Source organism: Mustela erminea, chromosome 4 (assembly GCF_009829155.1).
Source record: "Mustela erminea isolate mMusErm1 chromosome 4, mMusErm1.Pri, whole genome shotgun sequence".
Classification (NCBI taxonomy): Eukaryota; Metazoa; Chordata; class Mammalia; order Carnivora; family Mustelidae; genus Mustela; species Mustela erminea.
The window spans coordinates 147867535-147991017 of NC_045617.1; the positions used below are offsets into that span (position 1 = coordinate 147867535).

General features: G+C 41.1%; 5 protein-coding genes and 1 long non-coding RNA gene across 14 annotated transcripts; 2 read left to right on the top strand and 4 right to left on the bottom strand.

The window, feature by feature from the left end:
• Positions 1-2228: 2228 nt before the first annotated feature.
• On the bottom strand, positions 2229-9679 carry LOC116589253 (histone H2B type 1-A). Of its 2 annotated transcripts, XM_032341281.1 has the most exons (2): positions 9674-9679; positions 2229-2470 (listed from the first exon to the last, which is right to left on the bottom strand). In XM_032341281.1, the coding sequence occupies exons 1-2, from the start codon at positions 9674-9676 to the stop codon at positions 2231-2233; spliced, it is 243 nt and encodes an 80-aa protein (XP_032197172.1). In that variant the 5' UTR covers positions 9677-9679; the 3' UTR covers positions 2229-2230. The 2 variants fall into 2 exon arrangements, with proteins under 2 accessions (XP_032197172.1, XP_032197171.1); XM_032341280.1 differs by lacking the exon at positions 9674-9679 and having other exon boundaries at positions 2229-2629.
• LOC116589252 (histone H2A type 1-H-like) lies at positions 2865-3275 on the top strand. The gene has a single exon (XM_032341278.1). It carries the CDS (start codon positions 2865-2867, stop codon positions 3258-3260), a length of 396 nt encoding a protein of 131 aa, XP_032197169.1. The 3' UTR covers positions 3261-3275.
• Positions 9680-22475: 12796 nt separating the features above from the next.
• On the top strand, positions 22476-46089 carry SLC17A4 (solute carrier family 17 member 4). Of its 4 annotated transcripts, none has more exons than XM_032341269.1 (12): positions 22476-22563; positions 29784-29907; positions 36881-37086; positions 37729-37962; positions 38048-38135; positions 38307-38393; positions 40137-40255; positions 40378-40539; positions 42652-42784; positions 42868-43015; positions 43856-43946; positions 45086-46089. In XM_032341269.1, the coding sequence occupies exons 2-12, from the start codon at positions 29820-29822 to the stop codon at positions 45218-45220; spliced, it is 1491 nt and encodes a 496-aa protein (XP_032197160.1). In that variant the 5' UTR covers positions 22476-22563; positions 29784-29819; the 3' UTR covers positions 45221-46089. The 4 variants fall into 4 exon arrangements, with proteins under 4 accessions (XP_032197160.1, XP_032197162.1, XP_032197163.1 ...); XM_032341271.1 differs by having other exon boundaries at positions 37025-37086; XM_032341270.1 differs by having other exon boundaries at positions 22495-22563; positions 29787-29907.
• A 970-nt stretch (positions 46090-47059) lies between these two features.
• On the bottom strand, positions 47060-88954 carry LOC116589250 (sodium-dependent phosphate transport protein 1-like). 5 transcript variants are annotated; one of them, XM_032341275.1, is made up of 13 exons: positions 88791-88954; positions 87380-87460; positions 82033-82131; positions 78311-78544; positions 78139-78226; positions 77702-77788; positions 72278-72396; positions 71992-72153; positions 70895-71027; positions 70657-70804; positions 61347-61437; positions 55674-55813; positions 47060-47348 (listed from the first exon to the last, which is right to left on the bottom strand). In XM_032341275.1, the coding sequence occupies exons 1-12, from the start codon at positions 88893-88895 to the stop codon at positions 55676-55678; spliced, it is 1485 nt and encodes a 494-aa protein (XP_032197166.1). In that variant the 5' UTR covers positions 88896-88954; the 3' UTR covers positions 47060-47348; positions 55674-55675. The 5 variants fall into 5 exon arrangements, with proteins under 5 accessions (XP_032197166.1, XP_032197164.1, XP_032197168.1 ...); XM_032341273.1 differs by lacking the exon at positions 47060-47348 and adding an exon at positions 48794-49085 and having other exon boundaries at positions 88791-88953; XM_032341277.1 differs by lacking the exon at positions 47060-47348 and adding an exon at positions 48794-49085 and having other exon boundaries at positions 82033-82205; positions 88791-88879.
• Positions 88955-93785: 4831 nt separating this feature from the next.
• LOC116589445 (sodium-dependent phosphate transport protein 4-like) lies at positions 93786-101508 on the bottom strand. The gene is given in 9 exon segments (XM_032341383.1): positions 93786-93982; positions 94071-94207; positions 95058-95148; positions 95438-95516; positions 95519-95593; positions 100597-100677; positions 100763-101003; positions 101205-101416; positions 101499-101508. Coding segments are annotated over 8 exon segments (924 nt in total). The 3' UTR covers positions 93786-93982; positions 94071-94072.
• A 5176-nt stretch (positions 101509-106684) lies between these two features.
• Positions 106685-114194, bottom strand: LOC116589254. The gene is made up of 4 exons (XR_004285270.1): positions 114106-114194; positions 113349-113708; positions 107934-108000; positions 106685-106794 (listed from the first exon to the last, which is right to left on the bottom strand). It is a non-coding gene; the product is annotated as an uncharacterized LOC116589254 (long non-coding RNA).
• Positions 114195-123483: the final 9289 nt, after the last annotated feature.

The following is a 123483-nucleotide window of genomic DNA, read 5'->3' on the forward strand; positions in this document are numbered from 1 at the left end:
CAGACCGCAGATGGAGAAAATATTTGCAAATCATCTATATGATAAAGGACTTGTACCTAGACTATATTTTAAGAAATGCCTGAAACTCAACAGCAAGAAAATCAACCCAATTAAAAAATAGGCAAAAGATCTGGACAGACATCTCACCAAAAAGATCTACAGATGGTAAATAAGCATTTCAAAAGATCCTCAACATAACGGTTATTAGGGAAATGCAAATTAAAAAACAATGAGCTATTACACACACCTATTATTAGAATGGCTAAATCCAAAACATGACATTGCCAATACTGATGAGGGTTTGGGACAACAAGAATTCTCATTCAGTCCCTGCTTGTGAGAATGCTGAGCGGCACAGCTGCTTTGGAAGACAGTTTAACAGTTCCTTATAAAGCAAAACATACAGCCCAGCAATTGTGCTCCTGGTAATTTTTACCCAACTGTTTCAAAAGTTATGTCAACATAAAACCTGCACACAAATACTTACAACTTTACTTACAATGGCTAAAAAGTGGAAGCAACGTAGATCCCTTGAAATATGTAAATGGAATTCAAGGAGAGCCCTAGACTGCAGATAGAGATCTGTGAGTCTGCCATAGATGTTTAGACCAAGCACAGTTGGTCTATCCATACAATAGAGTTATTCAGTGGTAAAAAGAACCAAGATAGTAAGTAATCCACATAACAAAAATGGGTAAATCTTAAATACATGCTGCTAAGGGAAAGAACCAGCCTGAAAATCAAAACTTCTCAACTCGAGTTGATCAGGATTTGGAAGCTGTGCAGATATCTGCTGTTTTATAAGGTCTTATTAGGGCAGCTGGGACCCCTGACTGGAGATGATGCCCCCTTCCCAAACAATGTGGCATAGAGGTTCCATCTATTACCTCCTTCAAGGACTCCTGGCTAAGGCATTCAGAGGTTCTGCAAGGGCATGTGACACTTTTTTCCTATGAATTTTTACTATACATATTCAACTAAATGGCATTTCAGTTTGTTTTTTTATTTTTATTTCTTATAAAGAAGATGTATATATATTACATCTTTCTAGAAAAGGAAGAAACTAGAAATTAAGAGTCAAACTGAGGATTCTAGCTGAACCACAGGTTTCTGGGAAGTAGTCATAATAATTTGAGTCCTTTTTTTTTTTTTTTTGTCAATTTCCATGGCCTTTTTCACTGATTTTTTAAAATGCTTGTGGGCTCTCTCAGAGGAGTCCAGATAATTATGGCAGATTAGATCTTGTACCTAAAGTCCTCTGCTGTGATTACCGGGCATCCTATTTTGATAAATTCTGTATGACCCGATTTGGAACATCATGGTATTGAGCCCAGAAGTACATGGTACAAACACAATTTAATGATCCAATCACAATATAAAAAACAAGTGGCCCTATTATAACTTGTAATAAATGATGCAAAAAAAGTGAATTCATTAATGTTCCTCGTTTGCCAGTTGATTGGGGTTAGCCAATTATCGGGCTCCAGTGTGAATTAGTTGGCAGGGCAAAGTGTCCACATTCCTGTCAACCTGCTCTTGATATATAGCCCAGTTTAGAAACCACAATAAATGTTCAGATAAAATCAGACCAAGAAATTCTGGGCTTTGGGCCTCAAATATCAGCAGCTTATGGGCAGCTAGCCTGACACAAAGAATTTTTTCACACATCATAGCCAATGTAAAGAGGAAGCAAAACATTTGTAACTAATGCTCCCATACTAGACAGTCTTAAGGTCTGTAAAGTCTGTCCACAGCTCCAGGCTTTCACTGTTATCTGATATAAAGTACTTAAAACTAATATTTTTTAAATAAAGGGAAGCCATATTCCTTATGGCTCTCATGGCCCATGGAAGGATCTCCCTGAGGACACGGGATTACTGGAATTTTTTTCTGTTCAAAGGATTCCCTTCTCTGAATTTCTTCACCTAGATATAAAGTCTCACTGAAAATGCTGTAAATGCATAAAGAATCCAGTTAGGTGTTTAGTACTAAGATAGTCATGCAACCACTCCAGTGAGACCTCATTATTTCTCAAAAGATATTGTGTGAGCAAAGTGAACTTGGAAAAATGGACCAAGAAATCTATTTGCTTGTTACACCAGCAGTTTCCAAGTCAGAACACCTACCCACATACATTACAACTAAGACGAGCCTACAGTCTTTTGGAAAGTGTGGGTGGCTCTTAAAAGAGCCTTTGGGTTCTAAAGCTTGTCTAGTGACTGGAGTCATTTTACTTGGAGCTGGTGTACTTGGTGACGGCCTTGGTGCCCTCGGACACGGCGTGCTTGGCCAGCTCCCCGGGCAGCAGCAGGCGCACGGCCGTCTGGATCTCCCTGGACGTGATGGTCGAGCGCTTGTTGTAGTGCGCCAGGCGGGACGCCTCGCCCGCGATGCGCTCGAAGATGTCGTTGACGAACGAGTTCATGATGCTCATGGCCTTGGACGAGATGCCCGTGTCGGGGTGCACCTGCTTCAGTACCTTATAGATGTAAATGGAATAGCTCTCTTTGCGGCATCTCTTACGCTTTTTCCCTTCTTTTCTCTGAGTTTTTGTTACTGCTTTCTTGAAACCTTTCTTGGAAATGGTAGTGCCTTTCGAAGTCAGCTCTGGCATGGCTGGTAAATAGCTCCAATGTGGCCAACGACTGGCACTTGGAGAAGCCAAGTGTGGTATTTATAGGCGCAGCGCCCAATGACGCGTTGGGCGGCCAGCATCCGATTGGTCAATGGGTAGTGGCGTGTTTTTGAATTTGGTGATTCCAGGAACATCCTCTCATTGGTAGACTAATAGCCAATCAGATAAATAGGCCTGGTGCCTGGCCTAACGGAAATTCCCTCCGTTATCACACAGGTGTTCCTAAGCAATGGCAGGTGGGGGCAAGCAGGGGGGCAAGGCGCGCGCCAAGGCCAAGACACGCTCGTCGCGGGCGGGTCTGCAGTTCCCCGTGGGCCGCGTGCACCGCCTGCTGCGCAAGGGCAACTACTCGGAGCGGGTCGGGGCCGGCGCGCCCGTGTACCTGGCGGCCGTGCTCGAGTACCTGACGGCCGAGATCCTGGAGCTGGCGGGCAACGCGGCGCGCGACAACAAGAAGACGCGCATCATCCCGCGCCACCTGCAGCTGGCCATCCGCAACGACGAGGAGCTCAACAAGCTGCTGGGCCGCGTCACCATCGCGCAGGGCGGCGTGCTGCCCAACATCCAGGCCGTGCTGCTGCCCAAGAAGACCGAGAGCCACCCTCATAAAGTCCAGTCCAAGTAATACCTCAGAAGCAGTAAAGCTTCGCGAGTGAAAACAAACCCAAACTGAACCAAAAACTCTTTCCAGAGCCACTCACATTTTCTGAGAAAGAGCTTAGATTTACAAAAAAGTTAACAAAGAACAGTAATGGATTCACCTGCAATAAATAAGGATTTAGTTGACCACAACTCTTTTTAACAGGACGTGGAAAACTATCTAGTTAATGGTGACCGAGACCTCTGAAGCAGTTTGCCTTAACGTGCAGTGACTTTTCCAACGGAACTGTTTTAGCCCTCCAGAGGACACAGAGTAGCCATCTGGCAGGCTCTTGGGGGCAGAAGTGCCTCTCCTTGGCAAAGGAGCAAACTTAGATTAGGGCTGTTGTGACAGCAACAAACTTAGCACCAAACAAGGGGTATGATTGGTCTTTTGAGCCTTTGTGGATTATCAGAACATTGTGACTCAGCAACTTGAGGTCATTAACCCAATTCCACCCGCTGCTCCAAGAATCCATAAGAGGGCAGTGAGATAGGCTGGTCTGTCACTTATGGTTTCATCTCTTGCCCCATGAGTCCTCTAAAATCCTGAAATTTATCAGAACTGGACCACATTGAACATTCTACCTAGTAGAAATAAAACTGACATGTGACTACCTTCCCATCTTAAATATACATTCTTACACAGTCCAACTAAACTCACCAGTATGTTAATCAACCAATAATATATTACCATCATATAAGAATGGCACCCAAATAACACAATGCTGGAAATAAGAACCAAATTTGTTGCCTTCACTGGAATATAACAATATTATTAGATCTCTGACCATTTTCTCTTTAAAATCTAGCAGGAAAATTTGGGATTCCCCAGATGAATCTCCTCTCTCTTTGTTATCACAGACAAATTAAATCCTACATGATATAAGTAATTTTATTCCTAACACCTTTCTTTTGATTTTCCTTAATCGCAGCCATTCAGGTTCTGCTTAGATTCTAGGCTGCTGTCTGTGTTCTTTCTGGGCAATTTAGGATCTTGTATTATCTTAAGGGCCCAGGTAGGGCCTAAATCCAGTAATAACTGGTTATAAGAAACCAAAGAGAAGACACAGAGAAGGGAAGATAATGTGAAAGTCGAAGGCAGTTGTTAGAAGTGATATGGCTACAAACCAAGGGACACTAAAGATTCCTGGAAGCCACCAGAAAAGAGGAGGGAAGCATGGGACAAATTCTCTCCCTAAGCACCCAGAAGGAACCAGTTCTATTACACTTGAATTTGACTTCTTCCTGCCAGAAATATACAAGAATAAACTTCTGTTTTAAACCCCCAGTTTGTGATTTGTTATAGCAGCCAAAAGAAACTAATATTCTCTTTTAAGAGAATGCAAAGACAAGTTATAGACTCAAAGAAAATAGCTGCAAAGCACATATTTTACAAAGGACTAGTACTTAGGATATATAAAGAACTCCCAAAACTTAACAGTAAGAAACTAGTCAACAATCCATTTAGAAAATGGATGAAAACATAAATGGACATTTCACCAAAAAGGATATACAGATGGCAAATAAGCACATGAAAAGGGGTTCAATATCATATGTCATTAGGTAATTTAAAATTAAAACCACAATGAGATGCCATTATACACTGACCTCAATGACTAAAATCCAAAACACTGACACCACCAAATGCTGGCTAGGAGCTGAAGTAACGGTACAACATTACAGTACTGGTTGTAGTGAAAAATGGGACAGCCACTTTGAAAAACACAGTTGGTTATAAAAAGTAAACATTAGCTTACTATTTGATCCAGCAATTGTGATATGTCTATCTAAGATTATGTGTGTGTGTGTGTGTGTGTGTGTGTGTGTGTATGTATATGTATACCTCCCAAATGTTTATAGCAGTTTTATTCACAATTCAGTTCAATAGATGACTGGATAAATAAACTATGGTACATCCATACAAGGAAGTTTTATTCAGTGATAAAAAGAAATGAGCTATCAAGCCATGAAAAGGTAGCAGGAATCTTCAAAGCATACTGCTAAGTGAAGGAGCCCGTCTGAAAAGATGATGTACTACATTAGTCTAATAACATCCTGGGAAAGGCAAAACTATAAGAATAGTAAGAAAGACCAGTGGTTGTCAGGCTTTGGTGGAAGAGATGAAGCATGGAAGATCTTTAGGACAAGGAAACCATTCTCTGTAATACTATATGGTGGGTACATGACATTATGCAGTAGTCAAAACCCACAGAACTAACAGCACAACACAGAGTGAATGCTAATGTAAATTATGGATTTTCATGAATAATAATATACCAATAGAGAATCATTAATTGTAAAAAATGTGCCACACTAACACAGTGGCAGAGGAAGTATATTAGGTATATGCACTTTTTTTAAAAAAAGATTTTATTCATTTATTTGACAGATCACAAGTAGGCAGAGAGGCAGGCAGAGAGAGAGGAGGAAGCAGGCTCCCCACTGAGCAGAGAGCCCAATGCGGGGCTTGATCCCATGACCCTGAGATCATGACCTGAGCAGAAGGCAGAGGCTTTAACCTACTGAGCCACCCTGGCACCCCGGTATATGCACTTTCTACTCAATTTTTCTGTCAACTTGAAACTGCCTTTAAAAATAAAGTAAATTTTTATTTTTTAAAAGATTTATTTATTTGAGAGAGTGTGTGAGAGAGAGATCATGAGGCGGGGAGGGATAGTGGGAGAAGCAGACTCCCCACGAGCAAGGAGGTGAATGTGGGACTCCATCCCAGGACCCTGAGATCATGACTTGAGTGGAAGGCAGATGCTTAACAACTAAGCCACCCAGATGCCCACAAAGTCTATTTTTTAAAAAACAAAACTCCAAAAGATTACCTACTATATAATTCATTTTACATAACATTCTTGAAATGACATAAAGAAACAGAAACTGTATTAGTGGCCCAAGAGGAGTGTGGGTGACAGAGAAGTGTCTGTGCTATAAAAAGGAAAATATGAGGGATCCTCGCCATTACAGATTGCCATGTTCATTATCTCAATGTCAACATCCTGGTTGTACAAAACTGTACCAAGTTTTGCAAGATGTACATTTTGGGGAAACTGAGTAAATGCTACACGGTTTCTGTAATATTTTTTTACAATTGCATGTGAATCTACAATACCTCAAAATAAAGTTTACTTAAAAAATTTTGGGGGGCACCTGGGTGGCTCAGTTGTTAAGCGTCTGCCTTTGGCTCAGGTCATGATTCCAGGGTCCTGGGATCGAGCCCCATATTGGGCTCTCTGCTAAGCGGAAAGCCTGCTTCTCCCTCTCCTACTCCCCTTGCTTGTGTCCCTCATCCTGTCAAATAAATAAATTAATTAATTAAAAAAATTTTTATAGGATGCAGTTGAAGTCATACTGAGAGGGAAATCTAGCACTAAATGGTCATACTGGAAGAGGAGAAAGTTCTCAAATCATTACTACAAACTTCCACATAAAGGTATAGAAAAAGAAGAGCAAAATAAGTTCAATGCAAGAAGAAAGAAAGATAAGAAAAGAACTCAGGGAGGGCACCTGAGTGGCACAGTCAGTTAAGCATCTGACTCTTGGTTTTAGCTCAGGTCGTAATCTCAAGAGTCAAAGAGATCCAGTCCCGAGTTGGGCTCCATGCTCAGCACGGAGTCTGCTTGAGTTTTTCCTCTCCCTCTCCCTCTGTCCCTCCTGCTCTTGTTCTCTCTCTCTTTAAAATCAATCAATCAAAAAAAAAAAAAAAAAGAGAGAGAGAGAGAGAACTCAATGAGATTAAAAACAAACAAAAAAAATAGAAGGGGCGCCTGGGTGGCTCAGTAGGTTAAAGCCTCTGCCTTCGGTTCAGGTCATGATCCCAGGGTCCTGGGATCAAGCCCCACATCGGGCTCTCTGCTCAGCAGGGAGCCTGCTTCCCTTCCTCTCTCTCTGCCTGCCTCTCTGCCTACTTGTGATCTCTGTCTGTCAAATGAATAAATAAAATCTTTAAAAAAAAAAATAGAAAAACTATGGCAACAATGTTTTTTAAAAAAATCAATACAATTGAAAAACTCTATCAAGACTGACAATAAAAGAGAGAAATTACAAATCTCAGAAATAAAACGGGTATATAAGAGATCATTAAAATGATAATAAGGGAATACTGCAGGCAACCACAAACTAGAAGAATTCATCCAAGACAAATTAGAAAAATGGAATATTCTTATAAATTTAAAGAAATGGAAATAATAACAAAAACCTTCACTCAGATAAGATCTATAGACCTAGATGGTTTCACTGAAGAATTCTACCAAATGTTTAAAGAAGAAAAGCACTGATTTTTATACAATCTCTTCCAGAAAAATCAAAGAAAAAATAATTCCAAACTCAATTTATGATTCTAAAATTAGCTCAATACTAAAATCATAGAAAAACAGTATAAAATAAAACTACAAATCAATATCCCTATGAACATACGAAAGAAACAATAATAGCAAACAAGTCCAACAGTGTATAAAGATCAAGGAATGCAAGACAGGCTCAATATTCAAAATTAATGTAACCTACCATATTGACGGTATAAAGAAGAACACTATAACCATAGTAATGAATGCAGAGAAAATGTTTGACGAAATTCACTATCCTTTCCTGACTAAAAACTCTCAACAGAGTAGTAATAGAATTTTCTGAGTGTGATAAAGGACCTCTACAAGTATCCAATAGATAACATCATATTAATGAAAAGAGAGTGCTTCCCCATAAGATCAGGAACAAGGCAAAGATATTCATTATCACCATTACATTCAACTTCTGAAGTCTTTCATAGAGCACAAAAGAAATTAAAGGCACATGGATTTGAAAAGAATAAATAAAGCTCTTATTTGAAGATGATGGGATTGTCCATGTGGAAAATCACAAAGACCCTACAAAACAAAACAAAATAAAAAACCAAAACCAAAACTCCTAAAACTTAATAACTGAAATGTAAAAGAACTGTAATATCAAACAGTTTTGAAAAGAAAGAATAAAGTGGGAGGAATCACTCTTCCCAGTTTCAAAGCTTATTATATATTGTGGTGATCAAGACTGTGTGGTAATAGGAAAAGGATAGATAAATAGATTAATGGACCAAAACAGAGAACCCACAAATAGTCCCACACAAGTAGGGCTACCTAGCTTTTGACACTGATGATAAAGAAATTTAAGGGAGGAAAAATAACGTTTTAAACAAACGATGCCAGACCAATAGGCAAAAGTAGGAAACTCAACCTAAGCCTCACACCTTTCACAAAAATTCACTTAAACCTGATGGTAGATTCAACTATAAAATGTAAAACCATGAACCTTTTAGAAAGGAAGACAAATCTTTGGGATCTAGAGCTACACAAAAAGTTCTTAAACATGAAACCAAAACCATCCAGGAGAGAAAAAAATTGGTAAATGTCATCAAAAGCAAAAATGTTTGTTTTTTGAGAGTCCTGAAAAAATTAAAACGACAAGCTATAGACATAAAGAATATATCTGCAAACTATAAATATGACAAATCTACATTTAGAATATATAAAAACTTTTCCAAGCTCAATAGTAAAAAACAAACAAACAAACAAAAACAAAAACTATCCCATTTAAAAAATGGGCAAAATCACTAAGGGACATTTCACAGAAATTAATAAACATTAACATTAATAACCACTAGGGATATGCAAATTAAGACTCTGATGAGATATCAATATATACCTATGAGGCAACTAAAATAAAGAATAGTGACATTGATTGCTGGCATAAATGTAGAGAAATTCCATGTCTCATACATTGCTAGTGAGAAAAAATGTTATCGTCACTTTGGCAAATTTCTTGGCAGTGACTTAAATTACGAAAGGAATTTCTTAAAATGCGAAAGGTATTACCATATGATGCCATACTCCCGGTACAGAGCACTCATCCCAGTGAAATGAAAACTGACGTTTACACAAAGACCTCTGTGTTCACAGCAGGGTTTTGGTGGTTTATTTTTGTTTAATCCGTAATAGTTGGAAAAGCTAGGATGTCCTTTAAAAGGTGAATGTTAAACAGCTGTTATTTATCCCTACCACGGAATACTATGGAGCAACAAAAAGGCAGAGCTACTGACACATGCAACGACCTGAATGTAGCTCTGCGGAATTCTGCAGAGTAAAAATACGGTAGGATTTCATTTACAGGACATTTCAAAACCGAATTATTGAGTGTTTATTAATTCTCACTTCCAGCTGGTGTCCTTGGTGGACATCACACAGGAAATAGCCATCTGCTGAAAACTTCAAGGTCTGAAGAAAGCCTCTGCTTCCAGTGAGACTGCCCAACAGGTCCGCAGGACCGCAGAAGAAGGTGTCTCCACCAATCGCCCAGGTTCCCCAGGAGAAACAACGCCCAGGACCATTGCTGAACTTCAGGACCACGCTGCTTTACCATCTCGCCCAACAACAAAACTCCTGTTTACGGTCCTCACATTCTCACCGCCTTCCCTAGAGACTCAGGAAAACCCCTTAGACGATCAACCACAGGAACATGACTCGGTCTCTAACAAAGACTGATGGCTTTCCGGGACTTGGAGTAAGGGGCTCCTTTACAGTCCGTGTATTCAAATAAGTTTGACATAGTCATGTCTGATTGGACGAACGGTAATAACAGATTGTAGGTCAAAGCCAAACAGCCCCGTTCCACTCTCTGGTTGGACAGTTGCCTAGATGACCTCAGCCAATCAGAACATGCCCCAGTGCAGTGGCCGGAGGATCCTTCCCTTTAGTTGTGCCTGAAGTGCTCTTATTTCTGTTCCCTGTTTTTGAAGGTGGGAAGAAGCAAGTAGGCCAGGCTGAGAGTAGATGCACCGTGTTTCCTCCGGGGCTGGCAAGCGGGGAGCCCGTGGGGGTGAAGGTGGACACGAGCTGGCCGACCTGGGAGCTGCGAGCCCAGCGCTGGGCAGGGCGGGCAGTCAGTCCATCAGCCAGAAACACCAAGGGCCACCACCACAGAGGCAAGTGCGACCCAAGTCTTCATTTAGTAAAAGCCCAGCGAGTAATATGCACTCCTGGGAAAGGACACAATAGCAAAGCAAACATCAAAGTCTCTTTTTCAAAGGTGTCTCCCCAATTTCAGAGAGTGAGCTGTGGCCAGATTTCCCAAGAACCATATATATTTCCATAAATCAACCCACTTAATTATGTTTTCTTGATAAGTTTCCTGTAAGTTACTCTGCGAGAAAGGGTTTTACTTGAAACTTCGATTGTCATTAGATTTTTAAATCCTATTCTAACCTTTCCCATTTTAAACAAAAACAAAAACAAAAACAAAAACAAAAAACAACTCTAGGTGCCCACTAAGTTGATTTCAAGGCAGGGTAGGGCACTGAGTTGAAAAACTCTGGGACAGTCAGTGCCAAAAGAGAAGTGCCCATCCCCCAACCTTACAGCCAGTGGAACTACTGTCCGGGGTCCTGGGTCACAGTTACCCCAAAGGTGGAAACACAGCCTGAGCTGATCTAATGAAAGAACTTCCTGAGATTTTCAGCTCTGCCCCTTGAACACACTTTTTCTTTCTTTTAAGAAGTTGTGAATAAGGCTCTGGAGCTGCTGAGGAAGGTCTCCTGGCTCTCAGAAAAGATTGAAAACTGAAATGAAAGGGAACAAGAAAAATGGGTTTGGGACGTCTGGGGTGAAGGAGAGAGAGAGCAGCCTTGACACCCAATCTCAGCCACTGTGTTCCAAAGGCCCTTAAATTTTGAGCTGCCACAGACTACTTAGCACTAAATCTCCCCTTTGCTTTTGGCCCTTCTTTTAAAAAATACTATTCAGTTTGACTTTTGTCACTTGCAAGAGACTGTATCTGACAAATCAAAGCCAAAACTAACTCTGCCCATGAGAAGTTCCACCCCCCATGTGCTACCATAACAGAAAACTGTGCATCTGCCCTTAATTCTGTCCCTCCTCTTTTGTAGCAATAATGCAGAGTCTTTGCTCTTCACCCTTACATTTCATTCAAAGAGAGGTGAAAATCAGAGTGGGAGAGAGAGGAATCTGGCACATTGAACCCAATCAAAACTTTAAAGTAAATGGCTGAAGCAGAAAGTACTCACACAGAGTCTCAGGCTATGACTGATTTTCCTACACTGGGTGTTAAGAAAAAAGAAATGACTCTTGCTTTGATCTCCAAGCTAACATTAGAAGAATGCTGAGGTAGTTGGATGAAGAGGAAGGAAAATACGGAAATTTTAAGGGAAACTTTTCTTTTCTAATAGGTGGCATTATGGCTAACCACCCCCCCATGAATGTACCTTAATTCAAAAATATTTCTAAAAAATTCTAGCCATTATCTAAGCCTCCAGCAAGTTGCAATCACTAATCACGGATCACCATAATGAATATATGATAAAGAAAATGTTTGAAATATTGCAAAAATTACCAAAATGGAGATACAAAGTGAGTAAATGCTAATAGAAAAATGGCACCAATAGACATGCTCCACACAGGGTTGCCACAAACCTTAAATTTGTAAAAAACAAAACAAAACAAAACGAACCACAGTATCTGTGAAGTAGAATAAAGTGAAGCAGGATAAAATGATGTATGTCTAAACGATGAAACTGAGTAAAGGAAACCCCATTTAAAAATGGAGTCAGGAGGCCATAAGTGGGAACTCTGATGTTTTATTTCTTCTGCTCCACTGCATTCCCAACAGGAAGAAGCACACTTTACTACTGGGATAGGGGGAAGGAAGACCTTCTCCTTGCCTAGCAACAAGTTCAGCCAATAAGAAAATACCACAACTCAGCCAGTGAGATGCTGTCACCACCCTGAACTCTAACTTTCCTCCAGTGGGCTTTCTTTACTTTAAAGTAACCCCTTCCAACCTCTTCCTTTTCTCTACCCAGTAATGTTCCTTTCCTTTGATCTCCGGACTTGCCTATGGTTTGCCAGAGCTTGTGTGTCCCAAATTGTAATTCCTCTGCTATTCCCAAATAAATCCATTTCTCCAGTAAAATAACTGGCTGTTTTACTTTTAAAGTTGACAAAACTATACATTTGAGAGTGGCCCCTAAGTGGAACACACAAGAAAGAACAAGGAGAAGCAAAAGAATACTTTTAACACTCACTTTTTCTTTGGCTTCAAATCCCAATACGATTCCTGAGAGAGGCCAGATCATGGGAAGAACTTCTTTTCCCTGCACTAGAGAAAACAGAGAGGAAATAAAATCTGCTTATTATTCCTGTTACAGACTTTCCTAAGTTGAAGGATTTTCTCCAGGCTCCAAATCCTTGTATCTCAGACCTATGGAATAACAATCATTTAAGTAGCAAAAAGAGATAATATGGCCTCTTTCCAGAAGGGACTGACTCAGGGTTCACAATACTCTGCTCCTGTGGCTGAAAAATCTTTAAAACCAAAATGCATGGGCGTCATGGAGGCATTTAACTGGTTTTTCTCCTTAGAGCTCCTTTTATTAGAGAAACTATCTCTCCCATACCTATTTCAGCTAACAAATCCTCAGAGGCTTTCCAGAAACAGTGCCTTTGCACAAGACTGCTTTGGCAGAGCTAAAAGACATGCCTGGAAATAAATTCACATGTTTGACTTAAAGACAGAGGGAATCACTCATGAGCACATTTTGCAGCCCTAAAAATAAGTACAATTAATGTAATCAACCTGGTAAACTCAAGTGTTTATCACATCTGCAAATAATAAATTCAACAAAAAGATGCATCAGGTCTTATCAAAGGAACTGTATGAATCACAGCCATTATAAACAAGGAAGACAGTTAATCACAGCATGTATTCTGGAAACTTAGCTGTTTTGAGAACACTTTGGTTTCTGATGATCTTTAAGTAGCTTATCGGCAGCTGGAGGTCTTGAGAACTGCCTCCTGGGGTTCCTCCCAGAACACAAGGATGATTCAATACTAGTATATCCATAAAGATGATTCACTGACTTTAGTGAATCAATACTGCTACAGCACTAAATTCCTAACAATGGTTACTAAAAATACATTTGGCAGTGCTTGCTCTAACTACTTTAAAGTTAAAAACCCTTAATAAACTGGGGATAATGGGATAAATTCTAAAAATTATTGAATGGACTAAAAAAACCCAAGTGTCATATATTTAATAGTGAAATAACATTTTTATTGTCGTCAGTGAACCTGTAAAAAACAGTCCTTGTCACCACCATATGTCCCGTTGCAGAATATTAGACACAATTATTTTTTTAAATTTATTTTTATTTTTGGCATAACAGTATTCATTATTTTTTCACCACACCCAGTGCTCCATGCAATCCGTGCCCTCTCTAATACCCACCACCTGGTACCCCAACCTCCCACCCACCCGCCAATTCAAACCCCTTAGATTAAATGTTTTTTAGAGTCCATAGTCTCTCATGGTTCACCTCCCCTTCTAATTTCCTGCAACTCCCTTCTCCTCTCTAACTCCCCATGTCCTCCATGCTATTCGTTATGCTCCACAAATAAGTGAAACCATATGATAATTGACTCTCTCTGCTTGACTGATTTCACTCAGTGTAATCTCTTTCAGTCCCGTCCATGTTGCTACAAAAGTTGGGTATTCGTCCTTTGTGATGGAGGCATTATACTCCATAGTGTATATGGGCCACATCTTCCTTATCCATTCATTAGACACAATTATTAAGTAAAGCATGTAACCTGGTCAACTCTAAGACAATATCACACTTTCCCATGACTTACCTGTCTGTATACCTAGTGTGGTAGCCAGCTTCCAAGATGGTGGCGCTCCTTTAGCGATCAGGTCACAATAGATACAGCAGCTTCTTCTAGTCAGAAAGCGTCAGAACATAGCAACTGCCTGATTCCCAGCAAAATACTGACAATATGAAGAGATACTTCCATTTATCCCAACTTTTATAAATTCAGAGTACTCTATAAAAACAATCTTTGATTTGGAAGGACAAGGGCGTCCCAAAGCTGTTCACTGAGACTATCACCAAGAGAGGAACTCCTGATGCCCATGGCACAGAGGATGCAGGTAGGAAGTGAGCCCACCCCACAGGGTCTTGAGTAGCATCCTTTTTGGTTAGGGCATTTGTGGAGCTACCCTACGGTAACAGAGCAAAGTACTGTACCAAAGTACTTTTGGAATCATGACAACACAACAATGGTCGAGAAGGAAAAATAAGTATGTAGGTAATAGTGGCTGTATGGGGAACCTTATTTTAGGGCTTTTCTTTCAGTGATGTAAGAAGCTGGGCTTACAGGGTGATGGGATTAGCAGCAATAGAAGGAGGTGCATCAACTTTCAGCCTTCAGCTCAACTGGCTCATGGCAGAGTACCCCACAAGGTGGTACATAGCAGGCTGTTGCTGGGAATCAGTCAGTTGCTATATTCTGACACTCTCTGACTAAAAGACTTACTATTACAACCTGGTCGTCAAAGGTGGGCCACCATCTCAGAAGCTGGCTACCCCACTACCACACTAGAAGTTGGCTACATGACAAGTACCACCTTACCTCCAAGGCTATATAATTTCTCCAAGTATCTCCTGGTCAGGAGTAACCTTCCAAGAAACTTAGTATATACTAACTTGGGGAAATGTATAACAGGGGACTTATAATACCTAACCAAAATATTTCCTTTTGATTTATCACCAACAGTATTGAGAACCTAGAGGTTGTCCTTATTCTTGTTTTATTCATTATTCTTCTCCATAAAAATTAATTTTGCTCTGGTATGTGGCTTTTGAGACAATGGTCAAATGAATTATATGACTGTTTTGCTCTAGAATGTAACAACTCTGTCTTGTAATTTTGATATACTGGTCATCAACTTGCAAGTCTGAGAAAAGGTTTCAATTTTTGCTCTGTCAAAAAGAATCCATTTTATTAAAAATCCGAAATTGTTTTTTCTTAAAGGTATATGTAGTTTCTCTGACATAATCTAGTTTGAGAGGGAAGTGATTAGGGAGCAGAGCAGGGGTAGGACTGATATGTAAGACCAGCAGCTACAAAGACTTCTCAATTCTTCTTTTAGAACTAACATTTGGGAAATCTCCATACTGTTTTCCAGAGTGGCTTCATCAGTCTGCATTCCCACCAACAGTTCAAGAGCCAAAAATAGAACTACCCTACCATCTTGTAATTGCACTAGGAGGTATTTACCCAAAGGATAAAAAAAATACTAATTTGAAGGGAATACATTCACGTCAATGCTTACAGCAGCATTATCTACAACAGCCAAATTATGGAAACAGCCCAAGTGTCAACGGACTGACGAATGAATAAAGAAGATGTGGTATGGATGTACAATGGAATATTCCTCAGCCATAAAAAGAATAAAATCTTGTCATTTACAATGACGTGGATGAAGCTAGAGTGTATAAAGCTAAGTGAAATAAGTCAGTCAGACAAAGGCAAACACCATATGATTTCACTCACACGTGGAATTTTAGAAACAAAATATAATGAGCATAGGGAAAAAAAAGAGGGGCAAACCAAGAAATAGACGTTTAACTCTAGAGAACAACTGATGGTTACCAGAGGGGAGGTGGAGGGATGGGTAAAGTAGATAATAGGGATGGAGTGGGGGCACTTGTTGTGATGAGCACTGGGTGTTGTATGCAAGTGGCAAGTCACTATATTGCACATCTGAAACTAATATTTTTTTTAAAGATTTATTTGAGAGAGAAAGGGAGAGAATGCACATGAGCCAGAGGAGGGGCAGAGAAGGAGACTCCCTGGTGAGCAGGGAGCCTGATGTGGGACTCGATCCCAGGATCCCAGGATCATGACCTGAGCAGAAAGCAGATGCTTAACTGACTGAGCCACCCGGGCAACCCACCTGAAACTAATATTACATGTAGGCTAACTACTAATATTTGGTAGAAAGATTTTCATAAATTTTGGGGTTGCTTTACTTTAACAAATTGTTTCTAAAAGTGTTTTCTAACTTTTTTCAAGTGAATGTTATAGTTCCTTAGAACACCCTTCTCATTTTCAGAAGTCATTTTATATCTTAAGTTGCACACAAATAAATCATTTATTTCATTGCCTTCCAATACAATGTCCTGAAGCCCACTGTTCAATGAAGAGGGGCTGTATTTTTGAATATGAAGCACTTTAATATTGACTTGATGGTAACTAGTCTATTTTTTCCAGAAAGCAAATTGGATATATATGTATAATGTACTAAATTTACATAGAAATTCCAAATAGTAGACCACAAAAATTACATCTAACTCAAAAATGTCATGATCAAATATCCCCTTCCCAACCCTCTTGTTCCTTTTTTATTTTACTATTTATTGTTAAATTTTAAAAGCATAAATTAAAATAATATAAATTTTAACCTAGATTTTTGCTTCCAAATCAAATGTGACATTTGCGCTAAAAAAACAAAAACCGAAAAACCAAGACCCAGAAAGTGTTAAATTTAAAATTTGCTGAAAGGTCATATGTGCCTACTTATTACTTATGTTACAGAAAAAAGCACTTAGTGAAACAAGACTAATAGTATTCATAACATATGGGCAAAAGATATCTTAACCTTAAGTTCAAGATCGTGTTTGATGACAAAAAATCATACTGTTTTCAGAAGAGATGAGATGCAAAATGAACTCTTTATGTCATAATCACTATCGATGACATTTTGTGATTTATTTAGAAACAAACAAACAAATAAATAATATAAATAAATAAATAAACCGCATTTTGTGATTTATTTAGTCAAGGAATTTTCTAAGTAGTTTATTTATTGCTTGGCATACAAACACCTAAAAAAAAAAAAGACATAAAAAACAGAAATGACCATTTTAGCAAAGTGGCCAAAGACATTTCTGTGAGAAAAAAAACCCAATCAAACACGAAGAACTTTTTTTTTTTAACCATGAGACTATGAGATAGAACAATGTAATCCATATACCCAATAAATTATCACACACATCCAAAAGTTACAGAGATTTGGGGCACACATAACAAAAATATGTAGTAATGGGAAGAAAGGTCTACAGCTCTTTGAGGTTTAACCTAAGGGACACCTGTGTGGTTCAGTCGGTTAAGCATCTGCCTTCAACTCAGGTCCTGTTTATCCTGGGGTCCCCGGATGGAGCCCTGTATTGGGCTCCCTGTATAGTGGGAGCCTGCTTCTCCTTCTCCTTCTGTAATCTCTCTCACTTTCGTTCAAATAAATAATAAAATCTTTAAAAACAAAAAAGAGGATTAACCTAGGATTAGAAGAAATGACATAATTTGATAGTTAAGAATGATCACATTTATGAAAGTCATTTGCTCCTTTAATTAAGCACATGTATTCTCTCTCACACATACATGTGTGTATGTTGGCTGAGGGGTTTCCCCCCGCAAAGAGGCAGAAAAATTCTGGAAGATATGAAGAGAAAATGGAATCACAACTAAATTACACAAAAATATATTTCATTTGTATTTATGTAGAAAACACAATAATAGGGTCAAACCTAATGAAGAACATGCTTAAAACTGATAAGTATTGATCAATATATTTCCTACATTAAAGATTTGATGCCAACTCTGGGAGAACATTAAATAATGAGCATGTAAGGCCAACCTGAGGAGAGAACAGAAGGCAAGCTGAGGACAAAGCAGAAGCTGACCCCCGGCAACTGCCCCCCCCCACCATGGGACATATGTGATGGTCTTTCAGGAATCTCCCAACTCTCTTAGTGGTAATACCTTGCTAGAGGAGAAAAAGAACCTTAACTTGACAATGGCAAAGCCTCCAGTATCTTGTAGGTCCTCTTTAGCATACGGAAGTCCTTTTGATGAACCATGAGAGACTATGGACTCTGAAAAACAATCTGAGGGTTTTGAAGGGGCGGGGGTGGGAGGTCGGGGTACCAGGTGGTGGGTATTAGAGAGGGTACGGATTGCATGGAGCACTGGGTGTGGTGCAAAAATAATGAATACTGTTATGCTGGAAATAAAAAATAAATTAAAAAAAAAAAAAAAAAAAGAAAACCTCTCTTTTCCTTGCCTCCCCCAACCCCATAGTATATCATCAGCCACCCCTCACAACCCTGGGGCAGCAGCTGTTTCTGGCTGGGGTCCTGTCCCCGGCGCTTCAATAAACCACCATTTTGCACCAAAGACAGCTCAAGAATTCTTTCTTGGCCGTTGCCTCTGGACTTCACGCCACTGAACCTCACCTATATTCCAAAACCCCATCAAACCCCTGATCCAATTCAATATCCGGTAATAGGCAAAAGTACAAGTCAACGGTTGTATCAGTCCCTCCAGTCAAGAGAGAGAAACCACACAGTGAACTGAATGAGGAAAGTTTCACATGAAGAATTACTCTCTCAACGCCCGGGAGAAAGGAGGGGGTGGCTAGTGAGAAGTAAGAGCTCAAAGTATCAGAGGAAGGGCATAGGGTGTAAGAGTGGGTTAGTATAAGAATAGCCATCTTGAAGGCAGGGAAGCCATTTTACTGAGCATCCCTAACCAGCCCACAGGGCGTACCTGACTTGAGACAAGAGAAAGTAGCTAAACCCTAAGAAAACAACTTAATCATATACTACCAGGGTGGTTAAGTGAAGGCGCTACAGGGACCAAATGTTAAAGAAAAACAAATAGTTAACTTGCAGAGATCGCAATCCTGCAAGACAGGAGTCTCCCTGGGTTTGCAAATATCCTGGTGATTTACAACAAAAAGGCCATCTCTTCAATGGCCCAATTTCCAGAGACAAATGGCTCAGTGCCTCAAGGCCAAAGGTCGCCCTCCCCACCACAAAACTGGGAGGCTAAGGCTGAAGGAAACGTAGTTAAGGTGAAAGTTCTTCTAAACCTAAATCTCACTTAACCGCCAGGGTGACGCTGGGGTGGCAAAAGGTTAAACAAAGTTAAACTGTCAAAGTGGGGCGCAAGAGATGTATGTAGCTATGAAAAAGTGCCTTGAAAATGCTATATAAACCCTTGGCTTTGAATGCTCAGGGTCCTTGTTGAAACCCGCTGCGCCGGGCGGATACTTGGACCCCAGCTAGCTGGAAATAAACCTCGCTGTGTGACTTGCATTATCGAGAGTATTCTCTGTCTAATTGAGGGGTGGTCGACTCCAGACCCTAACAAGGGAAGGGCCCACTGCCACCCCTGGGGCTGGAGAAAAGACCAAGCACGGGGATCTGGACCTTACTAGGGAGGGTGCCTGTGGAGCTCACTGGGTTGCAGAGAAGCTTCAAGAACTTGGCACTTGCCAGAATGGCTGAAAACGCAGGCCCTGGGGTAAGAGGGAAAATGCCCTCCACCCTCTGCCCCCAGGGTATGAGGGAAAGCTCCCCACCTGGATGGTTGGGAGGGAGTGGTGATTGGAAGGGGGGAGTACACAGCCACATCCAGCAAGCAAATGCTTCTCTAGGGTGTCTCTCCAGTGCCCCCATCTGATGAGGCTTTGGTACCAGCTGACAAAACCCTAACATTTAACAAGGGCCAAGTCCACTGCCCAGAGCAGGCCAATGGGAATTGCCTCCATTACTGACACCAGGTAGGTGGGCCCCTCTGAGGACAAGTGCGGGGAAAGGTCAGAGCACTCCTGCCATCATCTCCAGGGGTCCCTCCTTCCAGTTCCCTCCACTGCAGCTCAGAATGACCCAAGGAGCTGAGACCACAGTTCTACACCACGTACCGACGACAAAGGCGTCTCGGTTATCGTCCTGTTACTTTTATAAAGCTGCTCAGAACTGAACATGAATTCAACTAGTTTACTTACAAATCCACTCTACAGAGAAGAAATAGAAGCAACATTCTACACTTACCCCAGAGGAAACCATACTCCGTTCCCCTGGCTGTCCCACATCACCAGCATTACGGAGTAATTACAAGCCAAATTCAAAAGCTATAATGCAGTAAGAGAGCCACAGTGTTGTGTCTTTCCAATTGTATTTACTAACTCAGTTGAGAATTGAGAGCTCATAACTCTCAATTTATTGTTTATTGACATAAAAATTAAGGTGCCTACAACAAAATGTCCTCTTCTTACTGATGGTCACACCAAGCCACAGCTACTCTGATGCGCAAACTAGAAAAAAATATATCTGTTCACCTGCTCAGAGAGACAAAAAGCTTTTCTCTCTTGGCCTATACTCTAGATGGTAAAAACAAAACAAAACAAAACAAACCAGACAAAACTATAGAACAAACAAGAAACCCTCCTAATGAATAACTACAGAGTTCTACAGGCTTTAGTTTTAGATTCACATATATGCTATTTACGTAAGTCCATAAAAGTGGTCTCAGGTTGGTAGTACTTAGAAGCAAACACAAAAATCTCTCCGGAAGAATAATCCCTCAATCCCCGACAAGATTTCCTTGAGTAAAGTTTATTAACCGTGAGGCCACAATCTGGAATTACACAATACATCCAGAAACACTCCAGCATGAGCAAGGTGAACACAAACAAGATAGAACATCCTTCCCCAGAACTTTGGATAAGAGGACAGCGTAAGAAGTTTGACAAATGAAGAAAACAGCACATAAGAAAGCACAATAAGGACCTGGCAGATATGGGGAAAAGACAGAAGGAGCAAACAAAACAAAACAAAACAAAAAAGAGTCACAATAAATACAGTCACTGAAAGTAAAATTCAGTAAAAAAAAAAAGGTGAGTTTTGTGCCAGATTAGACACTGCCCACAGAGTAGAGCTATAAGCCCTGAGGAAAGATCTTCTGGGGGCACTGCTGTCCTCCACATCACCTGCAGAAGCCCCATCAGGAACCATACACCAGTTGTTGAAATAGCTACCTACATGATTTCAGATTTCTTTGAACTAGCAACGACCAACGTGTGTTCCCTCTGTTTGCAGCTGCCTTTCTGTGTTCTAGCCTCACACACTGGGTGTGTGTTGAACAGAAGACAAATTCATTCATGGCTTTTGGGAACAAGAGAAGCAACTTCCTGTCCTGTGCTGTGCATTAACTTGGTCCATTTTGTCCTGATTCTACTGAGAAGGCTTTGGAAGACGTTAAACCAGTAAATGGTGCATTTACATATTTACAGATTTATGTAAGTTACAATATAGGCATTTTCAATATTCTACCTGCTGTGTGGAGACGAACTGAAAAAGAGAGGAGAAAGAGTGGGGCCAGGTAAGAGTATGTTTTATTTACCCCAGTGACAGGCAATTGTGTTAGGAGTGGAGGAAATGAAAAGCAATGGCATTTGGGGAAAGGTCTGAAGGCAGAGCTGACAGGACATGCTGGTGGAGGGAACACTCGCCGAGGGAAAGAGCAGACTGAGGAGGACTCCAAGGTTTGGGGCAAGATGCAGTCTTGCCCCAGGGATGAAGATAGAAGGGGTTGAGGCATTCTCCTTGTGGTCATGTGAAGACCGAGATACCCACTGGATACACCAGGACAGATGATGGTGGCCAAAGGGCTGAAGTCCTGGCTCGGGAAGGGGTGTGAGGAAGGGCAGTGAGAGAAAGGAGACTGTGTGGGCTCACCTTAGGAGTGAGTTTGAATAGGGAAGAAACTCAAGACCACAGTCCTGGGGACACCAATATCAGAGGTTCCAGAAAACATGAGAACTCGCTAAAAGGATTCAGGAGGAAGACACAATAAGGCATGAGGAAAATCAGGTCCAAATCATGGATGATAATCAAGTGAAACAGTCCAGGGGAGAAATGAGTGATGAAAGCTGTTGAGCTTAAAAGATAAAGTCTCGGGACTGGCCACTGGATTTACCAGAATGGAAGTCAGTGAAGCCTTCGCTAAAAGCTTTCTTGTCTCGAGTGGGGCAGGGAGTATGTGTGAGTCTTTTGAAATATTCTGCCTGGAAAGGGAGAAGAATCACAGGCTATGAATGTTCCAGAGAGCTCAGTGATCTTCATGCCAACAGCTATCATCAGTAAACCACAAAAGTCACTTGAGTCAACCCAAATGGATATTAAGTCTCTGCTTTGTGGAGAGCCCATTTCTACTAAACATCTCTGGTGAGACAGGACTCAAAAGGGACAGGGCATACCCCATCCTAATGAGGAACACAATGAACAGCGCTGCAAACACAGGGTATGGGGTGTCGGGATCCTACAAGGAGAGACATTGATTCTGGCTGGAAGATTAGGGAAGACGGAAGTGACCTCAGCTGGCCTTTAAGTCTGAGGAAGATCTAATGAGTTTGGTTTACTTGTCAACTAATAGAAGTTAAAAATTAAACCATTCACCAAAAAATATCTTTCCATTGGGTAACATAAAGGCTAAAGGTTTTAAGGTAATCATTTACCTCTTGGGGATCTAAGGCAATGTAGAAAATTTTGAAAAGCTTAAAAGAATTTATTGGAAAGGACTGAGGACCCCGCACTCTGACTTGCTCAGGTTAGCCTACCATCTTTCCTCCTAATTCTGCTTTTGAGATGATGGGAGAGGGTCTTTCTTTCATTTGCTGCTCTGGGTTGGATGCTATGGGGTGCAGGAGAGAACTCCTCTTTCCTAAGATAATCCTGGAAATCAAGAGAGGATATCACCTTATCCTAAGAGAAAAAGAGCCCTAGAATTTCAGAGAATAAAACTTCAGGGAATAAATTCACCCAAAAGAATAGTTGCGGAGGCAAGAGTCAGAATTTTCTGAAGCATGTGGAAGTGAACTGGCAACTTTAAACTATGCCTTTAAGGCTTAACATCACCCAAATATTGGGACCAGTCGAGATACCTTCAGCTTAAGATTGATATATTGGGCTTATTTTTGTGAGATGTTTTAATAATAATAATAATAATAATAATAAAGCAGTGACTGCATTTGGGTGAGACAATAAATGTAAAAGCTGAATTTTGGCAAAGGAAGATTTTATCAGGGCTAAAAGACCAAACTAATTAGAACAGATGAGAACTCACCAATGAACTGATGCAAATGGAATCCCACAGCCTTGGGCAGTAGTAATGGAATGAAGAGTTTGGGGTCCAGGACTCAGATTTTGGAGCTATGAATATGATCCATAAGCTACTTCTTACATGGAGGAAATGTTCAGGGCTGAGGCCAGATATAAAAATATGTGAGCTGCTAACAGCTCAGTACAGGACCTTAAGGGAAAGCCTCACTCCATAGTGAACTAGTTTAGAGCAGAAGAGCAAGACACAGGTTCATGCATAGAATAGACACAGAACCAGTTTTGGCCAGGGAATCAGACAACAAATTGACAGAATGACTCATTCAGTATCTTTGCAGGTTGTTCCTCATTTATTTAGTCTGTAAGTAAACAGATAAAAGCGATGACTTTCAAATTTCTATTTCTTCCTTGGCCCCCTGCCTCAAGCTACAGCATCACAGACACAACGCCTACTGGGCCACCTTCCCTTCTGGGTCTAACAGGCATCTCAAAACCAACAGCAAGAATGAAACTCTTATTTTTCTTCTGGAAACCTGCTTCCCTCCCACTTGCTTTCCCATCTCTACAGAGCATAACACCATTTACTCATTTGTACAAGCCATAAATCTAGAAGTCTCCAATGATCTCCTCCATTCTCTCTTCCCCTACCCATCTCATTAGCAATTCTTGCTGGCTTTCACTCCAAAACAGATCCAAGTACAGCTCTTTTGTACTATGGTCGGCCTCCCCTATACATCAACTCTTGCCTAGGTGATCGATCACCACAGCCTCTTCTCGACTCTCTTGGTTCCTGGTCTTGCCCCATAGAGACCATGCATCACCCAGCAGCCAGGTGAATCCAGTCCACTTACCTGGCCTGTAGGAACCCTGTGGTATGGCCCCTGACCACCACTTTGGTCTCCCTACTCATATCAACCTTCTCACTCACTCTGCACGGGCACCGGACAAACTTGCTGGTTCCTTTTACTCAGAGATCCATTCTTCTCATCTTTCCCAACTTAGCTCAAAGAGACCTTTCCCAAACAACCAGGTAAAACACTTGCCCTCTTCTTGCTAGTTACCTGGTGGCCGTCACTGTGACTCTCATTTTCTCCAGAGCAAATGTCATTCTCACATTTTCCTTGCTGGGGTTGACGAGGCAGCGGAAGCTGGCAGTGAAAGAGGAAGGTAGGACACATCTGATGTAGGGCAAGGGACGAAGCCATGGACAGTATGTGAGACATCGTTTCTGGTTTCTACCAGACAACCTGGCATGTACTTCTGTCACAGTAAGCACAGAGAGGGGGCAAATTTAATGAGAACGAAACACGTCAGCCATAAATGTAAGAGAAAGAGCAAAGATGTCTGCCTTTGGCTCAGGTCATGATCTCCTGTCCTGGGATCAACCCCCAGGCAGGCTCCCTGATCAGCTGGGAGTCTGCTTCTCCCTTTCCTGCTGTCCCTCCATGTCATTCGTGTTCTCTCTCTCTCAAATAAATAAATGTTTTTTTTTTTTAAAGAAAAAGATAAGGAAAAATAACATCCACTGGTTCAACAAATATTTACTGAATCAATGAATGAACTAGTGATCAGTGAACTCTCAGGCACTGGTGCGTGAGAAGTGTCCTTCTAGTTGTCACTGTGGCCAAAAAAAAAAAAAAAAAAAAAAAGTTAACCTGAAAGCTAGGGCTGCGGGTCTTGTGTGACCTGAGTTCAACTGATAGCTCTAAATGTGGACAGACGTGAGGAGCAAACTATTTTTACAGGAAAATAAATAAATAAATAAAATCTTAAAAAAAAAATATATATATATATAAATTAAAAAAAAAAAAAGTAGAGCTTCTCCCTAAATAGGGATCGAGAGTAATGTATCGTGATGAACACTGAGAACTGTTGAATCACTACAGTGTATACCTGAGATTCAAACAACGTTGTATGTTAATTCTACTTTAAAAAAAAAATAGAGCTTCTCTCCTCTCCAGCTTGGACCTTGGTGGGGGTCAGTAGTCACTTGGTTTGGCTTCTTGTTCCCTCTCTGTCAGCTCCTCCCCACACCCCTCTTGGTAGCTGCGGCTTCTGAGCCTTCTAGTGCTGGGGGTTAGGGAGATGGAGGGGTGGCTGGGAAGAGGCAGGAAGTGGTTTCTGACTGGGACTCTTGTGATCTGGCTCTGGTGCTCTCTGGGCTCGGGTGGATGTTCACTGCTGAATCCTTTAGTCAGTTCCCCACTGGAGACATCCCACAGTCTCTCCCTTACGGGGCCTGTCAGCCATCTGGCATCTATGGTCCTTCCACCTCTTTGGGGCTCATGCGGCCCTTCTAAATAGTTCTCTCGGGTATGGCTGTAAGCTGGATCCCTCCTGCGTCACCCACATCTGGTTCAGAGGAACCTGCAGCTCTATGTCCGTGCGTCTCTGCACCTGTCGCTGGGGGAGGTGGAGGCATCATGACCTCTCAGTGGGCAGGGGCCTTTGCTCTGCTCTGCCAGCCTCGTGCCTGTGGATGCTGAGGCAGGTGTCACTCACCAGTCTCCTCTCTCTCATACACACACAGGCACACGCACAGGCCTCCAGGGACATAGGTCAAGCTGTCTAGGTGACACCCCCTCCCCCCACAAGCAGTCCCTGTCCTCTGATTTAGAGTGAAGGGCAGCACCCTCCCCGCTCTTCCCTAAATGCAGGGTGGAGAAGTGACAGGCCACACCGGCAGCTTTCTCTAGAGATATTCTCTCTCAGGGATGTCATCTCAGCCAGTTTGTGCCCCGGTGGTGGGCTCAACAGCCCTCTTCTTGAGTCCTGGAGGGTGGTCTCCTATCGCTTTGGAGTGGAGGCAACACTTGCTGTTTTCTTCTCAGAATGGCCTGGGGGCGGCTGCACTAAGCAAGAGGTACTTTTTTTTTTTTTTTTAAAGATTGTATTTATTTATTTGACAGACAGAGATCACAAGTAGGCAGAGAGACAGGCAGAGAGAGAGAGGAGGAAGCAGACTCCTCGCTGCGTGGAGAGCCCGATGCGGACCCTGGGATCATGACCTGAGCCGAAGGCAGAGGCTTAACCCACTGAGCCACCCAGGTGCCCTAAGAGGCATCATTTTAACACCCAGTTATAAACACACACACACACACACACACAAACACACACAATCACACATGTACACATATGCACACAATTTGTAAAGCTGTTAGGATGAGAGATTCCCACGCCCCAGACACTGTGATCAGAGGTTTTATGATAGTTTTTTCTGTTGTTGTCGATTTAAATGTATTTTAAAAATTTATTTATTTGACACAGGGGGAGAGAGAGAGAGAGAGCACACAAGCAGGGGAAGCAGCAGAGGGAGTGGGAGAAGCAGGCGCCCTGCTAAGCAGGACCCTGGGATCATGACCTGAGCCAAAATCAGACGCTTAACTGACTGAGCCACCCAGGCACCCCTTAAATGTACTTCTGAATCACAGTAATAATTTACAAAAACATTATTGTTGTAACTCATTTACATACCCCAGATAATGTGAAGTTCCCTCCTGGCCATTCCTCCCCAAAGGGAATGGTCCCCTGCATTCCCTTCTATACATTTGACCAGCGTTATCAGATTAATGTATCTTAATTTAACTTTTCTTTATTTTTTAAAAGATCTAAGAGAGAGAGAATGAACATGAGGAAAGAGAGGGGCAGAGGGAGAGGGAGACTCGGCACTGAGCAAGGAGCCCGGTGAGGGACTTGATCCCAGGCCTCCAGGATCATGACCTGAGCCAAAGGCAGACACTGAACCAACTGAGCCACCCAGGCTTAGCCAGCCGTGTATCTTATTTTAAAACCAGTGCTAAGGGCAACGTACAGCAGAGCTGTTATTGTTTCAATGTTGTGCATTTTCTTTTCACAATTTCCTACTCACTTGTAAACACGTAAATTACATAACGTAATGTTGTGTGCATATATGTTTTACTCATTACCTTGGTACTTAGTGTTCTACAGCTTGCTATTTTCTTTTAAGTTTTTATTTTAATTCCAGTTAGTTCACATACAGTGTCATGTGAGTTTCAGGTGTGCAATACAGTGATTCAAACTTCCATATGTCCCGCGGGACTCCTCCCGAGAAGTGCCCTCCTCCGTCCATCACCTATTTCCCCATCCCTGCCCCCCTCCCCTCTGGCAACCATCAGTTTGTTCTCTGTAGTTCAGAGTCTGTCTCTCCCTCCCTCCCTCTCGCCCTTTTCCCTTTGCATGTTTGTTTTGTTTCCTAAATTCCACATAGGAGTGAAATCATATGGTATTTGTCTTTCTCTGACTGACTTATTTCACTCACCATTAAATTCTCTAGCTCCATCCATGTTGTTGCAAATGCAAAGTTTCATTCTTTTTGACGGCTGAGTAATATCCCATATTTATCTATACCACCTCTACTTTCTCCATTCATCCATTGATGCACACTGGGCTGCTTCGTATCTTGGCTGTTGCAAATAATGCTGCTATAAACACAGGGGTGTATGTATCCCTTCGAATTTACAACTTGCTTTTTTCACTTAATATGTCCTTTAAATTGTTAATACGTATATCGATTTTATTAGTTCTTTTTGATGGTTATAGAATGTCCCAAAAATATACGTACTTTGCTTTACTTACCTATTCAAACATTAATGACCACTAGTTAGCTGTTCATTTTTCACTTTTACAAATATCACTACAAGGACTGTCTTGGGACATGCTTTTGGGTGGCTGTATGGATTATTCCCTGGTAGAGGCCTTGAAGCAGCAATATCAAGAGGAAAGCTGCCCTGACTCCCACAACAATGGCTTAGTTCCCCACACTTTCGCCTAAACTAGAGAGAAGTCTTTCAAATATTTGTGGAAGCGGGTAAGAAATATTGTCTTATACTTCGAAGGTTCATGTCTTTGATAGTAAGTCAGGGTGGGTTCTGCTGTCTGTTCTTCATCTGTGCTTACATACTGTACTGATAGTTTTGTACTCTTCATTCACTTTCTTCTACTTTGTCTTTATTATTATTATTATTATTATTATTATTATCTTGAAGTTTAAAAAAGAACACTGCTCCCTTCTCTGGTATCATATTGTAAGTACTTTCTACCCCCTGTCCCCCACCAATGACCTCATATGGTATGTATCATTACAGATAAGTTTCACGCTTTTTGTATTCTACAGGATTCTTAACGCTTTGTCTAAGTATAGCTTTAACTTCATTTTTGTGGCTTCAGACTCACTGTCATTCCTGAATCTGAGAAATCTTGTTTCATCTCTCCTGGAAAAGCCCTAACTGTTATTTCTTAAAGCATTGCCTCTCCTCAGTTCTGTTCATTTTCTTTTCCCAGAAATCTTACTGAACACATATCAGAACTTTTAACTCTATTTTCCAAATCACCTAACTCTGCTATGATATGTCATTATCTGCCTGAGCTTTAATCTGTATAATATACTTATTCTGTTTAATATTCTCTATAAATTACTTTATTCTGTATAATTCTGTTCTATTTTCTATTTCACTCATTCAGTCATTAGCTCATTGTCTAATGGTGTCGTTTCTAATTTCAATACTTAAATTTGTCATTAGTGTTTCAAGTAGTGCCTTTCTTAAATATGCCTGTTCTTTTGGATATCTTCTTACGTTTTGGTCTCTCCTTTATTTCTTCAATTATTTTAAACATGCTTATAAAAGGCAGTTATCAGTTTATTAGACTCTTGGAAGTTCTCAGCAATTTGATCGTGCTACATGTTGAGTCTGAGGACTTGCTTTGGATGGTTGCTTCTCTGAGTGTTTCTAATTTTGGATCTGGAAGTCATATTAAGCAGAGCTTCATCAGTAACTATGGGTGATCTGTGTTAAGGAAATCGGCCTGGGCCCAGTTCTTTAGTCCAGTTTTTCAGCCAAGAAAGAGTTCTCTCTCAGACAATGAAAACAGTATGAATTGCAACCCCCAACTCCCCGTGACATAGTTATGAATTTTTGGAATTTTAAGCAGAGGCTCTTTGTTTTCAAACCAGAGCTCAGGAGGATGTAAGCTATCACTGTCTCACTATTGCAATGGACAGAGCCTCTTTAACTCAGTTTTGAACCCCTTTGAGGGTTCTGACTCTATAATAGGATCTCCATGATAATCGCCTTCCTAGCGGAGGTCTAAGGCTTCACCCCTCGTCCCCAAGGACCTAGATCTCAAGACCCTGCATCACTGAAACTGATATCTGCTCCCCACCCCAGTCCCAATATCACTGAGGAGTTAGCTCATACTGTAAACTTTTCATTACGTCCATGGGGATATCTCTTACTATCTTTGGAGCCATGTATTTGAAAAGACGTTTGCCATATTTTATCTGGTATATCAAGATGTTCAGAACAGGCAGTTTTTCAGGTAATTTAAGAAGTTGGAAACTTCCAGATGAAATTTCAAAGAAGACTGTCAAGTTTTAACAAGCAGTCGATACATTTATCAGTGGAGAGACAAAGGAACACAGAACTGGAAAGAATATTATAATCCATTATGGCTATCCAGACCAGACCCTTCATTTCAGAGAAGCAGAGATTAAGACCCAAGGGTAACTGTGATGTTCCCAAGGTCACACAATTGGCTAGCAATAGAGTCTGGGCAACAAATCAGGTCTCCTGAACCCCAATCAAATATTTTTCCCATCAAATATTTCCTCCTAATTCACAGAATTGGGGCAGTGTCATGTGTGATACAGGACACTTGTCGCTCTGTATTTGCTTTTGCATTCTTTTATTTCAGCAGGTGAATGTCAGTCCCTGGGAGAAGAGAACCAAAATGCCTAGCAGAACAGAAGCCAAGGGAGTGGGAGCTATTTCCAGTGATGGTAATTTAAGCATGGCTCATGCGCAAACCTCCAGGAAAGGTAAAATCATGCACTGGCTACAGATAAAACTGGTATCTATGTCACCTTGACTTCCCTCTTGGTGATACAGAGCATGAGGCTACCCCCAACTGCCAAGGGCTCTACATAGTTATAAAGCCTGTTTTATGCAGAATTATTTCACTTCCTGTAAGAAACCTTGAAGGTATACGGGACTGGTAGGTGTCAAGACATTATTTATAGAGGAATGAAAAACTTCAGAGCAGATGCTAAGTAGAAACTATAGAAACCAGTCTTGGGTTTTCCGACTCTAAGTCCAGGAGCATCCAGTTAGATCTCTCTGTTCATACAGAGTCAGCCCTGCCTCAAAGAGAACAGGCTTTTCCTTTCCACTATGTCGTAAAAGTCACTTTTCCTCCTCCACATTGTCTATGTCACAACTTGGTACTTTTCTATAACATGCCCGAAGAAAACCTGCTGAAGACATTATTTTGCCCTAAACTCTTAATGGTTCACAATTATGTGATTCATTAATTCTCCTACGGAAGTAGACTTTTCATAAGATAATGCCTTTGAACAGTACAGCACTAACCAAGGTGGGATGCTTTACAAGCCTCAACCTTTCAGCCAGTGTGTCTGTTGGGAAGTGAGCATGTCTCAAGGACAAGAGGATTCTCCTAGTCTTTCCCATCAAAGGAGAAATAAGGAGATGTGCATTCTAATACTCTGTCTACAGTTAACTAGGAATCATTTGACCTGGAATGCATACTACCCCTTTGCCTCAGCTTCCTCATCTGGAAAATGGGAGAGCTTGATTCTTGTATCTCTAAGATCTCATCTACATCTAAGTAATTAAGAGCCAGCCTATCGGTCAAATTCTCCTATCCTAACTCGCACGTGCTCTCTCTGTCTCTCTCTCTCTTAAAATCAGTAATATGAAGAACTTATACATAAAAATTTTCCATGTTTGCGATCCTGATTTTGCCATTTCTGAGCAATGTGACCTTCAAATTTGTGTGTCTCGGTTTCCTTACTCATAAATACAGGATGATAATGGTAGCTGCCTCACAGCATCTCCATGAGAATTAAATTAGTTATAAAATGTAAACCACTTAGAACAATGCCTGGCACATAGAAAATACTATGTAAACTTTAGTTATGATTATCACCTCTCCCACAGTGTCCCCTCTTCAGTCCCCTTTACGGCAGTGGTGGGACTCATGTGTGGTCTTTCTGGATTCTTCTACAGTCTTCTAGAACATCCACCCCACCATGCTGCTTAGTCCACTGCTGACACCCCAGAAGCTCCAGAAGCTATACCCAATCCTTTCGTAACCCATTTGACCTGTCGTTACAAATGGCATCATGTGAATAATAACCCTTCTTTGGATAAATCTCATCCCACTTGATAAGGCACAACCCCAACTACTCATGGTCTCACCTGGTTATTTTGTTAAGTCTCCAAGTACTTGTCACAGTGTTTATGCATAAACCCTGCTGGCTGCTTCATCCACAGGTGGCCAACATCAATTTCCACTCATCTCTCTTCCTCTCTGGAGCACACGTCCTGGGCACTCCTGGGTCCTCTGTCTCACACCTTCAGGGCACTGCTGGGGTTTTATCTAGGTCTCTGTGCCCCCAAAGGCTAGTGACATCTTTGCTGAGTGTGACAGCACTTCAAAGAAACTTACAGAACCAAATCCAGCTATTCTGTGGCACACACAGAAGTACCCCTCCCCCACTACAGGTCAGATACAGTCACAAGATAGAGTTGCTTATGCTCCTGTACCCCTAGAGACCCAGGGAAAAGCTGAACTTTGACATTCTGCCAGAGGTCAGTGGTTTCTATTAGGCTCAGTTAAGGGTTCATGGGGCTGAGTGGGGACAGACACCACATTGCCCTTCCTATCCCCTTATCTCCCAGAGGCCTGTGAGCTTCTGTCTGGGTTCACTCAGAAAAACAGAAGGCACTCTAGATATTCCAAGAAAAAAGAGGCGATTGGGGATTGGAAGATTCCACAGACTTCAGAGGGCTGGGGAAGCAGAAGTCTGGATTAGCCCCTTCCAGAAAATCCAGGAGTCAGGATGGATGGGTCACTGTGATGACCACAGGCAGCCCCGAGTGACTCCCAGAAGTCTCAGGCAGAAGTCCCATCTCCACCGTCACTGGTCCTCATCCATGGGCCTCTAGGTGCCTCACAGCCATCACGGCTTCTCACTGCGTTCCCCCTTCCAAACCTTGTCAGAAGGCCCTCATTGTTGGAAGCCTGCCTGTCTGCGTGAGAGATTGACATCTGTCACTTCCAGGTATTTGTCTGTCCACGGAGAACTCAGAAGGGCAAGGATGGCAGCGAGAATTCATAAACAGCGTACGGCACAGCTTCCTTCCTCCCATCCAAAGCCCACGCGGAGGTGAATATACTCCAGCCCACAGAAAACATGTCACCCAGAGGCTAGGCTACAATAACACCCCTCTCTGAAAGTTCCAAAATTAAATAAGCAAGCATGGCACTTGGAGAAAGTATCTCTATCCAGGTTAAAATTAGGGAATTGTTCCTACAACACACTATGAATCCTAAGGCTCATTGATGGGTTTAATACATTTGGAATGAGATTGAGAGAAGATGCCAAGTGCTTACAAACCTCTCCTCCTTGGAGCATGGGACAGTCATTTAGGAAGAAAGGGAGCACACTCGTTAACCGTTAGGCCTCGGCTCACACTCCCTAGCTCTGAATGGCAGTGTCTAGAGGCCAGCAGCCCACCAGCAAGGTGAGGCCACCACAAGCTAGGGGAGTCTGTTGTGCTGAGATGTGGTGGGTGAAGCTCACATGGGCCCATCCTGCCGTCTCCCCCTCCACAGCTTACCCATCTTTCTGAAGATCTGCATCTTAGCAGACCAAGGCAGTATACACGCGATGGCCAAAATTAACTTCGAATTTTGGGGGACTTGTTCTCAAAATCGACCAGGTCATTGCAAAATTCAAATGAACTGGCGAAAGAATTCCAAGATGTCCTCCTCCATCCCACCAGAGGGCACCTGTGCAATCACGCACACGCTATTACCACCGCACGGCAGCAGGCCTCAAACTAAAGGTGGCCCAGTCCAACAAGTGACAAGGGTATCAACATACGGGAACTAAATCATAAAGGACTGACCTTTACGGTCCAAAACCGTGGGGAGGAGGTACATGTAAAGATGTTAGCACAAAGAAAAGAAAAGGAAAAGGAATGTATTAGATCAAAGAGTAATTGTGACATAGTAAATGCATGTTTGATGTCAGGCACTGGTCTAAGCACTTTATGTGGATTAATTTACTGAATCCTCCCGACATTCCTGCAAGGAAGCTACTCCTTCCGGCATCCTCTCCATTGAAAGAGCCAGAGTTCAAGCAGAAAGGAAGAACTCATTTAAGTCACTGAGGCACAAAGAGGGGTCACCTGGACTCACACCAGAGCAGTCTGACTGCTAACCAGCATATTACATGGCTGCACTTATTTTATCTGGGGAAACCGAAGAATATTTTCATTTTCAACTTAACATCTCAAGAATAATAAGAAGCTCACAGTGCAGGAAGTAAATCAACAGGAAAATGTACAAGAAGAGCCCAAAGTAGACAAGAAAGGAAACTAAAGAGGAAAATATATGACTTCAGAATTAAAGTGGAATAAGTAATAGCAAGGAAAGACACGACCACTGCAGAAAATCGCATCAGTGACATAGAGCCAAGGCTTAGAAAAGTCAGGAAGGACGCAGAAGGGGAGCAAGACAAGTGGCTCAAAAGATGATGTGTATAAAGAAGGGAAGAAAAGAGAGAGTGCATGAGAATAAATGAAAGCAAAAAAGAAAAAAAAAGAATAAATGAAAGCAACTTAATCAAGCATCCAGTTCATGGAGTCTACACCTTTGAGCAAAGGATGTGAAAAAACAAAAAAAAGACAACCTCAATATAGGAAAAAAATGAACTCAAATCATGAAAGAAACTGCCATGAAAATATATACAAGAGCAGGTTCTCTGACAGCAGATACCTTTTATAGCAATAAAATAATTAATAATTCCTGACTCAGACGGATCAGGTAGAGAAATTGAGCACACATAATCGTGGGGAAGGAGGGGACAGAAGCATTTCAAATGTGTAAGGCGTTAAACACGGGGAAGCAGATAATGTCCATGACTTCCATGGAAATAACATTTATAAATTTGAATTAAGAAAAATTGCAGATGTTGAAAAAACATGCAAGAAGTGAAGAAAGTTGTCAAAAAGTCCTCTTAAAACAAACAAATGATGTCTTGGTGGTTTCACTAGAAAAATTCAGTGAGATTCTATAGAACAGAAAATGTCTCTGTATCCAGTGCATTTCTGTAGATTCCCTCCTTAAAGCGGTGGGGCACAGTTCCTCACTCCCTATGTGTGGACTGTGCACGTGACTTCCTCCAGAGCACAGCATGGAAAGGGAACAAACAAGAGTAACTTATGGAGAAACTCGACAAATACAGCCTCAAACTGGTTGTTGAGGGACATTCTACAAAATATCTGACTGGTACTCTTCAAAACTGTAAAGTCATCAGAAACAGAGAAAGTCTGAGAAACTGTCTTAGCCATAAGTATCCCAAGGAGACATGACAATTAAATGGACTATGCTATCCTGAATGGGATTCTGGAACAGAAAAAGCACATGAGGTAAAAACTAAGAAGTCTGAATACAGTATGGACTTTAGCTAATAATCATACATTCTAGTACGCTCGTCAATTGTGACAAACATACCATAGCAACAGGGGAAAACAGGTGTAAGGTGGTCAGGAACTCGATAATTCAGGGGCGTCCGGGTGGCTCAGTCATTTAGCATCTGACTCTTGGTTTCAGTTCAGGTCATGATCTCAGGATCATCATATCGAGCCCAGCGGCTGGCTCTGCTCTCAGCAGGGAGTCTGCTTGAGATTTTCTGTTTCCCTCTTCCCTTCCTGCTCTCTTTCTCTGAAGTAAATAGATCTTTAAAAAAAAAAAGAAGAAGAAGAAGAAGAAAAGAAAAAAGAAAATGACTTTATACCTGAAATACTTCAAGTCATAGATTGAGACGAAAAGCCTAAAATCTTTTCTTTACAAAGCTAGCATATCAAAAATTATGCATACACACATATTCACAATAATCTTCACCTGAATTCAATTATATATGCCAAAGAAAGTTCCAACCAAAATATTAGCAAAATAAAGCATGTGTTTTCATTACAACAGCCCATTAAGAGATCATTTCAAGAATGTAAGCACAGTCAGATATTATTAATAATAATTATAATGAATTTACATAAATGTACTCAATTAGTCTCTATTTCTTATTTTAAATATTTAATTAATTTATTTATTTGAGAGAGAGAGAGAGAGAGAGCAAGAGCAGAGAGGGAGAAGCACGCTCTCTACTGAGCAGGGAGCCCAACGTGAGGCTCAGTCTCTGGACCCTGGGATCATGACCTGAGCTGAAGGCAGGTGCTTAACCCACTGAGTCCCCAGGCACCTTGAGGTAGGCTCTATTATTAACCCCATTATACAGGTGGAATACTGAGGCTACAGATAGCTCAGTAATCTGCCCAAGAACATACAGGTCCAAATAGAGCAGATCCAGGTGTCTGACTCTATGATTCAAATACAGTTTATAAAATCCTGCATTCACATCAAAATAATAAGAAACAGGAATAGGAAAGCTTCATACAACAAAAGTGCAAGTCCCTCTAACAAGTACAAGTCCTACGACACACTTAATGGTGTGATGTGAGAAACATGCTCAGTAAATTCAGAGAGGCTCTCACCACTCCTATTTGGCACTGTTTACAAACTGCCAGTGGATAAATTACCCAAGGGGATGAAATGTTACAAATGACAAAAATAACCATGTTTTGTTTTCCACTATTAGTACTTGCCACTTGTGTGCCTTTGGCTTTCTGTTGTAAACCCAGAGGAAAGAAACATGAAAGTAATAAGGGGAGGACTCAGTTATAGAAACGATAAAAAGTCTCTGAAGAAACTTGTGTGGGACTTAACTGAAGAGAACGAACTCTAAGATTCCAGCTCCAGCCAGAGGAAGAGACTGGAATCCAAAGGAAGCCACCCTGCTCTTGGCCAGGAGAAGACAACACTGTCCATGGGGCAGTCCCTTGCAGTGTCATCTGCCCTATCTATACAATGTTGATCAAAACTCTAATGTAAATTCGTGTGGTTCGGGGAGGGGCAGTCTCAACTGAATGCCCCCCAAGTTAAACCAAAGGTGGGGGTCCTGGAACTTGACAAGCGTGTCACCCCTCAACACGAGACAGCGTTGGCCATTTCAACTGCGTTTGTTCCCTTGTAGGAGCCAGAAAATGGGGCACCCATGTGCCTTGAAGGAGGGATCACACATTATCCCTCTGGTAGCTCATCAATCCTTCTAGCTGTTGGCAAACTAATGTACCTGGACTCAATCCAGGATGGTCCCAGACCCCTCCTGGACCACTGGCAAAATTCGTGCGAGCCCAGATTACAGTAGCAAGATGGAAGGTGAAATGCTTCTGGAGTCTAACCTAGCCCACCTCTCAAGTCTGATCTCCTTCCAGCACCTAACCTGTTAATGTGCCTTGTTCCCTGGTAATAGGGTGGGGACCTTGGAAGTCATGTCCAACAACTGTCTCTTCCTATCCATCTCCTCTCGACCACTACCTCCAGCCAGTTCTCTGTCCCATTTCACTTCTTTCCAGTCCCACGCTCATGAGCTCATCCCAGAGCCCGGGCTCAGAACCCTTCCTAACACTCGCTCTGGCCAGTTCCACACCTCCTTCAAGTCTCTGCTCAAGTAATGATTCTAAGCAAGTGACTAACCCACTCATCTCCCAGGGGCGGGAGTGCTGGGTGTCCACCAGCCACCTGCAGAGCCACTCCTGCTCTCTATTTCTCCTTCCACAGATTGCAGTCTTCTCCCTCTTCCAGACTTAGGGAAGGTGGGAGAAGATTACCCTGATCTTAAGACTTTCTGTGCCCCTTCACCCTAGGCTTTTGTTCGGTCCGACATGGGCTGGCCCTCCTTGTGCATCTCTGCAATTTTTCGATTGACTCTCAAAGGATGAGCCTGAGCATTGCCATGCCAGCCATGGTGAACAGCACGGCCCAGCTCAGGCCACTCAATGCCTCCAGAGAAAGGCCTCCTGTCGACTCCCAGGACGGCTGGAATGGAACTCTGCAGCACTCTGAGGCCATGGTAAGTTTAATGAGACTCCAGACCCTTTCTCGGACTTGGATGGTTTGACCGAAAGGGTTATTTATGAAGCATCTACTATGTTCAATGAACTAGACTACACGAGAACATAACAGGTAGCTAAGGAGACGATAGCTCTTCTCTATCTAGTGTCTAGCAGTGGAACCGGACCAAGCGGACTAAGTGAAAATGCAGGAAATCACTTTCGTCTTTAGTGGACAAACATTCTTCCCCAGCAAGGATGAACATTGCAAAATAAGTTTCACAGATGTTTATCTTGGCTTTCTTTCTTCACATATTTTTCAAGTTACCCCATTGCCTATAATGCTTTCTTCTTTATAGCTTTTCTTTATTTACAGGATCTCTTGCACTTTAATGGGTTAGTTTATTGTCTCACCAGGGAAACTGTGTAAAAGGAAAGAGTACATAGTGCATAAGTTTGGGTTTTTGGTTTTGTGTTTTGCGGTTTTATTTATTTATTTATTTTGAATGAAATTGGTAGACTGGAGGAACTGGAGAGAAGTATGAGAGAGAACTGCCTGTTTTTGTTTTTGTTTTGTTTTGTTTTTTGCCTCTCAAGTTTCACATGATCAAAACGGTCAACTCTCTGGCCAAGATAAACAGTGAGATTCTCTTGTCCCTTAGGGTCCCGTGTATGACTGGGGTCCTGAAATTCAGGGGATCATTCTCAGCTCGTACAACTATGCCTCATTCTTGGCTCCCATCCCTACTGGCTACATCGCTGGAATATTTGGAGCCAAGTACTTGGTGGGTGTTAATCTGCTTCTTTCCTCAGTCTTGGCCCTCTTGATTCCATTGGCTGCTGATGCAGGAGTGCTCTCCATCATTGTCCTGCGGATTGTTCAAGGCTTAGCCCAGGTACCAAGATGCTTTCTAATTATAAGTGGAATATTAGTTCCAAAATGACCTCAATAGCCACGAATGGACCCCCCCCCCCCTCCAGGTTATGGTATCAACAAGCCAGTTTTCACTTTGGGTCAAATGGGCTCCCGCACTAGAGAAGAGTCAACTCATCAACATTGCTGTATCAGGTAATCGAGGCCCTAAGCTGTCAGTTTGTATGCACTGTCCAAGGGTACTCTACAGTGGCCTATCAATAGAAGCAAGACCTTAGGCTCCAACTACCCTGTCTCCCTGCTCCTGCTTGGGTGAGAGAGGACCCTAACTCTCTCACCCAAAACATCCTCACATCTTCTGTTTAGGGCATTTGATGGGATCCTTCATTACTTTGCTCATTGGTGGTTTCCTCTGCCAGACTAAAGGGTGGCCCTCTATCTTCTATATCTTTGGTAAGTTTGGGCTTCTCAGATCTCAGGATTTTTTTTTCTTTTTGTTTTTTTGTGTGTTTCATTTTGTTTATTTATTTATTCATTTAAGAGAGAGTGGAAGAGAGAGCATGAGCAGGGGCAGAGGGAGAAGCAGACTCCCCACTTAGCAGGGAGGCGATGTGGAACTTGATCCTGGATCCCAGCATCTGGATCTGAGCCAAAGGCAGACACCCAACCAACTGAGGCACTCAGGCATCCTTCAGGATTTTGTTTTGTGATAGAGAATGCTGGGCATGATTTTCGTGATGCAAGTCATCTATAGTTAACCAAATCCTAATAGATATGAATATTTATATAACTATATAACTACAGGTGATAATGTTCACAGCTAATCATGTTGTGAATCATGCAAAATGACATTTAAATCTCAGGAGCCTGGATGCATAGTCAGAATAACCTAATGACTTCAAAGGCATCATAATGTTCTCTCCTGCTTCCAAACCAAACACACAATGAACCCCAGAGGGATTTCTTTCATAAGATGCTGAAAATGGTATCTTGATGGGATGGTATTTTTAGTTATGCTTATTTATTTAATTCATTTTTTATAAAATTCTCCTATTATTACAACCAGAAAATTCAAAGACTGTACCTGATCATAAAATGCTGATTGAAACAGAGAATTAACCAGTAGAACCTGCAAGATAGGGCAGGCTCCAGAGTGGATGTCATACATTAAGAGATGCCGCAGAAGATCCCAAAGATGCATGGGGTATTCCAGAAGCCATATTCTACTACTTCACTGTTTTGCCTTTACCCAGCCCTGATTGGGATCTCCCCAGCTGCTTGCAGCTAATGTTTGTGTCTGAGTTTTAAAATATTCTCTAAAGTCCTATCTGCAACCTGTGTGATTCCAGTAAGACCAGTAAGCACCAGCGGTGTTTCTGTTAGAGGACGATGCTCTTATATCAAGGGTTCCTGTAACATCAGGTCAATATATTCACTAGAAACAAAAATTGTGTGAAGATGGATTACTTTTGCATGGCAACCTGCAAAGGCTCTGTCATGGAAACTTCAAAGGGCAGGTTACAAAAATGATCCAAGCAACGAGAGAGGTTTACTCTGCTCCTAGTTTTCAGAAAGGGAAGCTACAAATGTAGATCTACAAGGAAGGAATTCAGTGAAATATTTGTTGACATCCTCTACTCAATCTCCAGTGGTGGAAAATTTTCCTATCTATTTCTCTGTACTTGATTTTAAGTTCCTCCAGGGCAAGATTGTATCTTTGTATTCTTATACTCTCAAAATCTCACAGAATACCTGGTGTATGGTAGTTCTATACTCCATGATAGCTCTTCACTCTCTGTGAAGGCATGGGTAAAGGCCAAGGTGGCAACTAAAAAGAGCGGTTAAGATTAGGGCATGCATGGTGATGAGCACTGGGTGTTGTATGCAACTGATGAATCATTGAACACTACATCAAAAACTAATGATGTACTCTATCTTGGCTAATTGAACATAACAAAAAAAAAGTATTGGGAAAGTTGGTGATGTTTATATAAAACATCACCAACTTTCCCAACACTGTCATAATCTATATACAGGTGGTGGGGAAGCACCCTCCACCAATGATGGGGGCCAGAGCATAGATACAGGTAGGAATGGAATATTGGGGTCAGTGATTCTGTCAACCACAGAAATCAGCTTAGTGCAGAGTTAAATGGAAAGAACTGCCATCAAGGTCTAACGGTATCCTCTTCCTAGGTGGAACTGGCTGTGCCTGTTCTTTTCTCTGGTTTCTTCTTGTTTATGATGACCCCATACATCATCGGTTTATCAGTGCTGGAGAGAAGGAATATATTGTGTGTTCACTGGCTCAACAGGTGCGTTTGATGAACTTCTCTGCTATTTCCCTGTATTGGTCCAGGTATCTTGGGCTGAAGACAGCATTAGAGCAAATCTCTTGTCTTCTGATGGAGCAGTACTGATATCTGCTTTCTTCCAGGGCTGTTCACCAGGCTGGTCCCTTCCCATTAAGGCTATGATCAAATCCCTACCACTTTGGGGCATTTTAGTCTTTCATTTCACTCAATTCTGGATTTTTAATATTTTGATCGCGTACCTGCCAACATACTTCAACTCTGTACTTCAAGCTAACTTCAGAGACGTGAGTATAGAGAAAGTCTATTCCATTCTTCTGTTTAAATGCCTTCTTATATAATCCTCTGTCTCGCTTATGGCCACAAAATCAGGGGATTAGGCCAAGGACCTTCGTGTAGGAAATGCAACCTGGTTGTGTGAATTCTTAATCATCTCACTGTGACCTACCGATTATTGGGGAAAACTGGGACGGTTCTAGGTAAGCTTGACATTCACAGAATGTCATACTTTTTAAGGGACCAATGTAAAACTTCGATGTTCAATCCAACCAACATTTGCAAACAAGATAGTCTGCATAAGACAGTGTTAACAAGACAAATTCTGCCTTCAAGAAGCATAAACATTATAGGCTGAAAATAAGAGCTTATGACTAGGATATAAAGTCCCAAATAGGACTCCTACCCAAAACTTGCAGATAATGTTCTTCTAAAAAATATGTTATTCAAGTATGACACATACAGAGAAAAGTGTATGTGTATAGCTGAATTTTCACAAAATGAACAGGTGCCCTGACAGGTGGACAGGAGCCTTTAAATTCCTGGAAGATGAAGGTCTTAGAAGTGGCAAAGAGTATATCAGATTTCAGAGCCTATTAACAGCAGTTCACAAGGTTATTGAGCGAATGATACTGTGTTTTGGACTCAAAAAGCAGTGCTCTCATGTTAACTGGGCTCCTCTTGTGAAAATGTGCTAACCGGCCAACAGGAAGCTGATTTTTGGAGCAGAGGTCAGAGTCTGGGGTGCACATGTGCAAACAGGCTGGAGGTACTGAGGTCAGAAAGCCCAAGGGTTGAGTGGCCACGGGTCTTCACAAAGAGGAGGCCAGAAGCAGGCAGCGAAGCCATAATCTCGGGTGAGACCATCAGGGGACAGGAGGTCCAGATAAACATCTCTGAGGCCAGCTGTTGGGGATGGTTTGTCTGTGGTGTGAGGCCAAGTGGGTTCCCCATCTCAGAGGCCAAGGCTGAGGACAGCAAGGGTTGGGGGAAAGACTGGAGAGACCAGTGGAGACCAGGCTTATCAGCTTGGGAAGTCAAGAGGCCCCAACTCCCATGGGTCTCAAGATGGCTTCTCCCTAAGTCATAAAACCTTGGTGGCTTCAGTCTACTCATCCATAATGTGAACAGCTGGGACATGGTGACAGTTAAAGCCTTTCTGTTTGGGGAGTTTAACACAACATTTCTTTCCTTATATTTTCTTTAATAACACTGTAATAGAGAGGCTGAGCTGATCAAACCAGGGTTCAACATTTTAAAAACTCTATCCAAAGAGAGGAGTGAAAAATCTTCCTGTCGTTCCCATCCCCGGTCTGCCCTGTCCCCCTAGCCCGTTCCCAGCCACAGACAACTCTTTTTTATTCATTTCTTAAATATTCTTCCACTGCTTCTTTATCTTCTTTATGAAGCTGCGGGCATACACAAACATACCTTATTTTGTCACTTTTTTTTTTATTTTACACAAAACATTATGTGTTGTGTACATTGCTATTGTTTGTATATTACACCACAGTGATCTTTTCAGATCAGTACACAGGACTCTTACTGCAAGACATTTGGGTTATTTCCAATCTCTGGGCAAAAAACCTTGCTTGTCAGCCACCCATCTATGCAACACTTTCTGCATGTCTGTTCAGGGTAAACGCAGTACAGACTTTTGTATCTGTTGCTAAATTGCTCTCCACAGGGCACTGATATTTTAAGTACCCAGTTTCCCACAGCATCCCAGGGGATCAGGTCAAAAAACTGCTGGATTTTTGCCAGTTTGATCCATGAAAAAGTAGTTCTTCTTGCTATAAAGTTGGAGCCCCTTATTTTCCTTTTTCCATAAATTGTTCCTATCTTTTGCCTATTTTTCTATTGGGCTTTGCTCTTTAAGAAAATCTGTTTCCAGGTGACTTTACCTAAGATGAGAGCATTAAACTTTTTTTTTCCCCCAACTGAACTATATGCATATTTTCTCTTAGGCACCAAAATTGTATTCTACTAATTCCAGTAACCTGAAATTTGTATTCAAGGAGATAGGTCTATATAGAGAAGCTCTACACATAGACAAGCCACACAAGGGTCAGTGTGTGCCATGGCACACGAAGTGAGGCAGGCGTCTTCTCTCTGGTCCTCAGAGTGGAATCCTGTCAGCCCTGCTGTTAGGTACTGCCTGTATTGGCACTATCCTTGGAGGACTACTGGTGGATTTTCTTCACTCCAGAAAAATCTTCAGACTTGTTACCATCAGGAAACTCTCCACTGCCATTGGTAAGGACCCAGGTGGATTGTGGGATGGACGTGGGAAGCTCAGGACAGTTTTTATTTCCTCTGTGTTTGTCCTCCTGCTGCAGGGGTTCTTGTCCCATCTGTGGTCTTCGTGTCCCTGCACTGGGTCAGATTCAGCTTCAGCGCCAGTATGGGCTTGTTGGCACTGTCTTCTGTCACCGGCACCTTCTGCCAAACAGGAGCCCTTGTTAACATCTTGGATATTGCTCCTCGGTAGGGACCCCTTGGCCACATCCACACAGGAGGTCAGCTCAGGTCCTACAACCCTAAACTCACGCTAATGCCCCAGTTCCATGTGGGTGATCCACGCTACAGGTCACAGGAAATGCCAGCATTAGCCCTACATCCAGATAATTCCTGGAAGGGACCCAAAGCTGGCCCACCACTGTGCACTCAGTTTTCCAGGTGAAGTGGGGAGGCAATGGCCACACTCGCAGCTCAGCTAGGGACAGGAGGGGACTCACGCCCACATCTCTGTCGGGGAATGCAGCGGTCCCACAGGGTTGGATAGGTGAAGGACCCGTAAACTACTACTGTGCCGGCTCCCAAAGCTAAAGCTTGACTGATGGGAGAGTAAGAGAAACACTGACCTCCAAGAGAGGTAGTATCAAGTAGGACTGGGGACTTCCAAATGCAGCCCCCAGGATCCTTTCACGGTCAGAAGAACATACTCTATCCTCAGAGAACCAACCACCATGACCCATGGGAGATGCCTTGGTCGCAGGGGAACCAACGTCTCATCCAGTGAGGGGTCTTTTTTACCCAGAAACAAAGCTGTGAGATCAGGTTCCATAGCAGAAACTAAGAGGACATACAAACTCGGTGCAAATCATCAATCTGTACATTTTGTAACAACAATGTTGACAAGTTAGTACAAATGACCCTTGGGAGCCTCAGATCCTCACACGGGACTGTACTAATCTCAAGTCAGCACATTTCACTCAGGCTTGACCGAGGGTCACCTCAGGGCACCTCCAGGGACAAGCACAGAGTTACAACAAGTAAATTGGGGTGAACGGTTTGCTTACACTGGAATATTCTTTTCTGTCTCAGGTACACCAGCTTTCTTCAGGGACTATCGGAAGTCTTTGCGTACTCATCGGGAGCCATTTCTTCCACTGTTGCTGGATTTTTAATCAGTCAGGTGAGGTCAAATGCTCTGATGAAAATACTCATGAGAGACAAATAGAGAGGTCACTCAGGAGAAGTCAGACTGAAGATATTTTTGTTCACTCCCCAATGGGGGCTCAGCTTAAAGCTCGAGAGTCCCAAGCCCCCTCAGGAACCCCCCATCCCAGGCTCAGCTCATGCAGGACAGTTACCACAGGTTTAGGATGTGGAGTGATAATGAACGCTCAGACTTAGAGTTTATACTTTAAGAGTTTTTAGAAGTTTTTCATGCTAATCATCAAAATTTCTAGCAATATTCAGGGCACTTCTTACAAAGTATAGAGAGGTCAACTATTCTGGTTCAACTGTGACTGCGGGGTTTCCCTTCTAGTCGCTAATACTGTCAGGAAACAGCTTTTATTATTATTTTTTTAATTTAAAAAGATTTTTATTTATTTATTTGATAGACAGAGATCACAAGTAGGCAGAGAGGAAGGTAGAGAGGGTAGGGGGAAGCAGGCCCCCTGCTGAGCAGAGAGCCCGATGAGGGGCTCGATCCCAGGACCCTGAGATCATGACCCGAGCTGAAGGCAGAGGCTTTAACCCACTGAGCCATCCAGGCGCCCCAGTAAACAGCTTTTAATAGAGAAATTCTCAAACTGAATTTGTTTCCCTTGTCATCCCTCCATTCATTCATTCGTTAATTCAACCTTAGCGTGTGTGTCACGCATTGTTTAAGTGGATCAAACGAACAGAAGTCCCTGCCTGGTAAAGTTTATACTGTAGGAAAGCAGCTGATGGAAAACTAATGAAATCAATAACATATGAAATATACTGAATGGTGGCAAAGTGCGAAGAGAAGAGTAAAGCAGGAGAGAACGGGGCACGCAGGAGAGGGTGGGATTTCCATTTCATATAGGGTGGTCTTGGAAGGTAACATTTAAGTAAGGACTGGACACAAACCAGAGAGTGAGACAAATGGCTATCGGGAGGAGTACTGTTCTGCAGAGGGAAAGGCCAGGGCCCAGGAAATGACCTGCGTATTCTAGGAACAACCAGGAAGGCCACAGAGTCTGGAGTGGGACTGGGGAGCCAGACCTGCACCAGGACCTTTCTGAATAGGAGGACCAAGAGCCAAGAGACTGTTAACACTCCGTAATTTCCTCTTTCCAGGATTCTGAGTTTGGCTGGAGAAATGTCTTCTTGATTGCAGTTTCTATTAACATGTCAGGCCTGGTCTTCTACCTCATCTTCGGCCAAGCAAAGGTCCAGGACTGGGCTACAGAACAGAATTTCACTCAGCTCTGAGCAAAACAGATGCGTCAGATCCCAATGCTTAGCCATTCATTGTTTGCCGTCATGGACATTCCCCTTTAGTACCTGCTTGACTGGTTAGCTATTTGATTTGCATTGACTGTTTCCAGTATCTTCTCAGAGAGCTTGGCTGTGTAATACTGAAGGTTCCGCCTGCAGAGGTTACGGTGGTGGGTGGGGTTAGGGAAGGCCAGTTATCTAACTGTGAGCTCTGGAAAGCATAGGTGTGTCTGAATTTCTAAGTGTTCTCCACTCTGTCCATTATTATGACTTAATAAGAAATTATCAATAAGAAATACATATTTAGTCTCTGCCCCTACTTTCTGGAACAGAGCTCCAAAATTTCAGATTAGTGAAATCTCAGATCTCTCGAGTGGTAGAGATGATAGGAGTACCTTTTGTCGTAATACTTGGACTCAGTCCCTAGTTCCCAACACAAGAGCTTCTAAGACCCTTGGAATTCCTAGAGTGATGAGAGCACCGTGGGTATTCAATGGAAATGACCAGTGGCTGGGGGACACTGAAGCCACCCATAGCTTCAGGATGGGAGCTGGTCTGATTCAAAGGTGGGAACCTCCAGCTCCACGATCCCACCTCCAGGGAGGTGAGAGGGGCTGGAGATTGAGTTATTCATCAGTTGCCATTTACTCTAAGCACATCTATGCAATAAAGCCTTGATAAAAACTTAAAATACGGGGTTCTAAGATCTTTTGGCTTGGTGAGCACAGGGAGGTGCTGGGACAGTGGTGACCGAGAGAGGACAAGGAAGCTCCGTGGCTCTTCCCATATTCCTTGCCCTGGGCATCTTTTCCTTTTGGCTGTTCCTAAGTTGTATCCTTTATAATCAAGCAGTAGTAATAGTAAGCAAACTGTTTTCCTGCATTCTGTGAATCATTCTAGCAAATTATCAAATGTGAGGGGAGAGGGGTCATGGGAACCCCCAATTTTGTAGCTAAATCAAACAGAAGTGTGAGTACCTCGGGTACCGACTACTTTAATTGGTGTCTGGGTGGGGGCAGCCTTGTGGGATGGAGCCCTTCACCTGTGGGGTCTGCACTAATCCCAGGGAGTTAGTGTCAGAATCGACTCACATGGCACCTGGCTGGTGTCCCCCCAGAGAAAGAGAGAACTGTCTGGTGTGGGAAAACTCACACATCTGTTGTCAGAAGCGCTGAGGACAGAAATCCCTTTTGTTTAGTTATCCTGGCAAAAGCACGAGGGGCCAGAGGACAGTTTCTCACCACAGCAAAAAAGGAAGCCGGAACCATGGGAATGAGGACAGGGGAGCACAAGAGGAATTGTGTCCAAACAACCAGATGACGAACCCTGAGAGCTACCTTCCAAAGAGAGCCCCAAACAATGGAAGCCACAGTGTACACAATGCAAAGTCCTAGGCCAGGAAGTCAGAGCAAGTCAAGCTGACCTCACATTCATGGAGAACAGACATAGGATGTCCAGGAGAAAAATACCAAGGAGGGAAAAACGATGAAACCTGAATCCACTGTATGCAGAGAAAGGCTCATGCTTGCCACTAGTGGCAGTGGGGTAAGGAAACGTGGGCCCTTTCCGAGAACTTGTTTTCCGTGGATGATGGTGTAGGAATCAGAGTGACCTCTAGAAGGTGCGGGGTGCTTGGACATGCCCTGGCCGTCACTTTTCCCAGCCACTTTCTTTCTTGCCATCATGATCTCTGCTCTGCATCTTGTTTGTGGGTCTCTGTAGATCCCTCCCACCTCAGGGACCAGACATTGGCCAGGGTTCCTCCTCTGACCTCCTGGTGTCACAGCTGCTCTTCTCACCGCTGGAATCCCGCCTACCTTCAGTGAGCCTCACTCCACAGTCGCCTCATTCACTTACCAGTTCTTCCTAACGTGCGTGTGCAAGACTCACGCTGGCTTGACTCCACTCCACAGTCTGCAGGGTGCGTGCGGTGTGTCCGCTTTCATTAATCCCCCTCGTGGGGAGGATCAGGATCATGAAACACAGCAGCAGCACTGAGCAGCGGGAAATGAGTATTGATGAGGATATAACATGGGTTCCTAGGAGAGACCGAAGTCAGACCCAGCTTCAGGGAAGACAATGTGTCAGGAGAGTGGACGACAGAAAGGCATGTGGATGATGACTGTAGGAAAGGAAATAAAGGGGTCCATGGGTGAGGGGTAAACGGATTATCTGCCATAGGGGATACACCTGACAAGACCCAGACACGGAACAGGCTTAGGGCGACTCCCAGGTTTTGGTTTGGTACTGTCCAGATGGAGATGCCTAGGAGGCTGAGGGCTACCCAAGTGAAGATGACAGGAAGGAAAGTAGACACTTTTCCTTCCTGGGAGATCTGGGCTTCATGTGTAAATCTAGGAAGCTTCTAGATACAGGCACTGATTGAAATGCTCAGCACAGCGGAGGCTGTCCCAGGCAAAAGGATGGCGTAGGGAGGGAACGTCTGCCGAGAACCTTACAGAAGTCCCAACACTGAATGGCCAGCCTGGGGGATCATTAGCCTTTTTAAGAAAAAGGAAAAAAGAAGAGACTAGAGAGAAGGAAAACCAAGAGAATACGGTGCTCAGAGAGGGAAGAGAGAGTGTAGCAGGAAAGGAGCTTAAAGCGAGCATGGTTCAAACCTGGGGGAGAAATGAAATGGACTCTTGAAAAGAACACACACGAGTGCGGTTCTTGAGAAGGCTGAGGGTTCGGGAGGAACCTGGGCCTGAAGCCCATTTGGATGGATGACTGGGGATGTGTGAGGGCCTCTCCTGCTCTCTCACAGCTGGCTCAAGACTGCGTCCTGCCTTCAGGGCCCCTCCAACACCTCCCCTAGTTCTTCCCTCTCCCCCCACCCCACCCTGGTTCATTTAGGACAGTTCCCTCCACCACATCTGACTGCAGACTCTGGAATTGCGGGAACCATGATACATACTACTTTGTAATGTCTTAAACACAACAACAACCTTGTCTTGCACACAGTATCAATACATTTGTGTGTGTGTGTGTGTGTGTGTGTGTGTGTGTATTGAGTGTGTAAGCGTTCACTGTGTGCCTCAGTGCACGGCCTGTGGTGGTGTGGAGGACCAGTTAGGGAATAAATGGGTGAGAAGGGAAAGGACCCAATTCTTCTTTAATATCCTTTGTGTTTCAGAACATAGAATTATCTAAACCTACCAAATCCCTTCCTTATCCCATCTGGTGTTGAGACTGAGAGACCGGTTCTCGCCATTCCACGTCTCCAACAATCACAGAGCAAAGCCCAGGCCCTCAGCAGCAAGGATCACGGGGTTCGCGCATCAGGGCAGAGGCTCGTACTTGTTTCTGAGCGACCCCTGTTGGCGTGTAATTCCGCTCCTTTCCTTCGGTGGACTCTTCGGTTTTTTCCTCATCTATCACTTTTCATTGCTTCTGGAAACAAGTTTGATTTCTCCCCAGGACCTGATGGGTACAGTTTCCCCCAAATGGCTCACTTAAAGTACAGAAACCTGTCAGACTTCCCACTGACCCACACGTTGACAACATAGAGGACTGAACGCTGAAGAGTAGGGAAAAGGTCTTCCAGAAAATCTTAGAATAAAATTGTTTTTCTTGCACTTGTTTATTGGTTGACTCAGCAATCATTTACAAAGCAAAGAATGTGGAGTGGGAGACGAAAAAAATCCACATTTAAAATTCAGACCTGCTAGCTGGTACAAACAATATATGGTACAAAAGAGATGCACACGGGGTGTGGCGGGGACATCCTAGGAAGCTGCACGCCATCTTCTTCCTTGGGCCGCTTACTGCCCCTCAGTCCCAGCTCCGGGGCTGGTCCCTCTTCCCTTCAGTGAGGAGGTCAGTCCCAGGCTCTCCCAGGATTCTGCTTTACACGAAATTTTGTAGAGAAAGAAAAAAGTGCACACAAATGTCACTGGTGAGTCCCGGCGGATAAAGGAAAGCTTTCAGAACAGTTCAAAGCACCAGTCTGGTTAAGCGTATTTTTCTCCAGCTAACTTCCTTGTCCTGATGACAGCTTATCCCAGGCATGTGCTACTCTGTTCTCCTCTTGACATAAAAATAAGTATGACTGGTGAACAATTCCAACATCGTGCTAAGTCCAGGAACACAACACGAGACCATGCATCCCCTGTTCCCTGTCTCTGCGGTGTCAGGAAACACTGGGCAGCTTGGGCTTTGCAGCTGAAGCCGTCTGATACTGCTGCCCTCTCTTATTAATACGAATACGTGTTATCTACAGCAACAATAAGGCACAGTCTGTGTACTTTGGCAAATGCCTATTTTGTGAAGCGAAGACTTCCATTTGTGCCCCCCACACTCTGGTCCTGCTCAGATGCACCCCCGTCCTTTCAAAGAACAAACTGCCAGAGCCCATGCCAACTGGAAGACCAGACTGCAACCCAGCTTCACCTGGTTACAAAATCCAGAAAGGGCAAGCGCTCTACACACATCCTTCCTCCGCCTGACAGATGAGTCCAGGGCTGCCCAGCAGGCTGGGATGAGGAGTGTTGGAGGCCATGGGAGGTCAGGACTGTTGGGACAGGACAGCCTGGCATAACGTGCTGAAGCCTGACCAGAGGTGTGGACCATGTCTGCGTTGGCTGACAGCCTGACACAGGGTCTGGAAGTGACGCAGGTGAGGAAGGCCAACGTCCATGAGCACCAGTTAGCCATCCCAGGTGACCCTCCCGTGGGCCAACCCCCTTCCTGCTTTCTGTAATTCTTCACCGGTCTGACTCTCCTAAGCCCCTACTTCTCCCCTCTCCTTATTCCCTTGTCTTCCCTTTAAAATGCCCCTCACCTCTGTACGAATAAAAATTTGAGTTTGGATCTCTCTAGACTCATTTGCTAGATGAGTCATTTGTATATGACTGATTAAAATCTGTCCTTACCACTCTAAATAGCATCTAGCTTTGTTCATCTTGGATATTAGGGTAGGATGCCAGCACCCAAGAGAGATGAAGAGGGTTTCCATGGTCCAGGAGGGGTGCCCCAGGGTAATGGTGCCAGAGCATGGGAAGGAAAGCAGGGAAGAATACACAATGGGGAAAAGACCGTCACTTCAATAAATGGTGCTGGGAAAACTAGACAGCTACATGCAAAACAATGAATCCGGACCACTTTCTTATCCCATACACAAAATACATTCAAAATAGATTAAAGACTTAAATGTAAGATCTAAAACCTTAGAATTTCGAGAAAAAGACACAGGCAAATGTTCTCTGTCATCAGTCTTAGCAATATGTATTTTTTTAATCTGTCTCCTCAGGCAAGGGAAACAAAAACAAAAATAAACAAATGGGAGATATCACACTAAAAAGCCTTTACATAGTGAAGAAAACTACCAACAAAGCAAAAGAGGCAACCTACTGAGTAGAAGATATTCACAAAAGACATATCTGATAAGAAGTGAACCTAAAATACATGAAGAACTCATACAATGCAATATGTTTTTTAAAAAACTATCAATCCAATTAAAAAACAGGCAGAGGATCTGAACAGACATTTCTCTAAAGACATTCAGATGGCCAGGAGACACATGAAAAGATGTTCAACATCACTGCTCATCAGGGAAATGCAAAACAAAACTACAACGTGGTATTACCACATAACGGACAGAATGGCTATGATCAAGAAGATAAGAGACAACAGATACTGAAAAGAATGTGGATGGGAAAAAAGCCTCATGCATTGTCGGTGGAAATGCAAACTGGCGCAGTCTCTACGAAAACAGTACAGCTACGAAAACAGTACAGTGGTCCCTCAAAAAATTAAAACAAAACTATCATAGGGGTGCCTGGGTGACTCAGTTAGTTGGGTATCTGACTCTTAATCTCAGCTCAGGCCTTGATCTCAGAGTCATGAGTTCAGGCCCCATGCTGGGGTCCATGCTAAACAAACAAATAAAACAAAATAAATAAACAAACAAGCAAACAAAAAAACAGAACTATCACAGACTCCAGCAATTCTATCTTGAGGTATTTACCTGAAGAAAATGAAAACACAAATTCAAAAAGACACATGCATCCTTATGATTTGTAGCATTATTTACAACAGCCAAGGTATGGAGGCAGCCCAAATGTCCATTGATAGACAAATGGATAAAGAAGATATGGCATATTTATACAACAGGATATTACTCAGCTATAAAAAAGAATGAAATCTTGTCATTTGTAACAATGGGGATGGAGCAAGACACTAAATGAAATTAAGTCAGGCTGAGAAAGACAAACACCAAATGATTTCACATATTTGTGGAATCTGAAAAACAAAACAAGCCAGCCAACAACACAAAATAGAACCAGATACAGAGAACAAGTGATGGTTGCTAGAGGGAAGGAGGGTAGAGGGATGGACGAAACAGGTAAATGGAATTCAGAGGGACGATCTTCCAGTTATAAAATAAATAAGACAGAGGGATATAATGTACTGTATAGGGAATATAAGAATAATATTGTAACAATTTTGTATGGAGACAGATCACAACTATGCCATGACCATTTCGTAATGTAAATATATATCAAGTCACTACATTTTTTTGGAATCATACGTTTTATACCTAAAATACAACACTGCATGTCAATTATTCTTCATAAAAAATTATATAGATAAAAATAAACAACTGACTTCTTAGAGTAAAACTAGAAGGGGCACCTGGGTGACTCAGTCAGTTAAGTGTCTGCCTTTCGCTCAAGTCATGATCTCATGGACCTGAGATCAAGCCGCACGTTGGGCTCCCTACTCAGTGTGGAGCCTGCTTCTCCTGCTCCCTCTTCCCCTCCTTCTGCTCATGCTCACTCTCTCTCTCAAATAAATAAATAAAATATTGAAAAAAGAATAAAACTAGAGTATATGCATTTAAAGGCATAAAGAATAAAAGAATACTAACATTAACCCATTATTTAAATTTGTTCTGGAAATTCTAAGGGCCATGAGTCCAGAAGGGGGGAAAAAAGAAAATATCAAAAGGAAGGAAAGAAAATTATTATTTTTGTAAATGACATGATTATCTACCTAGAAACTAGAGAATTAACTCCCAAACCATCCAAAGGAGATAGCTTAGCTACAGGTTAAATTTTTCAGTTAAAAAATAAATATATTCAAACAATACCTTCCCTACATCCCAGCCCAAATATGTAAGAAATTACAATAAATAAAAAACACATTCAGGAAATATAAATAAAATTTTGTTAAGAAATGTATACTAATTTTATAAAAAATAAAAAATTAAAGAAAAATAGTTAAAAAAATAAAAAGAAATGTATACTAAGTACAGGTAGCAAAGTGCAGCACTGGACTCAAAAACTGAACCCATATTCATCATGGGGCGGGGGGCTCTCGCTATGCACTCTTAAGGGAGAATGTGCTGGGTACAGGGAACTTAGTTTCTCCCAAACAGATTTAGTGCACTCTAATGCAAATAAATTGCAATTTGGTGCCATTTAAATACTGCAGTTCAATCTTTATTAAAATGGCCCAATGATTATAAACTTTCCCAGGAGAATAAACAGCCGATATTACACAGTATCATCTTCAAAAATACAAATGAAAAATGTTTGATTGGTCTGGTATTTACCTATATTAAAAATTTAGACCCATCAATATATTACACAACAGGTCCCAGGAGCAACAGATCTTAAACTATATATTAAACCCCAAAACATATAAATATATATAAATACATAGAAGTTTATTTTACCAAAAGTTGGTATTTTAAGTCAGAAGAACAAATGTGAAGTATTTTTTAAAAAATGACGTGGTTAAAACTCACTGGCTTGGGAAACAAATCCAAATCCCTACTTCAGCTGTCCACTAAACATCTGTAGATGAAGTAAAGACGGTAAAGAAACCATGAATCCCCAGGAACTCTTCTTTCCCTGCTTTCCCCTCTGTGTAAGCTCAGACTCCTGGATGGTGGCAAGGAGGGGGGTGCTGCCCTAATTGGCTGACACAGCGATTTCCAAAGCTTGTGGGAGTAATACAGAGAAGTCTGCAACCACTCTTTGTACACCTGAAACTAATACAACCTCGATGCTAACTCTACTGGGATTAAAAAAAAAAAAAAAAAAAAAAAAGGAAAGAAAAGTCAAAGCAAAAAGCTTGTAGGAGCTTAAACTCTGCCAACTGTCCTTGGTATCCTGCTGGGCAACACGCCAGGTGGCTGACAGTGTCAGAGGGAGAAGCCACAGGACCGAGTTCACCCATGAGTGCCCTGGCGAGGGGAGCCTTTTCTGTCCCTCCAGTGGCTTCACTTTGTCCCCGGCTTCAGAGACAGCTGCAGAACTGTACCTCCTACTTCTGTTTACAGACCCCAATATGTTCATCGCAATCTACCGGTCCAATAAAATCCGTGCGTATCGACAACACATAACATGCGAAACTTTAGAAGATTCCAGGCGCACAGAACTCTGCCTTTTCATGGGCAAACTCTCTAGCCCAGTTTTTTGTTATGTAGACTGCGGGAGAGCCTCACTGACAAGGCTCACCCCGCAGTACCCACAGTATCTAAAGTTCTGTGCTGTCTTCAACGGTGCACATTCCCCAACCCCCTAAAAAGGCAACTTCAACAGAGGAAACAAGGAAAACCAGAGAGCCACCTCCCGCCAGAACCTACAAGGGCTATTTGCTAATTTCGAGAGAAGGACCCAAAGAGAAGGTGACAGTCAACTCACAGCTGCCTGCCGGACTCCTGAGCTCAGCTCCTTCCTGGGGTGTTAGCTGGAGAGGGACTCGGGTCCAGCGAGGTTTGCGGGGCTTAGTCAGCGCGCACGGGACACCCCCTGGACGCCTGCCATTCAGCGGCCCAGGCCCTTTGGCCGCATGCGCTCTGGGCTGGTGGGGGGGGGGGGGGGGGCACGTGACTAAGACCCCGCCCTTTCCGGTTTGCCCCGCAGCTTCTCCAATCAAGACGCGCGGCTGAGGTAGACCCACCGGAACAACGTGTCCGCCTGGGCCCGGGCCCCACCGCCGATGCTGCAAACTGTTAAACACGCAGGTTGTCGAAGAAACCTTCCATTCTCCTCTCAGTGCACCCAGACTCAGAGCGGGAGGCCAAGGGAGACGCCTCCCGAGAGACCCCCGCTCCCTGAAAGGCCACCAAGGTAAGCAAGAGACAGGAAATTGCCCCCGGGGGGCTGTGTGGGAAATTACAAAGTGAGGCCAACGCAGTCCCGCGGGAGAGAAGTTACTAGAAAAGCCCGGCGTGTTCACCAGTGCCTGCTGATGAAACATGGAGGCATTTTCAAAGATTTCACCTGAGCCTGGAAACACAACCAGCATTTCAAATATACCACAGACCGGAGTTACTAGCGGCTGGCCAGGGGGCAGGCGTGGGAGGACCGCAGAGATACGGAGGACACTGCTTGAAGGGGACAGAAAATCACATGACAGAAAAGGCAGTCTGTAAGGGTAACAAAAGTTTAAGCGGTTGGCTGAAACCCTGCAAAAGAGGCAGCTCTCAGAGTGGGTGAAATATTTGTAAGAAACATGTATTACGTGAAATGACTCAGAAAGGTAGAATTCAGAGGTGAACGTCTGTGCCAGAGCGTCTGGAACCGGCGCACACGCAGAATTTGAGATCACTTCCTGACGTGAAGGCAGGTGCTTAACCCTCTGAGGCACGCACGCGCCCCCTTGTCCCTAGGATTTAGTTCATGTCCTCCTGCATTCCGTGGTGTATTTCTTACACAACGGTAGCTGTCTTTACAGGCTTGATTGTCCCCAGTTGGTGTTCACAGAAAGACCTCGGTGGTGGCAGTTCTCTCCTCAGGATGTACACAGTATGTCGGAATCTCTCTCTGTGACGTTAACGGCTGTTGACTCGCAAATCCTAGATCCCTTCATTCCCTGGAGTTTGCAAACTGAGGCTATTCTACCAAGACCAATTCTTATTTCTGTATTCGCTGAGATAATCCTACAAAGAGACATGTCTACTCTTTATTTACCACAGACAGAGTTTCAGGAAGGAAGGCACAATACTGGATTCTCTTTCGACCTTTGATGGACCCTTTGTTTCCATTATTCATTCTAGTCAGGATCAAATCCATGGGTAGATTCTCAGACCTCATGCAGTTTGCTCCCTTGGTAGTGTTTGCCAGGGGTGCTCAGGTGCACCTTTTCCACTTCTTTTCTGAGCTAGCACATTTCTTCAAATGTTCTTCCTGCTCCATCAAGCGTCCTTCCCATCCCCTCAAAAGCGTCCCCTTGTCCTCCTCACCCTTAATGTTAGAGAGGCCCTGACTCCCAAATTTCTATGTCCTGGACCCACTCTCTCCCCAGAATCCCAGAGCAGCACCTCCTCGGGGCTGAATGTCCCATCAGAACACCAGAGAGTTTTAGACTTGACATGGTCCCCTTCTTCCCCCAAATCTGAGCTTTTCCCCACCTTAGCACCCTATCACCCTAAATCCCACCCTATCCTGCACCCCCAGTTTCAAAATCTGACCTCAAGCTGATCACTGCTTACCTTCAGAGGCGTGTGTGTTCTTGTCTATCTTTAGCCCAGTCCTGAATTTCTGCTTTTCCAAATACGAGACAAAAAAGTAGGCATATCACGTTAATGACTGCCATCAGGAAGAAAATTTTAAACCAGGCAGATTCTGGATCCTGAGGGATTATAGTGCAAAGTGATTATAAATTTATGGGCTTGAGGTATGTTGTAACAATTCTAGTATAATTTAAAAATAGTATAGGTTCAACACAGGTCACTTAATAGACATGGAAAAACACACTCATAAGGAGCAAAAAATTGATGATTTCACTCTACAAAGATAACTATCATTTATCTTTCTATTTTTAAAAAAGATGTATTTGAGAGAGAGAGGGAACACGTGGGTGGGGGGAGGAGCAGAGAGGGAGGGACAAGCCAGCTCCTCACTGAGCTCAGAGCCAGATATGGGGCTCTGATTCCAGGACCCTGACATCGTGACCTGAGTTGAAATCAAGAGTCAGATGCCTAGCCAACCAAGCCACCAAGATACCCTCTGTCGTCCTACTTTTTGATTTATGTCTATGTACATGTAATTTTTCGTGTATAAAAATAACATCATAGGGACTCCTGGGTGGCTCAGTTGGTTAAGCAGCTGCCTTCGGCTCAGGTCATGATCCCAGCATCCTGGGATCAAGTCCCACATCAGGCTTCCTGTTGAGCAGGGAGCCTGCTTCTCCCTCTGCCTCTGCCTGCCACTCTCTCTGTCTGCCTGTGCTCACTCTCTCTGACAAATAAATAAATAAAATCTTAAAAAATTAACATTATAATGTACATAGTGCTGAAGCCAGAAATGCATTGATTTTTTATCTAGAAATATAAACATGTTTGCGTATCAAGAAATATTTGGCTGTATCATAACCTTTATGACTGATTAGTAATCCAGAGTTTAGATTTATAAAATTTATAAAACATCACTTATTTCTTTACATTTAAATTGTTTTTCACTTTTTGCAGCTATAAATCTGAATACCTTGGTAGTTAATTACACACCCATCAATGCTTTTGCATAAAATTTATCAAATACCTTTTCTTTATATATAACATTTTCTCTTTAAGCCTACCAGTATGATCAGTTTCATTAATAGATTTTGTAATACTGAGTCACTTTTACTTTCCTAGACAATGCCTTAGTTAATCATGGTGTCATAGGCTGGTAGAGTCTATACACTGGTGATTTATTTCATTTTGCATCTATATTCAAAGATGACATTGAATTTTAATTATGTTTGAGATTTGTTTACCATTTTGCTTTTTACCTTTTTTATCAGCCCAGATTAAATTTTATGTAGTTAAATGTATAATGCATCGTGATTGGGTTTAGGTGTCTGGTCCCAAGCTTTTGAATGATGTCCAACCCAAAGTTTATCTAATTACTAAGTCTTGTTTTACTTTAGTATCTTCTTTGTTTCCTTTCTTCACTTACATTTTTTACCATCTAGAATTAATTTTGGGGGTCAGAGTATAATTGTATTTTTGTATTTTTATATAAATAAGATATAATTGCATTTTTCTACAAGTGGGCTTCCCACGATGTTTTTTTAAAAAATAAATCCATCTCCTCTGGTTCGAAATGAAGCTTTATCATACAGAATGTATTTTTTTGGAACTTGATCAAATCATCATCAGTTTTATTTAAAATATAATTAAGAGTAGAGGTGCCTGGGTGGCTCAGTCAAACTTAGTCTGACTCTTGATTTCTGCTCAGGTCATGATCTCAGGGTTGTGAGATCAAGCCCCACAAATGGCTCCATGCTGGGTGTGGAGCCTGCTTAAGATTCTCTCTCTCCCTCTCCCTCTGCCCCTCTCCACTCCTACTTGTTCTCTCGTTCAAAAAGAAAATTAAAATTGGAAAAATAAAATGAAATTAAGAGTAGACTTTGAAAAGGTAAAACAATATGTTTCCTTCAGCTAAGGCATTAAATATATTTAATTATAGTGATTTCTCTAATTAAAACATGCCAAGCTTGACAAGTCATTGGCAAACAGAAAGTGAAGAAAAGGACCAAGATGTGCCCAGAAACTTAATGATAAATAATAAAGTTTTCAAAAGTTTTAAGTTAATAGAATTCATTGTGTGTGTGTGTGTGTGTGTGTATATTTGGACCTGAGCTCCAGCATAAAAACTTAATATGCCTCCCTCTTCATATAGTTTTACTGTGTTGCTTTAAAAGGTGTGCAGTTTTCTTCATATGGAGTTTCCACAATTTTCAGTGTTTTTCCCCCATAGGTATTTTGTAATATTGGTTGATACTGTGGTTTAGATATTTATATGATGTAATATCTAACTTTGATTCCTCTCTCCACCCCCGACAGTCTGTTCTCTGTACATAATGTAACTTTGTTCTTCTGCATTTACATTGTATATACCTGTAAATACTTTTCTTGACCAATTGTGTTAGATAGACAACATTTAAAAGGGTATACAAATAATGATATTAATTTCTGTTATGGGTTGACTACATGAGCATCTGGCACTTGCAGCCATGATCTGATTTGGTAAGCCCCTAAGCCCCATGAGGTTTCTGTGTCATTTTTGCCATTTATAGCTGGAGACACCAGGACTTAGAGAAATGTTTCTGGGGTCTCATACCTCATAAGTAGTGGAGTTGAGATTTGAATACACACATTTTATATATAAATTTGAATGCACACATATTTTTAGGAATATGAATATATTTGTATGTTCATATATATGTTCATTTATACATAAATGAATATATATATCCAGTTTTCCCAGATTTTTAGCATAGAGTTGTTCTTAATGTTCTTAGCTTTTAATCTACGTCTCCAAAAAAAAATGAGCCACCCAGGCACCTCTGCTCTGCCTTACCCACAGGGAGTGCTTAGAAGATGGGCTCTCCCCAGTTAGCCCGTCGGCTGACTGGAGATGGATCTACCAGCTGAGAAAGACAGACCTCCATAGTTTTGGCTGCTGGGGTTTGGGGTTGTTAGCAGTGCTGCTGTGTCTGTCTAATTCATCCAGTGAATTCCTAACATTTTTGGTACAGTTTTCCATTTTTAAACTTCAGTTTTAATTCTTTTTCCCCTCACATATTCTATGTGACTTCCTGTAGTCGGAGCCTCCTACAGAAACTTCCAAGCCTCACTTATCCTTCCCTGTGCAATGTATGTGAGCTGGTGGTACCAGTTGTCTTTGGGGGCCCGGTTCTCCTGCCACTGTTGTTTGCTCTTTGTTCTGCCAGTTTTCCCAGCTTTTGCTGTGTCTCTTTCACGTGCCTGGTTATCTTTTGTTGTGTGCAGGAGATTGTACTTAAAAAAACTATTTCTAGGGACAGTCGGGTTGGTGATGCCTTTGCCCGAAAGTGCTGTTTTTGATGGCTTCCTCAGACTCCTCTGGGACACTGGTAAGTCTGAAGCCCTTTAAGGTCAAGTTGGCTATGTTCCGGTCTGCCCAAACAACTCAGAGCAGGCTGTGTGAGGACTGGTGTATTTCTCTTCACCTTTACTCCTTCCATGCAACTCTTGGAAGGTCTCAGGCTAAAACAAGAGTTAATATTCAGGGTCCTCATGTTTGGCAGGTCCTCAAAAGCTGCCAAAAAATTTGCTTTCCTCAACCCAGTGGAAAATACCCTGTAGTCTTTTGCCTAATTCTTTTTAGTTCCTGGCTTCTCCTACATCTTGTCTGTTAAAGTTTTCATCTCTCTGGTTCTCTGAAGCTTTGCAGAAGACTCTCAACATTTTTCCAACCTTGTAAAATGGTTTTTACTAAGAGAATTGGCCCAAATTACTTACTCTCATCAGTGGAATCAGAAACTTCACTAATTCTCTTGTTAGCTGTATTTCATATGAAATTTTTTATTTCGACTTTTCTATTTTTAATTGCCAGAGGTTAGATTCAGTTCTTTGTCAGATCTTATGTCTCTTATTTATATTTGCAGTCCTCTTTTTGGCTTTAAACATCTGCAAAGATTTCCAGTAACTCTGAGGATTTGATGCTAAGGTTCTTTTATTCTTCTCTCACATGACACCTTCTTTCTTCACGTGTTTGTTGATATTTGATTGACTGTAAAATCATTCTCACTGAACGTTAATGCTTGAGAAAACCCTAGAGTATGAATTTAGGGTGAGTTTCTCCAGAAAAATCTTCTACTAGACCTCTGCAAACTACTCGAAATTCAGTGCTGGGCTTACAGTGTTGAAAATAGAGTTTGAATTTGGGCCTTAAACCTTTGTGAAAATTAGTTCATTGTTCCAGATGTCCAGTAGAGTCTTTATTTGGTTTTTCCTCTCCCTTTGAAGCTGAGGCTGAGACAGACAAATTTCCTTACTGGGCAGAGATAATTTTGGACCATCTGGAGGTATATTTCCTCCCACCTTGTGGAAGTCAGCAGATAAGTTAGCTCATCTCACAACTTTTGGAAGTTCACTCAGCACATCCCAGTGAATTAAATGGAAGAGCAAGCTGAGTGGGCCCCATACTGAGGAGGAGAAATCAGCCTGGTCTCTTGGACCAGGGGGATTCCATGGTTATAGTGACTTTCCTGCCTTTCCAAGACCATGAGTACATAGAACCTGATGGTGGCAGGTGCTCTTCTTTAGGAAATTTGGCTGTGGTGAATGCAGACCATCTCTCCTTGGCCCAAGTCATGGGATAAGGAGCATGTGGAAGAATTTTGTAGATATTGCTACTTCTCAGCTCATAGCTTTTCCTCCAAATAAGCCAAGTTTGCCTGTAAGCTACATGGTACTATGAAGTGAGGGTGTAGTCCTTTGTAATTACAGATTTTTGCCAGCATTTTCAATCTGACTTTTTTGTGTTTTTGTCTTACGAGCGGTTTGGGGATATTATCTCTTATTCTTGGTTTGTTCATCGCAGCTGAAGTGACAGCTTGCCCAGCAAGGGTCATTGCACCCGGAAGAGCACAGGGCTTCATCGGGCTTTGACCTCTCTGGGATCAAGCTCTTCCTTCATTTTTCATCTCTTAAATATTCTTCTGCATCTTTTTCAAGATCAGGTATGCACTGAAAATGATTGTTTCAATTTGTTAGGGCATTTTAATATCCTTAAGAGAAGGATTTTAGGTAACCTTGTCCAGGACACTTGTTGAAACACAAGTTGGCCTTTCTTTCTTTCTTTCTTTCTCTTTCTTTCTTTCTTTCTTTTGCCTTTGCTTACTTTTTATTTATTTTTTTAAAATTTTATTTTATTTTTTCAGTGTTCCAAGATTCATTGTTTATGCACCATACCCAGTGCTCCTTTAGAGAAGGGTTGCTTTTGATTTCCAATTCTATTTGCTCCTGATTTTTCATTCCTTTTCTAACAAAACTGTATCTTGTTACTTACGTTACCATTCACCTAGCCAAATTCCTGTTTGGATCAAGACACACGCTCATTGTTAAAAAATCACAGAGATTCATTTCTGTTCCCAAGAACAGAAATGAATGACTAAAATGTTCCCAGAATGACTAAAATGTTCCCAGCACAACTACCTGATATACAATGAGAAAGAAATTACATTATCTATAGATTTGGAGGGATGCCTGATCTGACTAAGGTTAATGTGAGCAAATATCTCATTACTCATCTCCTGCTGATGTCACATCTACAATTGTTTATGTATATATTGCTTTCTTTCTCTGTATAAGTGATATTAGAAAAGCAACCACCCATGCCCGGAGCTTTCTTACCTGATTAAGGATCACGCCGCACAGAGTAGAAGAAGTTAGTCCTCCTATCATCCCAATTAAAGTTGTAATTCCTTTAAGAAATCCATAATAGCTATGCAAAAAAGAACGACAAGACACAGATATAAAGTCAGACACATGCTGCAGGAAAAGCCAACCTAACAAAATGAGGTTTAAGAGTGGTAACTGTTGATTTCCTGAATTTTGCATTCCTTCTCAAATTCCATTAAAATGTTGAAAAATGATGTGTATGGAGGTAACCTTCCTGTTTCAGTACAAAGTTAGAAAGGTTGGCTTTAACAGTAAAAACGATTCAGAAATTGAGAGAGTGAGAGCCTAGTGGAATGAAAGCCAGCACAATTAGGAAATCTGTGAATCCAATTGAGAAAATCAAGGTGATGTTTATTGGTGATAGGAACTGGTTTAGAGTCAATACAAAAGTGAAGGACACTGTTCACCCGGTCTCTTCCCACAGTCCCAGAGCTACTGGTCACAGTGATTGCTCCCAGTACACGGATGAGGAAGCTGGAAGCTTAGCGTCCAAGCAGCTGTCCGTGGCCAGTCCTGGGTACCTAAACCCAGCTCAGCAGAAAGCAGGAAAAACCATGGAAAATAATCAATAGAGTAAGGGCCAAATCCATCAGCCATAGAGAACAAGGAGGTGCCTTTTGGAAAGCAGAATCTCTGTCTTACCAAGAGATTAGTTCTCTCAAGGTGCGCGGGGTGGGGGTGGGGGGCAGTCTTTGCCTTTCCTGTTCAACAGATTTTACCATTAAAGGTTCTGTTTCCTTTTCTTCCAAGAGTGAGGGTTTTTTGTTTTGTTTTGTTCTGTTCATTTCATTTCCCTAGGTCTATTTTATTCCTATTCTGCCTTTACCTATTCAGTACGGGAGTCTATTAGTTTCTCTGTCCCTTAATCAGAGAGGCATGACATACGGACTGAGAATCCCTGCGTGTTGAGCTGTATGAGGTCACTGGGTGGAAATTTGATCTGATTTTTAGGGGGAGCTGGAGAAGGGTTCTAATGTATAAAGAAGAACATTTATGGTTATTAGCAACGACAGATGTAGATTGGTACAGAAACCACCAGTTGTCCCCAGAATTTATAGTTCCCCTTTTCATTTTAGCAATAGGACCCCTAGGGTTTTTGTGGGAATTGGGCTACATATGCCTTTTGTGAGCCTCTGTCACATTTGCCTTCATGAACCCCTTTCCCTATAAAAATATTAAAAGTTATATTTATGACTGTGTATATGCGTGTTGATGGACATTTCAGTTTCATCTAAATTGTCAGACTTACTAGCAGGAAGTTGCTCATAATATTCTGTTATTTCTTTTTCATACTCTAAACTTACCATAATATACTCTGTCATTACTGATACTGATAATTTTTCTCTACTTTTCTTTTCTTTCTTTCTTTTTTTTTTTAAGATTTTATTTATTTGACAGAGATCACAAGCAGGCAGAGAGGCAGGCAAAGAGAGGGTGGAAGGGAGGCCTGATGCGGGGCTTGATCCCAGCACCCTGGGATCATGACCTGAGCCTAAGGCAGAGGCTTAACCCATTGAGCCATCCAGGTGCCCCTATTTTTCTTAATCAGTTTTCATTATTTCATTACTTTTATTATTTTCCAAATAACCAACTTTTGGCATTGATGGTTTTATGTATAATTTTTTGTCCTGATCTTCATAATTTGGGGGGAGGGTTAATTTGCTGTTTTTCTAGCTACTTGAGATAAGAAACACGATTATTGTTTAAGACTTAACTGCTTTTCAATACATATGTTTAAAGCTATACATTTCTCTCTGGGCATGATTTTAAAAGCATTCCATATGCTTTGAAATGTTCTACATCATCATGATTTAGTCAAAGTATTTTCTAATTCCAATTGTGATTCCTTTGACTGAAGTATTAGTCTCAAGGCAATGGGGGTTATGTATCTTTTGCTTTTGATGGCAACCTTAGTTCACTGTGATCAAAGAATATATTCTGAATAATTTCAAGCGTTTTAAATCCATTGCAGCTTGCTCTGTGACCCAGCATATCACCAATTTCAACAACTGTCCCATAGGCAAGTGAAAATAACTTAAATTTTCTCCTTGTTGAGGGAACTGTGGTCTTCCACATATGTCAATCAGGTCAACTCTGTTCATTTTTGTTGCTTTTCTAGTCATCCATATCCTTACTGATTCTGTCTACCTGTTTTTGTCCAATCTTTTGAAAGAGGTTATGAAAAGTTCTTCCTACATTGTAAATTTGTCTAGTTCTTTGAGTTCTGTCAATTTAAAATGAACATAAATTAAAGCTGTGTTACTTGATTCAAACATATAATTCTGATATTTTTTTTTTTTTTTTTTTTTTAAAGATTTTATTTATTTATTTGACAGAGAGATCACAAGTAGGCAGAGAGGCAGGCAGAGAGAGAGAGAGGAGGAAGCAGGCTCCCTGCTGAGCAGAGAGCCCGACGCGGGACTCGATCCCAGGACTCTGAGATCATGACCTGAGCCGAAGGCAGCGGCTTAACCCACTGAGCCACCCAGGCGCCCAATTCTGATATTTTTCTCTCCACCATTATGAATTAACACCATTTATTTCTAGTAGTATTCCTTTTTTTTCAGATACTAACATAGTTATTGCAGGTTTCTCTTGGTTAATGTTTGCTTGGAATACTTCTTTGTATTCTTTCATTGCATCCTTGCTATATCCTCATGTTTAATTTGTGTCTTTTATTTGCAGCATAGAGCAGAATTTCCTTTATTTTTGACTTTGACAATCTTGATACTTAGAGTATTTCATCTCTAATGAAGTTGATATAATTAAGTTAATATAATTAAGTTAATATAATTAAGTTATAATTAAGTTAATATAATTACTGATATACTTGTGATTATCGGTTCACTACTTTCTTTTTGAACTTTCTCATATGCCATTTTTTCTTCTAGGTTCATCCATTTTATTTTTCCTTCTATGGTTTCCTTCTATTATTTCAACTGTTCTTTTCAAGCATTGAAGATGTTATAACAAGTACTTTTTACTTAAGTTTATTATGAATTATACTTCTAGTATTTTCTCTCTTTCAGAGCTTAGAACATTTTTAAGATTTTAATATTTTAACATTTCTGTTTATCTCCCTTCTGCTCTTTGCATTATTTCATACTGTATTTTAATTCCTTAAGGTAATTTGTTTAGGCAATTTGTTTATGCATTTCAACTCACAAGTTACTCTCTGTTGTTTTTACAGATCAATAGTCTCTGTAATTACACACATATTCACCCTCCCTGATTGCTCCTCAGTCCTTCTATTATATTCAGATTTCAGTAGGGATTTCTTTTTACCCAAACATTTTCTTTTAGTATCTCTTTTAGTGAAGATCCACTAGTGACAGTTTCTCTGTTGGAAAACATTTTTATTTTGCTTTGATTTTGAAGTATATTTTCACTAGGCATAAAATTCTAGGTTGACATTTATTTATTTTTTAGCATGTTGTAGAGTTCATATCATTATCTTATGGTTTTCTTGGTTTCTGTTGAAACGTTAGATGTCAGGCATATTATTGCTACTTGAAAGTGACATGCCTTTTTGCCCTAGTTCCTTTTAAGATTTTTTTGTCTTTGGTTTTTAGCATTCCTACTATATATACGTGTGTGTGTGTGTGTGTGCATGTATATGTGTATATATATTATATATTGTGTATGTTATTATATTATATATTAATACATGTTATATATTTTGTATTATATGTACTTATATATTATATATTATAATTTAAATTTCATCATGTTTTTAAAAATTTACAGAGCTTTGCGTATGTGTGGTTTACTGTCTCATTACTTTTGGATTACTTGGGGCGGTTTTCTCTTAAAATATTGCTTATGTTACATTTTATCTTTCTTTTCCTTCTGAGACTCAAGTACAAATTTGTTAGCCTTTTTACTTCATTCCACATTTCTGTTATACTCTTTTGGTTTTTTTCCTGTGTATTTCAAATTAGATATTTCTTTATGATATGTCTTTCTATTTACCAATCGTATCTTCTCTTGTGGCTAATTTGTCATTAAATCTATTTAAGATCTCAGTTTCAGATACTTTATTTTTTTCAGTTCTAGAACTTCCATTTGATTGTTTTTATAGATTCTAATACTGGTCAAGTTCTTTATCTTTTCTTCTCATTTCTTCAGTTTTTCCCCTGGTTTCCTGGGTATATTAATCATAGATATTTCAAAGTTTTTCTTCCTGCTAACTTTAAATCTGTTTCAGTTGTAGGACTATTTCTAATGCATTTTGTAGTTATTGACCACATGGCCCTATCCCTTGTCATGCCTAGTAATTTTTATTAAATGCAGGACATTTTTAATAAGATCTATAGTGACTTCAAGAATGTGTTATGCTGACAATAAGTGACTCTTAATCTCACAAAACGAACTGAGGGTTGCTGGGGGGAAGGGGGTTGGGAGAAGAGGGGTGGGGTTATGGACATTGGGGACATATGTGCTATGGTGAGTGCTGTGAAGTGTGTAAACCTGGCGATTCACAGACCTGTACCCCTGGGGATAAAAATATATGTTTATAAAAAATAAAAAATTTAAAAAAAAAGAATGTGTTACGCTTTGTAAGAGTAGATTCACTCTTTTCTCTAATAAATAGACTTGAGGGGAGGGAATGGATCACTTTAATCTAATTAGTGAATGAACTGAGATGAGGCCAGGTTTCAGTATTGATAAGACTCAAACCCGGAAGTTACCCTTCCCCCCAGTTGCTTAGGTATTGTCTTCCATGTTGTTAATGGAGTGCTCAGTATATCCAACCGGTTCCCTCCAGGGGTTGGTAGTTCTTGTCTCCTTGGTATATACAGTATAGGAAATTCTGCCATACTTCTCATGGTCTTAGCTTAGTTTGGTTTTGTGGGATTTCTTTGTTTGTTTGTTTGGCCACTTGCCCCATTGAACTTCAGAATTCAGTAACTGTCTCTAAGAAAGAAATTGACTTTATGTTTAAGCTCCCTTAATTTTCAACGTTATCACTCCAGCCCTGTGCAACCCATATGCTTCACTAATTTCTCCATCCAGAGCAGCAGGCTTGTCCGGGCCAAACCTGGATTACCAGCCTTTTGTCAAATGACTCCAGGGAAAAGTGGTGAGAATGGTCAGCTCACCTTAGAGGTGCTATCCTCTTGTTTCTTTGGTCTTATAGGCCTTGGATGTTACCTGATGACTTTTAGTGAATAGTTTGGCTATTTTATTTTATTTTTAAATTTTTTTAAGTAATCTTTATAACCAGTGTGGGGCTAAAACCTTGGTCTTGAACAATCTTGAGATCAAGAGTCAAACACTACATTGAGGGAGCCAGCCAGGCACCCCTACTTTTGGCATTTTATTTGGTCTTTTCAGATTTTTCCCAGCTAGAATGTCAGTCATCCTCAGCTGCCCTATCCTATGTAGAAGTTGAACAGTTTTCTCAAATTTTGCTTTGCAGTTGTAAAATGCTAGGTGCATAGAAATTTAGAATATTATATCTTCTAGTGAATTAAAGTCATTCTTAAAAAATTCTTTCTTTCTAGTAATGCATCTTGCCTTAAAGTCTAGATTGGCTGATCTGTTTTCCTTTAGTTTGTTTATAATCTGCTACATTTTGTTTTTGCTTTTATTTCCATTCAGATTAACTCAAAATTTGGAAGATATAGTCCTTTTATATTTTATGTGTTCCTGATACATTTGACTTAAAATGATCCTCATTTGTTTTTTTTCCACCTATTTTATGCTCCTTTTTAAACAATGTTCTTGATTTCTTTTTGTTTTTTTAAAGTATCATTTCCTTTGCACTTTTACTAACCTTCAATAGTTACCCTAGAGATTAATACATGTATTCTTGATATGTTTTAGTTTAACATAACTTAATATTTTTATAAATTCCCATTAATGAAAGCACCTCAGGACACATATTTGTATCATCTCATCTTTTGTGTTTTTTACTGTCATTTTAATTTACATATATTTTGTATCTTATGAGGTATTGTTTTCCTTTTGTGAATTCAGTAATTACTAGATTTACTCTATTTTTTTTTCTCTCCATCTATCTTTATTTGTTCCTAAATTTCTATGCTTTATCTGTGATTATTTTGCCTCTGTCCAAAGAATTCCCATTTAACAAGTTTTCATTGGAGGTCTTTGCTGATGAATTCCCACAATTTGCCTGAAAATATCTTTATATTACCTTAATTCTTGAAGGAACTCTAGACCTTTAATTAATGGTGATTTTCTTTTTTTCATATTAGAGATTGGCTTCTAGCTTTCATTTTTTTCTCTTGAGAAGGCAACTCCTAGTCTTATTATTTCTTCTTTGAAAGCCATGTGCCTTTTGCATATGGCTATGTTTAAGAGATCTCTATTTCTCCCTCCCTACCTTTCTAGTTTTAGCAATTTTACTACTACTACTATGAAATTTACTTTCATTCCGTAGTTGGAGAAATAAACAGAATCCTCAGTGTCAAGAAGCCTGAGTGCCTTGACAATTTCTCTGAAAACCATTACTCATCCATAAGGTAGAGCAGTTCTTCTGATCTGAGAGTAGGTTGTAACATTTTATGGTCTAATCCTCATACCATTCAGTCCTCAAACGTGGAGTGTGATGTGGAGAGTGAAAACAAAGGTTGTTCTAATGAAGAATAATTTTCTGGACAATAATGAGCTCTAAATTGGCTTATCCTTCAGCAGCAAGAGCCCATGCTAAGAGACATTTTGAAAGTTTAAATAACCATTAAAGTAGACTTTCAATTTTATTGACAATCAATTTTTATTGATTTCATATTTTGGCATATTATGATTTAGTAGAGCCCAAATAAGATTCTGATGTCTGAACTCTACTATGGAGGGAAATTCAAGGGTGTACAATCCATCGAATCAGTTAAAAATAATGAAAAGCAATTAGTCTTTTTGGAGCCTCCATTTAAGAATGTCAAGGCAATGACAGGTTCTTCTTCATTACAGAACTCTTCAGAGTTCTCTGTGCTTTTCTGCTCTTACTGCCCACCAAAGTGATGGCAGCCACTCCATTCTTAGGTCTCTGTCTTCCTCAATCTTATTTCTTAAACAATATCTTCATAAAATCACGTGTGTTTCTTTTTCCTTCCAGACCTTTGTAAGCTCCAACCTATGTAATCCCTGACAGACTCTTTAGTTCTAACAAAGACTGAATTTCCCTGAGAAAACAAATTAGAAATTTATTCTCTAAGGGAGCTGTTTGTAATAGGCAAGGGAGGTATATGATTAGGAACATGTCTTGCTTAAATAAGTTTGGTCTCCATCCCATTAATAAACAATAGTTTAAGCAACACAAATAGGTATGGTTGATCTATAACACACATATGCCCTAAAGATTGAGGATGAACTAGCTTGAGAGACTAAGAATTTTTTCCAGTTTGTATCTTATCTTTGTAGTATCTCTGACTACAAAATTACCTAGCTGATAGGGAATTTGGGTCCATTGGAATGATGCAACTCAGACCAAGCCCTGTATAATTCAAGCCATTGCTGGTTGAGATGATTTCACATCCTACTGACCAGATGCTAGCAAATAGCCCTGTTGATGGAGTGAGTACAGCTAGTCAGCCACAGAAGCAGACATACATAGTGCTCAGTGTTTATTGCTGTGTGATTTACATAAATTCTTTTCTTGGTCTTTTGCTTCCCTACCCATACTATGTGGGTGATACCTCATTTACACTGGGGCATGACAGGCACATAAAAAGTACTCTGTAAATCCTAGCTACTTGTAATTTCCTTTCCCTATTTCTGTATACATTCTTTATTTTTTTAAAGATGGGTTTATTTGTTTTAGAGAGAGAGAGCATGAGCAGGAGGGGCAGAGAAAGAGGGAGAGAGAATCTCAAGCAGACTCGGCACTGATCATGGAGCCCCACATGGGCCTTGATCCCAGTACCCTGAGATCATGACCTGAGCCAAAACCAAGAGTCGGGTGCTTAACCGATTGCGCCACCTAGGCGCCCCTATTTCTGAATACATTTTTGATTTCAAACTGCGTATGGCTCAGTTGACACTGTGCTTTCTGTATCAAATAATCCTTATATATTTTGATATAATTCCAAGTAATCAGAATACCAGTGGACATTTTAAAGAAGGGTCTTGGAACTGAACAAAACAAGTGAACTCATGTCCTCATTACTCTGGCACTCACCTCGTGTAGATGTAATGAACAAGACTCTTTATAAGAATCAAGATAAGTAGATTATTCATTGTTGATTTCACCTCTCTACCCCACGGCCACTGCTTTGCTAAACTTCAGAGAATTCTGTTCCTACTGGATCCGTGTTCTCCAGGACTACTAGTCCCATAAAGCATAATGTAAACAGTGCCCCCAGAATTATGCAAATGGCCAGGCTGCTTCCATCAGTCACACTTGGTGCATCTTTTTTTTTTTTTTTTTTAGGATTATTTATTTATTTGTTTGACGGAGAGAGACACAGAGAGAGAGGGAACATAAGCATGGGAAGTAGGAGAGGGAGAAGCAGGCTTCCTGCTGGGCAGGGAGCCTCATGTGGGCCTCGATTCCAGGATTCTGGGATCATGACCTGAGTCAAAGGCAGAAGCTTAATGACTGAGTCACCCAGGCACCCCACTTAGTGTGTCTTTAAAAAAAAAAAAAAAAGCATCCCAGTAAAAGCAAGAGATCTTTGCAGACAGATCTGGATTAAACTCCCAGGTAAGATCCCAAACCAGTGATAAGATCTTAGGCTGACAAGTATCTGACCTTCAGTTTCCTTAACCCAACCCTGGTGGGTTGTCATGAAGAGTCATAATATATAAACATGCATTCAGTACAAGGGCAATGGGAAGCAGGTACCCATATATAGTGTTTGCTATGGGCCAGGCACTATTCTGTGTACTTGACCGAAATTAACTTATTTCACCCTCTAATAACTCTATGAGGTAAGCATTCCCTTATCATTCCCATTTTAGAGGTGTGGAACAGGCCTAGAGCAGGTAAGTAATTTGTTTGAGAGTGGTCATGCTGTTATTAAACTGGGCCTTCTGACTTTAGAATCTGTGCTCTGAATCATTGGGCTATACTATACGCATGCGCACACACACACACACACACACACGTGTGTGTGCATGTATGAGTTGCAAACATTAATATTATCATTAGGTATCTAATGATTACTTACACTATATGAATGAACTATATTGATGCTACTTCTGGAAACATTTTGGCCTGCTGGCCACAAACAAGAAATAGTTGTATTCTTAAAACACTCTCGAGAGCTTAGGTGCAGGAAGGAGATTTGTAAAACCCTACCTGGGAGCAATATCCAAGCCATTTATGAGTACTCCGCCCATGCAGAAGGCTCCTGTTGAACTGGCAAGTATCAGGAAGACGGTAATGCTAGAGAAGCTGAAACTCCAGTAGAGCAGGCACACGCTGAAGAAGGGAGGCAGGAGAAGTCCTGGGGAGGGATTCAGACCTCACAGTTAGGGGCATCCCAAAGACTGGGCAATGGGCCGCAAGGTGCTTGAACATCCCGGCTGTTCCTTACCTAGTGTGTTGAAGAGTTTCCGGATGGTAACTAAGCGGAGAATATTCCTGGACAGGAAGAAGTCTGTCAGGTGACCTGCTAGGATACCAAAGCTCCAGGCAAACAAAGAGGGGAGGGCTGACAGCAGCCCGTTCTGGGAAGTAAACGTTAATATGAGGGTGAGTATGATAGGTAGAGTCAACCCGACACTAAAATTAAGTACTGAAAATTTGTAATTGCCATACAAGCAGCCATCAACGTGCAACCTCAGGATTCCCACTTGGGGCCACATCACCCATAAGAAAGAGGAAAACAGTTCTGGGGTCAGGAAGAGTTGTCAGAGTCTGTCCGGTGTTCTCTTCCTAGTGTCACAGCACCTGAAAGTACTGGAGCATCAAGATCGGAAGACTATAGTCGGGAATGGGGACTGCAGGCCCTAGGCAAGGGGGTAGAGCTAGTAATGACAGCGATTACAGACATTCGTATGGTGCTTGTTTTGAACCACTGCTGTGAATCCTTTCAAACCATCCATGATCTCATGAAGAATAACACTGAATCAGAGAGCACTTGGCCCTGAGGCTGGGTTACTGGAGGTTGGCTAATGCATGGCACTTTGGACATTCCATTTCTATAGGGGTCTTTTTGGTTATTATGGCCTTGAACATAATGTTCAGGGAAGAGTGGTTTTCCAAGTCAGACAAGCAATGAGAGTGCCCATCCTTTCAGAGCAAAACCTGAGTCATGGGTTCTCAAATCAGGACGTGTTGCCTTATCCCAGGAAATAGATTGGTTGTGAGCTGGGAAGGATGTCATGGAAGGAACCCAGTCTCTGTAGGGAATGATGGTGTTGAGCCTTAACTAATACTAATTAGAGTGATCATGCAGTGAATGGGAGGTAGGGAACCTGTGGGAACATGAGTGTGTCTGTTGTGGAAGGGCCAGATACTGTGCCTAAGCCCTTTGTTCTGGGAAACGTTAACGTAAGAATTGGAAAGAATTGAGTTTCCAATACAGCTAAACAGTGTAGGGGCGAGCAAGAGCTTGGATTAGAGTCATAAGAAACAAAGAAATGAGCAGAGTCCTTCATAAAGTTAAAAAGAGAACACAGGTTGACTTACTTCTTTTATATTCACACGAAGCTTGGAGTTGATAAATGTTGGAGTGTAGAAAACCATGATGTTATTTGTCCAGTGAAAAGCAAAGGAACCTAAAGCAATGGCCCAGACTGGGAGAGACTTAATCATAGCTTTGATTGGCAGAGACTGTGTCCTTGAGCTGACCTGGAAGCAAAACAAAAACAAAAAACAAACCCTGTTTAACTGTTAGCACATTAGGACAAGTGGGAACATGGTTTCATTCGTCACAGAATCTGGGAGATACCACAGTGGAGCATCTGTGTTCTACCTGCTGGCTGAGGGAGGACAAGATGTATTCCTTCTCACTGATGCTTATACATGGGTGGTCCTTTGGGTCGTCATAGAACAGAACAAACCAGAGAAGACTTAGGGCACAGCCACAAGCACCTATCAAAGCAGGACAGGTTAGAATCGAAATTGCTTCTGTCTGTAGTAAGTTTCTTTCCCAAATTGGCATTTGTCATTATCAATCAGAGAACCTGGACCTCCTCTTCTTTAGAACTTTGCAACAAGGTTTATGTTTTTGACAGTCCTCTCTGGATCTTCAGCTCCCTCTGCTTACACTGCGAGTTTTGCAGAGAGCATGGGAAGCCCTCTAGCCTCTCCTGTTCAAGACTCTGTATCCCTTCAGTCATCATAGTGGGACTCCCTGCTCTTAGGCCTTCATCTTTTTAGTTTCCCAATGTGTTTCCACTGTGAGAATGTGGCACAGCTGAGCCCTCACAGGGCTTGACAATCACCTACCTTTGAGAGCTACATCTTGGCCGTGCTCTTAAGATTCAGCCCAGGCTGGGGGGATTATACAAGTCCTCTGGGAGGAATCATGTGTTAGGACCAGGGAGTATGTACTACCCAGTCACTCTTGACAAATATTGATTAAATGCTCATGATGTACCATTCACTGTTTTATATGCTGGGGATGTAGCAATGAATAAAACACAAAAATTCAGTCTTCATAGAGTTTACTTTCTAGTGGATGAGAAAGGGATGATTGAAAAGTAAATAAGTAAAAGGTATTAAATGTCAGTGATAAGAGCTATGGAGAGAAGTTATGGGGGCAGGGGTGGGGTGGGGAGTGTCATGCTCAGTAAAGGCTGGGACATAGATATGGGGCAAGGACATTCCAGACAGAGAGAGCAGAGATCATGAGGTCATGAGGCCAGTGTGTCTGGAGAGGAAACAAGGGGATGGCGGGAAAAGTTGAGGACAAGAGGTGATAGGATCAGACCATGTGGAAACCTGGAACCACTGTAAGGTCTTAGACTTTTACAACACTCTTTTTGACAGCATTAAAAGGATATTTCTACTGTATACTCTTTCCATGTCATTCTGTGACTTGAGTACCCAGTCCCAAGGCAAAACGTAAATGGAGAGAGGTTACTGTCTAATAAATACATGTGTAATATGTACATTTTAATATATTATTTCAGTCGACTCAGGAACTTTTCCAAATGAGAATACAGATGTTCAGAAAGGTCCCATCCTTGCCCCGGGACACACGGTTAATAAGTGGTAATTGACACTTAGCATGAATTATATTTTTAGAGCTGGAGTAGAGTCGTTGAGGAGCAGCCTGGGGCAGAGCTTTGAAGAAAGACAAGAGTTAATGGGGTAGAAGAGGATGAGTTTACAAAAGAATGAGACAGAATGGCCAGAAGAACAGGGTCCAGGGCACGAGGCATAGGCATCACTGGTGATAGATGTGATTGAGAGCTCAGGTCAGATGTGGACTGGAGAACTTCCATCTGGCTTATGGGCATGGAGGTTTGACCAGCTCTAACATTTGTGAGGCCTAGGGCCAGACGAGACATGGAAATCCACATGAATGTTTAAGTTACAGATTTATTAAGAAACTTAAAGTGTGTCTTCTTATCCTATGTTGACAAAAATGTAACTTCAAAATGACCTGGAGAGAAACTTCTGGTTTCTTACCCAGCATTTAAGGAACTGGATAGTCATCCTCATGATAAGAAAAATATTGAACAAAGTAAAAATCAACAACTCTTCTTTGATCTCAGAAAATTGAGGCCATAGGACAAATTACTGTACCCAAAATTGGATGCAGAGACTCACAACTTCCTGGAACAGAAGGCCGGAAGCAGAAAACTGCATGGGAACAAGTACCAGGGTAAGAAAGCCTGGGAATTGATTAATCCCGGCAATTAAGCAGTAGGCTGTGTGGACAAGTTTGAGAGTTAAAAAAGTCTGGAGTGGGGGGAATCCTGGAGGGATCCTCATTCTTTTGAGAGTTCTACCTTTAGGAGACCTAGCCAGGTTCTCACAGTGAAGATCAGACAAAAATTCCTACATCCTTTTAGCAGGAGAAAGGAAAAGTGGCTGTTTTGAATTATGCCTAGAGCATTCTGTTCTTAACAAAGCCTGCTATGAAGGGAAACTTCTACCAGAGTCTAATCAGCTTACGTGAGGGGAAATACTCAACTGCTACTCCCTCCGGCCTTCCTGTCTTACCTAATGGGGAGCACACTGGGAAGGACTTCTGAAGGTGAAGCCCAGAGGCGCAGGCTTACCAAAAGACTGAGAGTAACCATAAGACCATAGAACACTGTCTTCCCCACAATCACCTTACCACCACATCAGCAGTTTCCCTGTATAAAAATAGGAATACAAATGGAAAAACTGCATGTGTCAAACCTCATTTAAGAATACTGTTAAAAAAAAAAAAGAGGGAATTGTAATCTCTGAAACTAGAGCTATAACACAATAAGCAATGTCTAACCCCTAGCAAAGCCAGATAAACATAAAACCTCACATTGAAAGACTGTTTCCATTCCTCTTATCCAGTACATCTTATGGAGCTTTCAACAACAAAAAAATCACAAGGTTTCCCAAAAGACAAAAAAAAATAGTTTGAAGACAGCAAGCCCTGGGACTGATTCAGAAATGCAGAGATGTTGGAATTATCAAATCAAGAATTTAAAACAACCATGATTATATTGCTAAGAGCTCTTATAAAAAATGGGACAACACACAAGAATATATGATTCACATAAGCAGACAGATAAAAACTCTAAGAATAAAATCAACAGGAAATGCTAGAAATGAAAAACACTAACCTAGAAATGAAAAATGCCTTTAGTGAGCTCATCAATAGACTAGGCATGGCCAAGGAAGGAATCACTGAGCTTGAAGAAATGTCTGTAGAAATTTCCAAAACTGAACTGCAAAACTGAGCTTGAAGAAATGTCTGTAGAAATTTCCAAAACTGAATTGCAAAGAATAAAAATGACAGGTATCCAAGAATTATGGGACAATTACGAAAGGTGTAATATATACACATATGGTACTATCAGAAGGAGAAGAAAGAGAAAGAATGGGAGAAATATTTGAAGGATTGTTAGAGTCTTCCAAAATTAATGATAGATGCCAAACCACAGAGACAGGAAACTCAAGAGAACACCAAAAGGGTAAATACAAAAAAATTCACACCAAGGCATATTATATTCAAACTACAGAAAATCTAAGACAAAAATTTTTTTAAAGAAACCTGAGGAAGACTGAGGTTTAAAATTAGGATTCTTAGATTCCACTGGTCACAAATCCCTGGTCACTGTGGTCTGAGGCTTGACCTACCCAGAGCTGATTCCTACACCATTAGAAGTTTCAGTTAGTTATTTGTCGAAATTCTTGCCTTCCCCATCATACTCCATTTACATCTGCAAGCAGTTTTGCCTGCCACTCATTGGCCAAGTCTAAGAACAGTGGATGTGCTGAAGAGTACTGAGAAGTCTGAAAAGCCTTGGTGGTTTTTGAGCTAAAACTTCTGGGAGTGATGGACATGGGCTCTGGAGAGTATATAATCTTGACCCCACAGACAACACAGAGGGCCTGGCTGGAGGGGGCCAAGAATGGGTGCAGCGTGGAATCAGGGCAGCTCTGAGTGAAGCCACAAATGATCTAGTCAAGAGGTATCTTGATAATGAGACACATATGTGGCTCAGTCAGTTTAATGTCTGCCTTTGGCTCAGGTCATGATCCCAGGGTCCTGGGATCAAGTCCCATATCAGACTCCTTGCTCAGAGGGGAGTCTGCTTTTCCCCTCTGCCTGCCGCTCCCCCTGTTTGTGCTCTCTCTCACATACTCACAAATAAATTAATGTCTCAATGGCAGAATGGGTCAGACACAAGTCAGAAGTTGAGAGGTCTGGAAGGATGGGGTAGTAGGTAAGGACATTATGAGCAATAATTTCCACTGTTCAAAGAGAGGTGACATGAGAGAGAAGGCAGGCAAAAGGGAGCCATTTTCGAGACTTGAGACTAGAGAAGTTTTGAGAAGTTCAGAATAGTCCTTGTGGAGGGAAACTTAGCAGGCTGGACAGCTGTTTTAAGCACAAATGTGAGTTTATGATCCCATTTGCTCTTCTGGGAGCCTTTCTCCAGCAATTAGATGCTGCTCGAAAGCAGACGTTATTTTGTTCTTTAAAGTGGTGTGGATCTAATTTATTTATTTATTTATTATTATTATTATTATTATTATTATTATTATTTATGGGGAAGAATAAATAAAGATTGAGAAGAACTTTCAGATGAAACAAAAACCATTTTGTTTTCCTCTTGCCTCTGCCACAAACCGGGGCCGGCCATTTGGCCTCTGTGGGCATGGTGTGATGCCTTACCGTAAAGACTTGTGGAGGCAGATGCCTAAATCCCTACTCTGCTACCCTCTAAGCCTTTCCCCCATTCCAGGTGCCTCCATCTGAGGCAGTTCATGGGAAAGCTGCTGACCCAGGACAACGAATAGTGCCTCTCTCTGAGCTTCATGGAGCCACCCGGGAGAACAGCAGATGACCTTTGTCACTGTGCACATGTTTATGACATAGGAATATGAATATGCCATGCGTGTTGGAGGTCATCCAACCTCTGATCAGCGCTGATGGGCAGGATTAATTATCAAGCTTGTCTTTCAAGGAGCACAAACCTCAGCTTCCTGTTATTTCTCTGATTACTTTTAATTTTGTAATACAGAGCAGGTGTGCATTTTTCTTCTGTGCATGCTTTTTCTCCCAAGCTAGACAGTCCCAGTTCTTTTGGCCCCCTTCCTGGTGCAGGGTTTGGGTACTGTCACTATACTCATCATCACTTACTACTGATGACTAATCTAGTGATGAAGAGCAATGGAATCTGGAGGACTTGAGGCGTGTTTCCACATTGTGGCTTTGCCATGTGCATTGGGTGTCTTTGTTTTTCCCTCTAGACCCACTGTTCACCCTTCTGTATCCTGCTTTGGTCACAGATGGCTGGCTTGAAGGAACGTCACCAGGTGCCTGTGCTTTCTGCTTTCTAGATTGATTTGGCAAGCAGCCTGAGAAGAAGGTAAGGAAGAGAGTTGAGTGAGATTGGGGGGTCTTCCCTGACATAACTCCTTTGTAGCATCGCTTCAGTCTTTATGCTCCTTTTTATGAACGGTAGTGGCTCATCCCTTTTCTCAAGGGTTTCCTATAAGGGGTATGGATCTCTAATACCTATATGATAGAATTGCAGAGTTTATGTACAATAACACATAAATAGTTCTGCTTGTAATGTGAAATTAATGAATGTTGCCTTCTCTCTTTCTTTCAATGAGGTTCATGATTTTAAATGTCATTAGCTTTATATAAATTATTACCTGATAGTTTTTACTTTTAATTTTTTTTAAATTCTCAATAATGACTGGGATGTTATAGAAAGAGACTTACCAAAAATGTAGAAGGCCATGGGCCAGCCCAGGGATTGGCAGATGAATCCAGTCACAAGCAGAACAACGAAGGACCCCAGCAGAATTCCTAATCAGAGGGCACAAAGAACACCCCTAAGGAACATAGGCATCTGAGAATAGAGATAACACAGCCTCATGGTAGCAATAAACAATTTCCAAAGAAATACATTCATAAAGCAGAATACTGAATGTAAAGCAGAAAAGAATGAAATATTTTTCCTTTTTTTTTTTTTTTTTCTGTTGTTTGAGATAAAGAAGGCCTTTCTTTAGACAGTCTCCATATCTTTAAAACAAAGATGCTGGAACAGATGGTTTCCAAAGCCCCAGACACTTGAAAAGACAACTTTTACAGGTCAAGGAGAACGTGACAGAATGACATGGTAGCAGGATCAAACACTCTAGGCCTTACGTCATTACCTGATAGACTCAGGGAGGTAAGTCGGCCTCGTTCCAAGGGAGGAGCCCACTTGACCCACACGACATGCTGAGCTATGGATATCGACCCCTGCAATCAGAAGGATGCAACATTTGATTTCTGATACTTTCTGTGCACTTAAACCCTGTTCAGGATTTGCAGTATCTGAATTACCTGGGCTGCTCCCTGGGCTACCCGGCATGCCAGGAGGAAAGCTTCTCCACCTTCAGCTGCCATCGGCATTAACAGGCTAAGCAGAGAGCTGAGGAGGAATGCAAAGCCAATCATTTTCTTGATGGAGTATTTTTCAGACAAGTATCCAGCAGGAATTTGGGTGATGAGTGCACCATAGAAGATGGAACTGAAGATGAAGCCCTGAATTTGGGGGTTCCAGTTATACACGGGGTTCTGAAAGAAACAAGGAGACACATGGAGCCACTCTACATCCTGTGAGTTACTGCGATAGAGATGCGGGGGACCTGCTTTACCAGCCCACAAGCTCCCCTCTGCCTCATTCTCATCATGGGATCCTTGCTGTTCCTTCGACACGTCTTCTCCTGTGTGTACTGTCATGTAACAGTGACGTCTTCAACTATAATGTGAAGTCCTTGCCATTGAGAGCACCCTCTGTGGCCCCAGGACAGCATGGACATTTATTACTTGTTTCCGGAACATTGCCACACTGCACGTCAGCCCTTCTGTAGAGTACTACACCCACTGCAGTCATGAATGTCCTCTTGCCTTTTCTTGTCCTCTTACTCCTCCAGTAAGTTAACCTCATCCACAAAACAACATTCCCCCACATCCAGGCTGCTCCCAGAGAGAGGAAATAGTGATAGATCAAATCACAAAAAGACGATCATGGGCTGAACTGGAAATGGTTGGATGAAACAGTGAAGGGAGAAGGCCATTTCTCTCTCTTTTTTTTTGGTTTGGTGTCTCTTCTTTTCTAAAACGTTCTAAATGTCTTGTTTTTCCATAAGCCTGACCATCTTGGCTTTGAGCTGCTGTATGTTCTTCCCTGTGGTGACTCCTTCCGTAACTATAATTGTTTCATGAGCTTTTAGGTTCCTTTTGTAATTTAAGGTTACAATTTAGATCTGCTCTTTGGAAAGAGTTTTCTGGTGAGTCTTCATATTTGGGAATAATTACATGCTATATTTTCTCATTATTTTCATCTAGTGCCTTTGCATGGCAGCAAAGAGAATTCCTTTTCTGTGACTCACATTTGAAGGATATCAGTTTCCCTGCATTACAGAGGGAGCCTCTATAGGACCTCCACAGCTTGAGCGCCCTCCTTTTTTGCTATGGTGAAGGATTCAGTACATGGCCCCTGGAGTAGATATATCTTTAGACAATGGTTCTCAATATTGAAACCAAAGCATTGGAATAGTACAAATATTTAAAGAATATAATTCAAAAGAAAGTTTCGATTAAAAAATTCAAAAGATTTTTGAGGGACAAGTGACACAGTGAACTTCATATTTAATCTTTATAACGTTATAAAGGATACAACTTGATAAATATTTAAATTTGTGTATGCTCACAAAACCATCACCACAATAAAGGCAATGAATGCATTATCTACCTTCAGTAGTTGCCTTACTTTTATAATTCCTCCCTCCTTTTCTCCCACCACTCATCTGCCTGTCGCTATGACATCATTTTCATTTTCTGGAAGTTTTGTATAAATGGAGTCATGTACTATGTATATAGATTATTCCACTCAACATACTTATTTTGAGTTTCATCCATGTTGTTCTGTGTGTCACTAGTTCATTTCTGTTTAGTGCTAAGTCATACTCTGTTTTATGGAGGTACCATAGCTGATGCATATCTATCTACTGATGAACATGTTTATTGGTTTCAGCTTAGGTCTGATGTCAGGGTTGTGGGTTCAAGTCCCCCATGGGGCTCTGCACTCAGCATGCAGTCTACTTGAGTTTCTCTCTCCCCTCTTCTGCCCTGTCCCAGCCTGCTCTGTCTCTGAAATAAATAAGTAAGAATCTTTATAAAAAAATAAGTAAAAATAAAGTGATTATTGAGGGGTGCTTGGATGGCTCAGCCAGCTAAGGTTCCAGCTCTTGATTTAGGCTCACGTCATGATCTCAGGGTCGTGAGATTGAGGCCTGGGTTGGGTTCCATGCTGGGTGTGGAGCCTGCTTAAGATTCTCTCTCCTTCTCTCCCTTTGCCTCTCCCCGCCATCTGCTCACAGGTGCTCTCTCTCTTAAAATAAGTGAATAAAGTTGGTACAGTTGGATTAAAATCTGCCATCTTTTAACATTTCTTTTATGGCAGGCCTGTTGGCAATAAATTACCTCGGTTTTTATTTGTCTGAAATAGTCTATTGGTAATTTCATTGGATAGAGAATTCTAACTTGGCAAATTCTTTTTCTTTCAACACCTGAAAGAGTATTTTCTGTCTCTTAATTTGAATGGTTTCTGATAAGAAGTCTTCTGTAATTCTTACCCTTATTAGGTATTTTCCCCTCTGGCTTCATTCAGGATATTCTCTTTGTTTTGGTTTTTCTGCAGCGTAAATATGTATGTCTGCTTGGTTTTTCTTGTTAATTGTTTTATTTTAGTGTCCTGTTTGGTGTTCTCTGAGCTTCTTGGATTTGTGGTTTGGTTGTCTAGTAATTTTGGAAAGTTCTCAGCCATTGATTTTTCATATATTACTTCTTGCCACTCTCTCTGTCTTCTGTTTCTGGTATTCTAGCCATTTATATATTATGCCCCCACTTTTTTAAAGATATATTTGAGAGAGAGGGTAGGGGAAGGGTGAAGGGAGTGGGAGAGAATTGCAAGCAGACTCCTTACTGAGTGTGGAGCCTGGCATGGGGCCAAATCTCATGACTGGGAGATCATGACCTGAGCCAAAAGCAGGAGTCTGATGCTTACCAACTGAGCCACCCAGGTGCCCCTATACCTGTTGATATTCTCCACAATTCTGGCATAGTCTCTTAAGTTTCCCTCCCAACTCCTCCATTCTCTTCAATTTCAGCTTGAGAAGTTTCTATTGACCCCTATTAAAGTTCATTGATTCTTCCCTCAGCTATGTTGAGAATACTTAGGAGCATGTCAAAACATTCTTTATGTTACAGTTGCCTTGATTTCTGTTTCTTTTTTATTCATTCTCATAGTCTCCATCTCTACTGACACTACCCATCTGGTGTTATGTGTTGTCACCTTTTTCCATTAGAGCCTTAAATTATTGATTATAGTTATTTTAAATTCCGTGTATGGGAATTCCTACATATGTGTCATATCTAAGCCTGGTTCTGTTGATTATGAAAAAAAATTAAGGTGCCATACATTGCATATAAAGTGTTATTTTTAATGTAAAAAAGGTAAAAATAAGAAACTGCTCATGCTTGCCTGTGCATTCGTAACAGAACATGGGAAGAGTAGAATGAAAAAATATTCTTCCCATTCGTTTCCATTTTTTTCCTATTCTACGTCTTCTGATAAGTAGCAACCCATTACCTTCCAGAGATGAAATTAGAGAAACATGTAAATATACCACATACTCAAAAACTTTTAAAAGTAAAGAAACAATGTGTCTTTACTTCCACTCTGGTTTGAAATGCTTTCTCTTCTTTTCTCTTATCCAAACTCCTTAATTCTAGGAACCCTGATGCTTGATTTTTATTCCTCTTCACATAGAAGGATTCATATAACAAAGCCCTTCACAAATATAAGGCATGCTGTAATCATGGGGCATGTTTAGTTAGGTTACTAACTAACTAGGTTACCTAGCAAGGTAGATAAAGACCTGAACTTCTTTTTCTAGTGATTACTGTCACATCAATTATGGTAACATTCGATTGCCACACAAATCGATTAGCAAGAGAGGATTTTAAACTTGTAACTATAGACAATATTTTTTATGTACCTTATTGTGATCCAGGTGTTCCTCTGTGGTGGTGTTGGCCAAACCATGAGCATCTGTGCTGTTCACCATGGCTACCATTGTGAGGCTCAGACACGTGCGCTGTGCAGTTATTATGACATTGCAGAAATGCAAGAGGAGAGATAATCCATAGCGGAAGGAACAAAAATTTGGAACTAAGAAGTAAAACAAAGTGTCCATTGTTAACACAGCTGAGATAAAACCATACAGCAGCTTCAGTAAGGGCACTCAGAAATTTGGAAACATATATATAATATATATTATATATGTATGGAACCATATATATATAGAATCAATTATATATATCATATTTTTTTCAAGTATAGCTGACATATAGTATTATGTTATGGAACCCTAGATATTAATTTAAAATTTTTATTATTAAATTTAAAATTTCATTGTACTTAATGGCATTTAAGAAATTATGATATAATAAGAAGCTATGTGATTATCATAGTCCTACCTACCTACCATATCTTCCTACCATATAATCCCAACAAGAATGTCTCAGAAAATTAAACCAGTCCTCCAGATACTTTGTCTCATTAATGGGACTACTTACAAGTACTCTGGGTTAGTCTTGGAAGTAAGTCCCCTTAATAACAACAAAGACTTTCTTTCAAGGAAACTGTTTCATTCTCTAAATTTGTATCAATAGTGTATGAATAGTCATAGAAGCACATTGCAGAGGAAAATTACATTTAAAAGAAATGTAATTACTTTTTGAGGTAGTTTCAAGCTAGCATAATGAGCAAGGTGTTTGTGTAAGGCCAAACAAATTCATCAGTGGAAGAGAGTAGGGGGTTCAGAAACAGATGCAAAGACATGGTCAAACGCTTTTGAATAAATGCACTAAATGCAATATAGCAGAGGAAAATAAAGACTTTTTCAACAAATGGCATTTTCCCAAGAGAAATAGCAACATAGGTCTACAAAAAGACTTGTACCAGAATGTTTATGGCAGTTTTATTCAAAATAGGTGAATGTTTAGAATGAACCGTATTATAGTAATACAATGAACATTACTCAAAAATGTAAAGGAAGGAAGTACACACTCAGCAATCAGATGAATGTCAGTGAAAATCTGCTCAGCTTGGGTGCCTGGGTGGCTCAGTGGCTTAAAAAGCCTCTGCCTTTGGCTCAGGTCATGATCCCAGGGTGCGGGCATGGAGCCCTGCATCAGGCTCTCTGCTCAGCGGGAAGCCTGCTTCCTCCTCTCTCTCTGCCTGCCTCTCTGCCTACTTGTGATCTCTGTCTGTCAAATAAATAAAATCTGTTTTTTAAAAAAATGCTCAGCTTAAGAATCTAGACACCAAAAAAAGTGCATACTAGAGAGATCTATTTTTATGACTTTTAAAAACAGGCGAAATTAATTTGTGTGGTTAGATACAGCAATTCCCTCAAGGCAAGAGAACCAGTAAGAACCTAATGGAACTGCAATGTAATGTTCTAAGAGTGTTGCTCACAAGTCTATGCATTTGTCAGAACTCATTTAAGGGTACACCCGAGATCTGTGATTTTATTGTATGTAATGATACTTCGATAAATCTTTAAAAGATATTGAGAAATTATGATCATGTATCAGTTTGGCATAGATCCAAAAGCACATTTGTTGGCCAGCCCTGAAGAGAAGAGAGAAGCTACATTGTTACAACCCCATGGAGGGTAATAGGGTAATTTGGTGTCTCTTTAGTTACATTTTTTATTTGCCTGTGTTTGGTATAAAGAAATGGATTAGACTTTTAAAGATAGATACTATATCCAGCAGCTAGCCAAAAGTTGCTATTTCTTAAAAATACCGCTGTTAATTTGGGGAAGTTGTCTGTGCTGGGAATATGCAAATAATGACGATTTTATTTCTTCTTTTGCTACCCTCGGATTTTTAATTTCATGTTCTCCTTGGAGCAGAACCACCAGCGTATTGTTGGTTGCACCTGTCATCCCTGGATTTTATACCAGTGTTCCTGATATATAAGGAGTGATTCTAATGTTTGTACATTTCAGATAATGCTTTGTTGAAGGTTCAGTTGTAGATAGGCTTTACAAAGTGTGTTCATTTTCTGTTATTGTGTAAAAAAAATTTTTTTTATGCAAACATAATGGCTTAAAACAACACCCATTTATTAACTCACAGTTTTGTAGGTCAGAAGTTTTAGCATAGTGTTTAGCATGGTATGGTTGGGTTTTCTGCTCAAGGTCTAAACAGCTAAAACTCAAGGGTTCAGTCCAGGTGAGTTCTCAGCTGAAGACTCTCAGCAAGGATCCATTTCCATTCTCATTTAGATTATTGGAAGAACTCAGTTTTCTATGGATGCAGAATGGAGGTTGCGGACTCCCTGCCAGCTCTCAGCTGGGAGCTGTTTACTGTTCCAAGAGGCTTCCTGTGACTTGTCACATGGCCTCCTCCAGCTCCAAAACCAGCCAGGAAGAATCTTAGCATTGTCTTAGTATTGAACTTTCTCACACTGAGTCTCTCTAACGGCTTGGTCTTTGACCTCTAGACCCAGATTTAAGGGCGGGGTTATTTTCTGGATAATTTCCCTATTTTAAGACCAGCTGATTTGGGACCCTACTTAAATCTGCTAAATCTCTTGAGGTAGCACCTAGCTTAGTGTTCGTTTGAATAACTAGCAAAAAGTGCATATACACTAGGGGTCAGAATCTTGGGGGGTGATCTTAGGATTCTGGCTACCATGGCCCACTCTCCAGTCCTTAAAGATTCATATTCATCCCACATGCAAAATACACTCACCCCCTTCCAGGGTTCCTTGAAAGTCTCATAATACAGTATCAACTCAACTCTGTCTCCTCCTCAAAATCTCATTAGCTTAAAGTCACAAATCTTAATCATCTAAATGATCTAAAACAGATGTAAAGGATGGTCACACTGGAGCACAATATTTCTGTATCTGTGGACTTGTGAAATGAGAGGCAAGCTCTTTGCCCCCAGTGGTCTTGCCATACAAAGGTGGGGTAGGCATTGGGTCATTGTTGCAGAAGTTCCAGTTCCAAAAGGGGGAGAGGGAGAGTAAAAGGCTGTTGCTGACTCATAGGGTTTTGAAGGTCACCTAGACGAATGTTGGGTATACTGCTAAGTGAATTTACACTAATGCCTGGAAAATTCATTTTTTGGACTGATCTCTTTGTAACAGATAAAAATATTAGATGAAATGTATTCAAAATAAAATATTTCAGGGCACCTGGGTGGCTCAGTTGGTTAAGCATGTGACTCTTGATTTCAGCTGAGGTCATGATCTCAGGGTCAAGAGATGGAGCTCTGTGTTGGCTATATACTAGGCATGGAACCTGCTTGAGATTCTCGTCCTTCTCCTCTGCCCCCCACAACTAAAAATCAATCAATCAAGTAAGTTATTTCATTAAAAGCATGGATGATCTGCTAGGAAAAATGAAATATTCAGACCAAGGGTTTGGTGGAGATGGGCTCCTAAAGGCATATACTGATCAATGAAGGCAGATTTTTCTCTGAAGACATTTGATACCAGCGTTAAAAAAAAAAAAATTATTATTTGTTCTTGTTTTCTGCCTCCCAGGGCACAGAGACAATAAGGAGTCAAGTGCCAAGACCCTGGCAATGGGAAGGTCTAGTAAGAGACCCTCTTCTCAGACAATTAGATGCCAAAGACCCGCTGCTCAATGAGGGGCTGTGGAAACTTGCCTGCGGTGAATGAACCCTGGAGCCCAGCGGAGGGAAGAAAGCAATTCAGTCATCAGCCTGTCTTTCCTTTGGCTTGCAGCCTAAAACTTACTATCCCTGGGCCATGAGAAAATAAAGTCTCCAACCACACACATACGCACACACACTGAGGATGGCTTGCTCCAAAGCTGATCAAAAGGAAAGTGAATAGACCTGGAAAACTAACAGAAAATAGTCCCTGGAAGAGAGAGAGAAGAAAATAAAAATCCTTCTAGAGAAGGGAGGCAGTCCTCGGCATGTGTAGAGAAGGACTTGATGTCATTGTCAGGAATGGCCTTTTGAGTTCATACACTCGTCTCCTTTGCTTTGCTCCAGGAAGACCATGAATTAATTCTAAATAAGCCTTGAGTTAAAAAGTAAACCAAGAGAAATTCCAAAGTGCGTGGGATGAGCAACACTAAGATGTCCAACTCATGGACAGTTAGAGCCAAAGGTATACCCTGAGGATGATTATCAAAAAAGAAGAAAGAATTCAAAGACAGAAAATTAACAAAGGAAAAAACCCAAAGAACCAAAAAGGAAGGAAATGGTAAGAAAAATGGCAGAAATTAATGATATATACATATCAGTTTATATGTTTAAATGTTTTGTATATCTGTATATAAGTTTGAATATAGATTAAATGAACAATAGAAAACTATCCAAATCACTAAATGTAAAAAAAAAATACAAGAAGATACTTAGAAGTTAATAGACCACTCATCTTTACATAAATTGAAAAAGAATATAATTCATTGCCCACTCTCTCTTCTTAGATTGTGTTCCCCTGGACATGCACATAACTCTAAGACAATGCCCTTCCATTGCCCTGCTCAAAATAAACAGTGTGGCTAAAAAAAGTTTTCAGGATATGCAAGTGTTGATGTCCAAGGATGCAATGACTTCAGAATATTCATTCTGCCCAGCTTCCATCTGGGCATCTGTCTCTTTCTCTTTGAGATGCAACAAAAATTGTGCACCTCTTTCTGATATTCTCCACCAAGTGATTCAACTGACAAATATATAAGAATCAAAATAACTTAGTGAATTCTTTGTATTTGGGCTTTTTCTAATGGAAAACTAGAGTAGGACCAATTTTTTTCACATCCTTCCCTGAACATTTCTAAGACCCTTTATATGTATATTTTTAAGATTTTATTTATTTTAGAGAGCACAAGTGGGAGAAAGGGCAGAGGGAGAAGGAGAAAGAGAATCTCAAGCAGACTCCATGCTGAGGACAGAGCCTGACTTGGGGCTCAATCCCATGATCCTGAGATCATGATCTGAACCCAAATCAAGAGTCAGATGCTCAACTGACTGAGCCGCCCAGGCATTCTAACCCTTTATATGTTTTTATGGGAAAATCCTCTCACCTAGAATCTATGATGTCTCTCTCTCTCTCTATCTCTTTTTTTTTTTAAAGAGAGAGAGAGAGCTCTCATGCACATGGAGGGGCAGAAGGAGAGAGAGAATCCTAAGCAGGCTCAATCCCACATGGAGCTCAGGCCCATGACCCTGAGATCATGACCTGAGCCGAAATCAAGAGTCAGAGGCCTGACTGACCACCCAGGTGCGCCTTGATGTCATATCTAAGAAGAAGAAAGCCTATGCACTGGGATAAAGAATAATTTGTACCTTTCCTGGGAGGGAACTGGTTATCCATTCGCATAAGGGATTCCAGTTTCTTCTCTTCTTACTTGAAGGGTTTGGTCTCCACTGCAAGTGTAAAACACATTGGTGTCAGCGTGGTGCAGGGAAGAACTGACCAGAAGTCCAGTCCTCCTTTGTGGTTTAAAGTGTGCATCAAAGGGAAGCTTTCTCCTCCCACCAGTACCCATTTAACTCAACCATGTGCTTTTTTTGACATGGCACTCTTGTGTTTTTTAAGTTGACTAAAAATATAGATGCCCCTGAAAACTATTAAAAAAGTACAAAAACCCTGCTAACCCATAATTCTACATGCAGTGAAAATATTCCTCAAAAGTGAAGCAAACAAAAACTAAAGGAATTCACTGACGGTCAACGTGCCCTACAAATAATGTTAAAGCATGTTTTTCAGGCAATAGGAGATCGCTCACGGTCAGAAAATTGAATGTACAAAAAGAACATTGGAAGAGGAGTAAGTAAAATCAAATAAATTATTTTTTACATCTTAATAGGGCTAAAGAATAACTATCTGCTTATTAATTTTGCCTCCTTGAGGACAGCAGGTCATTCTCACATAGCCTCCTTCCTGGACTGACCAGTTTGTACACTAACAGGCACTGGTCATGTTGCTTGTCTACACCTTGAGTTTCAGCCGCATCAATTTGAATGACCAGATGCTCAAGGATAAATTCCCAAGGATGGATTTGCAAAATATTTTGAGTTAGCAACTGGTCAACCACCATTATCGCATGCTGAAACATCTTTTGGGTCAGCTGTTTATTTCCAAATACACACGTGCACAAGCACACATACCAGTACACCACAAACATACTACACAAACACACATACACTTTGCACACACACACACAACCACACACAAACACATCTCAACACAATACAGATATATGAAATACAAACATCACATACTTATGCATACCAGCTGCCATGCACACCACAGACACCTCACACCATTCACAGATACACAAGCACCATACAGCACACACCACACACTTCTCTTTCCTTGACTGTCCACACAACTGTCCACATCACATTCATCCCTAGAAATAGGTTCTTTTTACTTTTCTTTGGAAAGAATCTGTGGAAATATATATTTTCCCCCAAATTTCCTGAGCTTGCTAAATACCCTTGATAAGGTCTTTAACAGAGAAGTCCCCCTTATCACTTTGGGGAATTGTTAATTTCATTTAGTATCAACATAAGAGTAAGACTGACCTGATTCGGGAGAGACAAGCGATTCCTTCTTCCCCTGCGAAGCCTTTGAACTTTAAAAAATACTGAACTTCTGGATTTACCACTTTTAGCCCCATTAATCCTTCACCCAATCCTCTGACTTCATTATATCCAAGTTAAAAGGGTTAGTTTTTAACTTCACTTTTACCTTTTCTTGAATCTTCAGATGAGGAGTGTGAGTCTTACAATCTTCCAGCAGATTAGAAACCTCCTGGCAATCAGCCGTCAAGTTCATGACCCTATAGCCAGACATCGTTCGTCTCCTCCTGCCAGGAAGGAGAACCAGACTGTTGCGTAAGTGTTCCCAGAGTAGATGTTTTCTCTTGAGCATGGCTCTGGGTATGTAATACTCTTCTGACAGGAAGGCTATGGCTATTTAAATGCCTGATAAACACCCTATTAGCTTTTTGCTTTCCTGCCATCCCTTTTCCTTTTTTTCCCTTCTCTCTGCCCTGCCTTTCTCTTCTCTTCTCTTCTCTTCTCTTCTCTCCTCTCCCCTCCCCTCCCCTCCCCTCCCCTCCCCCTTTCTCTCTTTTGCAAAGGCCACATCTGCCTGACACTCAAGCTACTCAGAGAGATGTACATTTTATTAAGGTATATCCTCCAAAGAAAGTGACTTCCCCTATAGCTTCTGCAATGACTACATTCTCCTGGTTCTGCCACTTATCCATAGTGACACCCAGGAGCGCTTTTACCTTGGAATTCTTTGAAGGGAACCTACTGATCAGATAGGAACATCTAAGCCCTTAAATCAGGGACTTTGTAAGACATATAGTTTCTTACATACTTAAGCATTTTTTAAGAGATATGTTATTATACTTATAAAGTGCCTAATAAATATTGGGCACATAGCAGATACTCTATTAATTGGCCCAATCATTTTCTCTAAAGAAATGTTGAAAACGTTTAACCTATTTGCCCCAAAGACTCTGATGTCTTATATAATCCGTTGGATATTTTTTCCATCGGAAATCTAGGTCCTGGCTATCCCTGCATGTTTGTACAGTTTGATGACGAGGCTGGCCATTTCTGGCATTCTCCAGCCTTTTAGTGATGGGAGCCCCAGATCAGCAGCTGCTCAATGTCCATATTTTAAATAAACAGCATTCCCATCTGGTGTCCATGTCTCGGGTTCTCATCACTGATTACCCAGAGCAAATGATCTTCTTGTATGCTGACCCCCAAAGCTTTATGTTGCTCTGTGATGTACTTTGAAATCACTTCTGGATTCTACATCTGGATTCTGTGTTTCTTATTAAGTTTTTAAATTTAACACTGTATATGAAACTTCCCAACATAGAAGAAACATAGAGCAGTTTAATATAACCATGTGCCCATTAACCAGCTTCAACAATCACCAATATATATAATTTTATACATACATATTTTTATGTATTTTTCTCCAGTGGTGGTTTTCTGTAGTATTTTAAAATAAATCTCAAATATTATGTTATTTTTCCCACAAAAAGGACAGCCTGGATATAGAACTCATTAGTGCTTTAAAAAACATAACATGCCCTCAGCCCAATAATAGGCAATGATCTCTTGATATCATCTAATAGTTAGTCATTATGAGTATGTTTCCAGTTGCTTTAGAGTTATCCTTTAATACTTCATGTATTTATTTATTTAATCATTTGTTTATTTAAATGAGGACCCAAACAAGATCCACGTGTGGTCCATAACTGTTAGGGCTCTCACCTCTCTGTAACTTCATAACCATCATTTCCTTCATTTTGTACTGGCTGTTACTTAAAAACAACAGTAGTAACAAAACAGGCTCATTTGCAGAGTGACCCTCATGTCTGATTTGGCTAATTGCTTCCTTTCAGTGTCATTTGATAAATTTTTTACTCCCTTTGTTCTGGAAGCTGCTGGTGTATGGAGAGGCTTGCTTAGACCAAGGACAAGAATCCTTCATGAGCTGCTGGCAGCTTGACCCATCTTCAGTGAGATAAGATTGCTCGGTGGGTTCAGATAGTCTCAGCTTGATTTATCCACCCATGAAGTTCTCAGCAGCCTTTGCCTGCGGACTTTGATGGTTGTTAGTAAATGCTGTGTAGAGCCATTATTTTATTAGAAGTTACAAAATGGTTTCCTAATTCTGTCCTGCCTTCGTCGTGTAGGAACTGGAGCCTTCTGCAAAACAGGATATTTGCCCAATTGAATATTTTGTTAACCTGAAACACAATTTAACAGGAAAGCTGGGGCGCCTGTGTGGCTTGTCAGTTAAGCATCTGCCTTCTGCTCAGGTCGTGATCCCAGGGCCCTGAGATTGAGCCCCATGTCTGGCTCCCTGCTCAGCAGCGAGTCTGCTTCTCCCTTTGGCCCTCCCTACTGTTTGTACGCATTCTCTTTCTCTCTCTCAAATAAATAAATGATCTTAAAAAAATAAGAAAGCCAGGATACTTTATGAAGTTGTAGAATAATAATTTAGTGCCTTAGTGAAGTTGACCAAGGAAAATTATGACTTCATGGGTTTTACTTGATGTGTTTCAATCTGTTGAGCCCCTGTTTTTTGATGCTTAAATTGTCCCTTCTTTGGCCAGTAGGAGGCTACTCCAGCTGGTTTCTATCTATTAAGACCTGACCCTAGTTGTCTGGGAAATCTTCCTTGTTTTCTAACACACACACACACACACACACACACTCCAGACTTCTCTAGCGTATTTCCTGTTCTGGAACCTGGGCTTTTTTATGGAGTGCTGGTTCCTTTCAGTAGCAGATAACAGCCACGCTCCAAACACTGAGGTACTCTCTGCTTCTAGGTCTCATTGCTTCTAGCCCTTTCAGCAGAAGAACTTAAACTATTTTTTAAGAAAAAAAAATTATAAATTCTGATTATATTTCCAATTCAATTTGAATGTTGGAGTGATTTTTAAAACTTCTTTGACTTTATGCTCCTGAATTTTTGTCATACAGTAAACATCTTGATTCCTAATACACAGAATTACGTTTTTGCTTTATGATAATATTCCTATATTAAGATTCATCAGACATTTATTAAGTACCTACACCAAAGACTCAGAAGCACATGGCTCAGCCTTGGACCCTCAGGGCCTTCAGCATGTTGGTATATCCATTTAGTACTCTCAAGAATGACATTAAGAACCTGTCATTAGCAGGATGTCTGGGTGGCTCAGTGAGTTGAGCAGCTGACTCTTGATTTCAGGTCATGATCTCAGGGTTGTGAGATGGAGCCCTGGGTCAGACTCTGTGCTGAGCGTGGAACCTGCTTAAGATTGTCTCGCTCTCTCTCCACTTGCCCCTCCCCCAGCTTCCATGTATGGCATGCTCTCTCTCTCTCTCAAACCACCCCCCCCCAAACAAAAAACCTGTCATTAACATGGGACATCCTTACAAGTAGGGGAAAGTTTGACAAAGAGACATGTACAGAGGGAAGATGATACGAAGACAAAGGGGGAAAGACTTCTACAAACTAAGGAGTTCCTGAGGTTCCTAGCAGAGAGGCACAGAACTGATTCTCCCTCAACACTGAGAAGGAACAAAATCCGCTGCTCTGTTCAGACTTCTGCAACTGTGAGACAATAAATTACTGCTTTTCAGCCACCCAATTTGTAGCACTTCGTTATGGCCAACCCAGGAAACGAATACACATGCCCACTTGATTACCTCATTATTATCACTAACACAACATGGCCCCACATCAACTCATTGTCTTCGCTCTAAAAAAGACTCCTCTTCCTGCATTCTCTGGCTTAGTTGTTCAGACACTCTATTTGCAGTCTGTCAGGTTAGAGACCCAGATTCTTCAGCATCCATCTAACCAAATACGATGACCTTTCAACTTTACCTCCTGAACATTATGGATGTCTCTGTTCTTCTCTCCATGTCACTATTGCTTGTAGGGTCTCCCTCAAGCTCCCTAACGTGGCAAACACGACCTTCATGTGCTGGTCACACTCACCCTCCTAATCTCATCTTCTGTTCTTTACTCACTGACCATGGAGGCAGGTCATTTTTTTCAGAATTCATCCTGTTTCTTGTCTCCATACTTTTGCATGTGTTGGGCTTCAGTGTGAGAAATCTTACCATAAAACAACCCATTTAGCTCAGGAATTTCTTGTGGAGGAAGATTCCTCACTGTGCTCTTCCACTTGGGGTCAGAACCGCTTGTATGGTCTCCCCAAATGGTCTGTATGTCCCTCTGCTATTTTGCCTAAGGCAGAGGCCTGGCAGCGATTTTGTCTGTCCTGTACTTTAGACTGGAGAATAGTGACTGTGCCCAGTTTACTTTCGTGTCCCAATTCCTAGATTCTAGATGAGAGCAAGACTTCAGTCATGGTCTTTTAGTGTATACAGATTTGACCTCTGTTTACTTGCCCTGGTTTTTCATTCAGAACCATGCCTATCCCATCACCTCAACATGAAATAACCTCATGGCTCTACTGTCTCTAAGGTGAAGATCGCCGCAGGAAGCAACCAAGGAAACAGCCCTGGATCCCCATACATGCTCTGGCTAGTTGACACCTACACATTCCCATTTTACAAAAATACTGCTCCTTCTCCTGTTGGGAGCATTATAGATGATTCAACCACTGAAGCCGTTGGAGTCCAAAAGGAAAATACAGCAGACTCACAGTAGTGCATTTGAAGACATCGTTAAAAGAGACAACTTACACAGGACTGAGAATGTGGCACAGGCCAAGAAAGTCCTGACAGGGAGGAGAGAAACCACCAGAATGTGTGGATGGACCAGCCAGCGGCTGTGAACTGCAGGGGAAGAATCAGCAACCTGCCGATCCCACAGGGAGGGACTTTAGGGATAGACACCCCCTGTCCTCACTCTTCAGCCTCCACTGAAAATCCAGCAGGATCCAGGGGACAAGGCATTGTGGATGGAAACCGTGCAGGCCAGCCTCCTGGGGCCTAAACGGGATGAAGAGTGGATCATACAAAGGGAGCGGTATGTGGCCAATGTCTAGTCCAACAAATATAAATGAACATTAGCTTTTACAAATAGGAAAAGTCATCATCCTACTGAGGTTACCACCCTGGATGAAGAGCTTCCAAACATTGTTTCCTGTTTTGAGATCCAGAAACTGTGAGTCTGGCCTGTGGGCTCTGATCTAGCAGTTCCTCCTAATCCACTGGTAATTCAATGAGGACGACAACTTCGTACTTGGCTGTCACTTTATTGGAATTTTCATTCTTCTTACATTTTTCTCAGAAAGAAAGCTTAATAACATAAAGAACTGATCTCAGATTTGAAAAAAACCAGACAAAAGAAATTCTTTCTGTTGATATTTTTAACACCAAAGTCTTCTCATTTGTGCAGGAAGGTGTCCAGTAACTTTCCATCATAGCAAGGTAGGATAACTAAGGAAATCAAATTAAAGGACATCAAATTAAAGATTTAAATAGTGCTTCTGTGGTTAAATCCACGGACAAAATCACTATCCTTTACCTTCATAAACGAGTGAGTTTCCTCTCTTTAGCCCAGTCTTGGATAACTGCTTCTCCAAATATAAGGTAGGTGATCAGTCCTGATAGGTTAATGGCAAATAACAACAAGAAGACATTTCTCCACCGAAATTCAGGGTCCTGAGGACACAAAAGCTCAAGTAAATATTACCCCCTTTCATCCTTTTCTCTGTGAGGCTGTATTAATAGTTTGCTAGTGGGTTTCCATGCAGAAATTCATTCCCTGCAAGCAGCTTGGTAGTTGGATAGAAATAATATGTTCAAAGTGGATTTGGAATAGTTTTAATAAATGGGATTTAAGGACCTTTACGATTAGCTTACCGAACTGCATTTGTCACAGTTTAGCAAGGTGCCATATGTTTTCTCTTTTGTGCAAATCATGACATCAAACATGCTGAGTGTTTTTTTCTTGCTTTGCAATGTCATGGTGGCAGCATTGCAGGCTTGGGGCTAGACATGTCTAAAAAGGAAGAACTCTGATTCTATATCGTCTTAGTGGATATAGAGACACTATATAGATAGTGGATATAGTGTCAGATTTTCAGCTTAATCATCAGGAAATGGGGGTAATAACATACCATCCTCATTAATTAATCAATAATTAAATGAGATTCCTGCATATGATATTCCTATAATGATGCCTGCATGTGTCCCACACTCCACCACATCTGTTTTAAATCATCCCTCTGCTTGGGGATGGTTGTGCAAGTGAAAATTCCAGAATGTTGCAGAAGACATGGTAAGTTGCCTCTATGCACGCAATCATCATCTCCGGACACCTCTATGGCTGTGTGGTTTCTGGTATTAAAGACTGAAGGAAATTGTTCTACATTTTTCTTTGCCAGGTTGATCTTCATGACAAAGGGGACTGCAATTTATTGTGTTTTCTAAAATGAGAATAGCGTCTTTATGCCACTACCTCTAGATCTAGATGGCAGAGCATCTGAAGAATCTGTGACAGGAAAACTACCTGATCGAGGAGAAATCCATTGACAGTTGGTGTCAGGATTGCTGCTATGAATATGAATCCCCTTGTGGCTCCTGTAAGAAAACTGGAATGTCTGTGGGTGACAGGAATGTTCCAGGCTAGATCCAGAGGTGCTCCACAGTGTCCTTCAGCCCTGCTCTTCTAAGTATATCAAAAAGGACTTGCACTGCATATGTTCAATGAGAGGAACTGAGACAAATCAAAAAATACCCCTCTCCCCACGTACCTCAAAAAATGGCCAGAGGATCAACTGCAGTCCTTGCCTATGATTTATTATTTCTCAAAGTTTGGGGCTCCCAGAAAGCTTTGGGCTACATCTTTTTCAGAATACATGAATATAAGAGTGGAGATTACCCTTCTACCTTGGAGCAATATCTAAGACATTGATATAGATCCCTGAGTGACAGAAGGAGCTCAGTCCACACGAGAGGATCAAGAGGTCATTGTCGTGATGTAGCTGGGGGTGATGTAGGGCAGAACCACAAGGAGCACTGAAGATGGGAAATTTCCTAGGGAATGTGGAACAAATTAAACATGTTCTCCATTTTTCTGACAGTTCCCTAATAACATGACAGATGACAGGTATCCTTCTTCCTTCTGTGCTATTTTAATTTTTACCTACACAAGTTGTGTGACGTATGCTTATTGTAAGAGTAAATTACCACAAAGAACCAAAGTTCCCCTCGTGTGCCCCCAAACCCATTCCCATTCTGGTCTCTAATGTTAACTAGTCCAAATTATGTGGTGTAGAGTTGCATGCCTTTCTTCTCTGCAGACATCTCTAATGTATACTGACACACACACCTACCTCTCTGTAAGGCATGTGTGCCCCATGCAGGCAGAAAGCTCAATTTGTCTGTGAAAGGGCCAGTAGCATTGTTTTAATTTCCCTGACCTCACAGAGTATTCTCATACATAGTAGGGCACACTTTCTTTTTACAACTTTTTTGAAACTAAGGTGTTCTTTCTGAACGTAAGTATAATTTATTTTGGTAGAACAGGCTGTCATCAGTGGCCTTGCCTGACCACTTATGCATTTTTCATTTTGATGGGTACTGTCAAAGTATCTTACAAAAAGGTTGTACCGGGCGCCTGGGTGGCTCAGTGGGTTAAGCCGCTGCCTTCGGCTCAGGTCATGATCTCAGGGTCCTGGGATCGAGTCCCGCATCGGGCTCTCTGCTCAGCAGGGAGCCTGCTTCCTCCTCTCTCTCTGCCTGCCTCTCTGCCTACTTGTGTTCTCTGTCAAATAAATAAATAAAATCTTTAAAAAAAAAAAAAAAAAAAAAGGTTGTACCAAACTAAATGGCCAAAAATATTGGGTTTTTTTCCCCCTCATCTCCTTGAGAACATTGAACATTTTCAACATTTCAGTACCTTTTCTACCATGAAGTCCACCGAATCTTAATGTTCCCCTTGAACCCTCTGCCTTTACTCCAGTTACAATAGGGGACAAGTTCCTGCAACCAACCAAGACCAGATCCCTCTGGACCCCTGGACCACGTCTCCTCCAGTCTTGCCCAGGCCCAGGCCGCTCAGAGAGGAGGCACCCTCAAGTCTGTACCCTCACTTAATTCCTTGGCTCTCTGTTCCCACCCATCCACATATGCAAATTTATCTTCCTTCATACAGCCAGGGCTCAAAACCAGACAAAACTTTCCACCTCTTCAGAACTCCTTCCATGTGCTTTGACAGTTTTCTGCTCCTTTTGTGCTTGCAGTCTCTGTCCTTCCACCCTTGTCAAGGCCTTTCAGGACCTCTGGCTTGCTAAGTCCACCATCGTTTTCTCTAGACCAGCAGCACATGGTTCCATGGACCCGTCACCTCAGACTGAATGTTGCCCAAGGGCCCCTGGGTGGCTTCCCAGTCCCCGCTACCTCTCCTTCTCCTTTGTCTGGGGCCCAGAGATTGGAGGATCATGGGACTATTTCCTTGGGTTTCTTCTCTGGGTGATCACATTCAACCAAGGTCTTCAAATACCATCTGTATCTTCTTTTTTTTAATAGAAACTTTTTTTAAAAAATGTATTTGACAGACAGAGATCACAAGTAGGCAGAGAGGCAGACGGGGTGGTGGGGGGAGTAGGTTCCCCCCTTAGCAGAGAGCCAGATGATGCGGGGCTTGATCCAGGACCCTGGGATTATGACCTGAGCCGAAGGCAGAGGCTTTAACCCACTGAGCCACCCAGGCGCCCTACCATCTGCATCCTGAGAGATTTTAGTATGCCTTGTTCTCTGCCGTATTTCTGCCGAGTCCATTCGATCTCCACTCATAGTTCATAGCTAGCACTTGATTTATATGTATTGTAAATTAATGCTTAAATCTATCACCTGTTTATGCAATTTGTAACTCATGTGTATGTGTATGTGTATGTGTATGTGTATGTGTATGTGTATATGTATACCTCAAGGGTATGTTTGTCTTTTCTGACTTTTATTAAAGTTATAGCATCCTGGCTATTCTCTTTAGGACACTGCAAAGTATATCTTAAGTGTGTCATTACCCCATTTTTCCATTTTCCATTTCACTGTGAGTTTTAGAGGAGTTTAACTGGACAAGAGAGCACCCCATTTATCCTGTGAGCCCATCTGTACCGTGACCACTGGGATAGCTTGCCAGGGTAGTGTACTTGGGGCTAAAATTGCATCAAGGTGATTTTCCACCACAATAGACATGCTTTGTTCATCCAGCATTTGTGTTTCTAACACTTAGCCATGTTGCTGTGTGCAGTTGCAGTGTTGTTTTTCCCCCCATTTTTACTGCTGTATGTTGTTGCCTCATCTTCAAACTAAGTGTGTGTGTGTGTGTGTGTGTGTGTGTGTGTTTCTGTCACCTCAGATATGCACTGCCAGTTCTGTTTTATCTGCTTATTAGTCTTTTTTCTGTAAGTAGTTAGAAAGTTTCCTGCTTATAGATGTGCCTCTGTGGTTCCCTGGAGAGGAAGATAGAGTATGTACTGTCCTAGAGCCTGGCAGTACCTGGGCCCTTCTACTTTGGGGTGTTTTCTGGGATGTCTTCCTTCAGCCTCACAGGATGAGTCATCCTGTTGACCAGGACAGCCTGCTGAAATCCCTAGAATCACCAGAAATGGCCATTTCTATAAGAACTATTGAGTTCTTACAGGCTTAGCCCACTCCACCTGCCGGTTCCTCCAATGGCTTCCCACTGGCCCCTCGGACGGCCTTGGCTTTGTGTTCTCTGAACCAAAAAAGGTTTCTAGAGGCCAGTGAAGACTACCTTTTTGGAGACACTAAAGTATTCCCCTAATACCAAAACCAAGGAAGCCTCTGGAACTTGCAGACTTGTGGATTCCTGAGATTTCTAGGCAGTCAGTCATCCTATTCCAGTAGCTCTATGCCTATGTAACAGGAAATGAGAGAGAAGGGGGCTGTCTTCCTTCCAAAATTTTAAACCTTTCCTGCATGCTTTCCATCTTCTGATTCTTGTATTCTGGGATAATCTTTCAACTTACTTGTCCAATTTGCTAATTTGATGTTCATCTCCCTTCATTTAGGTATTCAGACCATTCATTGCAGTTAAAAATACTAACAATTATATTATTTTATCAACAACTATTTTACAGCAATGTCCACAATAGCCAAACTATGGAAAGAACCTAGATGTCCATCAACAGATGAATGGATCAAGAAGATGTGGTATATATACACAATGGAATACTATGCAATCTATTGTCTAAGTTATTTTCTCACATTTTTAGTTGAAGTATAGTTGATGTATGTTAGTTTCAGGTGTACAATATAGTGATTTGACAATGTCACACATTGCAAAATAGCCACAGTAAGTGTAGTAACCCTCTATCACCATACAATAGTAATATTATTGACTCTATGCCCTACGTTGTACTTTCCATTCCCATGGTTAATTATTTTATAACTGGAAGTTTGTATCTCTTAATCCCCTTCACACCTATTTGACTGATCCCCCCACTCCCCCACCCTCCCACTTCTGGCAACCACTAGTCTGTTCCCTTTATTTATGAGTCTGTCTGTCTTTCCTCTTGTTACTGTTATTTGTTTGTTTGGTTTTTTACATTCCACATATAAGGGAAATCATATGGTCATTGTCTTTGTCTGACTTGTATCACTTAGCATAATAAAGCTTTGGGTCCATCCATGTTGCTGCAAATGGCAAGATTTCATTCTTTTTTTATGACTAAATAATATTCCATGATGTCTATACTGCATCCTCTCCAGCCATCCATCTATTGATGGACGCATGGATTACTTCCTTATCTTTTGCTGTTGTAAAGATTGCTGCAAGATATGAGGGCAAATATCTTTTGTATGAGCGTTTTTCATTTTCCTCAGGTAAATACCCAGAAGGGGACTAACTGGGTTGTATGGGATCTTTATTTCTAGTTTTTTCAGGAATCCCCATACTGTTTTCCACAGTTGCTGCACCAATTTACATTCCCATTAATAGGGCACAAGGATTCTCTTTTCTCCACATTTTTTCCAATGCCTTTTTGTTACTAGCCATTTGGACAGTTTTTTTTTTTTCTTTTTAAATAAATGTTATTATACATATTTCCTGGGATCTCTCCCATGTTATTTGTTAATCATGTAAAATTTTCTTTTAATTTATCCTTCATTTGGATTCATTCTTACAGTTTTTGAGTTTGGTCTTTCTCTTTTGTGCTCTTGGTTTCTTTCATGTGTTTGAGGATTGGGGGCGGGGGTTAAACTTAGAAGCTCCATTAGTCAGTTGTGATAACTGATGTGAATTTCCTTTGCCCAAATTGGTGGACTATTCCCCTATCAGTGAATACTGAATACAAGCTCTGGTGATTGAAAATAATCCTCCAAGGTTATAAAGGGCTCTATGGGGGTATGAAGTCAGTCAGGCTGTGTGTGTTTGTATGTGGTTGGGGCAGGGGGGGCTTGTTTTCTGGGATGAAGAGTCCCTGGCTCTCTTGGTATCCATTAGTTAGCTTTTCTTACCCAGCACCTACTTCACCAATTTTATGTTTGTTAGCTCTATTCTTCCCATTTTTCATTCTTCCCCAATATTATGTAGACTTCTTTCTTCAGAATATTCCTTTCAGATACACTGCCTAAGCAAATCACAATCAGAAAGCAGTTCTCAGTAAGCTAAGAGAAATTCCAAAGAAGATTAAGTTGGATGCATACTTTATACATAGAATTCTAAAATAGACTCCAATATATCAGAAATTTAGCTATAAAAAGTGAAATCATGCAAGTTCAAGAAAAAACACAGGTGGGTGCTTTTATCTAGAAGCCATAGAAGGAAAGAATGATCAATTTACACAAAAATATGTTTCTTTCAGAATAGGAAAAATCATTATCAGCAAAGTCATGTTACAAATGACAATTTGGGGAAAAAACAACTGAAAGTCCTGTCACAAAGGATCCATCTCCTTAATTTATAAATACCTGGTCAACACTGAGGAGAAGACAAAGAAACATTCAATAGAAAAATTGTCAAGTAACCCAGGGTGCAGATGTTTCATGGTAATGTACTCATTTCAGTTCTGTGTTTTTACCTGATAAACTGATGGAGCAGATTCGACTTCGTTCATGTGGAGGACCCCATTTCTCCCACAGCGCATGCTGACCCCCTAATACCGATCCCTGAAATTAACATAATTAGAGCTCTTGATGTGTGGTGCCATGTGGAAACTCCCATCCAGCTCATAGTTGCAAAGTATCTGGATTCCTGGCCTATGCTTTGTCCAATTCGAGTTGCAATGAAGGAAACTAGTCTCAGTTCGGCCGCCAGAGGGGCGAACACAGTGAAAAGTGAGGTTGCAAACAAAGAAACACCAACCACTCTCTTTGTTCCTAGTCTTCCAGCAAGGTATCCACTGAGAAACAGCATCGGTATCAGGCCATAGCTGAGAGAACTAAAGATGATGCCCTGAATCTGAGGGCTCCAGTTGTACACAGGGACCTTAAAGAGACAAGAAAACGCTCCAGTGAGCTATTTGCAGGAAGGTGCTATCATAACTACAAAAACCTTGTTAGATCTTTCACTTGCTTTCACATCACTATTTCCCCCAATACAACTTTTTAACATAGAAGCCCCCAAAATAAGCATACAAGCAGATGAGCAGTAAGAACAAATGCACAGCTTCAATCTTGCTTTGCTTACCCCTGCAGGGAGACTGTCTGGGCCGTTATTCGGGTCACCAAATAAGTCACCAGGCAGCCCCTCGGTAGAGTCATTAAACTGGAAGCGATGGTCCGTGCTGTTGACCATGGCTACTATGGTGATGTTTAGGACAGTACACTGTGCCGCCGTTATGAAGTTGCACATGTGCATGGTAAAGGCTATCCCATAGCGAGTGGAGCACAAGCTTAGACCTAGAACGATTATAATGTGACGTTAGGGCTTTTCTCATTAAGCCATCATTTGTTTCTCACAAGTTGTAATACAGAAAAATACCACAGGCCATGCCTTGATGGTTTAAATGGCGCTCTGCTGGCTTTAGGAAAGGAAGATACAAAAGGAGGAAATCACTGAGTTGAACCAAAGGTGTTTTTATTTATTTTTATTTAAAAAAATTTTTTTTTAATTTGAGAGAGAGAAATTGAGCATGAGCCAGGGGTGGGGCAGAGAAGAAGATTCTCCACTGAGCAGGGAGCCTGATGTGGGACTCATTTCCTGGACTCTGGGACCATGACCTGAGCCGAAGGCAGGTCCCCCAAAGGTGTGTTTATACTACAGCTGTGTAGACACTGACTTGCTCTGAGGCATCTGTTCTTCCCATAATTCTGTCTCTCCCATTCCTGGGTTATTATATCCTATTGTTGATTAAAATCCTCAGAAGTAGGGTGCCTGGATGGCTCAGTGGGTTAAGCCGCTGCCTTCGGCTCAGGTCATGATCCCAGGGTCCTGGGATGGAACCCCGCATCGCATCGGGCTCTCTGCTCAGCAGGGAGCCTGCTTCCTCCTCTCTCTCTGCCTGCCTCTCTGCCTACTTGTGATCTCTTTCTGTCAAATAAATAAATAAAATCTTAAAAATAAAATAAAATAAAACCCTCAGAAGTAAATACATATATAGTAAAGTGTACATTTTATATGCATATAAATAAAAATATGTATATGTACATATTTACATTCTGTAATTTAAATAAAATATGTTATATATATTTTGTGTACTACATTATAAATTAGGTATATATAAAACACAATTTTTTAAACTCTGAAGGAGTTGTTCCTTGGTGTAGATAATGATTCTTATTATTCCTTATGTCTTCAGGCGTTGAGGACAAGCTTTCAGTTAAAGTTTAAAATTAAGAGGTGCCTGCGTGGCTCAGTCAGTTAAGTGTCCCCCTCTTGATTTTGGCTCAGGTCATGATCTTGGGGTTGTGAGGTCAGGCTCCACACTCAGTGGGGAACCTGCTTGAGATTCTCTCTCTCCCTTTCCTTCTGCTCACTCTCTTCCCCCCGCTTTCTCTCAAATAAGTAAATAAGTAAAAAAGATTCTCTTTTTCCTTGCCTCTCCCACCCTATTCCTGTGCTCTCACTCTCTCTAAAAAAATAAAATGAAGTTTGAAATTAAACCCCTAAAAATGTTTTCTCAGGGAAATTCACAACCACAAACTATGGAAAAAATATAGGAAAAAAAAAAAGGTAGAAAAAGAAATGAGCACAGCATTCAAATCTGGTTTTGCATTTCTAGGAAAGACGGCTACTGCTGGGAAGAAGCTATTGCAATAATGCAGAAGACAAGTGAAGAACGTTGGACGGGGGTCATAGCAGTAGAAGAGCAAAAAGGTAATCAGATCCCAGATCAATCCCCAGCATGAGTCACACTAAATCAAGGTTTCAGTTTTATAGACCGGTGGGGGAAGGGCACTGGAGAGGTTCTTGTTCTAAGAACTAGAAGCCTGGTTCAATGAGGAAGGAAGTTCTGTGGCAAGAGCAGGTTTGTGGGGAGTGGGGATGATCAAGAGCTTATTGTTAGACCCACAGAGATCCCTTTTAGGGACCTAAGGGAAGGTGTCGAGAATGTTGTTGGATACACAACTTTAGAGTTTAGAAGAGATATAGGGGCTGAGGTATAAGACTGGACACTCATAACCTACATATAATACTTGAAGCCATGGTATTCGGGAAAGGAAAACACAGAGGGAGGAGAACCAATGACTGACTCTGGGCACGTCTGATATTTACAGAGGCCAAATACGTGGGTACAACCAGTGAAAGGGAATGGTCAGAGGGTTTGGAAGAAAACCAGGAGAGCAGGAGAGTGTGGTGTCCTGGAAGCCAAGGGGAAAAGGGTTTCTGGGAGAAGGAAGTCAGCAAGTGTGTCAGATGGTCCGGATAGCTAATGTAACATAATGACTGAGGATCAATTCACTTAATCCTTACACAATCCTTTGAGGAAGCTACTGCTACTATCCCCATTTTACAGATGCACCTATGCTTCCCATAGGTATAGAGAGACCAGCTAATGGTGTAGGTCAGGTGTCTATGCTCTTAAACATTGTACCACAAGTATATGATGGCTTTTCTTTTGTCCTAGATGACACCATGAGAATACATTTGCTATAAACCAAGTGCACCCATCTGTGGGTGCATCATATGGCTATATGGTGTAGAATAGAAGGTCGACACCCTGTGTCTTCAAAAAGTCCTCATAACTTCAAGGAAGGAGTCACCTTGAGATAACAAAAGAGCCTTCCTCAAAAAGCCATGCTGTTTTCTCTTTAAATGTAGCAGAAGCCTTTGTAGTGAAGGTGGGGGCAGAATTTTGATAAGTGAGAAGCTCAAATATAATACTTTTATAAGGGTTTTCCTTCCTGATTCAGGGCCAAGTAGTGACCTCTATGTCAATCAAATCAACTACTAATTCATGAGTTCTTGGGGTCTCTGATTTCTCCAAGTTGCCCAGGAGTCCTAAAGACAAAGACTACTGAAAAGTAGTACCAGTGAACCAAGAGGCTAATGGCTCATGAATGAGGGCATTAAACATCTGCCGTATTAGATTACTGAAAGACTAAATAGATGCTTGCTGAGTAGTAAGTATTCCTTGCTATTATATGTGTCCTTAAGGATGGTTTCTGTCCTGTGTCCATTCTGAATGAATAGTTCTGGCCATGTCCACCTAATAGGTTGGTGCCAGTGTCATGCTGACTGTGAAATATTTTTAAGGATTGCCCTTTTAAGGATTACCTGAGAATGTATGAGTTTGTGTGTCTGTGTGTGAGAGAGAAAGTGTGTGCAAATTAATACATATCTTGGAGTTATGGTACTTAACCACTGGAAGTCATGGACTTTTGAAATTGGAATCTTATGTCAAAGAATTCAGTACTATAATCACAGTTGAGAAGACTTGTTTTTTAACTTAATGTGACAGACAGATCCTAAGGTGACTCCAGTATTGCTCACCTCCTGGTGTTCATGGATTTGTGTAATCCCCTCCACCTGAACGGCGGCAAGACCTATGAGTTGCTTCCAGCCAGCGTAAGTGAGGGGATGCCCTCTCGTGATTACATTATATAAGACTCCATCTTAGCAAACTGAAGCTAGATCCTTTCCTCATGGGCTTGATAAAGTAAACAGAAAGTTGGTGAAGCCCATATGGTAAGGAACTATGGACTTTCCCTAGGACAAGAGAGCAACCTCTAGCCAAAACCTGGCCCAAACCAGGCCCTTTAGCTGTATAGCTGTAAGGAGATGAATTCTCCTAACAACCTGAATGAGCTTGGAAGTGGGACCTTCCCCAGTCTAGCCTCCAGTTGAGAAGGCACCCTGGCCAACTCCTTGATTGCAGCCTTGTGAGATGCAGAGAACAACCAACTAAACCACGGCATGTCTTAAACTCTGACCCACAGATTATATAACATAATAAATGTGCATCATTTTAGACCAGTAAGTTTGTGGTAATATGTACACAGGAATAGAAAATGAATACAGTAGGCAAAAAATAATAAAGGTGAGTTATATATATTAATAGACTATACAAGAGGCTTTTTTTTTTTTTAGATGGGATGGCAAGCATTGAAAGACATTTGCATTAGGCTGCAATGAAATTTTCATGAAGTAAAATCAGACATAAATAAGCAGAAAAATCTAAGGAACAATAGAAAAACATGCAAAGAAATCATACAGTGAGGACATTGTGGCAACTGATGTAGGAGATCTAATTTATATAATAAGTGATTCTGAGATAACTGGTGAACTATATGGAGAAATGGAGTTGGAACAATATCTTATATTGTAAATCAAAATAAAGTCTAGATATAATACAGTCGCAGTGCATTTTGTCAAATTAGAGATGCCATTGATTTTGAGATGTGTCATCTTTTGTTCCACTAAAAATCAATTGATCAACGAATCAAAAAAATCAAATGTAACAGATTCTAAACTGAATGTCTGAGTTCCCCTCCCCAGCTCATTTCACCCAGGCTGTTTCTCAGCTCAGTGGACAGAAATCCCAACCTTGCAGATACTTTGCAATTATCCTTGATTTCTTTGTTTCACATGTTAGATCCTATTTATCTGGAACATACTGTTGTCTTTACACTGAAAATGTGTATAGACTCAAACCCCTTCTCACCAGGGCCATTGTTATCTTTTGGTTTGGAGCTGCTTCCAGTGGGTTCTAGCTACCAAGATCTCTTGCTTAGATTTCTGCAATAGCCTTTAACTTGATTTCCTGCCTCCAATTAATCTTCAATACAGCAATTGGAGTGTTCTAGTCATACCATAAATTAGATCACCCCCTCTTCCACTCAAAATCTTCTATGTGGCTTCACTTTTATTCAGATGAAAAACTAAGGTCTCTGTAGTGGCCAATGGAAATGAAATATTTATGCCCTTTGTCTCAAAATTTTAAATTTCTTAGGAATAAACACTGAGGAAATAATAATTCTAACTGTAGACATGGGTTATATTAAAGGATGCATATATATATATGTATATATATATATAAAATACAGACATTTTATATATGTATAAAACATATATGTAAAATAGCTAAGTAGCAAAACAAAACTCTGTAACTTAAATATCCAACCACAAGATTTTTTAGGTAAATAATGCTTTATCTATTGGATATATTAGAATAATAATATGCATCCTTTAAGAAGAATGATTGAGTATTATAAAGCAATATGGAAAGGTGTGTATGGTCAAACTAAAATGTTCTGACTTTACCTAATTAAGCAATGCAATTATATTTACAATATTATTATGCAATGGCAAGCAGAATCTATAATGCTAGGTGTATACAAATTTGGTAGCAATTGTCAAAAAAAGGTAAATGCATATGGACCAAGATTAGAAGATAATTATCAAAAATAAAAGACTTGTTTTTTATTGTATTTATTTATTTATTTTATATTTTTGGTGGGCAACAAAAGCAAGGTTTATTGAGCAATAGCAAAGTGATAGTACAAAGCTCCCGAGGAGGGAGTGGACCTGAGGGCGTTGCCCAAAAGGCTTGTTTTTTTAGTACAGTGATATTTATTTCCTTCATATATTTGAAAAATATGCATTAATATTGTCTGATTTTAAACAAGAATTAAATGATTTACAAGGTGGTATAATTTGTATTATGACACTGCCCATAAAGAACCCACCACAGAATGCTAAAACCAAGCGGTCACAGCTGCATTTATCTTTCTTGTGAATGGGCTTCTCATCCACCTGCCTATCTTGGGAGCACTTCCTCTTCCCCACTGTGGCACTCCACTCTGCCATTGTGTTCTTTCCCCTTGATGTTTTTCACCTGTCAGGGTAATATGCAGGTGTCAGCCAAGAGAAAGAGACTCTTTTGAAACATTTAAGCAGTGGGCAACAAGCAAACCAAAGCTAGGCCATTCCATCAGGGTCGGATATAGGGAGGGTCACTATTCCCTCTTGGCTCAGGACAACAGATGCACTGCACTTAAGGTGTGGAACTGTCCATTACAGGGATCTAGAGTGCTTGCTGGGTGCCAGTTTAAGAGTGCTGGCTTTGGAGCTAGGCATTGCCAAGTTCAAATCCAGGCTCATGATTTACACAATGTGCCAAATGCCACCAGGAGCAAATTTGTATATATTGAGATTCTTGACTATTATTATTAATAATAACCAGCCCCACAACCACTGCTGCACTGGCATCAAGGATGAGAAGAGTTCCGTAGACTGCTCATGTCTGGCACCCAGCAAGTGGTTGGCACATGGTTTATTGTCATCGTTGTTGAACCACCACACATGTGGGTCATCTCAGAGCTGTACTTTTCTGGAATGCTCTACCACACTTAGAACCTGGCTTCTAGTGTCCCTGATGATTCCCCTACTTCTTCTCCAGTTGACACACTGAGATTGTTGCTGTATGTATGTCGCCAATACTTGGGGACAATAAATATGGTGTGATATGATATGATAATATCATTTTAATCCCATATTATTTCTGGCCACAGATGATGAAGTGTCTACAAAGTTCTGAAATAACTAACATGGAGATCTTGACACTAGTATTGTTTGGGGTCCCTACAATTTGGACCATGACTGCCTCAAATGAACAAAGTTCTGTCGTAAACAGGATCTGTTTGGTTTAAGGTTATAAATATCCTCTTATTTAATTAACAAGTAGTTGGGATTATGAAGTTGGTTTTAACTGGCCCATAGCAAGAAAAACTGAAACCATATATACTACCCAGCAGGGGAAAATGGAGATAAAACTGGATGATGAAAATGCCATTCTTTAGCAGTTGGGTCTGAGATAAAAAATACCACCATGTTTGAATATACCCCATTGTAGCCACCATGAATGGAGGCTTAAGACTCTGAGTCCTCTAAGCTTTTAATGTTGGATCATGTTCTTAGTTTTCCCTTCCTTAAACTCTTTGATGAGGGCCGTGTGACATCTCACAGTTGTCTCACCAAGAATTCAATAATTTCTGGATGGAGGGTGGTCAGCTTTTTTGTAGAAGCACCTGATGTGGATGTCCTAAAAAAAAAAAAAAAAAAAATAGTGAGACAACCAAACAGGCATCCTCAGAAATGTTAATTTATATAGGGAAAAATTATATAAATAGACAAAGGCATGGCAGAGCTTGAATTGAGACAGGAAACCAAGAGAACCCAAGAGGTGATACAGCATAAGGAGTGGGATACTGGATTCAGCTCGCATAGGCTGGCAAAAGCAGACAGTTACATTTTTAGGAATTTTGTAAGCTGGTTGTTGAAAACAGCCATTACTGGCAATTAAATTATATAAATTCAGAATTAAATAAATTATACTTTTAAAAGGGAAGAAATGTTTATAGCTCATGACTTTGTAAATATTTCACTGCATTTTACTATCAGGTACACTCTTGGGATCATTCATATTTCCTGCATCTATATGGTAGGATAATTATATAAAGGCATGCTATGCTGCTGCCTATTTCTTCCTAAGTCTGAATTCAGTGATGTCATGTTAGTAGGTCAAAGTTGGCCATAATTGGAGATTTCACACCAAAAAAAAACCCCCACAAATGCTACACATTTGGACTTGATTTGTTGATTTCCTGTACTTAAGAAATTTATTGAATAATATTATATTAGAGCTAGACTCATTATTGATGAGTCTAGTGAGTGATTTTTTAAAATATTTTATTTATTTGTCAGAGAGAGAGAGAAAGCGCACAAGCAGCAGGAGTGGCAGGCAGAGGGAGAAGCAGACTCCTCGCTGAGCAAGGAGCCTGATGCAAGACTCAATCCTAGGACCCTGGGATCATGACCTGAAGGCAGGTATCTAACCGACTGAGCCACTGAGGTTTCCCGTGAGTGATGTTTTTGCTTAACTAATTATTAATCAAAAATGTACTTGTGGCCTGATTTTGTGGCACTATGGCTGGGGAAAGAATTGTAAAAATTCAGAGTGAATTCTGCAAGAAATAGAAAATTACACCGAAGTTATAGATGTAACTGGAAAATAGGGTAAGTATTTTAACTTAAAACCTGTTATTTTAAAAATGATATAAAGATATTAGTAACAAATTTTATGTTACCCTCGAGTGGTATTATGATTTTGATTAACATGAACTTAAATTGGGCAATTCATGCATTTTGCAGATAGTAATGTAAAAGCAATCCCTTCAAACACAAAAAAAGCTAAACAGTGGAGAAAGGGGAACCCTCCTGCACTGTTGGTGGGAATGCAAGCTGGGGCAGCCACTCTGGAAAACAGTGTGGAGGTCCAGCAAGACGTTAAAAATAGAGCTACCCTACAACCGAGCAGTTGCACTATTGGGTATTTACCCTAAAGATACAAATGAAATGGTCCAAAGGGTACCTATACCCCAATGTTTATAGCAGCAATGTCCATAACAGCCAAACTATGGAGGGAGCTAAGATGACCTTCAGTAGTTGAGTGGGTAAAGAAAATGTGTATATATATATATATATATACACAGTGGAATATTAGCCATCAGAAAGGAGGAAATCTTACCATTTACATTGACGTAGATGGAACCGGAGGGTGTTACGCGGAGTGAAATAAGTCAATCAGAGAAAGACAGTTATCATATGGCTTCACTCATATGTGGAATATAAGAAAGAGCACAGAAGATCATAGGGGAAGGAAGAGAAAACGAAGTGGAAGGTCATCAGAGAGGGAGAAAAACCACGAGAGACTTTTAACTATAAGAAACAAACTGAGGGTTGTTGGAGGGGAGGTGGGTTGGGGGGATGGCGTAACTGGGTGATGGACATTAAGGAGGGCATGGGATGTGATGAGCAGTGGGTATTATATGCAACTGATGAATTACCAACACTACATGTACTATATGTTGGCTAATCAAATTTAAATTAAAGAACTAAAAAACAACTAAAAAATTTGGATTATTGTAATTCAGAATGCTAAAGCTGAGGATGGTTCCAGTTTGATGAATATAATTTGTATGAGAGAGAAAACATTCAACAGTAGATCATCTATGATATTTACTGACAACAAATATATTGAGAAGAATTGGCAGATTAAGATTCAATTTCATTTGTCAGATTGTGTCTGTGTTTCAACCTTAGGTTGCCTACAGGTACAGTGTTTAGCAAAAGCACATGAAAGTTTTACACCTTAAATACATAAAATGTCTGTTTGTTAATTATACCTCAATAAACCTGAAAAAAGCACAGTATTCTAAGAGAATCAATTAACTATATAGAACTTATAATAACGGTATTATATATTTTATTATTATTCACAAACTGTGTGCCCCAGATTCTATCAGTAAGATTTATAATATACCCATCTGTGTTTGTGCATGCATTTTTCCTCCTGTGGAAAGCCAGTTGTGAAATATTCATCAACATACCACCAGGGTAAGGTAAGGAAACACATCTCCCCCTTGCGCCTCTCTACTTGGTGCAATCATTTATTGATGAACCTACCTTTTTTTACTTGGCCACCAGCATTTAGGCATTTTCCTAGAGGGTTTTCTATCACTTGACACTCCTATTTCAGGAATTCCAAAGAGGCAATTTATAGGGAAGTGACCCCCGGAAGGAAGCAAAGGGCCAATTTCCATATGGAAGGAATAGATATGAAATCTGGTGCCTGTGATCCATGTTCATTCCTGTTTTTTTTTTTTTTTTTCTAGCATAAGATACTTGGTCCAAACTCATTTACAAAAATGAGTATATTGGGACATTCATTAGGCCCTCCAACTTTCCACAGAGGTGGTGGTTCTCACTGAAAAGTATAAGGAGGGATTCCATCCTACACAAGCACCATACTTAAATTCCAAGTGTTACTCAATTCCACTGACCCATGGCTCCTGGACCAGTTCTAGGAAACAAGGACCCTTACATGCACCAGCAGCTCGTTGGCATTTCCAGGGCTGTTGTGATCGGATCTGTGTAATATACTGTCCATCTTTTTGGTTTGTGAGCAATCAGGTTATTGCCTGCCTGGACAGGGTTCTCAGACTACTTGGATTTCCATGTCCTGCTATCTCCTTTAGGTGGCTTCTTTCAACTGTACTCAGCACAGTTTTCTGGGACACCGTAAGAATTGTGTGCTTATGTCTCATGAACTGAAGTGTGTCAGTGATGTTCTACCCAGCCAAACTTTGAACATGATTATTTCATCAACAAGCAAAAACACAGAGCAATTCCAGTGTGATCTAGAGATTGAGGTTACTTTATTCTCTGCTTTGATGCTTGGACCACCTAGCAGCTGACCTCTTAAGATGGAGAGCGATTTTCTGTCCTGGGGTTTGATGCTAAATTCCATGGGATGAAAATATTATGGGATGTCTATTCCTGGTTTACCACAACTTTGCCTGTTCTTGGAGGTATGCCTCTGGGACCTTTCTATCATGGTGGAAGTGGGTTCTTGAACTCTCCAGTTTTGAGTCTGTTCATCCAGATGGCAGCCCCAGTGAACCCTCTCTAGTCCATGGAGGACATTTGTCCCATTTTCAAGTTACTTTCAAGACTTATACCCATGAAATAGAATCTCAGTATTTACCCATAGTGTGCTCAGAATATCAGCTTTCATAATGCAGAAACTTAAAGAATAACTTGGGTAAAGTAATCTGAAGTACTTGTAGCCTTCTACTGTCTCTATACTAGAAAACTAGGACGTGCCTTGTCCTGGAAAGCTGAATGCTCAATGCTAGCAGATGGGACCATATCTATGGTCATTCTCCCAGGATATTTTGTCAGCGTTTACTCACACAGCTAAGCAGGTGGTTGGGCATGGGCAGTGAATGGGAATCCATGTAAGGGAAAGTTCCGAGAGCATTTGACTGCCAAGGAAGCATGTAAGCAAGCATCACTCCAGTAAAGCTTGGTGACCTCAAAAATGTCTTGTGGCAGGATGCCCCAGCAGTGGGGTTGCAGCAGTAACACAGTTGCACCCTGGCTAGCCTTCAAGTCCTAGGGCTGTGCAAAAGAAACGATTTAATGTTGTCACACATATATTGTATATCAATATGTCATATATGTGTTTTGTGGGGCATATATGTTTTGTGTGTATATATGTACATGTATATATACATATATATGTATATATGAAAACATTTTAAATATTTTATTTATTGAGAGAGAGAGAGAGAGGACTCATACACACTCATACACATGGGGGGACTCTGCTGAGAAGGGAGCCCAATGTGGGGCTCAATCCTAGGACCCTAGGATCATGACCTGAACCAAAGGCAGATGCCTGACTGACTGAGCCATTCAGGTGTCCCCATATGTAATTTTTTTCAATAGCAACCTTGATTTTCCACTACTGCCCAGAAAACTGCTGGTTCCTTGGGTCAGGGACTATATATGGCACCTTGAGATGTTTCTGCTTCAAAACAGTGTTCACAGGGAATCCCAGTGAAGGTCAGCTTCCTGCCCACCATTAGGGTTAAATGCTGTGGGTGTCCTGCTAACAGATCTCATTTATACCATCTGTGAGGTCACAAGTACCACCACAAACCTGTAGCTCCCACATTCCTGCCTTGCAGGCTCTCCTGGATTAACTCCTCTCAACTGCCGTCAGCCTGCCCTCCATCTTCTGACCCTAGTGACCCTCACTGCCCCATCGCTACATTTCCCTTCTATCCCTGCCGTCTCGGTTTGCTTAACTCTCCCTTATCTCCTCGCTTCATGACTCAGCGTTCCTCTAGATGCCATCTTGGACCAGAGTCTGTGTCAAAGTCCTGGACCCTACTTGACGTGGGAAGGAAATGAAGAGGGTGAACTTGATCGCAAAAGGCTGGAGTCCTTCAGGCCCCCAGGAATTGCCTGTTGCTGCAGTGAGCCTGTCCAGGAGAAAAGCCCAGTACAGACTTATGGACGGCAGTGAATCTTGGCTTAAGGGATTTTTTTCTTATCTGAAATCTTTATTTGCAACCAACCTACAACTCTTCCTCTGTGTTCTGCCAGCTGTTGGTATAAGGAGCTCTGCTAGCTGCTGTATCCTAACTACTAGCCATCAACCCTAGATGGATATGTTGACCCTCTCTGTCCAGGCCAGCCTGTCGGTAAATAAAAGAGCTGATATTTGTTGATGAGCCCCCGAATTTAATCCCTTAAATTCAGCTTTTAAGTACCTCACGAGAGTGTCTATTTCTTGGAAATGTCTTGCACAGACATTTTCCACATGTTTATGGATGATCAGGCATAAAACTTCAGCTCCCTGCTTATACCTCTCTCCCCCCTGCCTGGTTAGGAAAATAGGGGTTTTTCACATTTTCACTCATCTTTCAAAAAATTAATATGAGAAAACCTGGGACTCGGGCGGGATATCAAAACTGTCAGTTGTTACACAGAAAGAACCCGTAGAGAGTCTGCATATCAACACCAGGGTAAGTGACTTACCAACTTAGCATCTGAGGGGGGACTTCCACTGAGAACCTGCTCCTCCTTCACGCTTTGGCTCTGCACCTCCTGGCAGACGGGGGAGGATTCTTCGCTCCCCCAGGGCTGGAACTGCTAGTCATTAACGAGATTCGTCAAACTAGAAATTGAAGGAACGGTGCTTCTGGTCTGGCAGCCTCTTCCTCAGAGGTGTGCTTTTAGAACCTGGAATCTAAGAGCCTCCCCGGCTCTGCCTTCTTCCTTACTGATGTGAACGTCTTGAGTCTGTCTCCTCCAAACCTGAGGTGTGTCCTCTAGCTCAGACATCCTCATGAGGCCTTCGCTTTGCTTTGTGGTATCTTTAATGACTTCAGTTCTGTTCTGGAAAGGCAAAAGAAACAAAAGAATTATAATTAAATGTCAAAGTTGAATATGTTTCTTCTTCTTTGTGTTTTGTTTTCCCCTTTGAAATTTTGTTAATTTTTTTCTTGGAAATCTATGAGATATAACATTACATGTAAACTTGGATTTCGTACCTGCTTTCCCTGGTCCTCTGGTGTGCATACACACATACACACACACACACCCCAAGAACAAAAACATTTCACATAAATTAGGTTGCTCCATATTCTTTGATTTAATACTATCTATAGATGCACTCCTAAACTATATAAAATAACGCTTTCTTTATTTCCAAATTTGTACCCCTGCTGTCATGCACTACGGACTTTTCTGTAACTCACTTTGGACAATAGACAGCATGATTGGGAACACTCACATGGGCACCATGGAGGCCAAGCCCTTTCAATTTCTTTTGCTCGACTTGTTTTCCTCTCTCCCCCCATGTGGTTGAAAACATCCTCACTGCTCTCCAGGTGTGTTTGTAGTTCTGCTCATCCTTATCTCGGAGATGAGGCAGCGCTTTAGATCGCCAGCTTTATGTAGATGGTTCCTTCCCAGCTCCCCACCTCCACCCCGCTCTTCTGTGCTTAGCGCGTGCACACCCTTCTCTGTGGAGAACATTCAGGTCGATCTCCAGTCTTGGAAAATTAAACCTGGTTCTGACTCCTGGGAGCCCTCCTTGTTTCAAGGCCTGCTTGTCACCTTGACTTTAAGTTCCTTCTTAGTTCATGGCCCCAGAGGAAGCCTCCTTGTGATTTCCAGTCGGACTCTTTATACCTATTTTGAACTGTGTTGTGGGGGGAGTAAACCACCTCACAGCTCCCTGGTAGAGGAGTGGGAGCCTGGCAGTCCATCCCTGAGCTCAAGAATTCAGAAGGAGGAGCCCGGGTCTTAGGGATTCAGAGATACTATTTTCCAAGCATTCATTTTAGGTCATTATCACACTTTTTTTTTCAGGTTAAGTTTTTTTAGTCTTTGTAAGAGAAAAGAAAAACGGATTTGTCCATGTGCATTTTGGGACTTTAAGCACGACAGTCTCGGTTCATTACGCAGGGGGAGTGGATGTCAACTTCACTTTCCTATGTAAAAGATTTTTCCCTGAGTCATGTTGGAGGGACTCTGGACCCTGAGATAATGAGTAACAACGCCTGAATTCAAATATCACGTGAAATATCGCTAACCCCGAAACCGTACCCAAGTCAGAAAATGTGGTTTTGGTTTTTTTATTTAATTTTTAACTTCATTTTAAAATGCCCTTGGGTTGTTTGTTCTTCCATTCTATGAATTAGACTTGATAGAAACAGAATCATGTTGCTGTTGTGTGGGAAAAATCCAACTTGGCTAACATCTATAATTAATTTTTTTTTGACATTTAGTTTATGGATGCAATTTTTTTTTTAAGATTTTATTTATTTGACAGACAGGGATCACAAGTAGGCAGAGAGGCAGGCAGAGAGAGAGAGAGAGGAGGAAGCAGGCTCCCTGTTGAGCAGAGAGCCTGATGCAGGGCTCGATCCCAGGACCCTGAGATCATGACATAAGCCAAAGGCAGAGGCTTAACCCACTGAGCTACCCAGGTGGCCCATAATTAATTTTTTTTAACTTGAATATCAGTTGTGATATTCTGAGATATAATATCAGAATTATTCTGATATTATATCAGAATAATTCTGATATAATATCAGAAATATTCTGATATCTGATATCAGAAAATCAAATATTTTCTTGATTTAGATGGTAATAGCCACCTTTTAAAAATGTATGTTCTCCTTTTGAAAAGTGTTGTTTTAAAATTACTTTGTTTTTGTCATGTGAATTATTAGAGAAGATGAAGGGCAAGTTTCTCCTTTGATAGGGTTCAAATTATCCTGAGTTGTTTTCCTAAGACTGTAAACAACTGTTGTTAATAATCAGTGGGATGACAATGCCATATGATGCGGGCTGTGATTCTGGGTACTATGATAGAGGGTTCCAGTGCACCATCCTATCCTGAGCATAGGAAGCCTGTTGTATCCAGTCTAGGAGGCCGGGAGGGGCCTCAGCAGAGGACAGACACCTCCCGTGCACACTCAGTGACTCAGGAAATGAAAAAGCACCTGTTAAGCAAACACATCAGATGAGTTTAAATCCTGAAACAAAAGACTTTCCTAAATAGTCATGGTTATTCTCTGGAGCTTGGCTGCTTTTGCAAACATAATTAAAAAAAAAAAAAAAAAAAAAGGTTTTATTTAGTTATTCAAGAGAGAGAGAGCACACATGAGCAAGGGGTGGGGGCAGAGGGAGGGAAAGAAACAGACTCCCTGCTGAGTGGGGAGCCCAATGTGGGACTCGATCCCAGGACCCTGAGATCATGACCTGAGCCGAAGGCAGCCGCTTCACTGACTGAACCACCCAAGTGCCCCTCAAGCATACTTGAAACCATGAATGCTGCATTGTTACGTCTGCTTAGAACCTTACATTTTCATCATGGTTCTGGCAAATCCTTTTTTCTGCCAGTCAAACTCCTGTCTAGCCTCACTGTCCCTATAGTGAATAGGGTCATGAAGCTCAGAATGGGACCTCATCTCTGAGTTCGGCTTCTATCGGCAAAGTAGCAAGGTGTGTCTCTGTCAGCTACACAACGCAGCCAGTTACATGCTGGGTTGCTACAGCGCAAATACTCCTTGCCTTTTCCTTAGACATGGCTTTCTGCCAGTCTGCTTTCCAGCTTCAATGGCTCCTATTTTAGCAACCCCAGTACCAGGAGTTCAGGGCTAAAAGTGCAAAATCGTATCCTCTTTAGGATAGCATCCATAGGAAAAACAATACAATGGTGACAAATAAAATTTTTAAGAGTAGATACGGAAGGAAATTAGGAATGCTAATGGAAGGACATGTTATGTGCTTCCAGATAGGATAGTAAACAAAGGAAAGTGGCTGTTTGTATTGTATCGTAGCTATCAAGTAAGTAAGACAGTGGCACATTTTCTGACCAGCATGAATAATAAAAAATATTTCACACTGAGGTTTTATCCAGGGACTTGGAACAAACATATTTTACTTGTTGATGCTCACTTATTTGGAGATCATCGAAAGAAGCAGGAATAAATCATACAACTAAACAAAACCAAGAAGCATACTTTGCCTACAATAGGAAAACCAATAAATGAAGTCAATTGCTGTCATTATTATTATTAATACCTCTGAACTGTCATGTAATGATATTCATAACTGAAAGTTATTAAAAATCTAACTTACTCCCCCCCCAAAATATATTATTACATTAAAAAGTTAGAGGTAGTAATCTATGTCAAGGAAATAGCTTGACAAGATTACTATGTGCAATTCAACAAAATAAAAAGAAAAAGCATTCCTGGGAAACTGATACTAAAACTAAATTCAAATTAATTTCAAGTTAAAGAGTATCTATAAGACCTAGGACAAACTCAAAGGTGAACCCCCTGTAATACGTACATAAAAGGGGTACTGGTTACCACATCTTTTCACCAGCGTGTTACAAGTTGCAACCAATACAATAACACAAGAAAGAAATGTGAAATGATTGGAAAAGAAGTAAACCTATAATTACTGATAAGTGATATGATTGTCTACATGGGAAAACTAAAATTCTATTCATAAGTTATTATAAGTCATAAAGCTTCAGCAAGTTTGACAGATATAAAAGTGACTTTTAAAGTTAGATTGCATTTTTAGGTACCAGCCTGAAACAAAAAACGATCTTATAAAAAGTGCTGTAATTCAGAACAACAGTAAAAATACATAGTAGCAAAAAAAGGAAATAAGACCCAGGAATAAATCTAACAAAAATATGGCACATCTTTATGTAGAAAATGGCAAAACTTTACTGCAAGGTATTAAACTAGAACTAAATGCTAAGTATAGACACATAATATTTTCATGGACAGCAACATTCAGAAAACTCTCCGGTCTCCCCAGAGAACCCATAGATTCAACACAATTCCAATCAGTATTCCAACATGATTTTCCATAGAACTTGCTAGCTGGGGACTCCTGGGTGGCTCAGTTGGTTAAGCAGCTGCCTTTGGCTCAGGTCATGATCCTAGCATCCTGGAATCGAGTCCCACATCAGGCTCCTTTCTCGGCAGGGAGCCTGCTTCTCCCTCTCTCTCTGCCTGCCACTCTACCTGCCTTTTTAGCGATTCTTTCAGATGGGGTCACTTATTTAACACTAAGTATGTACTGGGTACACTTCTGAACACTTTACATACAATAACATTTTTGCTGCTCACTCACAGCAAACCTCTCTGGAAGGTACTATTACTATGCCCATTTTACAGAGAGATTAAATAACTTGCTGGTAAGATATAGAATTGGGAATCTAATCACCCAGGGAGTCTGGGAATATTTGTCATTTCTAAGAAAACTTTGTTTTTCATGCTTCCGGTTCTTGTTGTAAAAATATTTATAACATTCTGGGAGGATGGGTGAAATAAGTGATGGGGATTAAAGAGTACATTTCTCATGACCAGCACTGAGTAATGTATAGAATTGTTGAATATCATACAATGAAACTAATATAACTGTAGGTTAACTGTACTAGAATTTTAAAAAATTTAATAAAAGAGTGCTAGGGGCACCTGGGTGGCTCAGTGGGTTAAAGCCTCTGCCTTTGGCTCAGGTCATGATCCCAGGGTCCTGGGATAGAGTTCCGCATCAGGCTGTCTGCACAGCAGGGAGCCTGCTTCCTCCTCTCTCTCTGCCTGCCTCTCTGCCTACTTGTGATCTTTGTCTGTCAAATAAATAAATAAAACCTTTAAAAAAAATTTAAAAACAGAATGCTATTCACCAAACATTTCTGTTATTCATTTACCTAATTTAAATATTTATACAAATACTCATTTTTTTGTCTATTAACTTTGCTGCTCTATCTTTAAGGTTGTTGAATTGTACTTGCTTAATGATTTTTGTTGATGGTGTTGAGTTACCAAATGGAAGAATATATTTCCACAACCTAAGTGTGAATTACTACTTACAGGTGGGTTAGAGAGCTTCCGGATTCCTATAGCTTGTCTTGGGAGAGGAGGGTAGATATTGGATATGCCCCTGGGCCTGGTCTGGTGTGTGAAACACTGGCATTTCAAATCTTATCTGAAACATTTTTATTTATTAGTCCTCAGTGACCTTGTCAGTCATTTAAAGTATAGCTAGATTTCAAATCTTAGAGAAAAATGCAAAGGGTAGTTTCCTTCTATCTTCTTTTTTCTTTTGTTCCTTTGCACTCTGCTAATCTTTATGGAGATAAGGAGTTTGCCTCAGGCTTGACATGGCTTCTTTCAGTTTCCAAAATCTATATTAAAGCTTTCCATGTGGGTCAACCCCTTTTGATCTTTCCCTCTCCCGCTCAGATTCTCACTTCTTGTCTCGGTGCTGAATCAGGATGAGTGAGATCATAGACCTCCATTGTTGCTACAAAGAGGATTAGGGGCCAAACTCATTTACTGGCCATTGCACTGCAAGGCTAAATTTTGATTGTATTCAGTTAGTTGTGGCCTCTTGTTGTCAGACACTTGTGCTTCTAAGTGACGGGAATCCAACTGAAATGGTTTTGGAAGAAAAGAAGAAGACAAGGTGAAGATTGAGATATGCCACAGACAGTAAGGAGGTTGTAGCAGGAACAAGCCCAGTTCCGGACACACAGACTGTATCTAAATCTCTCCCAGCCAACCACAACACAACAAAACAGGACACACTCATTTTTGCTGTTTTCTTAAATTTCCCTTCCTTTTCTAAATCTTCTCCAAGAGGCAGTAGACATGTCTGCAGGCCGTTCTGGAGTCTCACTCTTCATATCCATAAAAGAATGAAAAAGCAGCTGTGGTCAAGCCTCAGGTCTGAAATCCCAAGAAAGAGTGGGATTTGTTCCGTACGGGAGATGGTGCTACCATTTGACCCAAAGCATCAAGTGGTCTGATTGGCTGTTGCCATCATCCCAAGATTCTTCAATGTCACTTCTCTCGGATAAAATCAATTTAGTGCCTCATGAGTAGATGTATGGCTGTTTTGTTTTGTTTTTAATAACAAAACAGGATAAAATAGATTGAAATGAGAGGGCATCGTATTTAGTAAGTGTAAAGATTTTTTTGTGAAATTTTGATTTTGAAACACGTATATCTGTAGAATGAACCTGTATATTAGTATTTCATCACTGTAAAAATGTATATTACTTACTGTAGGTCAAAAGGGTTGAAATTTTCTTTCTAGTATACACATTTTACAAGGCTTAATTTTTCTATAATGCCTCTGCTTTATTAAGTCTCCCAGATTTAATGCTTTTGTATGGCATTTCAAAAAAGGACAGCCTGGAGTAGATCTTGAAAGTTCTCACAAGAAAAAAATATTTTTTTTGTAACTTTCTATGAGGACAGGTGGTAACTAGAGGTATTGTGAAAATTACTTCACAATGTATAAAATATTGAACCAATATGTTTTATACATTAAACCAATATAATATGTCAAATGTAATTCAAAAACATCTGTGAATTCATTAAAATTCCATTTGTTCATATAAAAATAATAAAATAAAGTTTTAGAGCAACAACAAAAAAGGCCAAACTAAAAATTATTGCCTAACCTAAGGGCACCTGTGTGGCTCTGTCAGTTAAGCATCGGACTCATGATTTCAGCTGGGGTCATGATCTCAGGGTTGTGAGATAGAGCCCTACATCAGGCTTTGCACTAGGCACGGAGCCTGTTTAAGATTCTCTCTCTTCCTCTGCCCCTCCCTGTCTGTGCTCACTTTCAAATAAATAAATAAATAAACAAAACAAAACAAAAATAATTGCTGCATTTCACAGAGATTGGTGTCTTTTACAGCTGGAAGGTTTGTGGAAACCTTACATGGAGCGAGTCTATTGCTGCCATTTTTCTAGCAGCATTTGTTCCCTTGGTGTCTTTGTCACATTTTGATATTTTTGCAATATTTCAAAGGCTTTCATTATATGTATTTGTCATGGTGATCTGTGATTGGTGATTGCGGCTCATTGAAAGCTCAGATCATGGCTAGCATTATTTACCAATAGAGTATTTTTTTTAAAAGATTTTATTTATTTATTTGACAGAGAGAGAGAGAGAGAGAGAGAGAGAGAGAGATCACAAGCAGGCAGAGCGGCAGGCAGAGAGAAAGGGGAAAGCAGGCTTCCCGCCGAGCAGAGAGCCGGATGTGGGGCTCGATTCCAGGACCCTGAGACCGTGACCTGAGCTGAAGGCAGAGGCCTAACCCTCTGAGCCACCCAGGCGCCCCGACTATTTTTTTATTAATTAAGGTATGTACATTGTATTTTTAACATAATGCTACTGTATACCTCATAGACTACAGTATCATGTAAATACAAATTTTATGTGCTGGGAAAACAAAAATTACTTGACCCCCTTGATTGCGATACTCATTTTTTTATGGTGGTCTGGAACTGAAACTGCAGTATCTCCAAGGTGTGCCTGTAATTGATTTTTGTTACTCTAAGGATTAATGGCAAGAAATATCCATTTCTCCCCTGGACTCCAGATTTGCACTCTTCAGCCCAGATCAGGATGATGAAGCAGCTACAGTAGTGTCTTGTTCAAGGCCATGTGCATCATCGATTCCTTTTGCCATGGGTCTTTGAGTGGATCACTGGTGCACCTCCCACCTGGCATATTACCACAGGTGACTGCCATTACCTCCAGGCCATTCCAAAGGCCATATGCTTCCTACAGCCTGGAGAGCTGACCAAGCAGGCAATATCTGAGGGCCCTGGTAGCGTCAATAAATACACCAGCTGCAAATGAGTTCCTTTGATCAGAAATTGAATATCATAAACCCAAACTATTTTTTAGAGCCATCCTAGTTTTTTAAAAGTTAAAGTTCTATTTAATGTCTTTTTCACTAATAATTCATTGGTTTTCATTTGCCCAGTCAACTAGTAAATGAATACAATTTCTTTTCTCAGCTTTAATAGCTTTCCTTATGAGGAAATAGCTTGTTTGCAGTGCAGGTTTTTATTTTCCAAGGTTGTATAGTAAGTATTAAGTGTATGTGCTCCATAAGTGGAACATGTTCTCCACTTATGAAATGATGGTCTCTACCCTTTACTTTTTTTAAAAAAAGATTTTATTTATTTATTTGGCACAGAGAGAGAGAGAGAGCACACAGGCAGGGGAAGCAGCAGAGTTGGGGGGAGAAGCAGGATCCCCACTGAGCAAGGAGCCTGATGCAGCACTCGATCCCAAGACCCCAAGATTATGACCTGAGCTGAAGGCAGAGGCTTAACCCGCTGAGCCACCCACGTGCCCTCTATCCTTTACTTTTTGATTAGAGGCTGTAAATATCATTTTGTGCAATGTTTACACCTTTTCTTCAATGTTTAAATATCATCATAATATTCTCAGTCTTTTATGGTATCTCGTTTTAAGCTGTTTCCTAGTAGCCTAATAATATAACAAAAAACTATACATATTTCAAAATTTTCCAATTTTGTGGGGTTTTCAGTCAGTCCTGGAGACATTGGGGTCTTGGCCCAGGTCTCTTGTTTTCCAAGATCATTCTCCTCTCCCAGATCAAAGAGTTCTTGCTCAGTCTAAGGGTGGTCCAGTTTCTGCCAACAGTTGATTGCGGGTGGGTGGATGGATCTATGATCCAAATGAAGCCACGAGAACAGCAACATTCCTCACAGACTTCCATTAAGGAGGTCAGTCTCTCTCAAACGCTCTTCAAAGCACTCTTGATAGAGGCCACACTCAGTGACCTACTAGTGTGGAACTTTCAGGTTGCCTTTTTCTTCCTGAGTGGATCATGCCAAGTATTATTACTATCCAATCACAGTGAATTTCAAGCAACTCATTTACATGTAGTCATTCTTTGCTTTTCATCCAGAGATTGGGTGGCACCAATACCTCATTTGAATACAGCAACTATAAGTAGATCTCACTTGGTATCAAATATCATCATTCTCTTTACTCAGAGCAGTGGGAAGCTGGATTCATGATGCCTGGGTCTTTATTTAAGGATATTAGTATCTCTATAAATGACTCTAAGAGAGACTTTTTGTTATCTCTAAAAAGGACTCTAAGAAAACTTTCACCAAAACTCAGAAGATTTGCAGGAGAGATGCTCTAAAGTGAAATAATTGTCCATCTAGTTTAATAAAATCTTGAAACAGGTGTACCCCAACATGGGCATTTCACACAGTGCCGTGTGTGTTGAGAACTATTTTGTCAGATACATCTTCAAGCACACAATGGGGATGCATCCCACCTGGCTCATTATAGCGGGTGTTGGACCAGTTGTCTGTGTGCCTGGTCCTGCCTGTGGAATTGATTAAGAAGGCTATATCTGAGGACATCAAGGCCATTACCAAGTACCTCAGCTCTGTACAAATGAGCTGCTGTTAAGAGGACTTGAATACTTAAGACAAAATTTCTTTTTAGAGCCTTCAGCATTTTCCATTCATAGTTATCAATTTGTATTTCTTCTTTTTTAAGCTTTTATTTATTTATTTGAGAGAGAGTTTGCTGAGCAAGAGCATTGAACTGTGAGGAAAGGAAGAAGCAGGCTCCCCATGAGCAGGGAGCCTGATGTGGGACTCGATCCCAGGACCCAGGCACCATGACCTGAGCCGAAAGCAAATGCTTAACTGACTGAGCCACCCAGGCGCCCCTGTGTTTGTATTTCTAATACAAATATCTTTGATGTTACCTCTTTGTGGACTGTCCAGGATCTTGTAAAGTTGACATACTTAGTAAAACTTTTATCCTTTCT

Coding starts and splice junctions, on each gene's coding strand:
- LOC116589253 (XM_032341280.1), bottom strand. CDS start 2,614: ATGCCAGAGCTGACTTCGAAAGGCACTACCATTTCCAAGAAAGGTTTC.
- LOC116589252 (XM_032341278.1), top strand. CDS start 2,865: ATGGCAGGTGGGGGCAAGCAGGGGGGCAAGGCGCGCGCCAAGGCCAAG.
- SLC17A4 (XM_032341269.1), top strand. CDS start 29,820: ATGCCTAGCAGAACAGAAGCCAAGGGAGTGGGAGCTATTTCCAGTGAT. Junction 29,908..36,880: donor TGCGCAAACCTCCAGGAAAG/GTAAAATCATGC, acceptor CCTTCACCCTAG/GCTTTTGTTCGGTCCGACAT. Junction 42,785..42,867: donor GAAACTCTCCACTGCCATTG/GTAAGGACCCAG, acceptor CTCCTGCTGCAG/GGGTTCTTGTCCCATCTGTG.
- LOC116589250 (XM_032341275.1), bottom strand. CDS start 88,895: ATGTCTGGCTATAGGGTCATGAACTTGACGGCTGATTGCCAGGAGGTT. Junction 77,789..78,138: donor TACCTCCCTGAGTCTATCAG/GTAATGACGTAA, acceptor CCCTCTGATTAG/GAATTCTGCTGGGGTCCTTC. Junction 55,814..61,346: donor GCGGCGTGATCCTTAATCAG/GTAAGAAAGCTC, acceptor ATAATCCCTCAG/GATCCAGAATCTGCCTGGTT.